The following is a 144,179-nucleotide window of genomic DNA, read 5'->3' as shown; positions in this document are numbered from 1 at the left end:
CCTCTAGAAAATCTCAATAAAAGCGCACGTTTAAAATCGGGAAGTCTTACAGTATGTTAAAATTGTACAACGCAGTGTTTCTGAAAAATACATTACTCATCTGGATTGAGTCCAGAGAAGAGCGACCAGAAACACTCCCAGGTTCCTTTCACTGCCACTCTTCAAACTCAAGGCTGTTTAGTCTTGAAAAGAAGATTGTGAGGGGACTTGACCCTCCCTAGTGTTTAGTACAGTGCAGTGTATTAAATACTAGGCAGTAGAATCATTTTTTGAATTTTGTGAAAACTTTGGCTTACCCTGCTTGGCTGAAGGCCAACTTCCAGGCCACAGGACAAGGAGGCTGGGTGCTTGGTGAAAAGGCGACTAACAGGGCAGCTGCAAAGCTGGAAATAGGGTGGAGGAGAGATGCAAATATGAGCAAGGAAGAGAAGAGGGTGACGTACAGTATACAGTATACAGTATATACAGTATACAGTCTATGTGAACTGGGGCAACTACTGTATGTGAGGATAAGTTGTGAATTGTGGCAGCTGAGCTTAATTAGTGTGGCAACCTTCGTCCCTCCCGAATGTTTTAAGGGTAAGTGCAGTTAAAACCAAGGAATTTCATTATACAAAGGGTTGCTGTAGTCTGGAAGGCAACACCCTTGCAGTTGAAACTGAAATCCTGGCGTCTGTCAAGAGCTGGCTGAATTAGATCCCCTAAACAATTCCCAACTAAAAAGCAAACAAGGCAGAACAAACAGCCTCCTCTTATTTGCAAATTGATGTTCTTACCAAATAGCAGGTTTTTCATCAGGTTGGAACAATAAGCTTTTGGAAAACAAAAATCCGGCATAAGTGAATATTAACATTTACTAAACGTTTTTTTTTTTTTTTACATTGGCTCGTGCATGCACTCTTTAAAGACTTTACAACATCGGTTTGCTTTTGGGATGTATCAGAATAAATCTAAGCGCCTGGCATTTGCCTGGGAAACAGACTTGTACATGCTGCAGTTTTCAAGCAACAGACGCTGTTCATTTTTCTTTTTTTTTTTTAGCAGTGTTGACATCTAACAAATGAGCTTGAATCTCCTGACCATTTGGCTCTGACTTTGTAGCCAAAGCTTCCCAGCCAAGGGGCCATTGTTCTCTCATCTTGGCTCTCGATTACTGGGCTCTCTAGTTGGAGTCCCTGAAACTGACGCGGATGTCGAGCGCCAAAGGGGACCATCTGCTGAATAGAAAATACAGTTGCTTAGAGTAATTGAGGACAGTGTGGCATTGTTCCACCTCTGATCGCTGCTCTTCATTTTTCCAAGCGCTAGCTCATTAGCGGTGCCAAGGTGATTACTCTTTCTCTGAACTCGGGCCGCAATATTTCAGCGATGAGGTTTGGAACACAGAGCCCAACTGGTGGGATGTAATCAAGTGGCACAAACTCCTTCTTTGGTTCACCACCTTTTAAATAAAAATGCAATGCATCATATGTCGCAAATGGACTGTGTCTTTTTAGGGAAATTGAGCTGTGATCAAATACGCAGCATTGACACCAGAAGACGCTGGAAGAATTTGTTTGGTCTTAAAATTCTGTTGGTGCAAAGAGGCAATAGAAAAAGCCCCTCACTTAGAAAAAAGCAGCTTAAAAAAAACAAAAAGCAAGCCTACTTAAGCCTTTGTAAACAATGCAAATGCCATGCACTTGTGAAAGATATGGAAATTTGATATCTGGAAAAACTGTAGAGATTAAAAAAGCCAACAGCAATCAAGATGAACCTGCAAGCTTTGTTACTTTTAACTAACTTGTCATGTGTTTCCTTAATGTGTTGAATTTCTCATATGGATAGGATTATTATTTTCTTTCAAGTACGCATTTGTTTTCAAGGTCAGGATGCCAGATTTTCAGAGATTGTGTGCAAGGCAGGTTAATAAGGATATTAAGTCTGAAAATCTGTCCTGTGCTTTTCAGCTCACTGAAGTGCAAGGAACTTTACTAAATGAAGCGCTTTCTCAGCTGAGGAGCAGCGTGGTGCTTGAGTTTCATGTCTGGTTCACTTTGAAGTCAGTAAAATATGCAGATCTGCAGGTCAGCTTGACTCTGGTTCTGCGTCACAAGAAGATGGGGAGCCTCTGTTTCACCCTCGAGATTATGTCCTGGCAGATCTTCATGTGAAATTTACTGTAGACCGAAGAGCCCACTTTATAAATAGTCCTAAAATGCTACAGTATCTGTCATTTGATCTGGCATTTCTGGTCCCATATCTATAAAATAAAAGCTAGGTGTTACATCTAGGTTTCTCTGCCTGCCTGCATTGCATTGATCTAAAATGGAGGGGGGAGGCAATGCAGATCTGTCACCTGTTTACAGGGGTGTTCTTTCTCATCTCTGGGATCATCCAAGACCATCTTCAGCCCAAAAAAGCCACCGCTTGTCTGGCATTGAAATGCTTTCTCGCTCCTTCAGGAACAGCAGAATTACATTTTGATCTTAGAACTACATTTTGATCTATTCTAGAGGCAGACATAACTCATATTTATGTATGATATACAGTATGAATGGGAATGAATAGCATAATAATATAACAGATGTTAAGTTGGTAGGGCTTCTGTTTGGCTTGTAAGTTAGATTTAAGGTAAAAAATCTATGAAACCTAAACTTCTTCTTTAGGTATGACTGATATGGTGAGAAGATGATGAACTACAAAAACATTAATTCAAATTTTTCAAAGTATGAGCAGGTATATATATCTGTTTTTATATATGTGTGTGTATATATATATATCTTTCACAAACTTTTGGTTTGCAAATGTTCAAATTAACCTTTATCATGAACCCCCATTTCATTCAGCAAAAAATATCTATCTATATATATTGTATAAGTAGACTAGTAACTCAGAGGGTCAAGTTTGTAGCACTAATCATCCACATGTCTGTGTTCAAGTGAACAGATGGCACTTTGGAGCATCATAGTCTAAGAACAGGATTGTGTAACATGTTCTTGCACAAAATATTATTTAGCAGTTTCTGCCATTTTTAACATCTTTTTAATGATACTTTACAGGAAACTTGCTCTCCCCCAAAGAACTTGGCTGTGTACTTCATAAGCATTAAATTAAGACTTCTACTACTCAGTACTTTTTATTACAGATTGTGTGAGATGCTGGGTCTTCTGTAATTTTAACAGTGAAGCAGGAAATTAAAAATCCATATGCGTTATCCTAACTTCGGGATTGTCCAGGCACAGGCACTCAAAAAGACGACTCCAGCTTTACATCTCCTGATGTTGGCCCACGTACAGGAGTCTACAGCCGAAAACACTTGAAATGCTTCATACAGCTATGAAGCAGATTTCCATTCTAGTGTTTAGTATTTTTTTCTGTCCTTCTGTAGTGATGTGTATTGTTCTCTTGAACAACAGAGAGAGGAACACTATGGAGGAATACACAGTAGAGTCTGCTGTCACAGAATGCCCCTGTGGGTCAGTGCAGTGTCAGATTGTTTGGGCTGCTGCCTGATCACTTTGCACTGATGCCTGATTTGAGTCAATTTTTTCAAAGGGGATGTTAAATCACTTAAGGCATGAGTATTGACCAAAACCAAACACATGGCCCTTTGCAGTTATTTAGAGCTATTGTGTTATTGTGTTTGGAAAATAGGTCTAGATTCCAGGCTTAATTAGCACTCCTCCAGCAAAACAAACTCACAGTCAGTCACAAGCTTAGAGTTGATCTTTCATGTTTCTATAAACTGATGTCTGATATTTAAGCATGTACCAAGCATGCTGTACTTATGACTACGTGTGCAATTTTTTAATGGTCTGTTTTACAAAGTGTAGTTGGCTGCATAACAAACTGCAGGAGATGTCATGTAACAAACTATAGAATGCACAACAGAACTTATTAATGAAAGTGCATGAGAAAACTTACAGTTCAGCTGGGGTTCGTTTTTTTTATCATTTATCATTCAGGCAGCAAACAATATAAAATGTTTTATAAAGGTCAACTTGCTGTTTCTTTACAGTCCTGTCCATTAGGGACCCTATGGCAGCACCAGTTCATATGTCATTTACCACCTTTAATCACTACCTCCCTCAGAAAGAAATCCCCCATGCTTGGTAAATGGGCTGTGGCATCTTATGAAGGAAGTCACAAAAGAACATAGCTTAATTCCTGAGAATTTAGGTAAGAAATTAAAATGTTTCACCTAAATATTCCTATTTTATGTATATTGAAAGCATTGTATACTTTTTAAGTGCTATCTTTGTCCTTGTTGTCATTTGTTTTCATACTTGCTATAGACATTCATTATTATTTGCACGTACAGTATAGTTCCTCTGTAAAATGCAGGGACTGTCTGATTTTAGACAAGGTAGACATACTTTTTCACTTTTAATCATGCTCTGATGTTGGATGCCTCCTCTCTCTTTTAAGTGGTGCAGAGCATCTGGGAATTATGTCTGTGCCATTATGTAACCTGCTGTCAATGTTAAAAACAAAAAAAAAGTAGCTGTTCGAAAGGGCATCATTAGAGTTTATTTTCTCCACTGAAGCCAAATTATACACTTGTCAGAATCAGCTCAGCACATGAATTAGACGGTGTCCAGGCTTTGTTCAGAAGTCTATAATTCAGCCACTTTGTGTTGTTTTAGTCTCCATGTACAGTACCAGTTGTTGGCAGCATGGAACTTTGTCCACCAAATTGATTTACCCCACCCAAGAATACACAAACTTCCCCTTCTCTCCAGTTGACCTTTTAGCACTGACATTACATTTCATTTCAACACCTTCACCATCCTGGGGTTGAAATCAACAACTCACCTTGCAATCAGTGCAGGTGAGATGAAGCAAAAATGACTAACTGCGGAGCTGAGCTCTTCACTGCACAGGCAAACTGCTGCTACTCCTTGGGGATGAGATAAACACAGACACTATCATCTACACAGACAGGCTAATGTAGCCTGTGTCGCTATCTGTTTAATATAATTATTTTGGACTGAGCACAGTACCAAGTAGTATGATTTGGAGACTTTAAGTTGTACCTCCACTTTCTCTTTGAAAAATAGTGTGCTGGATACATCTAGTGTTTAGGACTGTGTTATTTAAGTATGTTTGTAAAGTGAAAGTATCTGTACTTATGTCAGAGAGTCTCCCACAAACCCATTAAGTAACGGCTTAAACATGTATACCTGTTACCTCTGTCTGATTAACTCAAATCATCTTCATTTTGTGTTCTCATGATCCACACCTTGATTAGAATTCTGGATGCACACAGCTCTATGGGAGCTGGACTATTGAAACTAATGTTAATATTTAGTAAATGCACACAGTGAAGGAGGATATCATCAGATATGAAACACTGTTTAGCACTTTTATTAAATCATTTCAGAGATTAGATTAAAAATAGAGAGAAATATCTGGGGGGAGAACATTAGCCTAATATGAGAAATGATTACATAAAAATGTAAACTGTGTCTAGGAACTGAACTGCTAACGACCAGCTTTAAATATACAAGCAAATCATCTCAAAGTTCTTAGAAGGACATGGCAATCTGTTATTCTACCTGATAATTTTAAATCGATGGGACAAAGAAGAGACCTGATGGGGTAATCAATGCTCATTTTAAGCTCTGGTAAACAGCACAGCCATTAAATATGTAAAGGGGTAACATTTCAATCCACAGGTGTCTTTTGTTAGTTTACTTAGATAAAATGGCTTTTGTCATGTTCAGAATTACTCCACTCTGATGCCCTAATCAGTAGCAGCAGGGAGTGTGCAAGGTTTATCACTTGTCACTTAAGATTCACTGTGAGGCCGCAAGAGAGCACCACGTCGCAGTGTTCTTGTGAGTCTTGCCCAAAACATGCTGGAAAACCAATCAGGATGAACTAGAGCTTTTTGAACCTTGGCAGTGGGTTCCCATCTGTGAAGAAAATGCTGGCAACATTTCAATACATGTCCTTATGCAGGGTTTTCCTGTAATCCTGTGTAGCAGTATAGCCTTACCATGCTATGCATTAACAGGGCCCTCACCGGAGCCACAATCAGCCCGTAGAACACTGCCCCCCTGAGGAATACCCATAACCCAGCACCCTTTCTATTCCCACACACATAAAGCATAAATACTCCTGCTATTTTCTACCATTTGGATTTGTAGAAATAGAAGCCATCTATGAAATAGAAGCGGCTGTGCTATTTGCATAGCCAGGTGTCTTCAGTTCAGAAAGACATTCTGACCAAATTTATACAGTGTAATACAGGAAGTGATCTGAATGTGGAACAAGTCATGGAGGGGAATGCGTAATTTAATAAAGTTATTTTCTTTTTCCTCTGGCTGTTCCAGTTCAAAAACCTAACATGCTCCTGAGTTGTCCCGTATAACTCACTTAATCCTGCTCCATGGACCACCTTCTACCTGTTGATCATCATCAAACAGCAGGGATTAATACCATATAATTGTGCTGATTTCATTAATTTTTATCAGCCTGTTTATCAGTAGCAGCACAGCTACCGTAATAACAGGCTGCCTTTGGGATTTGACAAGCCATCATAAACTCCAGAAAATATAGCCGGTTCATTTAAATTCTCATTAGTACACAAATGTGTGGCCACAGAGCATGCATAGTCATATAGCAGGTGGACATGAACACAATGGGTATGGTAGCTGTATAAAATTATACTGTTGCAGGCTTAATGGTTTTGTTTTAAAAATCCCTAGTCTCTGTTACTAGGTAGTTATTCTGTACTAATTTGCCTCCACTGTACACATTAGGACTCACGTCAAACTGTTCTTCTGTGCCATGACAATCCTTTAGATGTTTTGCTTTTTCAGTGCAGTGTACTTCAGATGTCTTTCATTCCACAGTCACCTCTTTTTTGTTAATGTCATTAGAAACTAGTATTACAAAACCCCCGCTTTTTTCACATAAAGAACATATTCTTATATTTTTTATGTAATGCTAATATGTGCCAAATTAGCATATAAATCGTCTTCCTCAAAAAAGCATGTGTGATCTGTAGCTCTTCCCCTGCTGGGATCCAAACTTGGAAGCTCACAGATGCCTCAAGCTTCGGAGCCCCACAGCGCTGCTCCCCAGACAAACAGAACCATCCTCTCTGGGAGAATTCAGTGCCACCGAGGTACCAAGGAGGTGACATTGCCTCCTGTAATGGGCACACTGTCAGATGAGTCCTGTTACACTCATGGCAATAAGCACTATCCAGAGGGAGAGTGGCAATGCATTCTCCCTCTGGACACTTGGGGCAATGGGTTCCTTTGGTCATGCTACTGCTTTTCGATGAGAGAAGTCTCGCAGTGTATTCTCTTGTTTTTTCATTTGATAATCATCTTAACTCTGTATGTTCAGTGATCGAGCTTCCCCTTTAAACTGGGCTGGGCTTTGCAGTGTAGTGCTTGTAGTGCTTTGCATGCCTGATGGTTTTGGGTGAAACCAGCCGAAGGGAAGTCAGAAATGATGCCCATATAAAAAGGGGCTACTAATTCCCCACAGATTCTGTTGTGTGAAATGGAGCTTCATACTGTGAGAGAAATGATTAGTTGAAGCACAGACTGGACTGACGACTGAGAATTGCTAGTCAGTGTCTGCCAGCCATGTTTAATAATTTACAGCGGCTTGTCTTGGTAGGAGTGTACACCCAGATTTTTTAAAATTGTGAAATGCTCTAGCCTTAACCGATTGCTGTGTTTGATCATATTGAAAGGAGATTTCTGTACCATTCTAAAAAGTTATTCTTTTTTCCTTGTCTCTTTTTTTAAAGACGAGGTAGAGGGTTTTTTTCTGCATGGGAGAAAAGGCAGGAACAAATATACTCACTTGTAGTATGTGCAAACAACACTTGAAATTGAAATTTAACAGTCAGGTCTCAGCACAGGCAGAGAGTCCTGTTACCTCCCCTTAAAAAGAGCACTTTAATAAAAATCACCCTCAGGGCGTGAGAATGAACTTGCGACTGCACCTCCTGAAAAGTAATAAGCCTACTTGTGTTACAGCCTGAGAGGGTGTGTATGAGAGCAAGTATGTGTTTAAGGGCAAGTGTGCCTGTGCCCACACCAACACCCAGTGCTATTTTGAGCAGATTAATTAACCAATTAATGACAAACATCACTGTCCCCCTGATACGTGATGGTTGAGATTGCCTTGATCTTTTTTTAAAACAAATACATGCCATTGCTTAATTACAAACATATTATTGCAGTCGTTCTGCATCTAAACAACAGAAAATCAGTCACACTGTACTGTACGTCTTCTTGTGATGATGCAGATGCAGATTGCTGGCATACAATTTTGCTCCAGTGATACAGAACCTTTATTAGAAAGAGACTTGAGTTAAAAAAATCAGCAGTCATTCTCAGCTTTTTTCAGCATGTTCTACATATTATTTTGCTAACCTTTTGTGTTTAATGATCAGAGGCTTGACAATTGCCTCCGTCACTGTATTTTCTTTTGCTGTTGTGCTCACTGGGCACTGGTGGGTTCTCTGGTATGACACTGGTGCTCAGCTGCAGGCTCAGTCAGTACACATCAATGCCTGCCCCAGCTCCTCCCATGAGCTGGCGTGCATTAGCCTGTAGTGATTGATCTGTCTCACAGCTTGCTTCGCCCTGCCAAGATCTCTCCAGCAATCTCTCCAGCCCCTTGCTGGTACTGTGCAGTCTCCAGTCCAAAGCCAATCTACTGCAGATGGCATGTTTTACAGAGTGGAAGGAAAAGAACGATTAGAGGTGTCACCTAAGACCTCAGACACCTGTGTGCTGAACAATAAGCCTTATTCCCCCTTCGTTTCATTTTAAAGTTGTGGTGTCCTGATATTTAGAATAAGCGGTGTGAAATTCCACAATGAGCCATACGTCCGATTTTAGATATGTCTACATATTGAATTTTATCCATGTACCTGTTGGTATTTGATTGTATCCATGTACCTGTTGGTTTATTTTTCATAACTTAAGATGGCAACATAGGGGACTTTCCGTTTCACTGAGTCAGGACAAAGTCTTGGAAGAACTGGAGAGAAATATTCTGCCTCACTGACTGTTGACACAGCTTCTTTACAGACACCTCTAGCGTGAGTGGATTAGTATTTACATGCTTTGCAAAAATGCATTGAGCATTATGAGACTAATGTTATCTAGATTACAGTCTGCTGGTGTGCACATTGATCGGAACTGTTTGTCACATACCGTAGAACAAAAGCCTGCACATCTTAAAAGGAGCAGCCATTTGACATAGTGGGTAAGCATGTGACACAACACCAAGCACAAAAATAAAACAGTACAAACACAGCAGGTTCTGATAGTAGTATCTCAGGGAAAAGATTAATATTGGTACCATGTTGTAGGAAAAGTGGACGATTAGACACCATTGACATTTGCACATCTGACACAATTACACTGTTCATGTACTCTTCGCATCATTGCACAACTGAGAGCGCTTTGCTCCAATCAGCTGACTCTGTCAACAAGCTGGACTGATTTAACACAGACATATCTATTCTGCATCTTATTCTCCTACTGAACTGGAAACCAGTCTGATGCTGCATCTTTAGAAGAATCTGAATGACAGATTTAGAATTTTGAAAGCATGTTTTTTGTCCCCTTCCCTTTCTTAAAGTGATTTGTCATGACTGACAGCTATAGCCTTTTCTGCGAGCTTGAGGGGTATTTCAGCATGAGACAATCATGGAAGGGTCCACCTCTGCAAAGCCTGTGTATAGAGAGAACTCGACCAGCCTTGAGCTGACAGAGATTAAATAGGTGACAACATATTTGGTTCTGCCTGTGAAGAGAGATCTCCCTCAGGCCTGTCGACGTAATCCTGTAGTGATGAATAGCATTAAAGCTTGTAATCATTCAGGTAGGCAAAAGGAGGTGGAGTATGGATTATGTAATGGACATGTTCTGATCAATATTCAATTTCTGGTAATTTTGATTTCGGAAAGAGCAGAGGCTTGGGACAACACAGATTTTCTCTGAACCGTGGGGGAGTATGAAAGAGCAAGCACCTCATAGATATACTGTAAATTGCTCACTCATGATTGTTCTGGAAATATGGAATGGGTACATTATATCTGTGGTCATTTGAGTCATTGACTAAATGTGCCAGGCATCAAAACTATTAAATATATACAGTATGTCATGACATACTGTACAATACACGTCATAAATGACAGTATCTTCTAATGCAGTCACATGCCTTTAGACGAGTTGAATCATTTTAATTTAAAATCCATATATTTTCATTATAGCTGTTACCACTAAACTTAGAGGGAAACGTGTTAGGCACTTGTCAGACTTTTCTCCTAATGCAGTACTGATATCTGTTTTTGCATTTTTCCTTCTGTTCTAGTCATTGGAGACCATTCTGGCAACAGCATCATCTCTGTACCCTCTTTACTTCACCAGCATTAATTTCACTTGCACAGCATGGAGCAGGAAGGTTTTAGATTTGTAGCTAGTGCATTATTGAAGAACAGATGCTGATACCTGACCTATGTATTGCTCTTACATTTAGAAATGCATCATCATTGTTGTTGGCAAACCAGCATTTACAATATCTTTTTGTTTTCCATGGCTTGCTCAGACAGCCTTAATACTACACCTGTGACCTAAGCCTCTTCATTTTCTGGTGAATCTTAGGGTGGAAGGAGGCAGGGTCAAATAGAACTCAGCGCTCTGGACTCAGTGCTCTGGACGGGAAGATTGTGTGGTAAATTCTCTCTGCAGACACTGGTGATGTTCCATTGCACAAGGCACTTTGCCCTCATTGCCCCAGTCCACCCTGATATATAAATGGGTGCTAGTACTGCTGGGGGTATGCCTATGATGGACTCATGTCCCATCCAGTCAGAAGTCATTTACCACCTCATGCTGCAAAAAACTTGTGAGTTTGGCCTTAAAGCTAGAGTATGGACTTTACTTACTAATGAAGTCTCAGATATTGTCTGTTTAGGTAAAAGCCGACACCATTGAGCTAATTGTGCTGCTGCTAATGGACTAGATTTTATCTCTGATTCCCATTTTTAAAATAGCCTGGAAGACTCATGACCTCTGTTTTACAGATCGGGACTTTGTTGTGTAGAATAAGTGACTGAGGAAGGACTGAACAACTAGACTTCATCTGTTCATTTAAACTCCATGTTCATTATTCAGCAACACAATGGTTAAATTCATTAGGAAGCAGAACTCATTGTGGCTATGACGTCAAAGTAATTTTAGGGATTAATTGAGAGCTTAACCAAGTGGGTAATGAAGGCAGATTCCCATGACACACGTTCTTCAAACATTTTTTAACTTTTCGGATAAACTAATCGTTGCTCGCCTCATTCTGAAACCAAAGTCAGATAAGGCCATGGGGTGAAAATCCTCCAATCATTTATAATTACACATCGCTGTGAAGTTAGCTTGGATCTACAGTAATTGCATCCTACAGAGAAGAAAGGTTGGGCTGATTGTTAAATGATTTGAGACTTTGGCAACAGACATTCTTTAAATGAATGGTCCCTAATGAAAGGGCTCAGTGATCACTGTTATTCAGCTGCCTGCAGGGGTAAACATCTGACCAATGACAGGAGAAACCATTCCACCCACATAGAAAAAACAGCATTAACAGTTGGATGTGTCCTTGGTATCTATGATTCTTTTACAAGGACATCTTATTTCCTAAATTCTTACTGCTATGACCGAGGTGAAGACGATGACCCTTTCCTTGCCCAAAATGACTTTTACCTGTCAGCTACATTTCTCCAGTCAAACAGTATTTCTCAAGCCACAGCCAAATGCTTCAGAGTCCTTGTGCTTTATAGATGCTGTTAACACTGTTACAGACCTTTTTACTTTCAAGGCAGAACCCACATAATTTATTTCTGCACCTGATTTATTTCACATCAGTCATGATCGGAACCATTACAGCTGTGTCCAAAGGGCACGCAATCGAGCTGTGTCATTATTAAAAGCAGGAGATCCAAGAATTCATTCAAATCTATAAAATATGTACTATTAATTACTGTCAATATTTGCATGTTGCATTGGTGCATGTGTCTATGAAAATAAGGACATGACAATCACATAGCAATTCAGTGAGTAAGCGTGCCCAGAATATTTGCATTTGTCACTATAATTCATTCAGTACAAGACTCCATTGCTCCATTCTTAAGATGAGTGGAGTGATTGAACACACCAGCACCTTGAAGGCCTTTCTCAATCCTCCTCCTCTCCTTGCATTTTAATTGAATATTCAAGCTGAAGACATAATTTCAGCCAAGCATCTAATTTTACATGTATATACAGTACATACTGTAACTGGACACACATTCTGTACATCTGGAAAATAAACATTCTGTTTGTGCTAGTATTACTTTTGTATGGTATGCTGTTTGTTAACGCACACAAAAGGGGCCGCTCCTATTCTATTTTTAACCTTGGCTTTGAATTATAGAATATGTGGGAGCTGCCTTTTTCATCAACCTTACAGATTGCACACTCCTTGATGGTTTCTGAGGCAGTTATTGGAAAGCTATACTAACATAGAACAGAGAATCTCTTAATTATGTGTTCCAAGGTTAAACTTTTCCAGATGGGTTCTGTACTTTCAGACACATGCAGCCGATCAGGTTAGTAGAACAAAGCAGTTAAGCTGCTTCATTCTTTTTTTAATCACTTATTTTTTTTATTTAATGTCGTCCTCTGTGAAAACCCCAGCACCAGCACAGATTTTTCAGTGTCCACCCCTTCATGAGACTTGGGAAGGATAACAAAGGAATTGGGAGGAAGAGTACGTTGGAAAAGGCTTGGAGAGAGATTGTTTTGAAGCCAGTAAGGACCTTAGCTGCCTGGTTGTGATTTAGAAAGTGACTGATGAACCTAACTAGAGTTCAGACAGAGCCAGACTTTTGTTCTGTAATGGGTTTGGTATTTTTGAGTGTCTCTCTCCATAAACGAAGAGCACAGATTTTGTAACTTACAGCTGTATCTGTGTGTGTATTCTGCCACATTTACCTATTTAAAGATCCTGTTACAACACCCCACCACTGGGACTATCATAGTTTGCTATCAGCCAAGGCAGTTCCTTTGGTGTCCCATAAAAATGCTACCTGAATTCATTTGACAGTTCCTTAAGGTGCTCATAGCTTTCATCTATATTTATATTATTTCTATGATTTGTCATTTATTTTTGTTTAATTCATTAACATTTTTTCTTCATACCTTTATTCAAGGCTTCTTACAATTCAGACAATCAATGAAAGTTTAACGATGTGTTACAAAAAATCTGTCAACAACTAGTACAACATGACAAAGCAATCAAAAGAAATGACTCATTAGGATGAGTCTGCAAGTAAGTCTACAGTAAGTAAGTCTCCTCCCCCTGGGTATTTCATTTTTCCGCCTGTGTCTGGTTTATTCCATCATCCATATGGAGCATTTGATCTGATGGTGCTTGAACAGCTTAAGCAGCCGGCTGTAACCAAAAGAAACTGCCTTGCTTTTGGTTGCAATGGAAGTGGGGGGTTATCTTAGATAAAATATAACTTGATTGTCCATATATTGGTAGAAAGAAAACTAAGAAAACAACATTCAACTTAAAATAAATACAAATTTAGAACAAAACATTTTCCTAGACCTTTAATAGCACATATACACACATGTTGCACTGCCCATATTACACTACCATTAAACTAACCTGTTATAATTCAGGCAGGGAAAAGTCCCTTAATTGCGTTAAATATACTGATTGCACAGGGAATAAAGGATTGCTTGTATACTTTATAAAGGAAAGTAAAGGATGGAAAGACCTGGGCCTCCTAGATTTGAGAAATGTACATTTAAACAAGTTATTGTTTCCTTTACTCTCTAAGGAATAAAGACTATAAATGACAGCTTGTCAATGTGTGTGTATAGTTGTGGACTTGCAGTGTCTGAAACTGGCTTATTTCATGCTTGCACGTGTTACTTGTTGGGAACTCTATATGGGGAGCTGCATATTAACAGGATGCCTAGTCTATTATTGACACATTGTCAGCAACTAATCAGTGATTGCATAATAAAAGTAAGATTTCCTCCATTTTACAATACATGATGAAACCCGTACAGTACATCAGTGGCCTGGGTGTCTTTGTGGGCTGTTCGGCGTCTTTATTTCAGTAAGAGTGCAGGTGGTCTCCAGCCCTGGTTCTTCTATTGCCGAAGGCCTTGTACACATTAGTTGAACTATGATCTGTTAAACAGATGGTGTTTTTCAATTATGAAATTTAGAGATCCTTTGGAACAAAAATCAAAATCTCTTTCAGCCCTCAAGGACCTGTGTTCCCCTCACTGAAATATTCCTTGCTAATTAATCTGTTACTTAAACAAGTGTTCCTTATCTTTAAATAACAGGTGATTAGGGGTGACCTATATGAATAACTGGCTTGGGACTCTCTAAGACCAGAGCTGGAGACCCCTGTGTTAGCGAAGAGCTATTATCAAACCCTGTGCAGGTCTCGAGACGCGGTCCAAAAGCTAAGGTATCCAAGACGGGAGATGAAGAAGTGTGGTCGGTAATACCAAGCGAGGTCAAATCCAGGTAGTCAGAGCAATTCGGGCAAACAAATCCGAGAGGGGCAAGACGAGAGAGAGACGTCGCAAGAAATCCGAAGCCAAAGAGTTGAGGTAGAGAGGGTTTCAGGAAAGGAGGGTGGGGCAGGGTGGGCGGGGCAGGGTGAGGTGGGGCGGGGCAGGGCGGGGCGGGGCTCAGGAGGTGGATGAAATCCTAATACCGAGCACCAGAAGCAGTGAGCAGAGGGTTTAAATACCTGCAGGAAAGAGGTGTGGAATGAAGATTGAATCATTTGGAGTTAATTGATACCAGTGGTATGTGGAACACCCTGCCCACATGGACAGTGATTTCTAATTCTAAAATAAGACATTTATTTTAGAGGTAAGCATAAAAAAGTTATAAGAATAAGATTTAGGTGAAGGCTTTGGTGAATATGATGCACAAGCCAAAACACTCTGGATTTGGCTGTGGAGATTATGAGCATTAACACATGAAATGCATGAATACATTTAAAAATATAAATTCCCACCTGGACTGCTAAGAGTGGTTAAATCACTGAAGTATCTCTCTCAGGAGGTAATGTGTTTTTTACAGTGTCCTTCTTTTGACAACAGGCTTCAGAGCCTTATTTGGAGTCATTTGTAAATACAGTACAGAACAAAACATTTAAGTTCACAAGAGACTGTGAGATTGCTTTTTTCTTCTCTTCAAACCCCAAGAACCTCCGAAGCAAACGTTCTCTGTTTTTTTTCTGTAATGAAATAAACAGGATTTCAAGGACTCGGCACAACAATCATTTGGTTTCCGTGAGTTAACTAGCTTTTAGAAATGTTGGACTTTTTATACTCGAAAAACACCCTTTGTTGATTTCATACCTTTTTTTGCTCTAGAATGATTTTTTTGAAACAGTATGATTTAGATTAATTAGAAAGCTCCATTTATGAATGCTTTACCTAAGAAAGCAGACATTTTCTGATCATCTCCAGCTAATTGCAGTCTCGTGACTGTCTCAGAGCCAGCTTCATCGATATTTGATGTGCTATTTTTCTTCTTAATACCATCGTTGTCATTGTTGTGGTTTGTTTACTCATTCTGTTTTTTTTTTACAATGATATGTGGCAATTGCAAGATCTACTGTTTCAGGAATTGCAGTTAATTCTGAGGAATTTGCTGTTTTGGCAGGTGATCAAAGAAATATTGCCACTATGGGTCATGCCAGGCAGTCATATATTGTGAAACTGCAATAAGTGATGGAATCCAAAGTGCTTAATGTTCTGTTCTAGTTATAGATGGCAGAAAATGCATGAGCATTAACTGGTATTAATTTTCAACACTTGTTCCACTTCCAAACCTTGTTTAGTGTTGTTTCTACTTTTTCATTTTACTACCTACAGAAGTGGTTGAAAACATGCCATCTGCAAAAACGAATTTCCATAAATAGTGTGGCCTACCATAGCAGAAGCAAAGTAGAGTGTAATTTAGGCATGGTAAAAGTGTGCTGAAGTGTGGTCAAAAGTGGTCCAGCCTGTGACATGCCATGCCAGCGAGAACATCCATGGCATAACCACAGAAGAGAGAACCAGCTAGTTCATGATACAACTTTCCTTAAGGCCAAATAACTCCCTTAACCATAAAAGGTAATACAATTTCCTGGAGTCAGAGTGTCCTGACTGTTTTTAAAACTAGGATTTAGTAAAGTGTTTTAATTGAGATGCTCCCCCTTTCCAAAAGTGACAGAAGCTTCCATTGTTTTTCGGCGGAGTGCCTGTTCTGATTTTCCAGGGACTTATGCTAAATAGACTGGCATGTGGTTCTTGGTCCTGGTTTTGATACTCTGATCGTGTCTCTTACCCTTGATTAAAAGCTTGTGTCATCTCATCACCAACCTTCCTCTGCTGGCATTATGCCCGCCGTCATCCAGCAAGATAGAGGTGCCCATGGGTACTGAGCATCTGCTCTTCCAACCATGTGGGACCCTTCTGTTTTGTGAGCCAGATGCATTCAAAGTAGTTGCCTGAGGTTCGAGGAGACCAGTGGGAGATGAGTATTCTGGTTGTAGATGGCAGTCTGGGTGCTTGGGCCTAGGCCTTTAAAAGTTCAGCTGAGTAACTAAATAAAAAACATGTAGAAGAAACTTTTTAATAGATGTTACTTTTCGTATCTCAAACTCTTTTTTTCGTATCTAAACCTTAACATTTGGCTAACGTAGATCCCTTTTAATATTATTGATTTTACCCATAATGTAATTTTCTAACAGATGTACATCCAAGTTGTAATGTGATAAAAATCCGTGACCTGTCAAATTCATGCACAAGTGAAGTTGTTGCTCTTGTTGTGGAAGAGGAAAAACCTAACAATGGTCATGAGGAAAATGGGATTTTTTATATTTATAGAACCTGGTTTGGACCAACCTGCCATTTGTCAGTATTTTTGTTTTCTGTCTGATTTATGAAACTGAGTTTGAACGGACTAAGCCATCTGAAGGGATGTGTTAACCACTTGTGTACGACCAACACACAGTATATGACTTATAGAAAATATTAATGTTTCTGAATAAACCTCAATGAAACAGCAAATACGTTTCACAAAATCCCTGAGAGAGAGGGAGTCAAAATACCAGTGTTAAAGTGAAGGAAGTAAACGTTTATTAAAGAGTGCAGTAATATAGTGTGTTCAATGTCGAGTACAGCATAGTCTTGCTGCATTATGTGCTATGTCATTTCAATGTACTGCATAGAAGCTTCCATTAAAGCCCATTTGTTAATTGGCTTCTTGGCCAGTAATGCAGATGTCCAGCAATTATTGTATTTCATTTAGTATGAGTACATTAAAATCACATTGAAGTCATAATGCTAATATTCTCGTAGAGTAAGTGTACTCCAAACTTCAGCATGGCTTCTTTCTTCATGCCAATCCATGGCAAGTGGCCTAAAGTTATGATTTAAAGAATGCAATTCTTCAAAGATGCCTTCCATCACAAGGATGGGACAGGGCTGAGTGCAGTTATCTTTGTATGGTCCATTAAATTGAAACTGCTGGCACTTATTGCTGAAGGATACCGAGCAATTGGCCTCTGAGAGACTGGCTCCCTTCTCTTTCTCTCTCTTTTCATACACCATCAGATGTTTGAGTATCACTTCATATGCCTTTTTGTTCAGCCACTTAAGTTTAGCAACATATTAAAGGAAAGAATAACGGATTCTTAAAATACTACATTCACAAACACATGTTCTCTCCAGCAATTTGAAATGGTAAGGTTTAATTCTATTTTGCGGAGCTCTGGAAGTCTGTGCTCTGGAGAATGATTTACAGGGAGCAATCGTATGAGGACCACAGTTCATTAATCGCCTTGTACAGACTTAGAGAAGGGATCACCAGAGACCCACGGTAAAATAATTACCAGTCGCATTCTGAATGAGAGAAAAACAGCTCTCCTTTTTCCGAGGTAGCAGAACTTTACCTTAGGATTTAAGTATACATACTGTATATTCAAGGGACTCAATTATTCAAACAATTAAATGTATTAATTCCAAATTGAAACTTTGCTCCTCCAGAGTGTCTTGTAAAAATATCCTTTGGCACTTAGAACAGCCTCAGGTCACAGGCCTGTTTGCTATGGGCATTGTCCTGTACTGTAGGTACTGCAGCTGAGTATACAGTAATTAAATAAATCACACGTACAGTACAACTCTATCGAGCCCTCTCCATCACAGCACTCTATTGCCAGCTCCTTAATTGCTATATTGGTTCTGCTAATTATTGGAAGTGGCGCCAATGGAGTAGATGTAATGTGTAAGATAGGGCTGCAGCCAAGCAGACTGTCATGAAGGTATTTAAACAAAGATACAGGCTGTTGCTCCAAATGCAGCTTGAGCTCTGTGGCCTATACTTGGCGAGGTGAAGTCCAGCTCATGTCACGTGCTGACTGTGATTGGGCTTTCCCCAGTTGCAATGGGGTACCAAAGGTCAGGTTAGGACTAGCCAGCCAGTCCCTCGTTAGTACAGTGACTCCTACAACTTCCCAGGCTCCTGTATGCTTAAAGTGACACGGGTGAGAGACACACTACCCCTGCAGTGGGGCACTATGACATCTACCTGTAAGAAGATGAACACCACTGCAACATGGGGAGGTTATTATTGTCTCACTAGACCAGTATCCCCAAAAAGTACAGTGTTCCTTGCTCTGGGCCAAGAGATAAAGAAACAATTGGGAATTCCAGGTGGTTTGGGTACAAAATGAAAAAATATACAAAACTTTTTAGCTGTACTGTAATACGTTTTGCTTGTTAATTAAGGAGCATCTACTCACGGTGTGCTCAGACTATATAGACCTGCATGCCACTGATTCACTGACATGTCTGTAAGATTTGGGCTTTCTTCAACAATATTGCCTACTGATTCCCTTTGTGACACTTTTTGTGAAGTTTTCTTTTAAAGTAGGACCCTACTGCGCACGATTTCTCAAGGGACTCCTGAGGGATGTCTTCTTCATCTATTTAAAAAAGTTGCATTGTGTGCCTTCAATAGGGAACAAACAAATGAAGTTTGAAAGAGAGTTTACTGCTGTTGCAATCTCTCTTCACCCGGTGTCACGTTTCTCATTCTGAGAAAAGACAGTGATCTGTTTAAAGAGTCCTGTTTATCTTTTCCTCACCCTCTTTCAAAAACAGCCTGAGGTCAGTTCTGTGTGTCTGTCATCCTCTACATTTCCATAAGGATTCCTTATTTGTGTGGCCTCTAAAATTGGAAGAAGAAACACACATAAATAAGAGAGTCCTGTGTCCCTTTATTTACACAGAACTTCATAAAGCAATGTGTATTCCTAACACTGCAAAGTAGGGATGTGCAGAGATAAAGTGATATTGGAAAAGGGAGACAAACTGGTCTTTTTTAAAAAAATCATTTCTGTTTCAAGGTTCTTCCAAATATTTGTTGCAGGGATGTTTTCACAAATGGTTGCACAGTCTGAATGGATGAGATAGCCAAGACACAGCAACAAGAACAACAACTGTACGAGAACATTCAGTGATTTCTCAAACCATGGGTCTTATGTGTATCCCATTCCTCCTATTTTAAAGAAGCATGTACAAGCCTTACTCTTGTGTGGATTAAAGGAGCTTTATTGGAGCATAAGCAGTCCACCAGATTCCCGTGATTTGAGTTAAGCCCGAGATCATCGAAGACTGGGAACTTGACATGTGCTACTCAGATTCCATTAGACTCGGTGGTATTGATTATTCAGACCCATCCAGCCATCCATCCCTGTTCTAACCTCTTCTTCCAATTCAGGGTTGGTGTTGAGCTGAAGCCTATCCCAACAAGCAGTGGGTGCAAGGCGGGGTACACCCTGGATGGGATGTTTGAAAAATTACCTTAATCTTACAGTTTTCGGTACACTTTGAAATATTCAGATATGAGCTACAGTACATGTACAGATAAAGGGGAGAACTACAATAAGATTTAGGACCAGAACACCACTGACAGCTTGATCCGCAGCTTGTACAGATGAACAGTAGCTCTTGAATATTGAAGACAGGCACCTAGGGAAATTAGCCTAGTCTTGCAGTACAGGAAGTTGGAGCTCAGCTCTCAAAGTAATGCAGCTGAGGAAACGGGATTCTGCCATAAGGAGAACAACACAGAGGAGACCTGGAGCCAGTTTTATTTATTCACACTGCATAATCTGGGAACTGAAGATTCCACTAAATCTGACGGTACCCTGAAAAACTCTCCTCCTCTCTTGTCCGGACTCCTCCATACATACAAAAAAGGCAGCGAAATAATAATGGCTTGTCTGACAAAAGAAGGATGCACTATTTGCAGAAGATGCATGGAGAAAAAAATAAACAGCTTTTCCATGTTCACTCAGTCGGGGTGTATTTGTTTGTCTCTTGCCACGGTATCATATCAGCTAACATCCTAATTAAGCAACAAAAAAAGAAGTGAATGGCTCAGCCTAAAAGATAGGTCATGATTTATCCCATCAAAATGTCAGCCTTCTTAGAAATCTGCACCACTGTTTATTTCTGAATTCACTGTGGGTAGCACAGTAGTATTCCTGACATTATTTCAATAAAGAGATGACTCCCCCTCTCATTAAATATGAATTTGATGAAGGACTTAAAGGACTTAATTGCAGTGCTGCATTGATATGTTAATTGTAAACGTGGCTACAAAAGAAGAGCTTGCTTTTCAGGAGACAGTTCTGAATCCTTGTTCAGCTGTCTCATCTCCACTTTAATTCTACGTGTTCACAGATCAACCCTTAAATCACCACGCCTTTTGTTCTAGCATACTGGGAGAACGGAATGGTAGGATTAGAAATTTTAATACTACAGGGAACCCGGAAAAAACAGTCCATAACTCATGCTACTATCACTTCAACAGGCAGCTTGTGATCAACACTATTAATTAATAAAAGAGCAAGTACAGAATTGATTGTGTCCTGCTGTACCTGAACAGGGGACATTCCTGAATTAGAAGGAGCTTCTCCATTTGAGAATCATCAACCCTGCTTAGCTTCAGTGGATAGCCAGCTGAGATCTGCAAGGTGATATGGCTGCTGGTGCAATTCCACATACTGTATGTCTGTGCAGAAAATCCATGGAAAATGTTTGAATGACTCCCCATTGCTCAATGTCAAACCTGTGCAGAGCTGGTTCAAAACCAGAAAAACGTCGATTAAGTTCATTTGCTTGATTCTTGCTCAGGATGTTGGATGTAGAAGTTCAGGTGGGTAGCTGCATCAGCATGCATAGGCTGCGAAGGAACAAGTAACAGGTTTATTCTATGCTGAAAAGTGAAGAAAGAAAACATAACTTTTCGGCCGTGAAGCCTTCTTCAGGTGTGTGAAAGACGTCGGCTTTAGTCTATTGAATTAAACTACAGTATCTTTCTGCACCTGTGTGCACTTTTCTGTGAGGGCATGAAAATAAAGCACAAGGCAACCACTGAAGTCTGTTCTTTTAAAGAGTGTCCTAAGCATGCTGGTAAGGTTCCTAGCCTGTAATTGTATTCCAGTGTCTTTGGGCTAAACGTCACAAGAAACCCAATTTGACAAATGTGCACTAGAGGGTTTCAGACAGAAAGCACATAGAAACAGGCCATTTTATTTTAAGACCCAAGAGCTTCAAAGAGCACAATGTTCTTGTTCATGCCGTGGTCTGTTGGCCGCATTTCACCTGAATGTCATTTAAGTGGCTAAAAAAAATCAGATCTGAAAAAAGGGATTTTAGACATGATTAATAACCTGTTTCTGCCCCTGTCTAAGGTTTAGACCCCTGAAATCAAATTAGACGATGTTCCAATTTTGTTTTTTCTTCAGGTAGAAATTTTCATTAGAATGCTGAATTTGTTTTGTTTGTTTTTTGTTCTGGATAATTTACCAACGCAATTGTATTTTTGCGTGGGTCATCAAGGGTTATACGGTAACTTATTTGCTTTAAAATTCCCCAGAAGTAAAATACGGGCCTGCGGAACGTTCCTGCGGAGAGACCGAAATGTACAGTGCCTTGCGAAAGTATTCGGCCCCCTTGAACTTTTCAACCTTTTGCCACATTTCAGGCTTCAAACATAAAGATATAAATTTTTTATTTTATGTGAAGAATCACCAACAAGTGGGACACAATTGTGAAGTGGAACGAAATCTATTGGATTTTTGAAACTTTTTTAAATAATAAAAAAATGAAAAGTGGGGCGTGCAAAATTATTCGGCCCCTTTACTTTCAGTGCAGCAAACTCACTCCAGAAGTTCAGCGAGGATCTCTGAATGATCCAATGTTGTCCTAAATGACTGATGGTGATAAATAGAATCCACCTGTGTGTAATCAAGTCTCTGTATAAATGCACCTGCTCTGTGATAGTCTCAAGGTTCTGTTGAGGAGAAGTTTAAAGCCGGATTTGGATACAAAAAGATTTCCCAAGCTTCAAACATCCCAAGGAGCACTGTGCAAGCAATCATCTTGAAATGGAAGGAGTATCAGACCACTGCAAATCTACCAAGACCTGGCCGTCCCTCTAAACTTTCAGCTCAGACAAGGAGAAGACTGATCAGAGATGCAGCCAAGAGGCCCATGATCACTCTGGATGAACTGCAGAGAACTACAGCTGAGGTGGGAGAGTCTGTCCATAGGACAACAATCAGTCTTACACTGCACAAATCTGGCCTTTATGGAAGAGTGGCAAGAAGAAAGCCATTTCTCAAAGATATCCATAAAAAGTCTCGTCTAACGTTTGCCACAAGCCACCTGGGAGACACCCCAAACATGTGGAAGAAGGTGCTCTGGTCAGATGAAACCAAAATCGAACTTTTTGGCCACAATGCAAAACGATATGTTTGGCTTAAAAGCAACACAGCTCATCACCCTCAACACACCATCCCCACTGTCAAACATGGTGGTGGCAGCATCATGGTTTGGGCCTGCTTTTCTTCAGCAGGGACAGGGAAGATGGTTAAAATTGAGGGGAATATGGATGCAGCCAAATACAGGACCATTCTGGATGAAAACCTGTTGGAGTCTGCAAAAGACCTGAAACTGGGACGGAGATTTATCTTCCAACAAGACAATGATCCCAAACATACAGCAAAATCTACAAAGGAATGGTTCACAAATAAACGTATCCAGGTGTTTGAATGGCCAAGTCAAAGTCCAGACCTGAATCCAATCGAGAATCTGTGGAAAGAGCTGAAAACTGCTGTTCACAAACGCTCTCCATCCAACCTCATTGAGCTCGAGCTGTTTTGCAAGGAAGAATGGGCAAGAATTTCAGTCTCTCGATGTGCAAAACTGATAGAGACATACCCCAAGCGACTTGCAGCTGTAATCGCAGCAAAAGGTGGCTCTACAAAGTATTAACGCAAGGGGGCCGAATAATTTTGCACGCCCCACTTTTCATTTTTTTATTAGTTAAAAAAGTTTCAAAAATCCAATAGATTTCGTTCCACTTCACAATTGTGTCCCACTTGTTGGTGATTCTTCACATAAAATAAAAAAGTTATATCTTTATGTTTGAAGCCTGAAATGTGGCAAAAGGTTGAAAAGTTCAAGGGGGCCGAATACTTTCGCAAGGCACTGTATATTTGTTTAATCATCTTCTGATCTCCATCACCAAGCCTTGCTCGGAACAGCAGATATTCCCATGATACTGTATATCCTCTTGTGTTCCCTTTTTTTTCCAAAAGGGAGGGAAGGTAATGGGGAAAAATGGTTTGCAACTGCAAAGTGCAGCCAGTGACCCCTCAGTGATTCTGTAATTGGTGTTTCACTGCACACAGTCCATTCACAGCATCAGTGGGGTCTCGGGACACTTGTGGCACTGTGGTGGTGACTGCCACAGAGCAACAGGCTCCCGTAATTATGTGCTGGAACATTTTCTTACCCAGAGCCTCAGGAAATGCATGTCTGCCGAGTCTTCCCATTTTTCCCATGTGACTAGGTGTAAATGCCATGCCAGGTGTTTTTTTTCCAGCTGCCAGTCACAGCAGGAGTACTCATTATTCTGTGTAGAAAAAGACCCTCTACAATGGCTTTACCTTCCACTCCCCACTCCTGTGCACACAGAAAGGCTATCACACAAAGCTTAATGTTATGTGATTAATGGTCTAGAGAACAGTTTTTTTTTATTTGCATAGGTTTCGGTGTCGTTTATTTCTACTGGGGTTTTATTTATTTTATTTTTTTCATGAACAACTTTTCCAGCTTGGGGATTTCTGGTTCTTGAACTGTGTAGAAAAGGCGGCTTGATGCAGTGAGACTGACAGAGGCTTTATCCTCCTTTGTTGCAGAGTGCCTGGGGAGCGTGAGTGCTGGAGTGATGAGGGGCTCTTGTGTGCTCTTGTGACATGATGTCTCACCCCCCTGTGCGCTCACCTGCGTCTCCTCGTCCTCCGTGTTTTATTTATTGTAATTACCAACCAGTATTGATATTTGCAATTGTGTATAATCTCTTACCTTTTGTTGTATTATTGGTTACAGTATTTTACACTGTAAAATTGGTGTATGACATACAAAAGGGACATACATTTGCTTCTCTTTTGTTTGTTCTGCTATTTTTTTACTCACCTGTTTTATGTCAGTCAGTCACTAGCTGGGAGCACAGCTAATTGTATTTAGAATAATTTCTTACACTTATATAGTACTTTTCTAGACACTCCACTCAAAGCGCTTTACAGGTAACCTTTCCACCCCCACCAGTGTGCAGCCCCACCTGAATGATGCACCAGGACTCTCCCCACACACCAGCTCTCAGTGGGGAGGAGAGCAGAGTGATGAAGCCAGTTCAGAGATGTGGATTATCAGGAGGCCATGATGGGTAAAAGCCAGGAGGAAATTTGACCAGGACACCGGGGTTACACCCCTACTCTTTTCGAGAAATGCCCTGAGATTTTTAATGACCACAGAGAGTCAGGACCTCGGTTTTACATCTCATCTGAAGGACGGCGCCTTTTTACAGTCTAGTGTCCCCATCATTATACTGGGGCATTAGTACACACACAGACCGCAGGGTGAGCGCTCCCTGCTGGCCCTACTAACACCTCTTCCTGCAGCAATCTTAGTTTTTCCCAGGAGGTCTCCCATCCAGGCACTGACCAGGCTCACACTGCTGAGCTTCAGTGGGCTGCCGATTGTGGAGGGCACCCCTGGTGTAACAGGCTGTCAGTCAGGCTGTCTGGTTAGTGAAGCCATGTCTGTGTGCTGTATCACAGCTGAGCTCATCTTAGGCCTATGTCTCTTAAAGCTGTTAAACCCTGGCAAACTATAGACTGGTAACATTTTCTGTTGTGAGTGTAGTTTTGCTTTTATATTTTTTTGCAGAAGAGTAAAACCAAATAGACACTAGTTTTCACTTTATGTTTATGACTTGGTGACCACCTCTGGCAGGTGAGTGTGGCTAACTGCAAAATATGTACTTCCTCAGTCCTTCTCCTGGCAGTACAGGATCCTGACTTACCCCAACACAGTCTGTACTATATCCAGGGTTCAGACTCTCAATAACTAGGATTCATGATGACAGGGATGGGGTCAGGAAATATTTAGACAGAAGCCGGGAGCAGTGCCACTGTAAAAATCAGGACATTAGAGTACAGTCAGGGTACTGCTGATGGTATAGAGAGGGGGATTGTGCTCGTCCTTTCTCCATAACGTATTTGTGAACATATACATTTAAAAAAATGTGTTCAAAGAAATATGCTGGCAGAGGGAGAGGGCGTGTGTTTTTTTCCTACTATTACCAAACAGTATGACATGGAAGAATGTGAGTTTACATACTTTTTAAGTTGAACTGAGACTCTTGGCGTAAGAGAAAGAGAAGTTCTGCCAGCTGTAATTTGCATAAACATGTGTCTTCGGCAGAAGGCTTTTAACAGTGTTACGCACTAATGGCAGTTAAGTACTTTCTCTCGACTGATCGAGAGGATGCCACTGGGAGTGTGTGCAGCAGTGAGATGACGCACAAGGAGCTTCTGAAAAAAGGCAGGTAAAAAACATCAGGTTTTCTTAGAGAGGGCAGAAGTGTTAACCCTTTGTATTCTATGTTGTGTGCTCCTGAGGCTTAGCATATTCTTTTTGGTTTTCTTCTGTGCGGCAAAGTGTTTTTAATCATGAATTCCACTATGAAATAAAAAGTTCCAGATTTAGCTCAGAGCTGGGCTACATCCAACTGTCAGTGTTTCTGTTCCCCGGTCACTGCTGCAAAGCTACAGTATGTCGACCAGCTGAAGGTGCAAATGAGGCTGCATTATATTAAGACAGAATATATCATTCTTCTTGAGATACCTGTGGGTTCAGAGTTTGAGAGTGTACAGTAGGAAAGAAATGTGCTTTCAATATGTTATGTGTCCTCCACTTCTGCATCGAGATCAGCTGTTCTGAGCTCCAGGATATGGATTTTACTAGTGGTGAGAAACAAAGTACATACTGTAAGAAAGTATACAGCACGAGTGAGATCAGCTTCTAATTATAATACGGGCTGTGTACTGAGTACTGGCAAATCGAGGCTGTCACCTAATCAATTACAGTTGTTAGCATACATTAACTGCTTCTGCTGGAAGTATTGTGCAAATCAGTGCCTCTGTTTAATGGAGAATGTCCAGATGAAATATAAAATTCAATAAAGGAGTTGGTCCAAGATCGTGGAAAGCGACAGAAGTCAAGTGAACCTTTATTTCTCTGTGTTTTGTAGAGTCTGCCACATTGTTCACACACGGGGGACCAAAAGTGGTCCCGCGAGGCCTCTCCCAAGCCAGCGAAATGGCCTTGCAGTCCTTTCTCTCACTGCTCACTTGCCCTGATGCCATTGACAGACTTGCTTGTGGTCGAGACTGCTCCATTCTCTCCACACTCTCTCGGGAATTCGGCTGCCCATTATGCTGATGCAGAGTATTTCTTCAAGTGGGTTTTACAGGCTGTAGGGATTACTGTACGGCCAATGTTAATGTCCTGTGCTTCTCTCTTTCTCAGTATATGTTTTGTTCTCTCGTTGTTTTCCTAAATAGAATCTTAGGTAAAGCCACTACTTGCACCCCAGCCCTGGTTGAAATTAAACTCTACAGTGCAGTTGAGACCAATCGGTAAGTGTGCAGTGCTGAAACAAACATGCTGTACATTTATGGAACAGTAAAGTGGCATTTCTAAAGGCATTTCATATTCTTTGTGCTTAGCAGTGTAGTAGAGACATGTTAGCTGGAAACAGAAAGATACTGTAGAGGCGCTTTTGTATTTTTTCTCCAAAGGGGAGGTGGAAGACATAGACAATGTCCTCTGGTTATTGGTTGCTAGGAAATTAATTAATTGCTTCACCAGCAACACGAAAACTCTGTCTTATATTTTTCCTATTGCACAGAAATGTATTGTCTGATTTTCTTATTAATAATCTCTGATAATGACAGGAACAAGTTATCCAGAGTTCCACAGGGACATGCATGTTTGAAGAGTGTGGTCTTTGCAGGAGATCCAAAGTGGAAACAGGAAAGGAGATGAGACATTTTCAGACTCTGGTACCCTTATGCTGTGTTCTTTCTACACTACCTTTCCCAAAAGCCTTGAAGCAAATGTTGCAGATAAATTAATGCTTTTACAGTATATAATAATCGCTTTTCCCAAATCAAGGATTTCATACAGTGGTTACTGTTTTAATTCACTGGTCCTCCAGTCCCTGGTGAGTCTCCATAGGTCTATTTCTCCATGTGATTTCAAGCCTGGCAGCTCTGCTCTCCCAATAGGTCACAATTGATTGGGAATAAAGCACTGAAGACAGCAAAATGCCAAAGTACTAATTTAATGAGCCATCCTGCTAATCTGTTTCTTATATTGCTTCCAGTTTCCCCATTAAAATAGATGGATTTCAGTTTCATAGTCTTAATCTAATCAGTGTTAATATTTTCAAAGTTCAGTGTCTGACACTTTTTTTTGTCAGTAAGAAGACAATTAAGATGGACAGTGAATCAGAATAAACCCATCAATCACAGTTATGAAACAGTTCACGGGAAGCCCAAGTTCAGGGATTAATTATACAAAAGTTATCTTCTTCCTCCATCTTCTGTCTGTCACTATTATGTGTAGAAAAATATATACAACACTGTTTCGATATTTCAACAGACAGATGGGTATATGCCCACGTTGTAGATCTGGATATGAATAGAGAGCTATATCTCTAGGTCCTGTGGCCAGCCCTCATCCTAGAAAGTCACAATCCGGCAGGGCTAATAGGTCACCCTTAAATTGTCAATTTGTAAGAAAACACATAGAATGTGAGCTTTGATCCATTCAGTAAGTTAATTGGTTCATTTAAATCAGAGATGGCCAGAAGTGGTCCTTAGGAACTACAGGGTGTTGGTGCTTTCATTTGATCATACAGATCAAATGATCTCTAAACAGCTTAATTGAGGAAGCCATCTGCTTCAGTGAAAAAAATGACGATGTTCCAAGTGTTTAGAAACTGATTATTTAAGGGATACCCATAAGCCGTAGGCTGAATGTATTCTAATGACTGGCTTCAAGAGCTGTTTGCACACACACACACACCCCAAACTATTCTTAAAGTTAAGGAATCATGCAAACATTTCTGTTGGTTTTTTTTTGAGAAAATCAAAAGGAAATAAGCTTGAAATTTTAGAGAATACATCTTATTTATTCGAGAGTCTATGTTTCATTTTTAAAAATCTTATAACAATAATTGGGGCTTCCATCACTGTTGGCAGACTCATATTGTTCATCTGTAAGGCGCAGAAGTAAATAAATAGACCTCGTCCTGTAGGCATTGCAGCTTATTGACTTCTAAAGGCGTGAAATGCACAACATTCTCCAATGTCTTTTGCTACAAATGTGTTGTCAGCTATCTAATCAGTCTAATTTATAAGGTTCTGTTTTACTAAATAAATTATTTACTCTGGTATTGATTTGTAGACAAAGCCACTGAACAAGTGTCTGAAAATAGTTCTCAGAGAATAAAACATTGGTCCTTACAGTCAGAATTCCTCATGTTGTCATAAGGGTAATTGAAGACTGAGCAAGAGCTGTAATGTGCACAACATTGTGTATCTGGATTGCATTCCGAGCTTCAAAAACTAAATCTTCTATTATGCCTAAAGACAGCCAGAACCACTAAAATGAATTTTCTTTCTGCTGCATTCGACTAGAGTTTTTTTCCGAGCTTTTATGACATGTTACAAATACCTGTACATTCAGAAACATTTTCTTCATTTAGCATTTTAAAAAGATTTACAGTGGTGTGCCTTTGCTGGTGTTAACTTACTATCCAGAAGTACTGGTGGCGTACAGCTTCAGTAGTACAGTAACTGCTTTTGATTGATGCTTTCACAGGCAACAATGAGATGAAAGCTCGAGAGGAAGAAGGCAGCAGAAATGTAAGGTTGTCCATATGAAGAGAGGAGGTTTATACCAAATGAGTGATGTCTGATTGACAATTTGTGACCCTTTTCCTGCTCTGTCTGTGCTTTGGATCATACCCCTGGACACCATCTGAGTTTTAGACACTGTCCCAAGATTGAGTGTCATTTTGCTTTATAGTCCAATAGAAATAAAAGGCCTCTTGTCTCACACCACAAATATAAGACCTTTCTGCAAGTTTTCAGATTCTAGGCAATGAGTGCCCCAAACCTCCCATCTGTGCTGTCAAGACACATCCTAACAAACGGCCTTCACACTGATCAGTGTGAGACCAAAGACCTTAGGGCTTTCTCTCTGTATTTGTAATGACCTTCCATGGTTGATATTGATCCTTGCCTGGCCTAATAATATTGGCTGGGTCTTTTTTTTCCTGCTGATGGTTAAGGTAGTCATTAGCAGGTATGTTAGCTGTTATTATGTCAATAATATCATTAGTCTCTGTCTATCTCATATAGGTGCCGATACAGACATAAAACGCTGATACAGCATAAAACTCCTGAAGAACCGTTACACAACAAACATAGCAGCAAAATGTTTGTTTCTTTTAATATTTCTCAGACAAGTCCTCCAACCCTAATTTAGGCTCTGAATCTGGTTGATGTCTTTTCCCCACTACTATAGTATTAGAAAAGGTGACCTGTGAACTGTGCACTGCTGTTAACTGCACAATCGCTTCCTGCAGACCTCAGATTCTGAAAGCATGCAGACAATTTCAGATATAAGAACACTCCAACCGTAGTGTTTCAATTTTACAGGTTTCCAGTTTAAACCGAAAAGGATTCTTTATCATCTTTATTATGTAGGCTTAGTGGGGCATTCTACTCAACTTTACAACATATTTTACAACTTTGATGTCTATAAATATGTATAGTCATTATTTGAAATATAACTATATTGTGTTTTTATGTATAGAAAGATAAAAAATCTGGCTTCTGTCCTAACCTGGACACAGGAACCTTGCTTAAATATAACTTAAATCAGAAAAAGTAAAATATTAAATAATTGGAAATGATAAAGTCATAAAAATATGTAACTATAACAATGTAATATTATGTAATATTAATAATGGAGTGTTCTTTCATTTTTTAGTGAAGTAATAAGATGTTTCAAGAAGGTTATCCAATGTACTCTAAAGTAACTTGTTCTTGCTTTAATAAAGCTTGGTCATGTAAATGCTTTTTCTTGCCAGCAGAGGCGCTCGATCACATTATTTAATTATGTGATTTATCTCGTAATGACTTAATTTAATCTAAAACTTATTAAAAAAAGTGATTAGACTTTATTATCAAATAGGACTACTTAATTCCTCAGAAGTTTTGCATCATCCCCTTTTCTCCTGTCAAACAGCAATAGCTTCGCGTGTCGTTAGCTATTGTGGACGACGTAGATTATTTCCTGAAACAAGAAATGGTAAAGTCCCTCTGACCTTCTCCATCTCTGTGCTCTTCTTTCAAGGCAAGAAATAGCGTTGTTTTTCTCTGTCTGCCCTATCCTTTTAACACCGGAGTTACACCGGAGGAATCTAGAAAAAGCCCTGCTAATGCATCTGTCTCACTCTTGCGCGCACCCTGAAAATAGCGTCTGCGCCCCGTAGGTCTGTCGGCTGTCGCTTATGTCTGAGCCGTGATGAAGTGCAGCACCTCTTTGGTGAAAATCATCGATCGAGAAAAGAGGGGAGCGGTAGGCAGTAGGCAAGGAACGCCCTTCTGTCTCCCCTGTTTGTGCTCGTATGTGTATCCGCACTGGGAGTGCTGCTCCGTGTGTTAGTGCGGCGGGCAGAGGGTTCAGGAAAGTCCCAGACATTGAACTGTTCAGTCAAAAGTGCACGGCACGTATACACGCTCGTGAGCATGGGAAATGTCTGGAAGGTGCTACAGTAGTTTATTTAAGCTGTCCCCCCTTCTTTAATCAAAAATTTAAGTTTTGATTTCAAGATGGCTTTGCGTTCACTTTTACTGTAAAGGTGGACGTTAGTTACACTTCACCTTAGCCTTCCGAAGGTGATAGAGGGGCGCCATTAAAAAAAAAGGCGTTTTGTCAGTATCATTTAATCTTTCTTCCAATTACACGAGTCGGTTACTTGAAGTATTTAAATGCCTCCTGTGTGACTCTTGTAGTTAGGAAGTGAGCAGGGCAGAAGGCAGAAACCATCGACGAGAGTACTTCAGGGCCGTTCTGCGCTGGACAGCTCCTTCACTCGGCGCCGAGCCGGAGCGGGTTCGATCGTCTTGAAACTCCTCGGCTTCCCCGCAAGGCGTTAAGCGCAAATGTGGTATAATATGGTGGGGTTTTTTTTAAAGGAAACATTGCACAAAGTTAGCAATAAGTGTCTGAAGCACTGGAGCAGTGTGTGATTAAGACATTGTTCATTCATTTGACAGCTTTCGTGGAGGTTTATAGCATTCTGGGGAAAATAAATACAGCGACATTGTGGGGAATGGTTTGAATATGCAAACGAGCGTCCCACTGAGCCGCAATCCATCGCATAAACTGTCAGAAAGAAAATGTAAGATCTGTTGTATTTAATGTGCCTGACGATGCCTGTTTAGCTATAGTTCATTCCCTTTGCAGCCGTTTATACAACTGGGCATTTTTAATAGAGCAAGCGGAGTGAAGTACCTTGCTCAAGGTTACAATAGCTCTGTTTTTCACATGGGATTTCGACCCACAACCGTCCAGTTAGGGTCCAAGCCGTTAATCACAGCTCCCCACTGCTGGTACAGTATGTTAGGTTCACCTTCCAAAATATACATTTCTCCGTGCATACATTCCGTTTTCACTTTAGAATCGTACGGTTCAGCCACTATAGATACCAGCTCGGAGCTTTTGTTCACCATGCCACTCAGACACCAGAAGAAATGGTACAGCCGTGTCCCTTCCGGATGAAATCTGGCGTGAGGGTGACAACTCACTTCTGCTGACAAGGTTTGCAAGTCGAGGTACAAGGTACATACAGCCCTTTTCCGAATTGAAAGGGATCCGATAAACTGATTGATAGTGAAGTAATGGCACGGAGGGGCAACATTTCTAATTTCTCTGCTTATGATACTACTGTGTGCACTGTTGCTTCGGGTGAGGGAAGGAATCTCTATGTGATGCAGCTTGAAATAAAAATACAGAGCCTCTTTCTGCACATTTCCTTAGCAATTTATAACCAGTCATCTCAGCACCTCTTCAGGCTAGCGATATACTGAATGTCAGCGCAGCGTCTTTTGAGATCAGTTTTAGCTGGAGTATATGAATGCTAGACCTGGAATGCCTTCATATCTGCCGGCAAGCGACCCGAAACCCCCATCTTCCCTGTGACAGGCGAGCTTTGGGAATAATCTCTCAGACTCGCACATCCTCGCTTAAGCCGCGCGGCAGCGGAGTTCCTAGTGTCTGGTGGGCGCCTTGTCTACGGAGATACTGGAAACTGATTCCAGCTTTTAGTAATTAATCAGCCTCTCGATTTAGCCGATGATTCCCTGTCGCAAGACATCTGCAGGGTTGTTTATTCTTTCGATTCCTTGGCATGTACTGTATAGCGCTGGTCGCCGTAGCCATCCTGCCAGCAGAGCGTCAATCTCTATGTAGTGTTGCTTGCTTCATAGCTTGACAGCAATAAAAAAAAACACACCCCTGCATTCGTATCCGGGACAGTCTCCTAAACCGTCATGCTGTATTTCAAGCAGGAGAAACTACGCTGCCGTGCCGCAGGAATCATTCAGAGCGTCAGGAATCAGCCGAGTGTTTATGCAAAGTTTTGGGATGCGACTGGAATGCCGCAACACTCCCACAACGCATCCGATTCGAGCATCGCCGAGGACAACTGATGTCTTTCTTGCTCTCTTCTTCCGTAGGCTGTGTAGCGCAGGAGCGCGGTAACACCCTGCCGTTCCTCCGGGGCTGGCGGGCTCAACGGCGAGACCGGCGTGTATCCGGAAACAAATAAGGACAAATTACAAGCTCACGCAGCGGCTGGATCGAGCCGCCCAGCCCGTTCTCCGAGACCCGCTGCCAAGCCAAGACACGTCGCTCTGCATTTACAGTGCGTGGTATCAAACCGGGGCTGACCTGCCAGTCCCCCAAACACAAGCCGCTTAAGCGCTTGATTCATTTGATCTTTTTAAAGAGAGGAGTCCCGTTGCAGGATTCCCTCTGGCCAGATCCGGCTTAAATTAACAGGCCTGCCTGGATGCGTGTCATTTTTTCTGCCCTCAGTTCTTTCAAACGCGCGCTGCCCTCTGCCTCCCTGCTCGCTTTCACCCGTGGCGTGAAACTGGAGACAGCAAGCTGATTTCTTCCAAGAAACAGCCCGCTGCGTCCGTGCGGTGGGGGAATGGAGGGCAGCCGGGGGACGGCAACATAGATGCGAGAGCACACGCATGTACACATAGACTGTATACGTGTGCCTGTGCATTTCAAACGCGCTAGCAATGTGCGTGGGTGGGATTCCCTTGTTTGATCCCAAATGAAGTGGAAATCCTCGGGGATCTAGCGCGACGAGGTCTGAGGCATTAAAATGGAGAACTAGCCCGCGCCAGGCTGGTTTGCTCGATCAACCCGTGCTTCCTAAAAGCCGGGAAAGACGCGGAAAATAAGAAGGGGGAAGTAAAGTCTTTCCAGTTTATTCTGTGTTGCGCTGGAGAGTTTCGAATCTCTTCGACGCCAGGACGCCGGGAGAGGACAACGGAGGAAGATCAAATTATCACAAGCTCCTCTGAATCAAACCCCCCCCAGCTGCCGGGTTTCTCTGCGTCTTTTTTTTTAAGAAATCGCTGTCACCAAAGTGTTGTCTATCTGTGATGACAGAGGACTGGACGGTTCCCTGCGTTATCCTTCATTATTATCACAGCTAACCAAGCAAAACGGGAATTACCCAAAGGGTCCGGAGATCATTTTTCGAGACTATACGGAAGAAGGGGCTGTTCGCGACGCTTAGTACCTAAAGGGCATACCTTGTGGTCTGTTCGTTTCTCCTTTTCAGGTGCTATGTGCTTTAGTAGGACATTTGCTCTGGAAGTACAGATCTGGGTTGTGGCTTTTTTACCGCCTCTTCTGTGGACCGGTTTGGAATTAAGGTGCGGTTTTCAATTTAACCTTATGCGGGTTACGGAGATTTTTTTTTCTAATAGCGCTCTGCAGTTTCTTTAATTTCCACTGAGAAGTTTTTGTTTCCCGAGCACACTCTTCTTTATTTTCTTTTTGTTTCTTCTTTGGATACTTAATTTGTGAGGCGCTACTCCTTCACCTATTTGGTTTCCTCGGAGGTACAGACTGTCATTATACACAAGACACCCAAACGGATCCTTTTGCATTCATAGTCGACCGCTCCTTACGACAAGGTGATGATATTTGGAGATTTTGAGGAAATTTACCCACGAGACCAGACTGGACCGCGCCGTATTAAGCAAATTAATGGTCCTTCTCAAAGGTAAATGCTATTCCAGTTCTACCAGTCTTAATCATCGATGAGTACGAGCGATATACTGTATTTGTTTTAGCTCAACTTTATTTTTAATTATGAAATTGCTGTGCATAATGGTAACGTGGAGCAGAGATGCACTGAATGTGCTTCATCGTTAAACTGCGAGAGCTAATCAAGAATTAGGGCGGATTAGGTGTCTTTTCTTGTTACTTAACTATAGAATGTGGTGATACCTCACACTTGTGTGGATCTGCCCTCCCCGTTTAATCTTCCTAATATAACAGGATTAGGAAAGGGTTTAACACCATAAATCAAGACAGTGAAGTGGATCTTCCAGTAAACAAACGAAAAATCTATTAGGAGAGTGTTTACTTTGTATCCAGCTGTGGTTTAATCGTTCAGCACCGCGGATTCTGTCACCTCTTCCTGTTCTGTTGGGCGAGTTCTCCGTGTTACCTAATGGCGTTAGTTAAACCCAGAAGAAAGACGGATCCGGTCCCATTCGCCCAAAAAACTCGACAAATAAACAGTGAGGTGGGGGACCTGTCATCGCCCGGTCTTTCTGTCCTCCCGTCTCTTTTTCTCGCCCAGTAACTGTGTAGTTGAATCTGTGATTATTCAGTCTCTACAGGGTTATAGAGATATATTCCTCAATGATTTCCCCCCGGATGGAACTCTGTGTTGTTGAACCAACATCCAGACAACTTGTTATCCATTTCGTTACCGCCATTCGTGCCCTAAGCGGACTCATCTGTACGGGTTATATAAGGGGTGCTGGTCACAGGGGAGATTCAAATGAAGCGTGTTGTGCGGTGTGAGCTGGGATCAATGATCTAAGACCGATCCAGGAAGTCTGCATGAACACTACTCCTCTACCTTGCATTGATTCTGAAACGGATCCCGCGTCTCCTTAGGGAGATGGCATCTAGGGTTGCCAGCTGGCACACTGAGACAGGGGAGGCTTTGCTGTTTGCCTCTAAACTGAAACCAATTCCCGTCTAAAGTAAGCAGAATGGCATTGTTGGTTGATTTTCATGTTGTCAATCAGAGATTCCCCTTATCAGATGGCCAGATCAGCTGATCCTCATTACTGGCTTCTTGCACATTAGCAAGATGTATGATTTAACACCCGGCCTCCACCGCATTCGCAATATGCAATAACGAAATGATGCAAATACAAAATATCCCTGATGTCGCCTTTTCGTAAATCTATTTGAATAACATCTGTCGATACATAAGCAGTACCTGTCAGTTTACAAGCAGTGATTGTTCACCTTGTGTTTTATTTAAAGGCGAGGTGAAGAGGCTCTCTGTTAATCTGGGGCCAGTTGGCATCCCTGCTTGCATCTGATTCATGATCGCGTTTTTGATCGTCGTGTTGCCAACTCTCAGGGTGAAATGTCTTCGCGTGGCAGGAGCAATATACTGTACTTTTTGAAAAAGAAAACCACGAGGGGAGTTTCGCAGTGGGCGCCAGTGCTTGGCATGCGTGTGTTGCTGTTGTTGCAGAGGCTTCGTCGCTATTGCCGGCTCTTCTGTGTTGTCACTCGACCGCTCCACCCGTTGTTTAGACACTAATATCAATTGAGCTTTGTTGCATGCTGTTTCCAGGGCCATTAGCATTATCTGTCTTTAACAGCTGCAGCACGCCTGCTTCATAACCTTTTTTGTCTGTGGGTGGCTGTCTGAGGATCTCTTGGATTTTATTTACAAATTAAAAATAAATACATTGCAGATCTCTCTTTAAAAACGTTGTTGGCACTGCGGTTTATATAGAAATAAAACTCAGAGCCTTTTTCATATTGCATTTCAGGTAGATAAAAATGTGATAAAATGTGAAGTGTTTAGTTTAAAATGCCAGTGGAACCCCTTTATGGGTGTACAATTCTGTGCATTAGTTGCATTTCAAAGTATTGTGAAGCGCGCGGCTGTTGCATATGCATGTTGAGTTGCTAGGGCGTATCATCCCAACTTTTTTTTCATTTGCAAGAGTTTAATTTGGCAGCTCTTAGTAGTAATTTGCTTATTTACACTTTCTGAACATGGACCCGCACTGTGCATGAAAATGTATTGCAACGGCCGTGCTGTAATTTAATTTGCAGTTGCAAAGCCATCGTCTAAATGTGACCTGAAATTACCGGTATATGTAAATAACATGCATTCATTATTACCACGAATCTTGTAACCGCTTGTAACTCTCAATCATTTAGGCGTTGAAAATAAAATAAACAACCTTTTACAATAACGCTAATACCATTAGTCCAGCGTTGTTGTGTCGCGACCACAAGGTGACCGATATTTATTCAAAAGTGAGAGAAATGGGAAATTAAAATCTGGATCCGATGCACCAGAACTGTTGTGTCCGCGTAGTGACGACCCGTCTGCCTCCTGTTTGGGGCGCTCAGCACCACCATCCCTGCTGCGACTCTCGACAGCGGGAAACCGCTAAGCACTCGCGCGGCCGCTTGGGGCCACTGACAGATAACCGCGAGGCGCGTGGTTAGGAAGGTGAGGTACACAGTAGTAACTGGTTAATCTCTGGCTGCGTCGGCTCATCTGGAGTGCCTGAATTAATAAGGGAACGGGACCTAACATTGATGAACACTTGTTGGCTTAGGCCTGGCTATCAAACAATACCGATGCATATTAACAGCTGCTCGTGATTCGCTTGATTTCTTTTGCGTTTGGATGACAGGTCATACTCAATCCCACATCTGCTTAAATTATAGCCCTGAGCTGGAATGTGAGTTGGCATGTAATCATTTTCAGAATGTTTTGAATATACAGTACAGTGTGTTAATGTTGCTTTTCAAAGAAACCTTCTTTCCAATCGTTTCGCTGTTTCATCTTAAAAGATGTAACTTTTCTTACAATCCATAATCTTCATTCTGTTCAGTTCATGCAATTATTCCTAAACCTGTGTTCTCCTAGCCCCTAGAATAAGCCTGATGCTTATTCTTAACATGAATCCATTTTTACTTTGGTTTTTGTGTTGTTGTTGATAATATCACCATTGTGTCCCTCCAGTGTAAATACAAATAGGGTTCTTTTTGCCAGAATTCCTCAGTGTGCTGCTTGTTTTGAATGATCACCACCAAGGCTGTTTCTTTGCCTTCCCGGCATGGTAGGCTGTTCTGTTGTGACTCCCAAAAGCAACTTACTCCTTGGTAGCTTGGGACTTGCCAATGTTTGTTGGATGACAGACTGAGATGGTAGATCAGAGAGTGAAATGTACTGTATGTATTTGTAATGGAACTACAGTATAGCGGTCACAGATGCAGATCTGTGGGCTTGTATTTGCATGAGTGTCTCAGCTAAAGAAACCCTGCATACTCACAGCTACTGTATGTCCAGAAGCCCAGGATGAGTCATTATTTGTGCCACACTGTAATTCACACGTTCCACCTGCTACTAACAAGAATGCACAATCACTGACTTCTGGCTTCTGTAGGCAGAGTGCTAATTGTGCATTACAGCATTTCATTAATTGGGGTTTCCTGGATAAGGAATAAATATACTTTCCAGGTCAAAGGGCGGACTGTTTTATGCCACAACCCACAACAAGGCTGGAAGTGCCTGCAAAGCAATATAATAATACTAATACAATTATTATTTTAGGGCATCTGCATTGCAGATCTACACACATTCATGACATGTGAAGTATATACATGTCAAATACAACAACTGAGCTTCTGGGGAAACTCTAAGACCATAGAAATAGTTCTAGTTCAAGTTCACATTTATTTGTCATCCCAGTTATATACACGTATACAGTGGAATGAAATACCGTTCCTCCTGGTCCACGATGCAGATACAGACAGGACAGACAGGACACAGACATAGACATTGTAGGCAGGATACACATAGTGCAAAGTGCAGATAGTGCAAATTACAAGGCAATACATAATACAATCTTTACAGCACACTGGGGGGACTTAAACCCTGCTTCTGGAATTGGGGTGGGTGCAGGTAGATCCCAGGGTGTTGAGGAGCCTGAGCCTGCAGGAACAAGCTGTTACAGAGTCTGGTGGAGTTAGAAAATAACACCTGATATCACTTCCAGTGGGTTGTAGAACCTGTACTGTCTTTTGGAAGTCAGCTCAGCTTCAGTCAACATGAGTGCCTTGATCAGGCTGCTCTTGGTCCTTTGCATGCACAGTGGTGCTTTTGACATATTCTCTGATTTGTTATGGAAATGGTGCACAAAGTAGAAATTATATGATGCCAATTTTGCCTTCAACTAAATGTATGTAGAAATAGATTAATACAAAGTATTAGGTTAACTTAGCATTTGGCTAAACTCTTCAGATCCAGGTCATGCAGGTCACAGTATGTATTATGTCTTCATCACAGCACTGTAACTGTGAAGTTCATGAAGTGGTGGCTGAAATCTCAGCATGAAAGGATGGGAACTGGACGGAGATGGATGCTCTCTTTTAACAGATTATTCTACCATTCACATCTCCACCTTGCTTTGTTCTCTCTTTCTCTTCCTGCTCTGTCTAGATCCTAGTCATATCATCCAGGATGAGCAATCAGAAAACAAGGAAATGTGCAGTATATCAATGTAAACCTACTGTATCTACAAACTGCAGCAGATGATTCTCTATAGCTTAAAAATACTTTAAACAGCATAACCGAATAAAACAAAAATAACACAGGACATAGACATACAGCACCATTTATTCTGTTGTACAGTACTTCCATGCAGAATGGGTGCATGTGAGGCTTTGATGTGAATTTCCAAAGTGATATTTTTATACCAAAGCAAATTACTCAATTTTTAGGAAGGAAATATATGAATAAAATAGCAAGCACTGTCAACCAGAAACGGCATTTTTTTTAAAGATGCGCTCTTAACATGTAAACCCATTAAAACATACTAACCACAGCTAAAACAGCAGCTTGGATGCTGGAGTGAGATCCTCACCAGTCATGTTCCGATGAAGAACGGCAGCAGAACTAGTCAGCTTGGGGGACATCAGTACAGAATACAAGGGGGAATGAGAGCAAAGTTTATGGCAGCACTAGATTTTGTGACATATTTGACAGTCAGCAGTCTTGTAGTTTCACAGCGTCTTGTGTTTGAATCATAGCCATGCTTTAGACAGGCATCGATGTCCTTATGTTAATGTCATGATACATAAATAGTGCTATGTGTTTTGGTGATGATAAGAAAGGAACTGAATGGCCTAAATGATGCTCAAGATAAATAGAGGGTAGTCACTGGCTAAGAGACTCATACACATAATTAATGGGTCCATTGTATGCATGTCACTTAGAGTTTAATGACTTATATTTATGTGTAATATATTGATGTTTTTTGTGCACCTTTGGATTTTTTGATGTTTGGTTTTTATTCCTTGCTCAGTCCGAGACAAGTACTTAGGTTAGTACAGGGGCCAGAGTGAGTGTCTATATTTTGAGTCTTCCCAGGAAGCGCAGCCCACGGCTTAAGCTGACTCCTGCCGTGCTCTCCTTGCACACCCCTGGACCCCCACAAAGGAGCGGGAAGCTGGAGGATCACTTAGTTTCTGTCACGAAGCGTTAATCAGGACTCTATGCAGACGATAGAATCCGGAAGGGAGTGAAACCAACATGGGGGGAGAGAAGACTAGGAACGGGGCTTGTAGACGAACAGGGGGACATGTCAACGGTACACTGCTGCTTGCGGGGGCGTGGTCCAGGCGAAAGTCCAAGGGGAGTCCGAAGGGTAATCCAGAGTGAGATAAAGTCCAGAGCCGGGTGATCCATCCATTACAGACTTCCGGGCGTCCGTCTTTGTAATGGAAGCGTTCTTTCAGGACCCTATGCAGATGACACAATCCCGGGTAGAGTGAGGAAAACACGGGGAAAAAAGCATGCCTGGGTCAGGAATGAAAACAGGGGGCATGTCCAAGGTGCGCAGGTGTTCTGGGGGGTGAATCCAAGGCCAACAGTCCAAAAGGGAGTCCAAAGGGAAATCCAAGACAAGGCAAATGTCCAGAGCCGGGCGGTCCATCCGAGACAAAGACAAACGAGATTAAAAACTGGAGCAGTATCTCGGGGGGAAAAAGGAGGGAACGGGACCAGGCGCTCCAGGACCCAGACTCGCCTGGTACAGGAACCAATGCAGAGCCCGGAACAGAGGTTCTTCTTCTACAGCAGGTAGCCTTCTTAGTAATGTATATTTCCCATTTTCAGCAATCTTTCTGAGAGTGACGGATAAATCCAGTGGCAAATGTTCTGGGAAGATGGTCTTTAGGCAGTTTTAATTTGCAGGTGGCAACACTGTAATTAGTGTAACGTACAGTGTATAAGGAGAGGGCCGAAAAAAGCAGTCTAAGTGTTCTGTTTCCTGAGGGCTTTGAGCCTTTATTTGCTGAAAGTGCCTTTCTGTGTTAAACACTGAAAATGGGCTGGTTTTCTCACTTTAGCACTGACAATTGGTCCTGTGGGTTCACACGAATTGAAATTAAAGGACATGTCAGCGCCGGAGCAGATGAGCAGGGTGACAAGGCTGTTTGGCGCTGATGTTCACAACAGTAGGGTTCTCTTTTTCCCTGGTGGGCCTGGCCCCCCTTTCTTACTCTTCAGATGTGTTTTGCTTTTGAAATATTTACACGGGGATATGATACGTATGTCAATAAAATAAAACATTATTACAATTGCGCAAAGAAAAATGTGATGAATTATCACAATTACAGAACACAGTTATTCAGACTGTTATTCTTTTTATTTTCACAAATATGCTTTTAGAATATTACTTTTACACATATAAAAACATGAATTTATTAACTATTAATTAGAAATGAACATTCCATTGGGCCTTAACCTAACACAGGACAACAGAATTGCAGTTTGTCTTTGAAAGAAACAAACCCAATTGGCCTTTTGCGAGTTTACATGCAAATGCCTCATTTTTAAATCGAGTCTTTTATTAGAAAGCTGTTGCCCTAAATGTCCCAAGGTGTAGCAATTTAATGCACACTGCACATAAAGTCTTCATTAGATTGGAATTATCAATTTCATACAGTGTGAGGCAGATGGCCTCATTGAATCGAGTCTAATTCCTGATTGGTAGCATGTTTATCATGCACAAGTACATTAACAAATGGGATAATGCTGTGCAAAGCAATGTCATTTATTTTCTTCCTTTTTTTCTGTCAGTAGCTATTTATTAATTCTAACACTCAACTACCAAGGTAGCAGGGCTTGCTGTAAGCCTCTTAATGTAAAAAAATAAGTGCAGATTCAATTCGGTTTCTGAGAGATAATGGCCACAAAATCCTCAGACAGGAGCAAGCATATGATATTAGCAGATGAATCGCACATGTATCTGAGATTGAACCTGGGTAGGTGTAAGTGTGTGGAAGTGGATTAACCAACTGCGATATTAGGCATTGAGTTTTGGCTACAGTGCAGATTTTCTGGATTTACAGCAGATGAACCTCTATGAAGACTATATTTTAAACTGACCTTTTTCCCTTGATCACGCTCCACTTGTATGCCATTGTAATGTGTTTTATTTGGTGGTCACTCTGGCTGTTTTGCAAGCATACAAGCTACAGAAAGAGGGGAGCCTGAATTTGATAATAATAATCTTGTGTCTGTATTGTCACTTGCACACATATTAATGCAGCCTGGTAAAGGGCTATGCAAGTGGGTTTATCATGTTGTGTAGTGTTTCTATGAAGGGTTATGAATGAAATGATTTTTCTTGCCTTGAAGTTGTAAATTCATACATTAATAATATATTTTATTTGCATGTTCAATGTCTTATTGCAAATTAACCACTGTAGTGAGCTTCATGTTGGGAATTTGTTGAGTGGGTAGAAGTGATTCTCAAGAATGCCAATTCCCCATAAGGAAACAATATTGTTTGCTGAATTTAAAATCTAGATTACAGACAAACAGTACAAAAGAGAGCAGCTTGCAAACATCTCAGTTGTATGACCATCCAAAACAGCAAACACTCCCAATCACCGTTGTCAAAGTCCAGCTGTCTTCTACTCAGGACGTCTTGTTAATTTGGCTGAAATTAAAATGTAGGTTTGCTGCTGGAGACGTGTCTTGTTCTATACAGGAGATCTTACCAGTCTTCGAAGGCTGTATGAAACACTTCTGAATGCTGAATGTACAGTAAGTCACAGGCAGCCTCATTAATCATCTACAGCCCCTTCATGTGTTAGTTTAGAATATGTCTTCAGCTTTCAAAACTAGGCATGCTTAATAGACTACATAGCTTTGCCAAATCTGTGTAGGAAAAAGGGAGAAAGATTATTCCTCCGAGAGATTAGCTCTGGGAATCACATAGTCTTCTGAAAATTGCACATTTGGTTGACAAATGTTCAGATTTCTTCTTTACTCTGGGCTACTTAAGTACTGTGATGTTTACACGCACAACCTTCCCATTTTATGTGAAGGCACAAGCTTCATAGTTTTATTACTACCAGGAAAACAGCATAGGAGGCCTAAAAACGTCTGTCAGCGTGGTATCACTGCAAATTAGTTGATAAAAACTTAGGGCCAAGTGATACAGGATATTTTTTACAAGGAATAAAACAGTTGTGACTATCTAAACCAGGGAAGAGCTGTTAAATTTGCATTCTACATTGCAGGGTGCTTTATCTAATCAGTGCAATGCATAATTATTCCTTACCTCTCCTACTGTGAAATTTGTATGTGACTCTGAAAAGGGAGAAGGTATCATCTCGCTAACTGCCACTACATAAACAGGATAAACAGCTGAAAGATGGAACTATCAGTATGTAAAGAGCTGTTTATTCAGGTTCCCTGACTCCAGCTTTTCCTAAGGAGTGAATACTTGTGTTGTATGAAAAGCTATAATCTACTTTTCTGCCATAATGTAGACCTTGTGGTACTGTATGTAATAGACTATACCAAATAGGCTAGCTGGGCAGAATGGCCACCTTTCATCTATAACCTTTCTTATGGAAAATTACAGTAAGTCGGTTATTTTTACAACTCATTTTAAAATACCAATAAAAGACAGCAATGTTCATAAACAAGTCGTGGACTTCATCATTACCGTATCTCCCTTATGCCCAGTCCAATGGGAGAATAGGTTTAATAAAATTAAAAGACTTCAATGCTATGGGGCTAAAAATCAGCATTTACTGTATTTACATATTATCTCTCCAGATCGTTCTCTAATGGTACATTGATATAATTATTGTCACACTTTTTTAATAGTATTTTTAATTATTGTACATGGTTTTCACATCACAAATTCAGGATAGAGTAGAATAGAGACTATCATACATACTGTACAGTAATAAGAATAGTTATGGTTAAGAGAATTACAAAAGAGCAGAAAAAGTTCAAATTCAGGATGAACAGATCAGAATAACCATGACCCTCTAATGGCAGTTAAAAGTGATAGCAGTGATAAATGCACAGAGTATGGAAATGCTGAAAGAACAGTGAGGGGGTTCAAAAGGACTTTAGAGAATATGTGTTTGCTTTTCGGAGTCAATTCAGAGACAGGGGAAGGAGCTGTGCTCATAAATACAGGAGCAGCATGTGCCAGGAAGACAATAGAGGAGTTTAGACACTAAGCTTTAATGTCAATGATTTTGTCTTGTAAGTATGTTTAAAAATATATGGCAGGTTTCTAAGTGGAAGCCTCAGGAATGGTCTGATGAACTGGTTTTAGCATGTAATTATAGATAGGGTGCCTGGGAATATTATAGCCAGTCTCAATAGGTTTAGAGTAGTAAAATGCATTAACTGAATTGAGTGGATCCCTAAAGGCCAAATGGACAGTGAGGACAGTCTGCCTCTTTAGACACTCCAGGTTACACCCTGCTGCCTCCGCTGAGCACAGAGCACAAAACGTAGCTTGCTGTGAGCCGACATGAATACACATTATAGTTAGAGCGGAATACCGCTAGTAGCTCAGATAACCCATTCACAGAAAGAGAGATTATATTCCAGAGGACAAAAGCCAATATAATCAGCAGAGGCTCAGACACTGTGATCTGAAATGCCAGGCATTCAAACAAATTAAAATTCTGAGCTGAATTTTTAATTCCACATCCAGGCCAGACAACACTGCTTATCCTCTACCCAAACTACATGAACGGCCCCTCTCTATAACACTGATGCCAGAAGGCACTGCCTGAATTGTCGAAGGTAATTCCTACTGATGGTGACATGTTTCACTTGACCATGGGAAGCTGATATTGAATCACTTATAAACTCACTGAGGAACAGGGGCTTATGCTTTCAAGACCCATGTGTTAGTAAACGTGCTAATCTGGACAGTTTCAGGCTTTCTGACAATTTAGGTTTTACTAAGTCAATAGCTGTAGGACCCCTTCAAAACCAGCTCTAATCAACAACACGTTACAAGAAAGACTGCAAAGTTTGAGAATTTTAGAAATGTCATTAATATTTGACATTATGCTGTCAGCAAACAGGATGCTATTGTATACAATGTTGATGTGTTTCTTGCATGTTTATTGCAAATATTCTGATGCAGAAAAGAAGCAGATATTCAATAACCTTGACATGAACATAGCTATCCAAACAGACGACATTTCAGATAAACACCCACTCAAAATAGATAAAGGCAATTATTATTTTCAGTTCTGTAGTTTAAATACTACAATACTGTACTAATATACTATATAATATAATACTGTAATTAAATACTAATACAATACTATATACAGTTAGGTGCACATATTTATATTCAATCTTCTGGCATTAAAAGTAGCCTTTTTCCTTGTGGGGCAGTGGTGCTGATTTGCAACTGCTGCGAAAGTCACATTCCTGGGAGGCATCACTGACCGCTGTCTGTCAGCAGTCTTGACCCCTGACACTGAGGCCAGGGCGCTCCGCTCCAGTCCCCGGCACACTGTCTCTGGATGCTGCCAGACGCTTCCTGTCTCTTCGCTCTTACCTCGCTCGCATCAGGAGCAGGACGGCACACTGACAGAGTGGCCGTGCCCCCGCTGTCATCGGCACCTGTTCCCGGCGGGGGCAGGTCACATGGGCGGTGCTGCTGTCTGTCAGCCCAGCTCACAGAGGCAAGAGGGCGGGCTGGTCAGCCAGCGCAGCTGTCTGTGTGTGAAGCACAGTAAAAGTGTCACCAGAAGGTTCGTTTGTAGAAGCTCTGAACTCCTCCTCCACATACTCCTTTACAGACAGTGTTGTGTCTTTGGATCAGACATTATAGACTCTTTTTTCAGTCCACCTGGCTATATAAATGGGTAGTTCAGGTGGGTAGCTGCGTCAGCATGTGTAGGCTGCAAAGGAACAAGTAATAGGTTTATTCCATGCTGAAAAAAAGAAGAAAGAGAACACAACGTTTCGGCCGTGGAGCCTTCTTCAGGTCACCTGAAGAAGGCTCCACGGCCAAAACGTTGTGTTCTCTTTCTTCTTTTTTTCAGCATGGAATAAACCTATATAAATGGGTAGTTATCTTTGTTTGGGGGACTTTATCTACAAGGGGCTAACACCCCTTTAAGCTGTAGTCTTTAGCTGCATGGTGGCTTAATGTTGCAGAAAACAGTCATTAAGAATTGCAAAAGATTCTATTTCATATTATATTTGCTTATCTATGCAAACTTTCCTATGTCACAACTAGCACCTCACAATTCAGGGTGTTTCCAATACATAAAAAGGAATAATCAAAGTTGGCACCAGCAGTCTTTCACCTCACATGACTAACAAGGCATCCCATTTGAAAACTAATATCCAAGCTGCCTTTTCTTTTAATTTTTTTTCTTATATCCATATAATTTCTTAAAACATGTACAACCCAACAACATCCAAATCTGCTACATCTGGCTAATACGAAATTCAGCTTGAGCAAGACTCTTGTGTTATTAAAGGGGTCATGAGCTGCTCACTAACATACCAAAATGATTGTCAGATCACATTTTGTTTATTAATAAAAACTCAAGTAGAAGTTCAGACCTTCACCAGGAAGGTGCTAAGATATTTGTATAGAATCCTCCTTTTCAAACTGCAGTACAACACCTATACATTTGTAAGTTCTGACAGCTCACATCTCCCGTCACCATTGAGGGACTCATTAATATTTGACATGCTGTCGACAGACAGGATGCTATTTATTATTGAAATGTGTTTGCTTGTTGGCATAGCAGAAAATGTAGGAAGCCTAGTTCAGTGCCTAGTTCAGCACTGAAACAGGATGCTAGCATACAAAGCACTGCAGCTCTTGATGAGATTCAGATGTTGACCTCTTTATATGTCTGGATATGAAGAAGAATTGATAGCAGTTGCGTTAAGGGGTTGTGTAAGGTAGAGCCAAAGTGCTATTAATGTTGAATTGTGCAATACATTAACACCATGGGAACACTCTTCTGTGTTTTAATATGCATGACTTAGTGCTGGGCACTTATCACTGACACTTTGCATACTGTTAGTATTCTTCCAGATTCATAAACTATTCTCACATGGTCATCTACATTTGCTCAACTAAAGTGCTTGTAAAAGAATCAGACAGTGTGTGGTTCAGAGTTAAAGTTTGGTGAAGGAGTTCGAACAAGTTCAATGAAGTAAATGTACCTGTGAGCTGTAGAGGTGATCTCCTCTGCTCAGGGTCTTAAGGAGGGTGTTTAACACAGAGAGGCCTGAACCTTCTATAGGATGGCTTAAAAGTTGCAGCCCTGCAGTTGAATCTCAACACATTCTGGGCAAACTGATGGAAGATGTAGAGCACGACCAGTCTTGGTAATCCAACTGTTACTTTGCAGTGTTTCTCTCTGTTTCTCTTTTAGCCTTCTCAGTGGTTGCTGAATTTATTATCCTACGCTTTCTATGAGAAAAAAAAATTGCAGCTATTTTCATGAGAAAAACAATCCTTTCTTCTTCAGTTCTTTTCTTGCTGTTCCGTGACATTGGAATCACATTTTTTTGAATGAAGTCCTTCCTTTTGTTTCTTTCTCATTTTCTAGTGTCTTTCCCGCTGCTTCCTCACATCTGTGCTAATGCTATATGGCGCATCGCCTGTGCATATGTACATTACTCTAGATCTCCTTTGACAGCTGCCTCACGCCTGATACATTTACCACATCCAACACCAGGTTTGCATCGTAAAATCACACCACTACAAACTGAGAAACTGCAAAGTACACGTGGAGGTTCTTACAAACAGTGAATGTTTGGCACATCCTTTCTTATGACCCCTGTGAATGTAGAACACCCTTTTAACATAACCCCAGCTGCTCTAGGAGTGCTGTACAATGGCTAACCCTGCGCTCTGACCCCAAACTTCACTCCCTGTCTGTGTGTCTGTATCTCATGGAGAGCAAGCTGGGGTATGTGAAAAGATGGATTCCTAATGCAAGAAATTGTATATGGCTAATAAAGTGATGGTATCTTATCTATATCATCACATGATTCCAAAGGAACCTACAGTATGTCCACTGCTCTGTGGCGATGTTGTGGTTCATGGGTACAGTTCTAAGGTTAGTGTTTTATCAGTCATGGAGCTCCAGGTCACTGTGAAAGGAGCTAAGCTACTCTTGATTAATTTAATATTTATTTTAAATTAATGGGAGAGCCATTTCCCACACATGAAGTTAATTTCCTTTGACACAACGTGTTGCAGTTTACTTAACTGAAGACATGCTACTGTCCATTGTCATGTACCTGTTCAATAAACATTGTAAATTAAAATAATTTGTACTGAATATATTCAGTTTGTGTTTTGGTATGCTCTACTTGCTTCCATTTGATAAGAACTGTGTTTGCCCAGTCTGAATTTTGCTTAAAAACATTCAAATATACTTCAGTTTTTACAGTTTGCTAATCCTCTAGTATTAAATTAGTACTACCTAAAATATTTATATCTTTACTATAAATCGGGGCGGCTCTGTGGCTAAGGATCTGCACCTGTGGCTGGAAGGTTGCCGGTTTGAATCCTGTGGCCAGCAGAGGAATCCTACTCCGTTGGGAGTAAGCCCTGAACCCCAACTGCTCCAAGGGTACCGTATAAATGACTGACCCTGCGCTCTGACCCCAAGCTTCTCTCCCTGTTTGTGTGTCTCATGGAGAGCAAGTTGGGGTATGTCAGAAGACAAATAATGCAATAAATTGTATATGACCAATAAAGTGATTTTATCTTATCTTAAATTAGGAAGAGACAAGCTCCTAATTGAGGTCCCTGTGGAACACCACAAATTACATCACCCCAACTTATTTTTATTCACAATTAATGTGTTTTCTTTCTTCTTTTTTTCCAGCATGGAATAAACCTATTACTTGTTCCTTTGGAGTTATTAATCAATTCTTACTCAATTATCCAGTTCTCATAAATACATAAAAAATGTACCTTAACTTCCTATTACCTGCAATTTAAGAATAATTCTAATGAGGAAAGCTTTCTTTATCAAAATTTTATTTTTTTAACAATTTTATCAAGAGTATGAATTATATTTACTGTAGATGTTCTGAATATCCAAACATAACTTATGTTGTGTTTGTGTTTATTACTCCTGTTGCTTGCCATACAGATGATCCTAAGTAGTTCTAATCATTGTAACAGCATGGGACGAACATTGTCCAGCATTTTCTTTTATTTCTTTTTGCACTTTTTTAAAAATAAAACTGGAGGACAGTTTCCTCCTCCTGTTTTAGTTACTTTCCGTTTGTGTCAAAGGTTTAGTGATTCTTCCCAAACTGATCTTATGGCAGGCCCGTGATTTAGGAGCCAGACCTGAACTGGAATTAAAAAGTCAGTCGGGATCTATTTTTTTTCCCCCAAACAGTTCTGGCCTTCAACTGCTTTATTGCTTCTTAATGACAGACAGGTTTTCCAAACCATTACCCGTGAAAGATGGACACCTTTCTGAGGACGGTTTGTCCTTCGGATGGAAGAATCAGACCATTAGAGATGCAGCCTGCACTCACAGTGACCAGCTCTGAGCTGAAGGTGACATTGGGTTTGCAGTGTATCCCTGTGGCACACTTTCTGCCTGGAATACACAGAATAACTTTGTGCACACAGGCAGATCAGATGCTGTGCATGTTGATCAGTGGCGAACTGTTATCCAAACTGTTTCAAGTCTGTAATCTTTTGTTTCTGTTCAGAGCGGTCAGTGTCAGCAGTAAAGCACTAGCTTTGAAGAAGATGGATTTGTAAGCAGACTAATTATCAGACTGTTCTTCCAATGGCCCAGTAGTCTGAATAACTCTTGGTTCAGAATTTGTATACCCTGTTACAGATCTGGAGCAAAGGCGGAGACTATGTTTTTAATGTCACCTTCATCTTTAAAATCCATCCTTAGATTTGTAACTCATTGACTGCTGTTCTTAGTTTTTATTTCCCAAGTGGTGTTCTTGCACAAATCTGACCCAGATCAACTCTTCAGCAGCTTGAACACATCTATACAACGGGTAAGCTCTCATTAAACCCGCAACAGTTTTCTGTTCACAAAAACGCCAACTAGAAATTCTGCAGCAGATGTGGAAACTGAGGCAGTTCTGAAACCCGAAATGCAGGCAGAAAACACTCCACCCATTCCTGCTTTGCCTGAAGAGGTCACAGCTGTGAAGAGGAGAAGGTGTTAGACACATGGCACTTTCCTTCTGGTAATTGTAGAAATAATTCTACCCTTTCTCCAGCTCTGCCTTTGAACCCCAGTGCGCAGCTAGCTTTCTGGGGCTGGAAATCTATTTGTTTGAGCTACATTTCTGTCAAGCAGTAATCCCTTGAATTGCAGTAGTGCCTCTCTGGTTATCGGCTTCTTTTTCTCTTTTTCTTCTTCTCTCAATCTCTCTCTCCCTCGGGGATGCTTTACAGTTTGGCACCGACAACCCAGCCTTTGCAATGACTAGGAATTAGTACTTTATTAAGTTCAGTTATCTCCGCTCCAGAAACCAATATTTTAGTCAGATGCACTGCGGCGCATGAAAAAAAAATCTGCATTTATTCCGCATGATCTGCATTTTTCACAACCCGTGCCTCCCCAGGGCTCTGGCCTTGTTATTTTTTTAACTATGCATTCATTCAGAAAAAAAAACTCTCTTTCTGTATAGGGCATTTTTGTTATCACAGATAAACTTCAAGCCACTGAAGTAAACTCTTGTAGTATTGTACAGTTGAGTAATTACAACCCTAACTGAGCCTGGGATGACTTCTGTGTCTGCTGAAAGCATTTGAATGGAAATCACGCACTGACCTTTCAGATTCTGACAATCCATCTAATCTGATTTCATACATACCTGTTAAAGGATGGAATATACTTATAATCCCAAGATTAAGATGTTACTGTGTGCTGAACCCTTCCTTTCCTCTGATTTATGCATTTCCAGTTCATTTAATCTCAAATGAATCATGGCTGAGCAGCCTAGGAGGAAACATGAATAAGAATAACATATTTACTGCGTTTTTCAGTAAGAAAGATTAAAATGAGAGAAGAGGTCACCCCATCTCAATACTTCTGAATGGTTCTATAATTTAGCTGTTTATCATCGAAAATTAATCCCATGGGCTAATGTTTTGTATCTGGAGGTGTTTTTGTAATTATTATTTTCAACTAGAAACTCTAATCTCTAGGACAATTCAGTATGGAAAAAAGTAGAATGAAATGAAACAGCTAAATGTCTTAATTTAATTTATTATAGCAAAAAAATCATTCTCAGTGTTCTGTTCTCCATGTGCTGTAATATAGTTATTTAAGTAATATGAGGTTGTATGTGTTTCTGCTACAGACACCTTTAACTTGAATGTTAATTGGGTGATAATTTAAGAAAATAACATAGAATTTCACTGGCAGGTAAACTGAAGTGAAATAATTAACAGGGAATGCAGAGATGATCACTCTGATCCTTATTACCATACTAATGCCTTTATAATCCTGTGTAGTAGCAGAAGTACAAGTAATGGTAGCAGTAGCAGTTTCCTCTATTAGCAACACTAGTAGCAATTGCAGCAGCAGTAGTTATAGCAACAGCAATAACAATAGAGCAGCAGTATTGATAGTAAGATAGAACTCTTGACTACATTTATCAGCCTCTAGTAAAGGTCTCAAGGTTGCAAAGAGACTTTAGCAGGTGACCACTCATTGCATTTCCATTTTAACCCCACTCCTGCTCTTTATAAGCAAGGCTTTCACGTCTGTCATTAATAGCACAGTGAGTCAGCCTCCTGAAATATCTAATGAAACAAAAGCAGGAGACTGACTTTAAGCCCTTTACACCCCTGAGTGCCAGATGAAGAAATCAGCCCTTGATTTAACCAATGTGTACGCGTGCAGCTGAAAACCCAGTGTGCTCACTGGGCTTTCAATTTTCTGTGTCCTTTCCCCCCTCCTCCACACGTGGCGGACTTTAAAATGTGATTGTAATTTTACACAGTATGGAATTCAGTAAATCCGTTTGACTGCGACAAACCAGATCAGTTTTTGTATGCTTTGGTGGTTACTGTGCAGCCCGTTTTCTTCCATGAACATGTCATGAACATGACATCTCTATGCCTGTATTGCCAAATCAGTCGTGTTTTTGTGGAAACGTCCCATTGGTCAGAGCTGCAGGGCAAATTGAATGGAAGAAACAAAGGACCCCATGATTAGGAATTTCAGAGTCTGGCTTAGAAAAGGCTGAGGAAACCCCAGGCTGATGATGATCCCAGGTTAGTTGGAGCTTGCTATTGTGCATTGAGAGATTCATGGAAGGCGAAGTGCATTCTTTTCATGCTCTTTTCTGTCTATTTCATGTACTTGGGGTTTGGTCACTCTCTGATCGATTATGGCCCATGATTGCGTGACAGTCTGACCTCCAGGTTGTGGGTCTTGTCTTGTACTTTTCTCCAGTACTGATCCCAGCCATTTCTGGGAGAGTGTCCAACAGTCCAAGATACTCAAGGAAAACCCAGGAAACCTACAGTACAGTAGCAGAGTTAGTGTGACATAAAAGCAAAAATAACCAATACTATTGGACCTTGAGATCTTTCATCTCCTCCTTTGTTTCAAAGCACTCTCGTCTTCCTCATCAGAAGAATCACATCGTTAAGTAATATGCTGCTATTTTGATTACTTGGTTTGCAAATATTCTTGAGAGTCTCACATTAATTTAACAGCACTTCCATTTTAAGGAAGAATTGTTTAATATATTTTTAAAGAATACCCAAAAAGGGAAAAGGGGAAGTATTCCCAAGGGAGGTCCACTTTTTCAAGCAGTTCACAATGCCTGTGCATGTTAAGCAGAAGCACTTAAATAAAAAGTTGTATTCTTGTGATTGGGGAGGCTTCTTTACTCTCATTCTGTTTTTATTTTCCTCACGAAGCTTCCGAAGTCAAATAGACTCAACAGAATAGCGATGAGATGTTAGAATCTTTGTAGGGATGTTTTGTCATAAAGCATGGCTCAAACACACAGTGCCTGATTCCAGTGCCTCATGTTTTACACAGAGAATGTGTGAAACCAGCCTCTGAGGAGCTTCCTGTTCACCTCACATCTTGGCAGTTCCACTGTTTCTGCTGGGGGTGTGGGTCCGGCAGGGAGCCAGAAACACGCCGACATGCATTATAGAAGAGTCAGCGCTGCTCAATGGCAGCCTTTTAACTTTCACTTGGCTGGCTGTGGCAGGACTTTCTTCTCTATCACTATTGACCGCATAATGTGATAAATCCTTTGGTTTAAACCTTTACAAAGTCGAAAGGTATTAAAACAGCACAAGTTTGCAGTTAATCCCATTGCCTGTCCTGCAGAAGACTCGCTGCGGAGCTGTGCTAGTGAAAATATGTTTTGTTTCTAAGCAATTTCAAAATATACTCTAAGTGGTAGAGAGAGTGGTCTTGGAAGCACTCAGTGGCTGAAACAGGCCTTTGTTCTCCAGTTTGTGTGTGCTGGGGACTTCAGCTTGATTTTCAACACGAAACCACCCAACATCTGGCACAATTCAGTATGAGAAGAGCAGAATGGAATGAAACAGCTAAATGTCTTAATTTAATTTATTAGAGTGAAAAATAAAAAATAAATAAAACAAAGCTTACACAGGGCCACATTTCATAGCTATTGTTGGTCTGGGGCCCACATTGTAAAAACTGCATGAATTGCAATGATAAAGTGTCTTTTTGTAAGTTTGTCATGACTGCTATCATGGAAATGCCTTAGTAATAAAGTAAAAATGTAAAACAGTCCTCATTCATCATCGCTTATTTGTATTGCCATGAATAGTGATATTAACAAATAACCCATTCAAATATAAGATGTTACAGTACATTACAGGACTATTGTTTATTAAAGTAATTTAATGAATAGAAACTTGGCTCTAACATTACACTTGTCATAATAAGTTACTATGTAGGCTGCAGTGAAAAAGGATTACCCTATTTAAAGTACAACTATAGAAGAAGCAACTGTTGCTATGCCTAGTTAGTCTCTTATGCTCTACATTTCACAAACAGTTCTCTGTTTATGTGGAAATGAAAACTAACAATTCATTTTAAAAGGATTTTTTTTAAATCATTTTTTACTTGTACTCCTACCATCTCCAATTGAGCTATTGCTAAGTGGAACTCTCTTGCATGGTGTCCAGTTCAATGTAGACCACCACCATCATGGGCCACACATGCAGTTCAATAAAGAAACCAGTAGGGGGGAGTATTAAAGTACTCTGCAGACAGGACTTTGGACATCCCAGAGCTAGACAGTGTTAGGTTGAAATGGAACGCCTGATGATACTCAACTATTTTTCGATCTGGAAAATCACAGCAATCAAGTACTCCTTTTTCGAGAATTATACCTAATGGTGCTGTTCATGCTGCTTCCTCAGAAGACAATATATGTAAACAAACTAACAAACCAAAACTGAATGAGAAAACAAGTGCATACTCTGTAAAACACTTGTTGTATCTTCACCCTACAACCCACACAGGATGAGGAATTTAATAAATTCCCCCACGAGGCCTGTCTCTCATTGACACTCTTAAAATAAATACAATGATCAGACATTTTATTTGTATGAATAATAATGCAATCAGCTATCTCTGTAGGTGGATTATAACACAACCCATTACAAGGATATACTATTAATATTACCATTGGAGTTCGAACAGTGGGCTCCTCACAAAGGTGTAATTCTGAAGTCAGAACCCCTTCTGTCTCTCTGAGTAGACTGTATTATTCGTGACATTTTTAAATTTTCCTTCCACTGACAAAACAAGGTCTACATCAAGGCAGACTGGAAGTGATTTTGCGGCCTTGAGAAACACACATCTGCTGTAAACATCTTGTCTGAAAATCTGTTGCCCCTCTAACCTCACCCTATACTTAAAAGTGTGGATACCATCGCACCCCTAACCTCACCAAACACTTAAAAGAATGGATGATGTAAACAAAACACTTGGAGACTGAAGCTCAGAGGAGAGAAGGACATCTTTGTTTTGAGGAAAGAAGGACCGAGATGCTATTTCTGTTGCCTGATTTTCTGCATTTTTTGCTGTGTTCTTTTTGTCTGGTGTGCGAGGTTGAAACGGTCAGTTAGTCAATGTTTGAAGTTTCTGTGGCGTACGTATCCTGATATGCTTTTCACAAGGCCTTTTTTCTTGCATCTCTTGCAGTATGTCCCTGGACTGCGGAGTGTAAATGCAGTTGAATAAGACACATGGAATGATCAGGTGGAGCTACTTCCTGTAGTTTTAAGTCCCCGGTAGCCAGAAAGGATTTCGATTGTGTTTGAGATTGTTGCAAAAAAATATTTGAAAATCAACGGGGAGAAACAGAAAGCTGAGGATTGTCCCTTATATTGTTTCACGAGGAATGACAAACCCCCAAGAATAAAGCATCATGGATGAAATTGTGGCTTAACCCACTTAGCTGAGCGCTGACCTCCTGGCCAGAGGACAAGGAGGCCAGGACCCCCCTGCAGGGTGACCAAGGGACGGCTGCAGAGGTGGAGATGGGAGAGGAATGGATTGTCAGGAGTCCGATTGAGCTTGGTTCTTGTCATCCCTCCCAAACTTCTGTTATAAACTCCATTTTGCGAAAGTTTGTTGCCTTGGTCTAACAGAGCAGCTAGCTAATCTGACATTTTGTCTAAAAGATACATACATTCTGTGACCGGAATAATCTCTCTGTGTCTGGAAAAAGACTTCTCAGGTCACGCTCTAGAGCAGGGATCCCCACTTATGGTCTAGCCATCCAGTAGGTATTACTGTCCATCTTTGTAACCATTATAAGCACAAGCCCTAAGAAAGAGGGTTACATTAGCTCAATTGAGTCTTAATTTTACCATATTATCCCTCCTACACTAGTCAGCAGTGGCTGATGATGTACAGTATGTAAAGGTACCCTCTGTACCTGCTCAACTGTTGCCCTCAAGATGTGGGCTTGGGTAGTCCTGCCCTAGAGATTTCTTCTTTAGAGTATGCCATCACTGTGCCAGGGGCCAACATGCCTTGGACTCTGTTACAGGTGGACTGCAGCAATAGTACTAGTAATTTTCTTCATACATTCAGATCCTGGCCTTAAATGACCTCTTCTCTTCTGCGCTGGCTTGTTACAGACAAGCTAACATTCTAAATGTGTTTTTGTTTCAAGTATTGATGATGGAAAATTCTCCAAGGTTACGAATTGTTCACTTTTTCATTTCTCTTTGTTTAAGGCATTCATAGGAATGGAAACATAAACTGAGTCGCAGGTACTGTTTTTGTAGTACTGCAGTTATTTGCTTGTGTGTATTCATAATTATGAGGTAGCTTCACTTTTTTTCTGCAGTGTTTTCCAGATTGCTTCTAAATATCTGCTTTCATTGTCAAACATGTATGATGTTGTCCTGCTTCAATTGTTGTTTAAAAGGCACTGTTTGCTTGCTGACAGGAATTCCACAAGGTGTTTTTATCCATCTGACACTGGGCAGTTATTAACAACAGCATGCCAGTTAACTACAAGCACAGACCTTGACATGACCTTGTGAAGAGATGTCTAAATGAGTGTGTCTGTGGTGTTGCAGGTGTGGAGAGAGAGGAGAATTGTGTTTATAGAGGAGGAACTTTTTTCACCAGTCATCTTCGGCAGACAACTTGGCGTTTGAAGGTCTGCAACATGTCTGTTTTCTTCTCTTTGAGCATCATGAGTGATTTAAGTGCTTGGCCTAATTGCTTATCAGCAATGGGCACACTCTCAGAGATTAAATGTCAGACAAGCAGGCGCTTGTTACTAGGCTAAACTTGACCTCATGCATATTTCTTGAGATTACTTTTTTCTGCCACCAATATGTAAACAGCCACAAGCAACAGCATGCTGGCTAAAGAGACCTTTCACTAGACTCTCTGTCTGGTCTGGAGTTGGCCATACAAATATTTCTGCATGGCAATTTACAGTGCATTACTGGACTAAACAAAATTATACTAAACAGTTCATCAGAAGCAATTACAGACCCCCTTCTCCAATGCACAATGTACTCTTTTTTTCTCTAGTCTTTGGCTTTTGACATGTTGACATGACTTTGGCAAGCATCTGACATATGTCAGGTACAGTACCAAAAACAGTTCCTGTTGCTCCAAAAACAGTGCCTCCATGTGTCTTTTGAAATGGATCAACTTCTTCCACTAAGAGGCTTCCCATCTGCCTGACTGTAATCATTTTAAATTGGTGCTTTGTTACGGAATCATCACAAAAGCTGCTGATTATCCAATTGTGGAAACTGAAGACTGTCTTGGCCATTCTGTGGCAGATCTCAAGCTAATGAGGGATTTCTGCTTTTCTATGAGATCCTTCAGTTTCTTCATCCTGTCTTCCAAGTTCTACAGCTCGTCTACCCTTTTTTTCCGAGCCCTGCTTTTTGACGTGCTAAAATAGCTTATCCATGACAATCCAAAATCAGCTACCAAGTTTGTGACATACTGACAAGGTATTGATTGGGTTTGACAGAAAAGATATCGATATTAGTCTGCTTGAGTGTGAAAGTCATACTGTAAACTGTGAAGTTATGGAAAACCTGGGACAAGACAGAAGTTGCCATTTCTTACAACAATTAAGCTTTAATGAGCCTAAATACCTATATTATGCGAATCCCAATAGCCCATCCTACTGTTGATTACCATGGCAGCTACACAGACAGGCACTGTGTTCTGCAGAAGAGGAGTTTAAATTGTGGCTGAGAAGGGATGGGTGTCTCTCCTTTTTCTGCATCTCATTTTCTTGCCTCACTATTATGTAGTGGATACATGGGCAAATAAAATCAAACCATTTTCTCTGCTGTTTTTACCAGCTTCTGCTAAATTACCATTCTGTAATTTTCAAATAAAAACATTCCCCTTAACTTGTCTTTAGAATCACCAGTAATGACTACAGCTTTATAATGCTTGATATGTTTTTTTTTAAGGGGACAAAAAGAAATATATTTTTGCTCTGGACTACACAGTCAGACCCTTGCACTGTCCAGCTCCTGCAATTAACTCACACAACAGAGTAATTACAGCTTTTTTTTCTTCTACCCAAAAATAGACTCCTGCTTAGTTCAGAAAAAGGATGCTACAAATGGCAACATTCTGGTTAAATATAACAATGAAAAAAAAAGACTTCTATTTGTTTGCATCCCAAAATCTCTAGGTGTCAACTCATACGAGCCCTCAATCAGTATTGCATCCATTTTCGTAGTTTTAAACCAATTATTTTTATGCACTGCAATTCCCCTCATCTTGCTAAGTACCATGCGAGTATATGAATATTTATGGCTGTACAGAATGGACTCCCATACTTGAAATCAGCAGAAGGTCACAATGTGTTGCTACTTCTGAAACCACTCATGCCACTTCTATTACTACTTCAGCACTAAAAATGCTAATAATATCGCATTGTTTGGAGCATGAGAATGAGGTACCACAACCAAAGGCATCGAATGCATAATAAATTGTCAGAAAATTATTGATCCAAGGGAAAAGGTACTTAGAACGACTTCACATGCAGGACTTTTGTTTGCTGTCAAGTGTGTCTTTTGTTAACAATGCACACAATCTTGGTAAACCCTTGAATGATACCATTCATTAGTTTTAATCACTTTGTAAATGCAACCCACCAAAAACAAAGTCTTCCTAAAAATGTCAAGCTCTTTATTCAAACATTTTGGTGATTTAATATAGGAGATTATTTCTTGCTCTGAATGTACAGTATCTCCTCACTTGTCTGCATGGATAAAAATCATACAGTATAATCCTTGTTTATGTGACCTATAGACTGAGACCCCTTTTCAAGTATGTCTTTGTAACTCTTTTTATTCTCTTTTTAACCTTTTTTGCATTGTGGCCATAATTTTCCATTTTCTCTGCACAGAAGATGCTACAGGAGTATGCAGTGACACAGTAATATTGATGAAGTGAGGCCAGCAAATTTGCAAAATGAAGTGTTCTTCTGTTCTAGGCTGCGAGTCCTCCCTGTATTAGTAAATTATTGCCTGTACCTCCTGGCATGGTGATTCTAGTTCATCATCTTGGTAGATTCCAGAGACTGGGTCAGGTTCATTTTACATGCAGCAGCTTTGGAGACAAAAAGAAAAAATAAAAGCTCTTTATCATCCTGCAGAGAACAAAATACATTTTTTAAATGGCTATTGTGTTTTCATCCTGAGTGGTGCAAATTGCTGAAAGCAGCATTTCACTTTAATAGATGTACAGTAGGCTAGCTGTCCAGGGAAAAAGACTTATCAGCAACAGACACATGGTTCACGCTGTGCTCTGCCACTGTGCTTCAGTCTGAGCAAGCTCCTGAACCTCCTTGTACTCTGTCCTTCAGATGAGAGGTAAAACTGAGGTCTTATTGTCAGCGACTCTGCACAAGCATGTGTTCATGCACACCAAACACCTTAGTCGCTTTGGATAAAGGACTATTATTAAAATTATTTATACTGTATCTTGATATATCCTGATATAAATAGCATCTTGAACTGGTACTGTATGATGTGATATCATATGGCCTATGATATGAAATATAATATGAATATAATTTAAGGCTGAAATGTATGCACCTCCCATCTTTTACATATTTTAGTTTGACCTAAGATACAAAACACGAGATTATGGGGCTTTAAAACCATCTTGTTTGTGCTGTGAAGGATTCCACCGACAGATGCAATGTTATGAGGGCTATTTTTGAGCTGAATTTCAACTCTGGAAATTCATAATTGGGGAAAAAATCAGTTCTTTTATCTGTTTTCTAGCCAGGTCCAGGAGACAGAGTGTCCCCTTGTTTCTTTTTCTCTAATTTGCAGAGTACCCCTTTAATTCACTGCAGCTTGGCAAGCCTAAAGGAGGAAAAGGATTCGATCGTTCAGTTTGCGAATTAAAAAGCATCTCTTTTGCCCTCAAGATTCCCAGCTGTGCTGCTTGGCATGTGTCCTCTAATAAGGGCACGTTGTGGGCTCACCAGTTACACTACCCAGCCAAATGGCAGTCACAGCAATTTGAATCCAGTCTCTGTGCCATCGTGCTCAGATGGCCATCTCCGCTAACAGAACCAGTAACATCTTCTGATCTCCGTATTCCCCTCAGGTTGGTACAACTTTGTTATTGTGTGCAGTTAGCCACTTCATTACTCATAATGTGCTCATTTACAGCACCAGGAGAAAGGCATCACAATGTTACACCATACAAAGTGTGAACATGTATTTCGGGCATGCTGCTCAGCCTCACAGTTACAATGCAAGTGTCACTCATTATTAGTGCAGACTGCTTGGTACAGTCGGTACAGTCTCCTGCTCGCAATGACAATGAAGATATTTCAAGTGATGATTTGGTAGCTCTAGAGCTGTTTATATTGAGAAAAAACAAGGAGAAAATTGGGTAGTTCAGTATAACCCCACTCCCCACAGCAAGCGAGGTCCCAGGACCACATCAAAGGAGTTCTATAGCAATTAGACACTCCTTCCCAGATCAGCACACCTGGACATCCCCACTGACTGCTCTTTTGAGCACAACAGCTCTTCATTTGCTGTCCTCGTGTTCTGAGCAGGGCTGCTATTAGAACACAAGGGTTTATATGGCCTTTTTAAAGCACAGCTCAGCTTTATGCCCACACAATCCACAGTCTGAGCTAAAAACATTAAGATTTTTATGTGCGAACTGCTGTCCTCCCTTCACGCACCGCAAGTCTTAACAGGCATTGAGATTGGTGATAAAGCATGGTGGCATTTTATAGCTGGACAGATGGTAATAGAGAGCTGGACTTTGATGCAAAGGCATCCAGGAGGGAATGTTGCTATGCAAGGCTGGCGCAGTATAGAGGAAGGGAGTCTGGCATGGTGTGAAGGAGCTTGACTGGGCTGCCAGCACACCACAACACACTCCGGCTTGTGAGAGACCTCGTCTGGGAAGCCTAGAGGGGCCGCCTCTGTTGCAGTGAATGTGCATCAGGGAACTAGTGGCCAGGTGAGGCCACCCGTTCTCATGCCAGACGAATCCAGGTGACTCCACTCCTGGAGCTTCAGCAGGTGTCGGAGTTGTGAGCCCCTCAGCCTGCATGTTCCAGTTTCTACTCGCATCCTCTGCCTTGTAGTTCCAGTGAAGAAATCCACTGGGCTTCCTGTCATTGCCTTTGTTAACAATTAAAATTTAAATTTGCTTCAAATTTAGGACGCTAATCATTCATCTTGACTAATTTAAGATCCAGGACTCCCTAACTCATGTCGACAGCTCTTTATACACATGTAGTTCCGCAGATGTACTGTAAGTACTAGCTCCCTGTATTTTACATTAGTTCATTAATTTAACATCTTTCACTAAATGCTCAATACTTTCAGAAGAAACAAATAAGTACATATTAACACAAATGCATATCTGAAATTTACATTAGTTAATAGACTTCTTTTTCATTTTGGTTTTCTGTACTTATTACACCAAGTTAATCTTTTTGCTGACACTTTCAGTTGAGCAGTCTTCAGTATACAGTACCAAACATTCAGTTATTACAAACCAATATGCTCTAAAAGGAGCAAGCACAAATGCCTCAGTACCTGGTAGCCTTGCTATATAAAGAGGCACGTGCACAATGCAGAGATACGTATTTTCTGTAGTTGCTGTTTCATGGAAATAATGTCTTACTGGGTATGAAAATAAAAGAGCGAGAACAAGGCAAGGAAAAAAGGCTTTGTTCCTCATTGTGTGTTGTATGCAGTGACACACAATCCCAGTGACAGTGAGTGCTCTCTTACGCCGCCAGGACAGAGGCAGCTTCTTATTCTGAAAAAGCAACATGCGGCGCTACCAGCTCAGCCATTAATCTTCGGGCACACCGAGAGTCCTGCCTCTTCAGCCTTTTCTATTTTTACCTCCCTTCTCTTCTCTCCTCCTTCTGTTCCTGGACATTTCTGTTGACTGTCTGTAGGCTCCCTTTTCTTTCTGTCATTAATTAAAAGTGTGTGGGCTGAAAGAACCTCATACATCCTTAGACGGGCTCACTAATTTCCCTTAAGGCCTGAAGGCAGTGTCTGCTGGTTTCTTACTTCCACTGGCACTGAAGTGGTCCCAGAGTGCGACAAGGATGACCCTACTTAATAAAATATCTGGTTATTTTATATTGAAGAGATACAGGTGGGAAGCCTTTTTATATCTGTTCTCTGGGTTTTGCTGTCTTTAACTTGATCTTTTTTTAATATTGAACCTAATTTTTTTCAGCTTTCTTAAGTCAAAATGTGGCATGACAGTTCATGGGAATAAGATTTTATTAGTCTTGAAGCCTAAATGAGATTCTCACAAGTGCTAGACTTAAATGCCTGGTGCTATTCAAAGCAACATCAGTATCATAATTAGTTTCTGATGATTTATTCACCAGTTTGTTGCAACAACCAGTTTATTTTATCTCTGTCTACAATTAGAGGATTTACACAAAGATTTCTTCAGCCATAGCAAACCAAACAACAGACTACAGGCCTGGAGAGCAGCCTTATCTCAGCACTACGTAAGCACGACACTGCGTTCTATACTAAGAGGCATTAAAAATGAAAGAACGTACAGTAGTTTTAGCTTGACCGATAGCATGCATTTTAAATGCCTCTCAATATACTACTATACTTGTACTATATGCAATACTCTGGAAGAATTTTCAGACTAATGTAGCAAAACTTCTGGGTCATTATGTAACACAGCAATATTATTCCACTTAATGGAACTGTTTCCTTACACTCTAGTGCAGGAACGATTAGGACAGTGTGGAAGGGGACAAGTCAGAATGAGCTTGGTTTACTTAGTAGTCCTTCCCCTCAAAGTGGGCTTTGCTGATTTATTGCTTATTAATTACGTACCAGTACAATGTGGCTGTTCTCGTCCAATATATTCCAAGGGGAGTAGCTACTTTATTTTACTGTGTATTAAATATGTGTTATTCTGGAATTCTGGAATCTATTCCTGTAAATGGTGCAGTGCTAGAACAATTCGGGATTCATAACAGTTCGGTGTGTCTGTCATTTCTGTTATCGTGGCCTCAAAATGCTTTGGAATGTATCTCCAGGCTGAGCGGATTTTGTGTTTTTTTGCGGTTATGGATTATGTGTTAGAGCGAGAATTAAAAACATATATTGGCAGTAATTGTTTACATGCTTCAGCAACCCTGTTAAGATTTGTTCTTCAGTGACACACGGAAAAGTCCAAGAGGAATGAAGGCATTGCCAGTCAGCTGTTGGGGTCTGTTATAGAGACATGTGCACCACAATTAACAGGCTGTCACTGCCTCTACATCCATGCACACAGATTTTCCAATAGACAGTTTTGACTGAAGAATTCTTATACTAAACACTACCGACATACATAGACTAAGAAATATCAAAACTGCTGTACTGTAAGTGTTTTAGTAGTATATGGGTTCCGTCTATGTGAACAGTACTTTTACGTTGTTGTGGTCGTTGTTGTTACGAGTTGTGCATTACATTACATATTTGGTTTTTACTCCATGAACTGCTGACAATGGGCTTTCATGAAAAAGGAGATGCACACTCCGTTAACTCATTTGTGGAATGACCTCCTTGTCTCTTTCAAATACCAGGCACTAAAGTCAAGCAAGCACATTTAACAAAACAGATTCCCAATTTAGTAAAGACGCACTTGAAGCTAAAATCAAGATGCATTGCCCCTTCTTTGTTTGCACATACTTCTAATGTTTTTGTGTTCAGGTGCAGCTCTTTGTGAAAGCACAGCTTGACGCTGGTGTCTTTGACAGGCCTGGTGCTTCTGGACACTTTGATGAAATCTGTTTCTGTGTTGAGCAATGAGACGTTAACTCCAGCCATCAATCTCCATCTGCTGGTGATTTTCAGCTGAGCGTTTTTCTTCCTGAATACCCATGGAATAAATGCACAACACATGGCTACTCATAGTATTATATTGAGCACTGTAGGCCAGGGGCAAGAGGTAGTTTCAAGCTTTATGGACTAAACTGTGTGGACATTAATAATACTGTAGTTCCTTGCACTTACAGTATATAGAGCTTATCTGGATACTGCACTCAAGGTGCTTTACAGGTAATGGGGATCCCCTCCACCACCACCAGTGTGCAGCCCCACCTGAATGATCTGATGGTAGCCCTTGTGTGCCAGTACGATCCCCACACATCAACTCTCAGTGGGGGAGAGAGCAGAGTGATGAAGCCAGTTCATAGATGGGGATTATTAGGAGGCTATGATGGGTAAAGGCCAGGAGGAAATTTGGCCAGGACACTGGAATTTTTAATGACCACAGGAAGACAGGACCTTGGTTTTACATCTCTTCTGAAGGGCGTTGCCTTTTGTTTTTACAGTATAGTGTCCCCATCACTGTACTGGGACATTAGGACCCAAACAGAAAGTAGGGTGAGCACTCCTTACTAGTCCCACTAACACCTCCTCCAGCAGCAACCTCAGCTTTCCCATCTGAGTACTGGCAGGCTCACACCTGCTGAACTTCAGTGGGCTGCCAGCTGTGAGTTGCAGGGTGATATAGGTGTTAACAGCTATACATTCTCTGCTACCACATAGCAGTCATATTATAGTGCGATGTTTTCAAACAGTGAAACAGTTCCAGGCATCCAATACTGTAATTTTCACTGAGGTACTATTTTTAAGACAGATGCAAAATAGCTTCCTTTTTTACTTCCCCAAAGCAATTAAAAACTTTATGTACTAAGTTTAAATACCTCTTTATCTGATGTCTGAATGTTTGCATTTAGTTCTGAAAAATCAGCAGGTTTAATTCTCTTGTGGATAAAGTTGAATGCACAACTGACTAATTGTTACTGCATTCCATGTCATTGCCTATGGATGGCTGCACCTTGGGATTTACTGCAATACACTCTCAGACATTCGTTAGGAAAACATTTTTGTCCCATTTTAAATGTCCAGAAACAGCAATTTGAGAACAGTAAACAGTCTGTTATGAAAGTTGAACAAGAAAAAGATAAGCTGAGGTTCAACAGTGTCTTTGAACTACGTAAAACCACACAAGGTGCTGCTTTCTCATGGGTATTTACAATTGCTAGAGTCACAAAGTGAAAAGCAGCAGTCAGTTCTCCTGCTCACGAATATTTAGGGCTGACTGAGACAGACAAGGGAGGGGTCAAGTTGCAAAAACAACAAAGTCCGCTCATCTCTGACTCGATGATCCTTGTTGTCCCTTCATCCCAGGATAACTGGGGCTCCCAAGTGGCTCGAGCAGTAAAGACTTTTGTTTGGAGTCCAGGTTGAGAACAACAGTTTAGACATTGCTGGCTGGAGGTACGTTTAAGGCAGTGTAGTTACCTGGCTATAGCCAAACCTTCTCAGACTGGGGCAGAAACTGTACTTGGCTGAGAGCTGCTAGGGTTTGTGGGCTTGAAACTACAAGGTGCAAGGCTGACTACTTTTCAGAATGAAATCGTCCTTAAATAATCCTGTTTACTCTAAATGTGAATTCTTATTATCCACAGAGTACTTTACCAAAATGAAAAGTGGGTCTCCGTTTCATCAGATACTGTTCAGCGGATTTCTGTCACTCTTCAGCTGTATAATATTGATGGCCTGTCACTGTCCCAGACCTCACTGGGATAAATTAATGCTTCTCAATGTCTCAGGTGGAGATGACTGCAAGGAAAAATTATACTGTCACAGATGGTCAAAATGTATATCTAAAATCCTGTTGAATTTTCATTTTAAATAGCTGTTGCCATTTCAAAATTTATGAGGTTGAATCAGGTCACTGGGCTTTATTTTTTTTATATAATCCTTAAAGCTTGAGAAAAGAGAAATGCTTGTTAGCACAGTTTATGCAAATGAAACCTTTAAACTGACAAAATAAATCATGTTTGATACAGTTCGGCATGTTTCCTGAAGGTTAGAATTCAGAAATTCAATGATTATACAAACTGACAGGACTGAACAGGACTTAAAAGTCTTTTTCATTGTGCCAGAAGGGGGGTATTTTTTGTAATTACTGTATATGTCCTTCAATCTCCCCCTAAAGGTTCTCAGAACAGGAACTGTCTTAAAACCAATGCCAAGACACCAATACCAGCCAGATTGTGCCTCTCTAATTCTCCAATACTAATACCTTGTTTAGAATACTCTATGTCATTTTGGTCAACAAATCGCTGAGGGAGCTGCACTACAGAAGGGCAAGTAGATTCATTCCTGACCTTCGTGCACTAACAAGGTAGAGCCTAAAGGAGCTTAATCTCATTAGTATTGAACAGAGGACATTAGGAGGGGACTTGACACAAGTATTTAAAATTCTGAAAGGTAACTGGCAGAGTCAGTTTAGAGGACTTCTTCAGGGGTAGCAGTGATACTAGGACCAAGACGGAGTACATTGAGGGCTGAAAGCAAATTCCCAGGGGTCTTTCCCCATTCACCTTGACAAAATCCCGGGGTTAATAAAGTATTAGAAACCTGAAGAACAAAATGGACTGAACGACCTTTGCAACCTTTCTTACATTTAGAAACTAACTGTAACTGCACCAATGCAACTAACGGTTCCACCTTTATACAATTAACACCAAAAGTCTGTATCTGTGTTTTCATCTGTTCAATTGGAGGCTTTCTAGGAGAGTTCAGAAAACAAATCCAGGGTGTCTAGTCATTTTAGTCTAGTTTAGATTGACACACGAGAAGAAGGCTCCACGGCCGAAATGTTGTGTTTTCTTTCTTCTCTTTCCAGCATGGAATAAACCTTTTACTTGTTAGTTTAGATTTAGTTCTAGTTCCAGTTAAGTTTGAGTCTTTTTTTCTTAAATAAAATGTGATATTAGAGGGTATGGTAAGCTTAATGATCTTTGTGCTCAGAACCATGTTGGTTGATCAGAATTTCTCTATTTCTGAACTGGGCATTAAGACTTACGTGGAAAAGGGATACAAAAGGGTTACCCTCCTGGTCAATTTCAGGAAGTGAACCTCCTCCCGCAGGACTGCTGACACAGCCCAGAATTAAGTGGGTAGCCATAGCAAGGCATGTTATGGATGGAGTGGTAAGAGTGCTGTGGATTTTAAAAGGAGATGAGGGGAGTCAGCTCAGGTGGTGGTGCTGCCCGGCCAGTTCCTTGGTTTAGTGGCAGAGTCTGCAATAAAAGGTTGAATCAGAGCCTTTGGTGAACTGTGCTGAAACTAGAAATTCAGTCTGTTAGAAAAGTCAGGACTGCTGTAGATCAGCTGAGTTGTAAGAGGTGCCTTTCCAAAACACATTTCCACTTCTTATCGTTGTACCCCATTAAGCAAAGCCCACAAGACTAGCATCCCTTCACTAAATAAAAGAGCACTACTACACCTTAAGAGCCTGCTTATATTTAGCTTATATTCTTTTACTGTGCAGATGCCCCAAAGGAATTCCCTCAAGGAAAGGCTAGAAAAATGGTCTGGAGAAGCTTCCGGTGAGACTATACCTTTTTCTTACTTCGGACCAGTACCTTGTGACTCGGTTCTGGTAAATGCTGAGGCTCAGCACTTCTGACACACTGTTGTTTTATTTTCGATCTGTCCTGATGTGATTTATTTGTTATCGTTTTTCTGCTCATATATAAACAAGACCTTTGCATCACTTTATTGATTAGTAGGAACAGAGTGTGGTGATGGGAGACACCTGGGCCCAAAGTATGCAATCGTCTTGCTCATTTTTTGGAATGGGATGAAGACAGGTTTAGCTCTCATTAAAGACAGCTGAGTGACCTGTGTGGTTTAAATAGTTTCATCGAAATCGTGTCTTTATTGCTTTGAGACTAGTCAGCAGATAAGTGATTAATAAATAGAGGCTTTGAGGCAGGTGATTCATTATTAGCTTTGTACTTGTTTTCTTTTAATTAAAAACCTGGATAGAGTGAAAAAGCATTTACTGTCTTACCAAAAAGCAAAATACACATTCATGATGCATTCAATAAGTTTGGTGTCTTTGTCAGTTCTTCTCTTGCTCACCCAAAAGGGCCAATGATATTCAATTCCTCTCTTTAAGAACAAAATCTTTGTGTGTGTCAAAATATTGCTTTCTGTTGAGCAAGCAAATTCAGCCACATACTGTAAATCATAGCAGTCAGTTGTGAGTCTATTGCATATTTGTATGCTAGTCTTGTGGTGTTCCCATAATAATTGCTACCTTGCATTTACTTTGCTATTCTATGGGTTTCAACAATCTGTACATAGTGCACCTTGCATTGTTTATGATGCTTTAGACGTGATTCTGCTGTGCTTTAATAATTTATACCACAATCTTTTACAAGGGAGTGCCTTATTATTGCAAAATATAAATGTCACTGACAGCACTGGTTTCTTTCCATGAAGCAGGCAAGCATTTTTCTCTGGTCTTCTTTAGTGTGTCTAGAGAATTGGGATCATGAAAGTTGCTGTTTGTAATAAGTGTGTCCTTTGGAGAAAGGGCTTGGGGAAAGTGATGGTACTAAACAGCACTAGGACAGAACAGTTCAGGCCCTGTGTTCTTCTTGTTCAGTACCTTATAGCTCTTTCTCACAAAGTACTGTCACGCCCTGTACACCTAGAGGGCGCTCTGCCTTTGCCCTGTTCCTAGTTCCTTCATGATTATTCATGTCTTTCCAGTGTGTCTTGTTGTGTAGCCTATTTACTTTCTGTGTCTGCTCTGCTCCTGGCTCAGCATTGAGGGTACGAGTGTCATGAGACCCGCCTAGCACCAGGTCGCTCCTGTCCGTGGCCTGAGGGCATAGGTTTCTGTTCTGACATCGTCTGACCCCCTGAGCCTGGGCTAACCGTCGTGATGCCCCTTTTACCGCTATGCATAGGGTCTTTACTGCTCTCACTGTCATTCCACGGCTTGGCCTTCCGACATCCGTGACACTTACTGAGCTTCGCCGGACTTATAAATAGAGTTGTGATGCTCATTTATACAAAGTGCATGCTTTGGCTTAGCTAGAGAGGAGTACTGAAAGTGCTTTCTAGACACCATAATCAGCATATCAGATATACTGTACAAGCAGCTAGCACTCTCCTGTACAGCAAATGAGGTGGAGATCTTAGCCAGACGTAAGTAAGGAAACAGACAGTTCTATTGCACATGCATATTAATCATAAAGTGAAAGCTTACAGAGTATCTTATAGACAAATAGGCTCACTGACTCACTTTGAAGAAATTTCACAACTGGCTTGAAATTATTTGTTCATTATTCTTATTCATATTATATTGTTTGTTCGTATTATATTCCTTTTTTTTTCTAAAAGCAAGTCTGAATTAATTATGGGAATGTAAAGATTAATTAGCTATGTTTCACATCACTAGAAATCAGAGCCATCTAAACTCCTTGACTGTTTGCATTGACTTTAAATATGTAAAACAGAATTCGATATTTCTGCATAAACTCCTGTTTTCTAGTGTTATGAAACAGCCAAAGCTAATTGATATTCATATTTTCCCTATAGACAGAAAGCTGGGTGGAAGGACAGTTAGACATGTTATAAAACAAGAATGCTTCAGAAACCTTCAGAGAACCTCTTCTGACATTTTAGTGCCAATTGTTTTTTCCCTTGACAGTCATCTGCTTCCTTTAGAGAAAATATTGAGCTACACCTGCTGTCATTATTTAGCCAGGCTTTGTAAAAGCAGCAAATTAAAAACATCCAAGCTGTCAAATCAAACAGTAGTTAACTCTCACAGACTTGCCAACAGTCAGAATGATTGAATCGCTGAAGCTGAAAAAAAAACCCATAATATCCATGCATTTTCCTCTACAAATACGTCAGCCTCTTTGGAGGAAAAATAAACTTCTATCTGAGAGTTGGATGCTTCACATAATAATTAGTGACAGAGGGAATTTTAGCTTTGTAGGTAAGACTTCATTATTTGATTGAGCAGTTATTTTTATTTCTGGAAACCACATTCATTATGTGCTCTGGATTTTGTATGAGTTTTCCACAGCGGAAAGAAGAAATCTATTGAATATTGCAAACCAAGGCCCTTCTGTTCAAATCCCCTTTGAGCTCTTTCAGGAGTTGTTCTCCATATTGATTTGCCTTTACAAATTCCAGCACAAGGTGGCCTTTATCTCATAGACCTTGACAAGTAAGTCCTGTACGGAACACTCTGGCTTTTGTTGTGTTTGGAGCAAGCAATTATTAATAATGTACAGAATCTATGAGCAGACACATTGCAGAAAGGCATTAATATAATATAATAAGACCCAAGCAAAACATTCTTAGGCCATTCAGTCCTTGCCTAGGTGGTTAGAAACACAAATAAAATCTTACCTTTAGACAGCTCCTTAAAATAATATTAATTAATTTCTCAAATCTAAGTACCACTACTGTATGTTGGTGCTACTGAATGAAGTCTGAAAATGGGGTTACTTTACAGATCAGCAGGTGTAATTTAGAAGAAATATCAAATTCTATAGACATTTTCTGTAAGAAAATTATTATTTTACTTGTAAGAATAAGCAAACTTTTACAGGTAGAAAAACCTGCCACCCACAGTTCTCTGAAGTTATCTGGGGACCTTTTAAGAGCTACCAAAGACTTATCTTCAGTATATACTCTACCCACCACTTATCATATTATGATTAATCCATTCCTGTTTTCTTCTTTATCGTGTTCTATACAGTATCTCAGGTTTTATTGATTAACATAAAAACCTGCTTAAGGTGGGATCTATGCTGCTTTCTAAGGTGATGTGACCCTTGGGGTCCTGTGCATCCACACTGAGCCCAAACCCCTCTTGTCTATAGCAGTAGTACTTTGGAACAGAGTGATCTACTTATTGTGTTAGAAAAAATAAAAATAATTACATCTAAATGTTTTTTAATGCTTGAGAATGAATAGGATCACATGTTTTTTATAAATATGTAAGCTGCTTAAAATGCTACGCACAGTGCACTGAGCTTGAAATAAATTTAAGGCCTAACAATGATAGTTCATAAGTAATACTCAATAATTAAACACCAAATATAGCCTACATTTAAAAATATACAGTACAATAAATAAATTAAACATTGGCAAGAACTGCCTTTTAACAAATGATACTGTACTGTGAATTTCATTACCCTAAACTGTACTGTTCAGTGATTAAACAAAATAAAATGAACAGTAAATACCATACATAATGAAATCAGTGGGATGCTTCCCTGACATGATTGTGATAAGAGTAATTTAATATTCAGGGAAAAGCATGAGATGATAAGCAGTTGTTGACACGTGTGCGTGAATACAAACAGGACTGGGCCCATGTCCCAGTATGCACACTTGCGGTCTTGAGCTCTTCATATGCGTGTTCCTGCTCAGGTCTGCAGGGGTGTTCACAGTGCTCAAAAGCGCCCCCCAATGCTGGGGGCAGACTTTGCTAAAAGGAATTACAGTTCCCCCAATTCCTTGCATACTGGTGACCATTCATTTTCCAACCTATCAAAGCAGGGAGAGGTTGCCATGGAGAATAAAATATTCCCGTTAGTAAAACTGAACTTTTGTTACTGTTTTAAAACTCATAATATTTATGTAAAAACAACATTTCATTAAACTACTTTAGATTCATACTGTATGTATTCTAGGTATGAAGTGTTGATACTAAGCTTTCGTCACCCGATTTTGACTGAGGAATATTTGTGAATCTGGGAATTACCATGTATTTTCTGCATGGAATATTTTATATTTAATAGTACAAAGCTTGGAATTATCTCCAAGTTTACCTTATTTAGTTTACTTTGACCACTTTGAATCAACATGAACGAACGTGTTAAGTACTGTCATTTTTTGTACAGGGAGAGACAAGATGCAAAAAATAATATAATAATAATACAATAATATAATAATATAATAGCACAAGCATGTAAGCAGAGCATGAACAGCGAGGAGTTTTCCTTAGTTTACTTCACCCAGCCTGCTCAACATGAATAAACATGATATGTCACTGCTTTTCTGCAGGGACAGACGAGATGACATTCAATTTAATCAAACAGTGGGTGGAGAATGAAGCATTCTTTAAAAATAAACTCTCTGCAGATGTGCAAATAGCCACTGGAAAAGAAGCATCAACAACAGAGAGCATTTTGGCTGTGAGCCATGTACAGTACCAACAAGTCATGGAAGGGGGTCCTGTTACTCTTTTTATAACCCTGCTTCCTTGAATGCTCACTTTGATGGAAAAAGCTGTGGCTTTGTTAAGGCCTCTTCCTTCTCGGCAGTACATTGGACACACCTGCCTTGAGTGAGTGATTGGACTCTGGAATGGAATTCCAATGGCAGAAAAGGGATCGCCTGACTGCCCTGTGCTTAACTGGGAAATTCCTCAGGAGTAGCAGCAGTCACTACAACAGCAGTCAGGTGCAGAGGGCAGGGAGCTGAGTCTAAGATTCTTCAGTTCAGGTAGGGAAAGTGTGTTAGTTAAATCCTGAATTGTAGAGAGTTTACCCTCCTGTGTTTTAACATCAGCAGCCAGATGGTCCTAGGTCCAGTATAGTTCAAGTTTGAGAGGATGGATTGAGCTAATGAAGACTTGCACGGATTTAGTTATGGGTGGATTTAAAAAAGAAAGATGGATCCACAGAGAGAATTTAGAAGTTTCTCTACTGTGTCCTGAATCCCTGGATTACAGAGATTTCAAACTAGTCTTTATAGTGTAGTCGATCAGTAGAGTTTAAAGTTGGAAACTGGGCGCCAGTAGGTCATGGAAGAGACAGGGAGCATGTATCTTCCAGTGTAGGGAAGACTGGCTGTGGAAGAGTGAGCCCAGTTGTGTGTGCTGGTCGTCCAACCTTAGGAATGGGACCTGCATGAGGTTTTTACATAAAGTCAAATGTAAGAACTCTTTTGATTGTCTTAACTTATGATGTAAATGTACATAACCTTAAATTCAGCGATTACTGAAGTTCTAAGTGATGTAATAAGAGTACAAGTCTGTTTTTTTCCCCCAAGGGCATGACCTCCTTTTTGCTTTTTAAATCCCAGAAGGAATTTTCAAATATCTTAAAATCCCGGAAGGAATTTTCAAATATCTTAAAACATCCAAGAATTTTTTTCCTTTATTCTTTTTCCTCAAAGGTTTTCGATTCAAAATGATCTTTGCGCAAATATCTGCTGGTGCAAAAATGCTAACCCTATAGTAAGGGTAAATAATACAATGTGCTTATTTGTATTATTAAATTAACAACACTATTCTTATCCTATATTTCTTTTCTTCATCATCCCACTTCTCTGTACTGCTGGTTGGTAATTAACATCCACTTATTTTGTGCTAATTGCAGAATTGGTGCAGTGCTATTGATGAGCTTCGCCACTACTGTTAGTCTGCAATTATTATTTCAAAGGACCTTTTAAAGATCCATTAAAAGTAAAACGTGGCTCCTGAATGGTAATCTTGTTACAACTGCGTCTGTTAACACCCTGATTTGCCGTGACAGACAAGCTGAAACCTGACCTATCCTCTGGTGTGCTCTGAATGGCTGCGTGTTGATTTTGTTATCCGTCTTCATTACGGTAATAGCTGGCTTTTTTTTCTTTTTTTCTTTTAGTCGACAGTGGGGCTGGCGTTGAGGCAGAGACAGAAAGGAACTCAGAAATACTGGTAAGTGGGGGGGGGGGGGGGGGGGGAATCAATTTACAAGAATGTTATTGTTTCCTTTCCAGCTACCATTCAAACAAAGTATGTGTGGCGCAGAGTGTTGATTATTGTTCTTTAGACTGCTTTTCTCTTGTTGGGGTCCCAGGTTTAAATCCAGTTTAGAGAACTGAGGGACTGCACCTGGGGTAATGACCATTCCAGTACTGGCTTAGTGCAGAAACACCACCTGAATTGCAAACTCGGACCCCACCCCCCCGGCTCAGCGTACAGCACTGTGGGTTCTTGTGCACAAAGGGAACCAGCGTTCAGTGAGGTTGCTTTTACAGATCCGATGATGATCGCGTTGATTGCCTGTTTTCTGAGTTTCCTTTCATGTCCCTTCCCCCTGTCTTCAGCACCGCCATACACGTGGCCAAGCGTGTGATTTTGGAAATGGCTTGTAGTTACAATCCCAATTACCTTACGGACCCAAGGCAACAGCCCAGGATGATGATCTTTCTCCTGTGAATGAGTGTCATCACAGAAAGTGCCACTTTAAGCAGGGGTTCTTTTCTGTAATGGTTTCTTATATTGATGCTTATAACGGGAAAGGTGCAGCGGTCTCTTGCAGCCTCGCCTTTTTTCTCTTGTATCGACGGGGCCGTGAGCTGTTTCCTTGCACAGCACTAAAACCTCAGCTTGCTGGGTCAGAGGCACTGCGGGCTGGGCTCCCTGTGGATAAGCAGTTCCATAAGGACAAAAGACTAATTAGGCTGGTGAACGCACATAGAGGCAACATCATCAGGAGCCCAGAAAAGTACTGCACAGGCATTTCCAAAGAACAAAAGGACTTATGATGAGGGACGGCTTGCGTGGAATTAACAAGATAGCAGGAGTTTTATCTGTAGTCCATCCTGCACTCCTCCACATTAGTACATCTCCGTTTCTTTCTTTTTTTTTTTCCCGCGGAGCGCCCAACGGTCAGATGTAGGAAGCATTTATCACAATTGTCACGCAGAGGGAGGTTGTTGTGCTGCTGCCCCAGAGAATAACAAGAAACACACGGTGTGTCTTGAAAGCAGCTTGATTCAGTGAGCTAGATTTCTGTGTGTGCGCTTATGGTGACATGGAGGCACTTTGAAACCTGGGAGAGCACCTGGGAGTGACAAAAACAGGCATTGTGGGAGCTGGGGTGCTTTGTTCCTGTTTTGACGTTATCTGCTTTCTCTTCCCGAGCTGTCCACGATCAATGAAGAGCCTTCATAGCTTGTCTCGGTGCAGAGGGAGTAAACACGAGCTAAGCATTAATGATATTCATCTGTTCTGGTTACTTTTTATGGATACAATCTGCCATCTACAGTACGAGAGACCTTCAAGAAATGGAGCTGTAAGCTGTTTGAGGAGGAGATTAGCAGCAGAGTAAGGTTTCGTTTGAAATATAATTCCAAACCCCTCAGACATCCATTACCACTTCTTTGTAGGATTTGGAAGTGCAGAGAAAGCCAAGCCATTATTTTGTTATTTATTTTACGCTGTTTTCCCAGCAGCTCAGTGTGGTTTTCTCTTTCTCTGATCCGTCTCTATTGTGTGTAAAAGCGGACATTTCCACTCCTGTGATGATGAGAGATCGAACCCTGTTGGGCTGTCTTTCTGTCCCTCAGGAGGGGGAAGTAAGGGTGGCTGCTGGCTGTGCTCTCAATGGATACAGTGATGGTTCATCCCTACAGCTGGCTGACATCTCGCTTGATCCTTACAAAGGGGCCCAGAATTTTGCAACTGAGATGCCTTGTTTTATATGCTAAATGCAATTGCCATTATAAGAAATAATAACCCTTGCACTTACGTGTGGCTTTTCTGGACACTCCTCTCAAAATGTTTTACAGGTAATGGGGGCTTCTCCAGCACCACCAGTGTGTAGCCCCACCTGGATGTCACTATACTAATCACTCTCATATACAGTAGTGTCTGCATGCTATATACCGTAGCTTGATGCTCTCGTTGTGAGCACTGCTGCCTTACTGCTTTGGATTAATTCTGGACTGATCTGTCTTCTGTGTTGTCTTTGCATGCATCTTGTGCCCCTGTAGTTCTTAGCCAGAAGCTTTGGTTTCTACACACCTTCCTGTATCACGTGGCTGTGGTAAACTGGTCTCTCGAGATTGTCCCGCAGTGTTTCTCTGCTTGTGTGCACACTTGTATGCCCTGAGACTGGGAATGCTGTCCGTAACATCCAGTACTCCCGCCTTGCTGCCTGTGCTTCCAGGAAAGGCTGTGGGCTCCCCCCACCCTTACCGGGAATAAGCACCTTCCTGAGTGCATATATATAGTCTATATGGGTAGAAATAAGACACTCGGTGCACTGCAGTTTGATCTCCTTCAGGCTTTACAACCTGTGTGCTCTTCAGTGTAACCCAAGACTAAATGATCGATGTGTCATATGTGTTTTCTGAGTAGATCTGCATTGACAGTCATAGTAAGTAATAGATGTAAAGATTTGCATTCGATTAAGAACAGCTTATATAGTATAACTTGAAATAAGGCCAAGGGCTGTGAAAAAAGAGGACTTTCTCTGTTAGGTCCATCTCTGAATCATATGTGTTTGTGTGCATGTACTGTATAAGGCACTGGATGTGCACTTTTTGCAACATTTCTGCATGCTTGTGGAGTCTGATTGGATGGTGACGTTTGGTACTCATGTTCTAGTTTGAATTTTCCCTTCTCCTGTGAGCCCCAAAGCTATGGTTAAGAAAAAAAAAATCATCATGTTTTTATAGTGGTATCATTGACACCAGGATATTCTGTACCAGCTGTGCTAAGTAGATCTCGGCATTCAGAAAAGTTAGAGGCTGTGTGAAACAGGGTCTGTAGAACTTTTCTACTTATTAAAAAATGCCTTAGTCAGCTCAACCATTTTTTTCATTTCTTTTAATAGAACACAGATACCTTTCCTGCGCAGCTCTTATTCCAGGTCCCACTCTCATTAATTCTGGAACCTGAGATGAATTCATCAGCTCATATCACAGTAACATCTTTTTTTTTTAATGAATGATTCGTAATTTACTTCAGTTTTTAAAAACTAGGCAGAACATTAGCAGATAGATGAAGCTATTATGATGAAAACCAGTGTCAGCCCTTGAGAATATTCATTTACTTTCAGTTTTTAGAGCTTTTTATTGTTTTTTTTATCAAAAGTAACTAGGTTTGACATAGAGTATGTGATTTTATTAAGACAGCATGACCCTGGGTAAGCGGTTAATTTAAAACTTGCACTCTTCCTCTGCACACCTTTTCAGCAAGGCCTTTACTGTCTTCTTTATAATATAGTCATGGAGTAAATGAGAAAAACTTTCATTTTTAAGCATCTTTGGCCTGGCAAGTCACAATATTCACTACACATTTTTTCTTTTGTGTTTTATCAATGACATACCTTGAACACCAACAGCAAAGCAAAAAGAAAGGCTTATGGATTTTTTCTATTTGATTTGTCTTGTTCAGCAGTCACGCGCTGTAAAATAAGCCTTGATTTGTCTTGGTCTGTGCCAAGGTAGGTTTTATCAGAACTGTCAGAGACTTTCAAAATTCTGTAAAGTATCGGAGTGGCCGAGCAGGGCCACATAGTGCAGATGGAAATAGACTGAATGACTGGGCCCTGGATTGGTTTGTTATTACAACCCATGCAGTATGGTGTAGTGTAAGAGATGGATAACTTTTCAAGAGGCCTTGACTGATGAGAAGGAAAGAGTCATGGAAATCTGTGGATATAAGATTCACAAGGTTCCAAATCATCACACTTCCTTTAGCATGTTGTATGAATGTTGAATCTGCAAATGAGCACGAGCAAAGTGTTTTTTGTGAAGTTCGTGAGCAAAGTGTTTTTGTGAAGTTCGTCTGCGAGTGGTTTTCTGCACTTGCAATCCCCTCAAATCTGCAACAAAATGTTTTAATTAGGCACTTTCGCCATTTATTTTATCCAGACGCAATCCTTAAGCCCTGATTAAAAAATGACTGCGTTTTATCAGTGACTGACTTCAGGAGGTTATGTCAGTTAACGATTCATATCCAAGCAACCCATGATACAAAATTACTTAACGCCATTTTATGAGTGAACTAGTTTTGACGCTGCGAACAGAATGTTTTGGGGTCTGAAGGCAGAACAGTCACTGTGTGAGCTTTCTTTACGCATAGCACGCACCTGTCACGATCGTAAACCCCTCCTCTTAAGGGCGCTCCAGCCCTACCTTGTTTATACTCATCTCCTGCCCCTGCCTCCGGTTCCAGACCCCCATGTCATATAAACCGGACGTTCCTGCCTATCGGGGCTCAGCTCTGAAACATGGACGCCCGTCTACCCGCCAGTCCAAGAACGACACAATGGCGTCCTGACCACCTGGGTCCAGGATCAGGGAGCGTCTGGTCCAGTTACCCCATTTTTATCCCCCCGATCCGGTTTTTAACTCCGTTTGTCTGTCAGGATGGGTTACCTGGTTTTGGACACTTGCTTCATTCATGGATTTGCCTCGGACTCGAAAGTAACTTTGGACTGTTTGCCTCAGCCACACCTCCTCCGAACACCAACGCACCGTGGACACCCCCCCTGTTTTCCTTCCAGCCCCTTGCATGCCTCTTTCCCCCTGTTTTCTTCACTGCCCCCCGGATTGTGTTGTCTGCATAGGGCCCTGAAAGAACGCTTCGTGACAGCACCCTAAGAGACCCTGCTTCTCTGTGCCTGGACCTGCTCACACACTGCGCCGCTTTCTGCCGTGGGCTTTTCTTAGAGAAATCAATTTCAGTTCACCTCAGTCTGTGTGTTCCATGCTTCTGCTACTCACAGAGAGAGTGTAGGTCATAGCTTTTCATTTCGTTCCATTTCGTTATGAAGTTCTTTTATCTTCCTTGCTATTCCAAAGAGAGCAGATACATGTGATCTGTCTGTGGTCTCATACAGGTGTGTTTATACTTATATATAACATATATACATATTTAGGTCATCATGTTTGTACTTGAAAGCGTAGATATACAGTATATGTATCTTTTGCATGTACATATATATATATAATGGGTGGTGTATATATATATAATTTACAAAGGTCTGGTGAGAAAGACAACCCAACCTGACCCACTTATGCTTACCTGAGAAGGCTTAACACACCTTCCTTGTCTTTGCCAGTTAGCATCATTCCCTTTCACCCATTCTTTGGCTCATTCTGCCCAGTGTGTGTTGGTATGCATGTATGGGTGTGTGGGTGTGGCTGTGTGTGTGTTTGGGGGCGGGGGGTTGCTATGACCACACCTTTATTGTCAAGGTGTCATTCCTTCATCCAGGTGGTATAATGGTAGCGTTGTGCCTTGTGCCAGTAACGATAATTGATTTTGCTTATATAATTCCATCTTAAGTAGGATTTTCTACACTATCTGTAATGCACATATACTGTAACTTTTTTATTTTTGCAATATAAACTTATTTCTAAAGAATTATTTTTCTTGCTAAATTAAACCGGTTTCATTATCGCCTTAAAACAAAATCTAATTGATCTCCACATTGGATTTGATTTATTTTTCATGGAAGACTTGGCCATTATTTTAAAAACAAGTATTTATTGGCATATAAATGTGGATTGCACTGTGGGAATCTGCAGAAATTTAAAATGAGTCTTTACTTAGTGGATTGTCAATAGTAGTATACACAGTACACGCATCAGTGAATTTCTGTGAAGTCAAAGAGCGTACTGTATATAGACATTCTTTAATTGTGGCCAGACATACCTGCAGCTGCTTCAATAGCACTTAGCATCCAGATTCCTTTCAGAGTGAGTCAACAGACGCAAAAGCAACCAAGACACATGAACTCTGGGTCAAGTGTATCCTTCCATTTTCCCGTCCTCTTTCACACTGAATTTTCATTGCTGTGCTTTCAGGGAGTCATCTGGGACACCATCAATTCCGGTCAGATCCACCACTCTGTCGGGCTCTAGTTACACAGCAGGCTGTGCACTGCTCCCATCTTGCTTTGCAACTCGGGATGTATCTGACAAAGCGTTTCAATGTCTCTCAGCATGCCTGTCTGTGAATCTGTCTGTGTATCTCTCTGCGTCTCTTCGTGTCTGTCACTCTGTCAGTCTTCGTGAGTGTCTTTCTCAGCGTGACTGTGAATCTCTATCTGTCAATGTGCTTGCCTGTGTCTCTTGAGTGTGTCTCTGCATGTCTGTGTGTCGGTCTTTACTGTAGAGCTGTTTCTGACAATGCTCTGTCTTGTTCTGTCTTTTTTGGAGTTTGCTTAACATTTCTGCTGTCATTAAGCGAGGGGAGTTAATATTCAATGCCTCTGTAATCTTATCCATATCACTTCCACAGGGTGATGATAGCTAGTTTATTTTTGTATTTGTTTCTTCCATGACTTCAAAGCAATCAAAATAATATACAAATATAGTAAATATGTAAATAGAGTAAACATTAGTGAATACTAATTAAATTACTTCCCAAATAATTAATTTATGTTATCAGGCTAGGTTTTAAGATATATTCTTCTAATTATAATTTGTGGAGTGCCTGTTATCTTAATACTCTCAAAAGCTTTCATTTATTTTTTCATAGCTTAATTTCTTTAGCCGTTTGTTCCAAATGCATTTTAGCTATTCTATATAACTTTATTATTGTTGCTCACAGAATGAAGCTCTCACAGCAAACATGTTCAGATTCACAGATGTCACCCCATTTACTGTGTCCTCTAACACATGGACAGGCAATATCACTAAAAGGTCATCACTGCCCTGGAACCATTCTTAGAAGATCAAGAAAGCTAATTCTTGGCTTTAAAGGGGTGTCTTTCATGAGCAGGTTCAATAAGCTAAATCTCTTCCATCTTGAGTAGAGGAAATAATGAGGGGTGTTGATACAAGTATTTATAATTCTTGTTCATTGCCAAGGTTAACAGGCTTACATCAGAAGCAGTAGTAGAACAAAGATGCATGTTGAAAGTAAGAGTTTGTGCATTTAGGACTACAAAAAGGGTGCTGTGCAGATGTCTGGAACAAACTGCTCTATCATAATGTTAAAGGGCATTCTTTGATTTTTTTCTACAAATGGCTGGACTAGCAACTTGGACTAATAAGCTCCTAGCAAACAAATGGGCAAGAGTGATCAACTGCCTTCTCACCTTTCTAACCTTTCTCTGCGTAACCTCACAGGGCCTAATTTATCTCACGTTAACTTTTTCTTCAGGTCTCTGCTTATTGACTGTTTCATACTATGGATGTGACCTGAAGGATCTGTGGTTTTGCAGGGTCAGATTTCCCTCACGTTGGCGCAAGCTGTAGAGTTTCGGCCTTATAAGATGTGTTTCTGTAAGTGATGCCGTCAGGGGCGTTTCGTTATGGATTGAAATGCACTGTTCATCAGGGTGAATTAGCAGCTTGCACTCCCTCTGACTTCTTGAGTAGCATTGGTTTTCAGTCCTAACAACACTGCTACAATTTGGACTTGTGGAATCTAAAAAATTCTCTTTTTTAGAATTTAGATTTTGTGTTGTTTTTTTATCACGCCTGTGTATTTTGTCAGAGTGATGGTAACAAGCATATCATCTACAGCAGTGGTTCTCAAACTTTTTGGACCAAGTACCACCCCTAATCCAACCAAAGCATCCAAGTACCACCTATAAGTCATCATCTCATAGGAACCCCAGAAATTCTCAATGACCACATGAGCGTGCGTGTGCGCACACACTCACACACACACACATATAATAAATATTATAATAATAAACTTTATTTGATAAAGCGCCTTTAAAGGTGGCTTCTCAAAGTGTTTTACAGGAAAAAAACATTAACAACAACTAATAAAAAAGCACCATTTCAGTGAGAGGGGTGAGCCTGTTTAGTTGAGCAAAGCAGAGGTGAATTAATTTTACTAGCCTTGATACAATTTTTCGAGTCTAACAGATATTAAATCGTCAGGCATTTTCTTGATGGCAAAAGTCTCGTGGTGGAAGTTGTAATGCGTACATTAATTTCTGGAGCAACCTCTCTAATTCGTGCAACTACACCGTTATGTCGGCTTGTCATTGCTCTAGCACCGTCTGTACAAACTCAGACGCATTTTATCCAGTCGAGGCCATTCTCTTCGATAAATTCATTCAAAGGCTGAAATATGTGCTCTCTTGTAGTTCCTGTTGGTAGCGGTTTACAGAACAGAAAGTCTTCATGGGACATACCCTCAAACTCGTATCTAACGTAAACGAGCAAATTGACCAAATCGACTACAGACTCATCTAATTGCAGTGAAAAATATCTGCTCATCTTAATACGCTCTATCAGTGTACTTTTGATATAATCCTTCATTTTAATAATTCTATGAATGACTGTGTCTTTCAGGGGGAGGGGGGTAGCAGGTCGAGCTGTTTAGCAGCTTTTTCTCCACACATAATACGTGTCAGCTCTTTTGCCAACGGTAAATAAGGTTCTTCAAAAATAGTGTAGCTTACCTGCTTTAGCAATCCGCAAGCTTGCATTTTTCCGCGTTTCCGTTTTTATTTCCGTATTTATTTAAAGTTTTTATTTCATGCGCATGGGAGCGAAACACAGAGACGCTCGGTGTATTTTTCTCAAATTAGAACAATTATTAAATATTTTTCTGTTATCACCCTTTCGTGTGCTCACAAGATAACCTTCGTAGCTCGTATTTCTATGCATTCCTGTGTTTACAACGTTGGCATTGTTCCAAAATCACGCACATTCTCCTTTCTCCCTATTTGCTGGAGATACAGTAGCTTTTTTTAAATACAATTGGTCATTTGCATCCGTAGCACGCATTCCTATAGAGTGGTATAGAATTACAGAGTATCTCTTGTGTCCACTGAAGTATTAGCGTGCACTGTATCGTAGTATTCGACACATATTAAAATACAAAATATGAAAACCCGTCCTGATTTTTCAGCGCACACAACACAGTTCCAGGGTCATTTTGCGTACCACCTGGCGGCACGCCACGTACCACTGCCGGTACGCGTACCACAGTTTGAGAACCACTGATCTACAGTATATCTGTCACATTGCTGCTTGAGGCTGCTGCAGCACATTTTCCACATTCATACAGTACATTGCATGACTGAGCAAAATAGGAGGCTGTCTTTGTGATAATAAGACATCACCAAATTGGTTTTCCAAATAAAGCAGAATTCATATGATTCATAATCGAGCTTGAGGTAAGGAATATATTCAAACGTCGGGAAGGAACTGGTACAGTAAAGTAAGTAAATAACAGGCGGGATTTCTCCCATAAACAAACATTTTCATTGAGGCTGGCTTTAAATGAGAGTAGCCATCAATTATTCACTTCTTGCTGATGGGTGCCCATTCACAGTCTGCTACTCCAGTCCTGCTGGACACATTTATTCCACTCGGTTATTCTGCACTCTGACAGCTTTGAAATGGCAGAGAAATAAATATGACTGTTGAATATAACTCTATCTTCCTCCAATGTTTAATTTATAAATTACATAATACACCTGCCCCGTCACACCAAGACACACTGTAACCTTTAAATATATAAAGGGGAAAAAAGAGAGGAAACAAAACAGAAATGCAGAATATCATCACCTCTACATGTAAATAAGAAATCGAATTATTACACTGTGAAATGCATTGCTTAAACATTTTGATTAAAAGAGAGAGAAACACGGCAAAGGAAATACATCTAGCTCATACATAGTAATGTAGCTCTTCCATCTCGCTCTTCAGTTTTTTTTAATATAGGATGAAAATCACAATGCTTCTAGTACTTGGTATCATTTGCATTTATTCTCATCTTCATGTGAGTGACTAAGAGAGGGGGTTCTTGAGGTCATCTATACTGTACAGTACTGAGTGATTCTCTGTGGAGCCAAACTGTTAGAACAGGCTGTTCATTTTACTGTTTCTGGCATGGTGCTGGATAATTACCTAGGTGTTACCGATTCAGCGATAAATGCTAGACTTGCCAGTAGTGGTTAATTTGAGCAATTCCACACAGAACTGTGCATATCTGGCACTAAACAGGGCCGAGACAGATGGGAAGCAGCTGCAATCCTGGTGGTAATATTCAAACAATCAATCAAATGCTAAATCCATGATTTCTCCAGTCCATTAGTCATAATGTCATACATTGCCTTCTCTCGGGGATCACCCCCTTAACTAGCTTTGCAGAGTCACTTTGATGTGATACAACAGAAGAAGCAGAAGAATGGAACAGGTTCTGTCCAGCAGTGTAACGGAGTGAGGGCAGGGATAACATTATCAGGTGTTTATAAGGGGCTGTATTTTCTATGATTCCAATATGATTGGTAATTGTCACTCAAGGCCTCATTCATGGTAATAACATAGGATGATCATAGCTGTACCCAGGCTACAAGTCTCTGTAACACTGCTGGAATTCAGGGAACTGTGGGTGATGTGCCTTGTTTCTGTCTTCTCCAGTGTCCCCTGGAAATAGATGTTTTCCTCACAAATTAAACTAATCTCAACCATCACTGAAGTGTGCTGTAACTCCCTGCTTCCTTACACAGCTGTTCAGGCTGGAGGTGCAAGTGTGGCATGGATTACATGGGTCAGCTGTGGTTAAGAAATGTTAAAGGTCTTCAGTGAGCGAGCTGCGTCTGTGGAAGAAAACTGGGTCATGACGTCTGGTTGCCATCACACAATTTATTCCACAATTTGTGGATGTCAGAGAGTGGGTGTTACTGTAACGAACAGTTCTTTCCGGACCCTATGCGGATGACACAATCCGAAGAAGTGGGGAAACACTGGGGAAACGTCATGCAGGAATACGGGGCTGAAGACAGGGGGGCGTGTCCAAGGTGCGCTGGTGCACGGGGGAGGTGTGGCCGAGGCGAACAATCCAAAAGAGTAATCCTTAGAGAGTATCCAAACAAATGGGTAAGTCCAAAACCAGGAGATCCATCAAAACACGGAATTAAAACCAGAGGCCGGGTCGGAACCGGCGGACAGGGAACAGGAACAGGAACAGGAACAGAGATTAAAACCTTAACGGGACCAGGTGCTTCCAGATCCCGGACTCGCACGATACGGAAATCAGATGCAGAGCCCGGATGAGCGTCAGCGCCTGGCTTTTAAGGTGGGCTGGGAATAGGAATCAGGTGCGCAGAATAAAGTCTTAAGTGAAAGGGCTGGAGCACCCTTAAGGAGGGGGGACTATAATAGTGACAGTTATGGGGCGTGTTCTTATTGTCTTTATTGCTTTTACTTTCATTCCTTTATCACAAAGTTTCTAAGAGGCTCCAAGAATCCACAGGAGAGAGAGATGCAGAACACTTTTTGACTTAGGGAGCAGGAATAAGATAGACCCACCTGAGCAGCGGCTCCAAGACAGGACATATGATTGTTGCCCGCATGTCTCTAACGGCATAGTGCTTCTTTTTGTTCCCAACCCATCTCTGCGCGTTTCTCTTCCACACAGCAACAAGACTACAGTACTGTTACTTAACATTTCCTGACAGTATCCACTTTGGGCTTTTGTTAAAAAAACAGTATTATGAGGAATAAATAAAAGGAAACTGGATGATTCTCCCACTTTCCAGCCCATTATTTCCCTACGGGTTTAATAAAGTATTATCTATCTATCTATTATATTTGGGTTCTAGCAAGGCATGGGTCAGAAGTAAAAGAGCCTCTCACTTTTGTACTGCATACAAGGAAAAGGGAAAAAAGCAGATTTGTCCAGTCTGCTATTTTAGCCGTGTTCTTTTGAAACAAAGTATGCACAGATCCAAAAACTGTCAAGACAGCAAGGTGTGGAGGCCTGATTCTGCACGGCCCTGCACTCAGAACCTCTTGTTTATTTGTAAGTTGGGAACAAGGGCGAAGTGTCAGCTCGTCAGCGAACAGAATCGCCCTGGCTTGGCAGCTTTGCAGTGGTCCGCTGGCATCACTGTCAGCTTTCCTGACACTGTCCGTGGGCAAGCCAGAGCGCAGACAAAACAGCTAAAACTTCCACCTCAATCAGCAGAGCCAATTCATCAATAACCTAGATCCGCTGTTTACTGACGAGTTGTCACTTCACGTCGGCCTGCTTCTCTAGCACACAGGGAGAATCGTAAGTCCTGCGCCAAACAAGCAGTTTTGAGGAGAGAGAGAGCAGACGTGTGCCTAACAATAGCACGGTGCACTTTAATTAAGGTTTAATGTCACAGTGGTGTTTACAACAGACATAAGACCATCTTTTAAATGTCTATGTACCTTCAGTTTGTGGAAAGTATATGACAGTTGCAAATAATGAAAGAGGAATGGAACTGTTTTGTCTTTTGTACCTTATGTACTGAGTACTGAGGTTTGGAAAAAAGTTTGGAATGATTTTTAGTGAAGTTTTCTCGAGCTACCTAAAACATTGGTTTTTCTAAAACAGGTATAAGATTATTCTTTTAAATATGACCGTTTAAGGGAAGAGAAATGTTGCCTTAATTTGGTGAAAGGAAGAAAATCAATTGTCAGGGCCTTTCTTTGTAAAATTATGCAGCTTTATTTATTCCACTTCAGTCAGTGTTGTCAAACCATGTAAACAACAAGGATACATACAATATAGGGGATCCTACAGTGTAAGAATCTGTGCCTTTGCCTTTGGTGTATCCATGCATATTGGAACATAGATTGTTGTAATTTTCATATGTGTTATATCAAATATATGCTATTCTTTATCATTGGAGGACTTTTGCGATTACTTCTCAGATTTTTCTCCTGTTTGCCAAATGTTAAAATGATATTCACGTTTGGTGTGCAGTACAAATCACAGAATGTCTGTAAAAACAAAACAAAACACAGGTTTCAGGTACAGTATGTTCTGCTTCTTTTGTAGTGTCAATTCTTATCACCTGTTTAAAGAAAAGTACAATTTTTCGTAAATTCCTCATGGTATTGTTTTGTTGCAAACTGAAAACAATAAGGAAGCATAGATTATAACTGCAACCCACGCAACTCTTAAACAGATATTTTACTTTAATCTGCACAAGAAGATGAAATAATAATGAAGGAACCATTGTTTGACAGCTTTCTCAAATTTCCATGCACCTTAGTCACCTGATTTTTGTCATGGGCTTTGCATGCAGTGCATAAAGCTGTAAAATGTACAATTAAATTTCAAACTACCAGTCCTCTTGCCCTACTTTGTGTCCACAAACTGCAGAGTAAGCATGAGATAAAAGGAAATAACAAGCAAACCGATCAGGGTAACTTTTCAGTTCAAAATTTGAATATTAGGCTTAATTTAAAAAGAAAAATGAGCTGTGAGCTGACAAATACTTTTGTCTTTTGACTTTGCAGTTTTGTCTATTAAAACTCTTTAAAGATAAGAGGCCATGCTGTGCCACTGAGCCTAACAGTACCAAGTATCAGTCTTTGTGTTGTGAAACTGTATCTGAATCTTCTGGAGGGTGGGTGTCTGTGCAGATATCTGCGCTCAGTGGAGCAGAACGAGTTCCAAAGTAAAGGAACACTGGGAGTAAACTGGGTTGTGCAAGGCTTAATGGTATTCCAGAACTGCTACACTGCTAACGATCAATAAAATCCTAGTTAGAGCTCACAATTTGGCTAAAAAAAAACACCAAACACTCTGAATACTTCTGTAGCACCAGCTGTTAGTAAACTAGTTCTGAGTACTTCACAATGAATATGTACTATACAGTTACACTTCTGGGATGCACTGAAGAAAGGTTTTCCTACACAAATCTATCTCTACTAGACTGGAAGGCCTTTCATTATTAATAATTGTATTCCACAGTATTGTTTTTCTCCTTCTTGGAACTTCACTAACTAATACTTTTGTTAGTGAAATGTATATTGCAAAGCAGAATTTAAAACAGAACTGATGTTGTAGCAGTATTACATAGTTGCCTTTTATTTCATCCATCTTAGTACAATATGAATTTAGATTCAATTAGTATAGGAAGTTGTGGGGTTTCTTTTACAGATGATAAGCTTTAATAAACACAGACATCTAACTTATTAGTGAACATACAGTAAGTTAATAACAACATGAAAATAACCACAGCACAGCCATAAGAGGAAAGCTGTACGTTATAGCTCATGTTCCTGAACCAGTGAGCTATCAAATGTAATAAGAGCTCTTGGAATTTAAAAGAAAAATGGGGGAGAGAAAAAAAAAACACTACAATGATGAGAAATGACAAGAACACATTTTAATCCTTCGGGAACTATGACTATCAGTCAATAGTCTGTGACCCAACTATGGTTATAGTGCCATTACAGTGAAACTACAGCTATTAAGCAGCACTAAATACCTCAGAACATTTATTGTTCACTGATCAAGAATCCTATTCCATCTCTATTATTGAGTCATAACGCTTCTGGAAATGTCTTCTATAATGTCCCGTTCCATGCTTTCATTCCACATTAGATCAGCTCACCACTCTTGATGCAGTATGAAAAGCCATGCAACAATGCCTGGTGAGCTGAGACCACGCTGCAGCAGTGCAGTACTTCCCAAATTAATTAGCCTTTCGGATTAATAGCCTTGGGAATTTACTCCAATATTAACTTCCATTAGTACCTGCAGTTACGCCAGCTAGGGATAGATCCTGTTCGTATCCACTATCCTAGAATCTCTGCAGTAGGCTTTGGCCCAGACATTACTGAGATGGGCAGGCTGTCAGGGAGATCAAGGAATGTAGGCAGTGTGTTCACTGTTACACTGTTTACTTCTGAAAGAAAAATTCAAACTAATGTAACATTGCTGAGCAGGGGTTCTCAGACTGCTGCCATTCCAAACTACTCCAGTTCAATTATTTTATTGCAACCAGCTTTTCAATTCCCTGAGGATTAACAGGATCAAAAGAACAGGAATGGAGTGGATTGGGGTTTGGAGTTTGAGAACCATTTAGACTTATTCAATTGTCAGGCACCTTTACGAAAAGCGACTTACAGTGGCGTCAATCGGTTGGTCAACCACTTCTCACATTCCACATACAAGTAACTTCTTTGAAATCCCTAGTAGCTTATTACCCAAGGAAGAGGGTTACATTTGTCTGAATAAGGTGTAATTGGACCAGTTCTATCAGTCACGGGACCTGGTGCTGCATTGCTAAACTCCAGCCTCATTAAATTTCCCCTTGCTCCATAGTTTCACAAAGAACTGTGACCCCCTGTTTTCATACCTTAACGTCTTATAATGATGAATAAAGAATATCCATGCTGCAGTGCAAATGCCACTTCGAAAGTGGGCAGCGTTTCAAATATATGTGTAAATGAAATAGCTACCCAAGGCACATGATACTGTACATTTATGGATCACTGGGAAATGTTCAATGCACCTGACCAAAGGCGTCCAGTTAATATTGGCAGTGCCAGTCCATGAGCAGCTCTTTTACAATACGTCACGAAGTGACACGATTTATTAATACACCAGGCACTGGGAGAATGCTTTAAAGGAACCTATTAAAACCTGTTCCTTTTCTTGTGTGCTGTTTTTATAGACAAGGCGTTGTTTTCGGTTCCTCAGGTTTCGCCTCTTGTTTCTCTTCTCCTCCCATTAGAACAGATAGGATCATTATGAAACACCCTCTTTCCAGGCTGATCCATTTATTAATTAATGCATTTATGGAAATTCCCTGTCTTTATTGTAGAACAGGAAAAGCTGCTTTCATCTGCTCAATTTTGTAAAGCTGTTTTCTAAAGCTGAGTTCCCCTACACAATGAGACATTTGTAAGGAACAGCTGAAGTTTCATTCCATGCTGAAGGGTAAAGAGAAGAAACACAATGTTGTGACTGTAGGGCCTTCTTCAGGCTCAGTGAGACATACAGTAGTTTTCCAGTTTTGCAGTCAAGAAAGTTAACCTTCAGTTTATTTTAACACCATAACCCATCCAATCACCGAAACATAATTTTGGCATTTTAGCAGAATTTTAGCTGACAATGGGAAAAGTAAGGAAATTAATAATATTCAATGTTAAGTCTTAACAAACCCTCACTAAATCACAAGCGAAATCTTAGACAGATGTACTTTGATAGATAGATGATAGGTAGATACTTTATTAATCCCGTGAGGGAAATTGCAGTGCAACAGCAGCCTGGCACAGTCAACACAGCACAGTGTAACGAAATGATACAATAATACAACAATACTATTAGTCAGTGAGAAGTTCAATAAAAAAGTACAAAATAGAGTATACAGAATTGCACAACATATAGAAGATACAGTGCAAAACAAACCAGAATGTAAAGTACACAAGAAGATGTATTGAACTTGCTCTTTTGATAAGCTTGTTCAGCCTGTTAGCATCCCCTGCTCTAATCCCAGAGCCCCAGCACCCCACCTCGTAGAAAATGGCACTCGCTACAACCAACTGATAGAACATATGGAGCTTCATACTACACACATTGAAGGACCTGAGCCTCCTCAAGAAGTAAAGTCACCTCTGGCCCTTCACGTACTTCACCTCAGTGCACTTAGTCCATTCCAGTCTATCATCAATGTGAACGCCCAGGTACTTGTACTATCTCCACATGCGAGTCGGTCACTTCCAGAGTGCCACATAGAGCCTCCATAGCCTCCTGACACCATCTCCTTGCAGTCCTCATGGTCACAGGTTGGCGCTGGCACTTGAACAAAAGATTTGCAGCTGAAGTCCCTTTTGTAACCTTTTTGAACAGTGCCATAACATACCTGCCCTTGACTTCCGTTAACACACAGCAGTGTCTCACCCAGTCATAACTTGTACCCCAGTGGTTTAGCAAAGGACATGGAACAGGGATTCACCAGGCCTGTGCCTTACACCTCTCAGCTGGAGAGATCAGAAAGGCATGATCACCTGGAGGACGGCTTCATGTCCAGACAAGAGAAATCACATTATGCAGTTTCCTGTATGCTAATTCACGGGAGGATAGATCTGGGCCTCTGCAGTAAGTAGGATGCTGCTCTGTGGGAAGAGGTGAGGAGGTGAGGAGGGCAGATGGGAAGAAAGCTTGTACCTGTGATGAATAGTACCCACGACAGCGGTCCTCCGTTACCCTGAAAGACCCAAGTGACAGCGATTAATCTTTTCACCTGATTATTTTCTTTTCCGAAACCAGCTGCATCCAAAAAAAGAGAGAGAAAGCAAAGGCAGAGAGAAAAGATCTAGTGGGAAATGAACTTTTAATGAACCTGAGTGGCTGTCTATCTTTCAGATGGGCCTGGCCTGACCAGACGTGTTATTTGTCATGGGGTGGAGGGGTAGTCTTTTGCTGACAGCTGTGCAACTTCCCTCGATTTCCCCAGTCTTGACATTTAAAAACTGAGGGATCAATGAGTCTTGTGTTAAAAAAAATCTCCCGCTCTGCTTCAAACTGCAAAATGCAGAAGTTTCTTTTTAATGCAAAAGGTTAAAAAGAAGCTTTATTTGCTAGGATCTTGAGGGTCTTCTGGGTGCATGTGGCTCTATTACAGTGAATCCCAGCCCCGGATATGACCACTGTGCCTTCTGTATTCCAGTCTAGCTGAGCTGTTGTCTACGAAACCACAATTCAACCGGTAATTTGACTAAACAGAATTTTCTTTCATCGCTTTCTGCTGCCAAATGTTGCAGGTACCTGTATTTATTTGCTTCTGAAATTTAATAGTGTGAATAATTAAATTATACAATAAAACAATAAAATAGGGCTTATTAATCAAACTGTTAGTTCCGTAAAGGGCTCAATGGGATAATTGAAAGCTCACCTGCAACATTAACTAGCAGGTGATTAGAAACTTACATGTTTGAAAACCTACTCTTAAAGAACATTCAGGTTAAATGTGTCGGAAAACACATTTCTTAAAATGAAAGAGACTTGTTCTTTCCGACCCTAATGGAAATCTCGAATATCAGAAATACCCCTCTTCAAGAGAACTGTTCCCAGTAACGTCAGCACATGGGACTTTATGCAGCTTCTCAACGTGGATATTTCTCATTAAAGGGCTCTTGTTGGTTGATCACTTTGTGCTGAACACAGGTAGGAAGGATGCTGTATCAGACCCCCACAAAGGGTTTCTTCCTTCTGCAGAAATCAAATTGGTTACATTGCAGGCAGATGGCCTGAATGAGGGCAGATCTTAAAATTGGATTGATACCAATTACAAATCCCATCTGACCTTGTGAGAGCTCAAAGCAGGTAACAAATATTCCCCAGATGGAAAATTGAAATCATTTTGCCTTTTATTGTGAACTTATCTGAAGCCACAACCAAAAGACATAGCGTTCCTCCAGCGTTCCTCCAGGACCGTGACTGGAAATCTCTGGTATAGCTAGTGTAGGGAGCCTGTTAGGTAGGCGTGACATTCAGGATGTTAACATTAGATACTAAGTAACAACACCAGGCAAGCCAAATGAATGTGTTTCAGCTGGAAAGGACTTTAAGTCATTCCAGCAATACTGGGAGCATAATTCCAATTCCCAGTCCTACTACCTAAATCTTGTTTTTCTTGGTTTGCAAGATGCAATTTTCATTTGGCAGTGTGAACAACTGGTGTAATTAGCTCTGGGGGATATTCCCTCTGGAAAAGCCAGCAAAGAATGATGAACACATACAGTAGCCATAAAAATCTGATTTGCTGCCTTTATTTTCTCCTGGTCATTTTCTTAGGAAATGTAATCTTAAGATTAGATATTTTTTTATTTTTAAAAGCATGGTAATATACTTTTATGCCATTTCTTTTCAAGCCATTCTTATTTCTGCCAGTTGGAAGTGTTTCTACTAGCGAGCAAGAAGGCAGCCCACTGAAGCTCAGCAGGTGTGAGCCTGGCCAGCACTTGGATGGGAGACCTCCTGGGAAAGCTGAGGTAGCTGCTGGAAGTGGTGTTAGTGGGACCAATAGGGGGTGCTCACACTGTGCACAGTGTGGGTCCTAATGCCCCAGTATAGTGATGAGGATCATATAGTGTAAAAAAAAACAAGGTGATGTAAAACTGAGGTACTGACTCTCTGTGGTTATTAAAAATCCCAGAGCATTTTTCAAAAAGGATGTTGTCCCCCTCCTACCAATCATTGCCTCCTAATAATCCCCATCTCTGAACTGTCTTCCCCACTGAGAGCTGGTGTTTGGGCAGCATACTGACGCACTATGGCTGCTGTTGCATCATCCAGGTGGGGCTGCACACTTGTGGTGGTGGAGGGGAGTCCCCATTACCCCTTTGAGTGGAGTGTCCAGAAAAACGCTGTATGAGTTTAAGGAATTATTATTAATTTATTATTAAGTAGATTAAAGCAGTTGTGAGTCTGTGAACTTTCAAATGCTTCGGGGGTTAAAAATAATTCCCACATCTCCCAGAAGCACTGCAGGCTTGAGGGTTGGGCATTTTGCGATGGCGGTGAAGTGCGTGCTGGGATAGCTCGGGATAGCTCTCGGCAGGTGTAGTCAGCTCGAAGCTCATGGCTGCAAACTGCAGTTGAACTGGACTGGAATCTGTAAGCCTGAAATAAGCTCTGTCTACACACACATCTTCCAAAGCAGTATCCAGGTGACGCTGGAACCTCATTCCATGGCAGGTGAACTCTCCTGGCTTCCAAGTTATAATCCAAGATGGTTTCCGAATAAACTCTTTGATAATGTGTTCCATTTGCACTTATTTGCCTTCTGCCACCTCACTGCCATAATGAAATATTGATTGAAGGACGAACTGTTTGACACTCAGTTCAGCTACGTGTTTTTTTTCTTTTATGTCATACAAACATACAACTCTTCCAGCTGCCGTAGTGTCTCAACTGTACAGCTTTTTTTCTTAAATAGAAACTGCAGTGCTGGATTACAAGGAGGGGCTCTTGATATTCAACATGAATTTCTGACCTGTTCGCCTCATTTTAGTAGCTATAATCACCAGTCATTAGACCGCCTGAAAGAGCATGTTGTAAAATATAGATGTCTGCTGTTAATGATTTTAGTAGAGCTTCTGTGGAACTGATTAGACAAGGGCCTATTGGACGTTTTGTGTATTGCCTGTAAAATACTGCGTTTTTGCTGATACTCCCACATCTTAAGATGGAAGCCTAGAAAATAAATTGAAAAATAAAGACATGGCTATGATTAAATGGCACAATCACCTTGCAAACACCTCATTTGGATGCCTTTTTTATATATCACAAAAAAAGCTCTTTCCAGCTTTTTTATAAAAGCATAAATAATTGGAGTCTGACTTCAGTCACGGCTCCTCATTTCATTTTATAATTAAGAAGCCTCATCGTTTTGGAATGTGTTAAAATGTGTTACATCCACAACTACAAACTAGACAAAAGGATTCCAGTTCCCCGGTGCGTTGATTTCAACATGATTTCATTTGTAAACTGTCGGCGAGGGGCTGGCAGGTTTGGTAGACTAATTTACCGAAGACCTCTGGGAGTTCCGCCTCTGGGTTAGAGAGTCAGCTCAAGTCAAAGCTGAAAACAGTTCGATCATGAATGTAATGGAATTTTTATTTTGCTGGACTAGACTGCCTTGTAAAGCAGTCATCATGCTCTCTGCTGTGATGAAATATCCTTGCAAACTCTCCTGAGACAACACCAAAATCTAAAAGGCATAAAACCTTCTAAGTAATAAATACCTTAAGTGCTAAATATGGATATATTCTGCCTGTACTAGGTTATTGACCTCAGTGTTCAGCTGCTTTGTGCTACACTCAAGGATAGCTGTAAGGTGAAGATTAAGGGGAAGTGTGACCTAAGCTGTTTTATGGTTCTGGTCATTAAAGACAATTCCAGCCCTATTAAACTACAGACTTTTCATTACAACTTCTTAATAAGATTCTGATAATTGTAGTGGAGAAGGGCTTAAGTCAACAGCCCAGATGCTGTGTGCAGTCACAGAGACTTCACATGCCCTCTTAGGTCCAGGCTTACAAACGTATATGTGCCTGGCAGTTTTGTAGTTCACCACAACTTTATTTTTACATTGTCCCCATATGTAGATAATGCTTTGTCATGTATTTCTATTCTTTACTACTGTATGCTTTCCTGTGATTTTACTGCGCTTTACAACATGGTGCTATGTATTGAGTATGTACTGTACTGGATAGTACTGTATATCTATTTTCACTTCAACAAAAAACTCTGTATTGTTACTCTAATGTTATTTAAAGCCTACAAAATCTTTTTTCCTTTGTCTCTCCTTTTATAGGTGGTACAGTTCACAGAACGTCTACCAGTCCATTCCCAGAGCTCTGTTCAGAGTGAGGCTGACATGCCAGTGTGAAATGAACTGTAGAAGTCCCAGCCTGCATTCTGGTGGGTGAATTCATTATTCCAAGATTCACACACTTAGCCTTTGGAACAGGGATGCTGTCCGCCTATCTTTTTTCTGACTATCTGCTTCATTGATATTTAAGGATAGTCATTTTGACTCATTTCAAACTATAAACAGCCTCTATCAATCTAGCCTGTTTCTGTCCTGTCTAATTTTCTCAAGCAGAGCCTAGGAGGGCTGAGACCTTACTACTGTCTTGTGTCTTGACAGATAATGCTGTGTCCATGATCGCAATTAGGAGAAAATCAAAGAAAGCTTATTTCAGACTACTTATATTACTGTAACCCAGGAAACTCGGAGTAGATGACCTGGGGATTACGAAATCTTTGATTGATTAGACAACTGTTATATAGTAATAATAATAATAAACTTGATTTTATATAGCACCCTTAAAGGTGGCTTCTCAAAGCACTTTACAGAATGACAACAGCAATAAATAAGAATTACAATATATAGAGGAAACCGTGGATGGTGGTACTAAGAAAAGCAGAGGGGTGAAGAATGGAACCAGTTAAGTAAAGGCTTTTCTGAAGAAGAGGGTTTTGAGTCTGGATTTGAAGGAGTTTAGAGAAGGTGACTCTGATATCCTTGGGGAGAGAGTTCCAGAGCTTGGGGGCATAACAGGAGAAGGCCCTGTCACCCATAGAGTGTAGACAGGCTTGGGGGACAGATAGGAGACCAGAGTTAGAAGAGCGAAGGTTGCGCGGTGGGGAGTAGGACGATAATAGTTCAGACAGGTACTGAGGTGCCAAGCCATGCAGAGCCTTATAGGTGAGCAAGAGGATTTTAAAGTCTACACGGAATTTGACCGGAAGCCAGTGCAAGGACTCTAGGATAGGAGTAATGTGAACACTTGCACTAGACCTGGTTAGGATTCTGGCTGCTGAATTTTGGACATACAGTACTGCAGTTTGTTCAGAGTAGATTTAGATACCCCAACGAGTAGTCAATTTGAGAGAACACAAATCTGTTGATCAGCTTTAAGCTTTAGAGGCTAGTAGATCAGCTTTTCTGTTATCCTGCAGCAGGACTGCGTAAGTCACATCTCCCTGTGGTAACCAGACGCCTTGAAGTTATTGGCATTTTAAATTAAATTTTTTAACTTTCCTTGTTTTTTTGTAATACTTAATCTTTCTTTTGATGTTTTTTTTTCAGTTCCAGTGATCATGCACATTATTGATTATGTCTCATTTTTCATTTGTATTTCTGACATATTGCACTTTTGAATATACTGTACAGCAGATACTGATACACAAAAGAAATGCAAGACTCAGGTCTGATGGGTGCCATCAAACATTCTTAACACAAAAAATCTGAACAAAAAAAACAGATGAAAGATTCATGTTAAATTGTCAGTATAGAATGTGACACTGTGAAAATGAAATCATGAAGATTTCATTTTGACAGAGTGTAAGAAGAAGATAAGTATCGGGTGGTGCACTGATGCATGAAATATGAGAACATAATGTAAGCAAGGTTACAAATAAGAAAGCAAATTGTCCCATCTAGTCAATTTGATGTTTATGAGCTAATTGATCTTACAATGTTATTTTTGAAAGAAGCCAGGGTGTCAGTATAGTATAACAAACAGCTTGTTTCATACTCCTATCCCACAACACATAGTATAAAGAAATTCCTTCTGTTCTCAATTGTAAAAGCACTGTCCCATGGCCTCCTCTTGTGTCCTCTGGTTTGTTTTTGGCTGGCTTATGTCTAAATATTTTTAAGTGACCCATTTTGGTGATGTTAGCTCTGAGCTATTGATAAATAATACTCAAACAGACAACAAACCTTTGAAGCTTTCTGGCAAATATAATGCATTTTCTAATGAAACAGTCACCTCACTAAATTCTAACATCTCCCGAGATGAACGTACAGTAGGGTTGGGTCCTACAGTAGCTGGTTAATGTTTAATAAGCTGTTGGCTCCATTCAGTTGCAGTCTCCTGCTGTCTTAATTTCTGCACTTATTTCTCTGGTTCAGAGGTGAGATATCATGTTCTATCACATTTTCTCCTCTTGTTCACTTGTGCTCAGCACAGACCAAGACAGGGCAACTAATTAGCCAAGTTCTGTTATTGTACTGTTTTTTCCCCTTTTTTCTATACTCGTGGTGCCTGAATTAGTTGAGCCTACTGCTGATACTGTATACAGTATATCCTTACATGTGCAGTGATTGTACATACAGTATGTATAATCCCTAAACCAGTACAGCTGAGTGTACCATGAAACAATGAGTATCCTGGCAGAAAAGATACTTGAATTTCTTGATGTGGCACCGTGATGAAATTTATTTGGTTTCAGACTACAAATTAATACCCGTACAATTCTACCTACACAAGAGGGCTTTGACAAACCAGAACACACCAGCAAGAAACACATTTCAGATATGAGAACAATGCATGAACCAAAAACTTCACTTCATGACCTAGAAGGTGATCAATTAAATAATGGGAGAGGAGAGTCTGAGGAATTTTGGAGGTGGAAAAGAAAGAGAAAGTCCATTCTCTGGATGTAGATTGATCTTGTTTATTTTATGTCTCAAAAAGCAGTTAAGAGTAGCTTTTGTTACAACTTTATGATGTATAAACAGTCTATGATGTTGCTGACCCCAGAGCTTTTAACCTTATTGTGCATTACAAGTGTTACATTACAAATGTGGCCAATCCCACAGCTTTAACCTGCTTAATTTGTACACTTGACTATATTTAACATTATATATACTGATGGAAAAAAGAGACGCAACACCTGCTCCGCCACACTCTTGCCCTCCCGTCTGTGAGGAACAGGCTGAAGAGTGACTCATCCTTGAAGAGGACCTGATGCCACTGCTGACGAGTCCATCGCAGCCTCTGTCTGGCCCCTCCAAGACGTCTAGGAGGTGTGAGCAGAGGGCCTCTGACACGTCGCCTTGCTCTAAGGCTCTACGGCCAGCAGCATAGAGCCTCACTGTCCTGTCACTGATGTGGGCATTGTGTCTGGCGAAAGTTTCAGCAGCAGTACGGGTGGCAGATCTGAAACGATCTCTCAGATGGACCAGTCTGATGTGTCGGTCCTGCTCTGGTGTGGTCACTCAAGGGCAACCAGATCTTGGACGATCATCTGTCCTGCTGGTCTGCTGAAACCTTCTCTGCAGTCGGGACACAGTGGAGCGACTTACTCATTAGTGTCTGGCAACGCTGGCACATGACATGCCACCCTGCAGCATGCCAATGGCCCTCTCCCTTCTGCTGACATTTGGGGCATTGTGGAATGCACAGAAAACTAACTAAGTGTGGCCTTTTTCTTGCAGTGACCTAAGCTTTGAATTAAGGCCTTTTCAAAGGAGACCTGATCAGGCATTATTCCACCTGGAACTCTTTGGGTAAAAGTGCACTTAACAAGCTTTTGTGTGATTGGCAAGTTGCAATGCCTCACTGCACAAGCTAGTCAGAGGGCTAAAAAACAAATTAACAACTTTTTGTGAAAGTACATAAGTTATAACTATAGTATCCTCATTACAAAAAAAGGTTGTGTTGCTTTTTTGCATCAGTATATATCTATATTTCTTTCTTATCAAATGTGTGTGTCTCTTATTTGTTAATGGGTCCCTGTTGTGTTAAATGTATTATGTATTCTATTATGTCTGCAAAGCAAATTTCCTATCAGGACAATAAAAGTAAGTACTCTGTGCCAAGCCTAAGCATGTAGTTATTGCATATCACTGAGTGCTGTAATACGAGCTTTGTCTCTGCAGTGCTCAGCAGACATGGCCCAACACGGATACAGTAAGCAGGCACAACTGATGTGGAATGGTTACAAAGCTTTTTGAACGTTCTACCAAAAAAATATATCATTCAGTGCACTATACAACTAGAATAAGGAACTCATCTTCTCACTTAGCCGAGTTCAGGTTCAAAGTTTCTTCCCTCACAAGTCTCTCTCACACAAACTGGCAATTTTACAGAAAGCTGTATTGAGATCTAGTGCTCCTTATCTCCAAAGCAGCAGTAGGGTGTCATGCCAGCACTGCAGATCTCCCAGAACCATCCACAGCCAAACAGGGGAGCGAGCAGTCGCACACCCGGCTTCCTCATTCAGATAGAGAAGGTTTATTTTCTCCCTCGTTTTTTTCCCAGTACACAAAAATAGCAATTGCATCTCAGCGCATCTCAGTTACAGAATGAGGGCGTTAATAAAAGATGGTTTGGGGTTCTGAGATTTCTGTTAGCGGAGATCAATGCCAGCAGGAGGAAAGAGATGCACAAACGCAGTGTGACATGTTCGTGTTCGGCGCGCTGGTTTTGTTAGGCAGCCAGGCGCGTGTTAACTGCAATGTCGGAGTGGAAAGTATAAAGAAGCTTTGAAGCTATAAATGTTTGTCACAGTTGTTTCCGAAAGGCATTTTAAGATTGTGGCTGTACATCTCAAAAATAAAAATGGGAAACCCATGACCGTAATCGAACTATCTATGGAATCGGTAGTGTACAGTTCTAATGCGTACAGTATGTTGAGGTGGGTAGAGTACAGGGGTACCGTCATACAGTAAGTCGCTTTGATATAAGTTTCTCCCGCACTAACTTCGCCTGTATATTGGGGACGCATATGAAACATTGAACGCTGGCGATAGCTTTTATCGTAATTTACAGTATCTTCAGATCCCTTCCAAGTGTAGGGCAAGTGAGGTGATGAACGCCCGAAGACTCATAGCAGTGTTAAGAATCAAGCACAACTCGCCCACTTCTCCGGGTAAGTTCATATAAACGAGTGTTCAGTCAAGAAAAGTCTGTTTCAAATGTCACTTAAATCAATGTTATGTCAAAATAATTGGTGGATCATGATAAAGCTGAGTGATTCAGTAGGTTACAGTAAAAATTGTTTAGAAATCTTACTGTACAGTATGTGTGTATTTGAAAAGCTACAAGTGAAACACACTTGGTCCCCAACAGGAAAAGACTCCCAGGTTTGAGTCACATGGGCAAATTTGCACTTTTACTGTCTCTCACCCCCTACAGTATATTTACAAAAATGTCCCTACCTACAGTACGTTCTTTGGTTATACTGTACTTCTGACTGTCTAGCTCCTAATCCTTGAATTGGGGTCTCCCCATTTATCAGTCTGTATAAACAGAAGGGGCTGTGGACACCTTTTTAATATGGTGTGGGTATTTCTAAATGTGCTTAAGTGTTGTAAACGTCGTATCGGTAACAAGCACACTCTTTCCTCTCTCCTGGTACTTTTACAAAATGATAATTTAGTCTAATTTTAGTCACTAGCACCAGCAGAAAACTGGTTGGCTTGTGTAACTACAGCTAAAAAGACTCTGGGATGAGGGAAATTTTGTCTGTATCTCCTTGTTTGTATTTTATTCAGTTTTTTGAAAATTTTAAGACTAATCTTAAATTTAATCTTAAATCGATACAGTAGGTCGTTTTTTCAATCTACCATTAATGTTTTTGTCATTTTTTTATAAGTAGCATTTGGAATACTGTGTCACAATATAATTAGATGTATTTATTACCTCAGCATTCAGGGAATATTGTGCTTTTCATCTTTATTATTACTTTCTATCGTTACTGGTTGACTGTTATAAAGTGAAAAAGTGCTAAAGTGATAAAGTGCTGTCTCATCAGTCAATTGTTTCCCCTTTGCTTCAGAACACAATTAGGCATTTAGAAAGATCCGTTCCTTTCCTTGCTGTTGAACAGCATTTTACAAAACCACCACCAGCTGAATATTGAAATGTCCTTAAAGAGGAGTTAGTGCTAATCTCTTTTCTTTGGAAAGTGTACTGTAGTTTGAGTAGCAGAATTGGCTGTGCAGCTCAGTGATGCTTAGCCAGTTCTAAATTTTCTTGAACTTATCCTTATGGTGTCCCTTTAAATTCACATTTTGTTTCTGAGTCACAAACTGACTTATCTACACAGTGACTGCCTTATACATTTTATAATGTGCAGTGGTTACTTACTTTTATACGTATTAGGACAATGTTTCTACTTTTCACAAAGTGTTATACAATTGCAGTTAGAATGTCTCACTGATAAGAGGACTTAAATACTAGAACAAAAATCTATGATGCTGCAGCTCTGTGCAGCTGGAACTGGAGAGTCTATCCAGTCCTGGGACATTGTACCTGTGCAGCTCAGGAATATGCTACCTGTGTGGTAATGGTACACCCTGTACCAGCCTGTTCAGTCCTTATGCACCCTGAGTGTATTGTGGCTTAGAAGTTGTTGCTGCAATAGTGGTGAAATGAGTGCCACATTAAAAGCAGGCCTCCGGGTTTTAGTCCCTACTGAGCTCTCTGCTAACTTGATTGAACTCTTAATTGAACAAACAGCTTGCTTTAATTAAACCCAATTAATTGTTGTGAGCTGCTGAAAAGCCACAATTTTAAAGTTGCTTTATAATAAAAAAATACAACCAACTTCAATATTTCCAACAGTTTCAAGATCTGAAAATAATTTAAATGTTATAATTAGGCAAATAATTAGATTAATTAAACCATGAGAGCTCAGCTGGAACAAAAAGCAGGAGACTTTACAGTATCAAGAAGAGCTATGAGACACTGGTAATTAAACCAGCTTCATTCCTGTTTGTTTTATGATTTAAACTAATATTTTACAATGCAGCACATCGGAATCCTCTTGGCCAGGGATTATATTACAAATACAAACTACCTTTTCACTTCAGAAAACAAGGGACATAAATCTCCTGTTTTTTTATTATGAGAAACAGTGGAGGCAGAAGAATGTATTGTTAATATAAAGCCTTTGCAATATAATGCCTTAATAAACATAAGCGGATATTCAAGAAACTAGAAGGGACTTGAAAGTTGACTTTTAAACTTGTCTAGGCTTTAATGTGTAAGTGCTTCTCTGAAAGAGGAGTCAATTAATATTTTTAGGGAATGTTGCCCGTGTTAATGTGGTTTTCAGTCCATGCGGATGATGTGTGACAAAATGAACCATTTTTTAGTGAGGAAACATTTGGCCAAGTGGAGTGTGGGATACTATCAGGGGCGTTGTCTCCAGTTCAGATTACAGAAAGTCCATTGGGCAAGTCCGTAATTGAGCTCTTTAAATATTTATGACAAAGCTCTGTACCAGATTTCAGCTCCATCAAGCTTGACTGTGATTGAAGTCTTGTCTCAGAGCCAAGCTGATGGCCAGTCTGACTTCATATAGTGTCATGCATTATGTCGCTGGCTGCAGGAATGTTTTTGATTATTCATTTAAGTCTTAGCTGTCTTCCTGCAGATTCCTGCAGTGGGGTAAATAACACTGCTATCTCTGAAGGCTGTTACTGGTTTTATATTCAATAATCCAAAGCAAGGAACTGGGCATGAAACGTGTGTTGTTTTTTGCAGTGCAAAGATTTTCTGTAACAAAAACAAACCGTAGATGTAAGTTCAGAGGAGGCAGAGAACCCCTTTTTATCCCTCTGTTCTCACCCTGAAACAGTAGCTTGAGCTACTGAATTGTGTGTGGGAGTCATAGCTTTCTTTCTGTCATGTGCAGGAGTGCACACAATGGTAGAGACCTTGGCATATGCTTATAACCCTCTGAACAACACATACAGTATGATTATAAAAAAAGCCAAGTAACATACAGTCCACAACTAATCAGGCTGCAGGCTATCTTTGTCAGAGAAAGTCAAATTATGAGTCAATTCAACATTTCTTTGAGGTTAATTGGCACTTTCACCCAGATCTTTAAACATTTGCGACTTAAAAGAAATAAACATAAACACAATCTCTGATTCCTCTCACCCCACCTTAGTCATCAGCATTGTTTCTCAAACTTGGCATTTTTAATATTGATTACCAGCCCTCAAAAGTTCAAGAGCATGTTATCACAGCCATTTCTTCTTTGTGTGCTATCATTTTTTTATTTCCAAAGATTTGTAGTTTCTCCGATGTTGATTGGTGTTGTTAATGCATGAACGAAAAAGTAAAGCACAGCAAAGGAACAGCATTAGTAAGAATAGTATCTCTTGTATAGTGTGGACAGCATAACTGGAATACGCCTACTGAATCATAAGACTTCTTAAAATAAAAAAACAAAATATAATTGTCTCATTAGCATTCTGTACACACATGCCATAGAAAACACCCAGCTGCAGTGCTGATGTCCTGAAAGAGTTAATAACTGTGATGATGGTGATTAATAACCCTTGGATATGTCTGTGAGTGGGGAAAGGCAAGAATATTGCGTTTGACCCAGTGTCACTTGGACTGTTTTTTTCTTGGAACCTGTTAATTGGTTTTGCTCCTCTTTGTTTAAATGTAATTGCAGTAAATTCAATCAAAACCTTCTAAATATACCTGCAGGTCAGTGTCATCATTCAACAGCCTATGCTTGTGGGCATCATAGACCTGTAGACTTAAGAACATAACGAAGATGACAGACGCGAGGCGGCTATTTGTCCCATCTAGCTCATTTGGTACGTAGTAGTTAGTTAATCTAAGGATCTTTTCCAGCAGTTTCTTGAAGTAAACCAGGGTGTTGGCTTCAAGAACAGTGGTCCATCAGCTTGTTCCATACTCCCGCAACCCTTTGTGTAAAGAAATTACACACATTCTCTGTTTCAAAATCCACTTGCACGTAGGTTCTACTAGTGTCGTCTGTGCACCAGGAATGCAGAGCTTCCCCCTGAAAGAGATGCTAGGTCATCACCAAAGCTCCCATTAATAGGACTGGCTTGATTCTCAAGTACTCAAGCAGACAAGAGAGGTGTCTGCAATGGGCACATGACCCAATGACTCTTCCACTGGGCCTAGACTGGGATTCTGAAAGCTGTGGCACACCGCTGGAATAGCATAATCACAGCTGGGCTGGATGTAGCTGGAAAGGTTATCCTTGTACTATTGCCTGTAGCATGATTGACACATGATCTAACAGTGTAATCAGATGGAGCTTTGTCACTCCTCTATCTAGTGCTAACTCTGCACTGGTCGCTGTGCAGTTTACCAGAAGATCAGACACTTTGGGCGTAAAAGTTGTCTCGGTCTCTCCCAGGCTGAAGGTCCAGGAGACTTTTTTCCTCCTTTTTTATAGTGCCCTTTTTACAGTGCTTTATAGAAATAATAGAAATGTAAGCTTTTTAAAGAGCACTGTAAAAAGGGCACTATAAAAAAAGGAGAAAAGAATGACCGATTCCAAATTTCAACTGAAAAGAGAATGAAACGCCATTCTTCTCGCACTCAGCTGTGAGGAGGCGGCGGTGTTATCCTGGTGCTACACTGTCGAAGAGCACCCACAGTCCCTGGCTCTGTGGAATTCTCTTGTTCTGTTCAGCCCTCGGAAATTAAAACAGCGTGACTCTTTTGCAGCTGTTGATAGCCGGCTTGATTAGACTTTTTCGGTTATTTGCATCCCACACAAAATCCTTTGGAAAGCAATTTTGCTTGCTGCAGAAGTCAAGTGGGGATTGTAAGTAAGACTGAGAGACTTTAACTGTGTATCGTGTCAAGAAATCCCTATAATTTACTAGTAAGGTGGCTCGCTGTAAGAAGCAAAGGGAAATTTTTAAAGAGGTTCATCACATTTTTTTCTTTTCTGTTTTGGTTTAAGCAGAGTGAATTTATTATGTGTTCTGTGTGCACAAAGACCTGGTATTGAACTGCAGTATTTCAGTCTTGGAGACATTTTTAACAGCTTCTCATGTCGAACAAACTGTCTGCACACTGCAGTCGTGCTGCTCGATACTGTAAGTGTGCCGTGCCCTCTCTGTGTGAGTGAGGTCCCAATGAGTGACCTTCAAAGTCACTCATTTGTTTCCTAAACGCCGTTGCAGAGCTGCCTGAGAGAAATGAGACCTCTTCCTCTTGGCCGGATGCCAAGGCGGTTATTTCAGGCAGAGGCTTTTCATTGGAGTTTGTGTTATCTGTGGCTTTTGCTTTCACTGGAGAAAACACACTCCCCTAGATTAAAATCCATGAAACCAGGTAGTGCATTTGGCCTCCTTACACTAGTCGTATGCAAGAGGCCGTTGGTCTTAGCTCTGTACATTGGTATTATTCTGAATGATCAGAAAAGGAATGTGGTGCTGGCAGAAACTATCCACAGCTGTAACACTGGGGTCTGAGATGTTTGTGCAGTTGATGAGCACCTTCATCCATGTCCTCAGGTGAGACTGTCCAGAGGTCAACAGCTGAGTCAGAAGGCCTAGATGAAATGCACATAGTAACTGCAAGCCCTGGCAGTAAGAGAGGGTTTTGAGTGATGTGGTATTCGCGTTTATGGTGTGTCTGATCATGTCTTTGCTAAGAGCACTTCAGAATGTCGGCGTGTGGCAAGACACGCTAATATTCACAGACCAAAGAGCGAAAAGCCAAATGCTTAACAGTGTATCCAGGCTCATTTCTGTCTCTGTCACTGTTGCATCATGTTTGGCAAAAAGGCAATTATCCCATTCAAATTCCATTAGACATCTCTCTCTCAAGCTCAGTAAAATGCAGCCCAGCTGTTGCATTGGACGTGTGATTACACCAGCAAGTTTGATCATTTCCTTTACCCTATTTCTTTGTTTTCCACTACCCAGAAACAAAAAGAGAAAAAATATCCTGGACAGTGAGACAGTGAAAGGATGTTCTCATTCGCTTTTAATGAGTAGAGCACTTGTTTTTTTTTCTTTAAACATCACATTTAAATCATCCAGCTTTTGACACTTAGACATTTATTTTATTCTCTTGGTGCTTGAAGTAGTTTGCTTGTAGGAAAGCACTTCATGGCTAAAATAAGTGTTTTGAGTGAGCCTATTAGACCTCATTCCACCTGGATCTTTTAATAATTGTCTGTTTTTTTTTCCTACATGCCATTATTTGCATTGTCTCCTGTCCTGATTTCTACACTGCACCCTTCTCCATATTAGAGCATTTAAATTCGTACTCCATCTGCGGTGTCGGGGATCTTCTCTAAAATAGCGTACTCATCAGTATTCCACTCAGAGCCTCTCACAGACAGAAAAAGGAAGATGTGGCCTTTTGATAAACTTGACAGATGAAAGAATTTCCGGTTCCTCTCACTGCTGCATTACTCATGAGTAGATGTAAATGAATAAAAATTGTTTGTTTCATGATGTTTCGGAGAGTGGTCTCTACTCAGACGTTAAAGTAATGTAACCACAGTGCAGTAATCTTGTTTAAAACTTCAGCGTAAAAATTATTAATGATGTTACAGTGATATACTGTACCATTCTAAGAGATTCCAAAGTCCAGACAATTTCCTTTCTAAGGTGACTCTGGACTATGCTGGATAATGTGTTGTATCTTAGTTTCCATATCACTGACTCATGGATTATGATGCATTCAGCAGTGTGATTAATGTCATTGCCATGTCAGGCAAACTGAAATTACATGGTATTCATTTGAGTACAATTGTATACAGTATTTTCACATAGTGGTCAGCTAATGGACAGCTGAGAGAATGAGAGATCTATAGGTGAGCTGCTCACAGATGGATAGGCAAGGGGGTACAGTAGGTACAGTAGGTACAGTATAAACATCTGAAACTACTCTCACTGAATATCTGTACTGCTATTGTACCTCTTCTACTGCAGATCACTGAACACAGTGTAAATCATCTGCAGAAGTACAGGCAGATCTTAAATTTATTATTTCACTGGAATTAATTTAGATCTTTTCTACTGGGACCTTATGACAGGATGTGTGAGAGCTAAATAAAGTCTAAACAGACATCATATAAGCACCATCAAAATAATGTAATTGAAACTTAATGAATTAGTGAATGTCCTGGTACCTGATAGCGTTCAAACACCTCAACCTGCAGCTGAAGACCCAGCTAAAGACAGTTTCACACGTGAAGCAGAAAATGATTACGTATGCAGGACATGCTCTATCTCTGTGGGAAGGATATTCAACTCCTCCTTTAATAACTGCCATTCTGCTTTTCTTCCTGAAAAAAAAATGTGGCTGATAACATGTCAATCAAATTAACAGCCCCTTTTCTTGTTGAGTGCTGTGAAAAGGATGGCGTTTACTAAAATACATTTAAAATTACTCAGAAAAGCTGCTTCATTTCATTACCAGCCACTCACCACAAGCGTTCCAGTTGAAATGTGATCTGTTGGGTTCCCTTAAGCACTTAGACACACTGCTCCCATCAATACTCACAGTCAGTAGGAGGCAGAAGGCATGTGATCGGACATGACCTCACCTGCATTCTGTGCACGTGAAGCTGGAGGTCAGTTTTCATGGGGAGAAAGGAACCTTTATGTTGGAAACAACACTTAATGATTTTAGCCAACAGCAACTCAAAGCAACACTATACTGTAAACAGGCGACGTCCTTCGGATGAGACGTAAAACCGAGGTCCTGACTCTCTGTGGTCATTAAAAAACCCAAGTTGTTTCTCGAAAAGAGTAGGGGTGTAACCCTGGCGTCCTGGCCAAATTTCCCATTGGCCCTTATCAATCATGGCATCCTAATAATCCCCCTCTATGAATTGGCTACATTACTCTGCTCTCCTCCCCACTGATAGTTGATGTGTGGGGAGCGTTCTGGTGCACTAAGGCTGCCGTCGCATCATCCAGGTGGGGCTGCACACTGGTGGTGGTGGAGGGGATCCCCATTACCTGTAAAGCGCTTTGAGTTGAGTGTCCAGAAAAGCGCTATATAAGTGTAAGCAATTATTATTATTATTATTATTATTATTATTATTATTATTATTATTATTATTATTATTATTATTATTATTATTAACTCACATGTGTTCTTTTCTGAACAGTGGGGTGGTAAGAAACATGATTGATCTTGTATCATCAGTACCATTGCTGTGAGAACTATAGACATGCAAGATTCTGTGACAACGTTTTTGACTTGTGTGACACACATTTATTCACTCATACTGTAGTTTTAATCTGGTAACATTGCTTTTATTACATCATAAATCATCTGTGCCACCTTAGTTTGTTAGAGAGCTGTTTTAGAAACTGGATACATACTGTATTTTTGGCCTTACTAGGGCTGATCAGCATGGTATGGTTATGCTTTGACTAGTGTCTCATTTGTAAGAAACTTCAGGGTTGTTTAACAATGCATGTAATTTTTATATACACGGTGCACCTGTTGATTTAGTATTCAAGCAGCACAATACAACAAACTGCAGTATTTGGAAGCCTGACCCATTCAGCAAGATGTTCATCTCAGTGTTAAAAAGGGTGGTATTTATGCCAAGAACGCATGCTGTAGTTTGTGGGAAGACTGGACATTGCTTTAGTACTATTTTTAATCACAAAACAAAGGTCTACACAGCATTCCAAAGCATGGGAAAATTGCTTAATTAAAAACAAACATTTCCATGTACTGTACCCATTAAGTCACTCTTCAAATTTCTGTTTCTGAAGAACATGCACAACTGCATATCCACTGTTCTGCTAATTGCTTTCAAGCTTTGATTCTAAATTAATTCTAAATGAGTTTTTCTGCATGTTTCACTGATGCGAGCTGAGTTTTGCTTATCTTTGTGCCCTGCCGGTCTGCATTAAGCAAGAACTTTAGCATCACTGTGTTCTCCAAGTTCAAATTTACATGAAATAATTCCTTTTTCAGTTTGGGTGCGACCACGCAATTTAGTTTATTCTGCAGTGGTGCAGGCCTATATTCATCCATGCAAATGAGAATACCACATCTAAATAATATATTTCGGTATTGCATATTGTGCTTACATTCCTGTGTACATTAGACTGAGGTCACTAGGCCTTCAGCGAGTGATTAGCTGATTGAGCTGTAAAAAGAATGCAATTAGCATTCTCCTTCGTTCTGATGAACTAGACAGATCCATTGTCAGCATGCATTTTATTACCGACATACTAAAATGTTACATTTTCATTATTAATGTTGCTCAGCACTGAAAAGGTCATTGTACTGAAGCGCTAGAATTGCAGTAGACACATGACAGTTAGGTGCTTGACAAGCATGCTAATGCCTTATAAAAACTCGATCCCTTAATTAGCAGTTTAATGTCAGTTGTCGCCTGTGCTCCCATTCAATGTCACTGAGACTGTTTACCAGGGTTTATTTTCTACTTTTAGTCTCAATTGCCAAAAAAACACAAGTTTTATTTCAGTCTTGCCTGCAGTGTGGACAGAACAGTTCTTCAGCCTGGCCTGATTCTGGGGTAAAGTTGAAATCAGAATGCCATTGCTTGCTTTTTTTTTGTTAAATATGCAACACATAGAAGCTCACTGAAAGTTTAAATAGTACGTTTAAGCAAAGTTTGCTTTAATTAAGGTAGCTGCCAGGGATTGATTTCTTTGTAGGCAGAGCTCAGAGTTCCTTTGTGAAATTTTATGTGCAGTAAATATACAGTAGAATAATAGTAGCAATAAATATAGGGTAGTACAGCCAATGTTAAATCGTGTTAAAAGCTTGATTTAAAAAACAATGGCAAATGACAAACTGAATATTTTGTCTTATAAACATGGTAAACGGCAAAAATACTATGCAGATTCACCATGATAATCTAATTGGAGGGTCCCCAACACTGATGAATCAAACTTGCCAACAAGATGTTAGCAAGAATGTTTTTCAGTAATAAGACAGTGATATATTATTTACACCTTTCTCAGTTGTTTCTGTTATAGCCAGTGCATTGTCAACAGAACACAAGGACTGCAAACCACAGATAAAATAAACATCTTGGCATATTCTGTAGCTGGCCTGACCTCTTTCCTGTCTACCAGTCTCACTCCAATCACTGACTCATCAACATTGATCCTGCGTAGCTAAAACAGGCAGTGATAACAAAGTTACAACAGGCTCAGGGCCGATACTTTATTCCAAATCAACTCAGTTAATATGCTTGTTATGTAACAGCAATACTTCATGTTACAAAGGTTTTCCCAGGATATCAATCTGGTGTGCATTCTCTCTCGGAATGTAAGACTGTATACTGTATATGCATCCAAAAGTAATTTCAGATTTTGAAAAGCATCCCTAAATCATGCTGTAGGAGCTGATTCACTGCGGTGAGTCTTTTGGAAGTAGTGTACAGTAACGACATGAGCCAGTCTGGAAGTAAAGTCTCGCCTCATCTGCAGCCTTCCTAATGTCGTGATGTTTTTTCTGCAGGCTGCTGACTTGCAAGAATAGCATGTTGCAGAGTTGATTTGATACTGCTTCTCATAAAGTATGTATTTATTCATTAACTTTCAATGCCATTTGTTTTAAAAAGTGGGTGCAATCTTCCCAGACTCCATTCAAGACTGGTGCCACATTTCCATGAATGGTTTGCATGAATCCCCTCTTGCATATTTCTTAATTTCCAAGGATGCTGGTGGTAGTGGGGGGGCTGGAATGTATTTGCTTTTCTGGCAGCAGGAGAGAAGTGTACTTCTGGTTTTCAGGAAGAAGCAGGTCTGGGGATCAACCCCAACTGCCTCTGTCCTTCAGTTCATCCACTGGGCCCCCATCAAGTCCAGACCTGGGCGCATTCGTATCTCTAGTGCTCCCCTCACCCCTGGCGTAGATGCTGTTACAGTATATTTAGTACTTTCCAAGCCTATCATTTGCTCAGCAGATAGTGTGTTGGGTCTCTTTTTCCCCAATGTAATTATGAGCAAGACATCAGCTACTGTTGCTCATAATATTAAAAAACTAAGGCTGATTTATCGTTTTATGGAGGGAGCCAGATTAAACTCTAATTACTTCATTTTTTTCATTTCTCACGCAGAAGCATGCTGGATTGGCTGTGAGCACTGCCATTAGTTTCCCATTCTGTTGCCTAATGGTGCTCAAATGCCTGTTATTTTAACAAAGTAAGAGGGAAATCTCCTTCCACTCTTCAATCGTCAGCCTGGGCATTTTAGGACTTATTAAAATCATACAGAGTGCAATAACGATCTCCTCATTTTTTTTTAAACAAAATATCTTTTTGAAATGCTCTGACAAGTAGAAAAGCTCTTATAAAACAAAACTACCTGATCTGCTGGAACAGAATGGCTAAGGTGGGTACTGCACATCAGTGGTGAGGACAGCTCCTTTGGGATAAAAAGTACTATATGAATGTAACCTTATTCCAATGTTAATCTTGCAGTGGGAAGTTGACAGCTTCGAGAGCCGCAAACTGAGCTTTTGTTTCTGTTCATTTATTTGCATCAAATGCTGTTTTTCCTGCAAATGGGCTATTTATATACAGGTAAAAGCATAATTCTCAGTGAGTGGCTAAAATCTAGCCCCGAATCCTGCTGTATTCAGAGAATCAAGTTAAAGTCACTTTCCAATCACCCGGTTTTAGTGCCAAGTGTTTCTTGGCCCATTGAGAATTATGTAATATTTTCACACCAACCTACTGAAAGACAGAAGACCAATAATGATGGGAGAAGAGGTTAAGACCATAGCGCAGTGTCGAGGCAGATATTAAGCCTTTGAATAAAATGTGTTTTAGTAAAAACAAAAGGAAAGGGCTATCCTGTATTACCTGTGGTTTTTTTTCTTCATCTGTCTCGCAGAGCCTTTCTTCTGTTAAACAGCATTTTAGCCTTGAAAATGTCAATCACAATTAGGTGCTTAATTGACTTTTAAATGCGTTTGCTTGAATGCATCTTCACGGAGAGAAACGCAGTGTGCATTTAAATTGAAAAATGTCAGATTAAGATGGATACCTTTCTTTTGAAATGTGTACTGTCTTAATTAAGGGAAAAAAAAATCCCTACATTTGTACAAGAAGGACAACAGAGGATTCATGTGGGATGTTGTGCACTGGTTGACAGTGATTAAAGTATCCACTTGCTACGAAGCTGTGAATGTGATTAAGGATATGAGGTCGAAGCCCCCTGATCAATGTGATCAATGGGGCAGTTAGAACCCCACTTAGACCCTCTTCTCAATCGTACATCACAGTACCGAGTGGCACACACAAAGCAAGTGAACTGCTGGCCAAGGTTCCTGATGCCCAGGAAGTTAGGGGTATAGTACACTGTTCAGAAGAACGCTGGCTACCGTCCATCGGCTCCTGTAACAGGAAACCACTCTAAACAATCCTGGCTTCCCTCAATCGGCTGCTGTCTGGCTCTGGCGTGCAAGCGCCCCCCCCCTCGCCAGTCGAGCGCACACACCTGCCGGCGCAGCGGGGATCCGGCCCGTCACGTCCCGGCTGTCCCTCTAATCCCGCCATTTACATTCGTTTTCTCCGCCTCTGACAGCGGAGGCGGGGGGGGGGGGGGGGGGACAAGGGGCGGTGGATGATAATAAGCTTGCGGGCCGCTGAATGAAGTGCCGATTCCCATCCGCGCACCCGCGCGCGGTGCCTTGATTAAAGAGCGGGGCGCGGCTGGATCAGAGTCTCTCCTGACGAGAGACCAGGAAAATTCCAGAGCTCCTGGAGAAAAGCAGCAAAGGTGTCCTCAATTAGAGGGTGTTTCTTGATTGCGAAGTCTCTTGATCCTGGTCTACATAACAATCTTAATATCTTTAAGGGCTCGACATCATGGGGAGCTGAATCTAAGAACCATTTTATCATTTCCGCCATCTGTATTCTTTTCTGCATTTCTTCTCTTTCACAACTCCGCCAGTTGTGCCTCTTCCTGGATTTAGTACAGCCGTTTCTGTGTTGCAGTTGCGGGAGCTGTCACCGCGAACACCCGCTGGGCCACGTCAGCTTCGGCCCTGGTTCGGGCCTGGTGTAATCATTCCCCCAAACCCGCCTCGCGGTGAGCCACGGAAACACTGCAGTGCCATGCTGCCGAATGGGACTAAGATCCCGCCGCTCAGCGTTTCGGCAACATGTCTTCAACCTTCTGCGATATGCATTCCCTTCCGCTAACGCAGCATGCAGGATTTTGCCTGTCGCTCCCACAGGAGTTGCTTTTCGGAGGGCAGAGAAGCTAAGGTTTCCAATTTCTGACATGTCAAAGAGCACAAATAACAAAACAGCCAGCGCTTACAAGTATGGACACTTTCTGAAAACTGTAGGTACTGTTTATAAATGTATGTGTGCATATCTCTGCATGTGTAACATATACTTATTCACGCTACTAGGGGCTTTTCACTGTTCAGCTTGTTTTTTAATGGTTCTGATGTTCTCTTTCTGCCGGCAAATTGCTAATTGATATAAAAACTAAATGACAGTAAAAAAAAGCACCGAGAATGTAAACTGAAGTTAATGGACTGTTCTGTCACATGTCAGCACAGATGGAACACAGAGGGCCTATTCTGAGCTGTCTGGCCGAAGGGGCTCTATGGGTTGTACTGCTGTTTCTCTGGCTTGTTTCAGTATTGTCTGTCTGTGCTGTGGGAGATGCCAGTTTGTAGGTTCTAACCAGGCTACTGAGCAGTTTGCTTTTTATTCTGAGGACGCACTTCCCTGTTCTTGACTGTAAATGTGATATATAGCTACAATTTTGGAGATGTTTTCATAGGGAATTTGTTTTTCTGTCTTCATTGCTAGGAAATGTCTAAGAAGCTAGGACGTGCGTGGAAATAATTTGGGACTGGTATTCATTGTTGTCTGTTTCACTAGAGCAGGCGAGGAGATTGAATCAGCTTTCAAATTATTGATCACATTTTCTGATGCGTCAGATGTCGGAAGCACACTTGACTGCTTTCGAATCCTGTAGCCGGTTGACTTTGGAATGGGAGATAAAAGCTGAAAGACAGTTAAAAACTTGAAAGATGTTCAATTTTGAGACCAGTGTAGTGAACCAGCACTCAAGGAGAGGACTGGTGATTTCCAGGCAGCTGCTGGAATAAGGGGCCAGGCTGGTGTAAGTGGAGATTTCACTTCAGAATCCAAGGGGTTTTAGAAAACACGGAGTCAGATGGGTTGAGGTTCTTAGCCGGTGAATCTCGCGGTAGACAAAGCAACGAATGATCCAGGATCGCAGTCGGGAGACAAGCAGGAGGTCAGTAAACGGTAAGCTGAGAAGGCAAGCAAGTAAAGGTAGCAGGCCAGCAAAGCGAAAGCACTGTGTTGTGTAGTAAAGCACAGCAAATGATGGGACTCATTGATGCAGGAAGAAAACCAAGAATGACAGAGGGCTGGAGCAGGGTTAGTCAGGACTAAAATACCACAGAGCTTAAGACAGTGATTGCTCATTTATTCAGAGGCAGGGGTATAAGTCAGTATGTCAGACTGCGTGAAGATACAGTGGTGCGAGCTGATATTTGCATGGGTGTTACAAGCAGGCAATGACAGACTTGACCAGTAACTCCAGTGCACTACAGAATTCCTGTCCAATTAGCATAGGTGGGATCTTACCATGGAAACCCTAGGTTTTTGACACTTTAGTCTCCCATTATGCTCAGTTTTGTCTTCAAACAACTGAAACGATTCCTGTACTCATAAAAAATTAATTGATTAATTGATTTGACTGTGCAGTTCATGATCCCAAGGCAGCCAGGATTGAACTCTGTGGTCACTGCAAGCACCAATGCACTGGTGATTAAAATGTTGTCTACAGAATTTTGTTTACTCTGGCTTCCAGTTTTCTGCAGTTATTGTTGACATCCCATTAAATTTGAGTGAATAAAATAAAATGACATTTTGTATCTGTTCATTACAAACCAACCATTATTTTTTTCCCCCTGATTTGAACAAAGAAGCATGTGAGTGATGGTTATCACTTGTCTCAAAGCTTGTCTAACTCCCAAATACTATATATAGTATGTGTGAACCTTCTGCTTGTATAGCTTCTTTATTACATGCACTCAAGCCCTTGTCTCAGAAAAGTTCCTGGTATAGAGCTACTCAGTCCCAGTCCTGGGCAAACACTGAATGTTGGTTTTTGCTCCAGGTTATTTATCCCAGGCTGATTTATTTGGGTTTTCCAAGACCTTTTGTTCACAGTTTGCTTTCAGTGCTTAAAATGTTGAAGGAGATTTGTAATGGGGATGGGTATTGTGATTCCAGAGTGTCGGGACCCATATTTCAGGTGTGTGAGATGAAATGTGGATGCTGCACACTGGTGGTGGTGGAGAGGAGTCCCCATTACTTGTAAAGCGCTTTGAGTGGAGTGTCCAGAAAAGCACTATATAAGTTTAAGGAATTATTAATTATGATTATTAAATATAACCAGTGTTACTTGTGCAGGAGGAAGAGCAGGGACTCACAGTGGTGTCATTCCTACCTGTGTCTTCATCATTAGTTGACCTTTTATCAAGAGTGATTAAGCCAGAAATATGGTTTCTTAATTGTTAATTAGCAAGTTGAAGAGAGACAGCGTAAAAGTCTGTTTGCAGAAATTGTTGGAAATAAAGCCCAACTTTAAACATGCAGATGAGTAACAGGCACTAATTAACCGTGGTAATTTAAAGGTCCAGTTTGAAAAAAAACCCACTCAGACACAGGGGTCCTGCAGGACCAGGATTGAGAACTCTTGTATTAATAGATAGGAAAGTAGATGTTTTCAACAGTTCTTTAACTGGATAACTGCTGGCATTGCTTCAGTGATAACCTCCTCATTATGTAACAATTGCTTGTAGGGGTACTGTAGTTATCCACAGAGAAATGTTTTTTAAAGATCTTTTCCAAGTGAGCCATTTCCATTCATGCTGAGGTAATTGACTCTTAAGGAAATGTGGCTGTGCAGGCACTCGACATGAAAATCCCCTCTAAGCACCTGCAGTTCTCAATTAACCTTAGAACTGTTTTGTAACATTACGTTGAAATTTGGAAAAAAAGTGAGATGCTTTATTGCACAGTACAGTATGTTCTAAAGCCATGAACAATAGCCTTTGATTTGAGAAGTAATAGAAGTGAAAGAGTACAGAGCAATAGGAAGGACAAAAAACAGGAAAATCCCACCACGGCCTGATGCATGGGATCCTAGAAGTGCTGTTGCCTCTGATGTATAGATGTCATTTTAGTTGAATTGTTTGATATGCATGGCTGTGAATATGTACACAGAGAAGCTGGGCGTTCTGTGCTCTCAGATCTCAGAACATCACATTAAAAGTTTGCTTATAAGGTATTCTGCTTCAATGACCCCCCCCCCCCGCAACATGCATAGTTCAAAGAAAGCAGTGCAGTTACACGGATTAATTAATACATATAAAAACGGTCTGTGTCGGCGCCTGTAGCCGAAAAGCTCTATTTCCCGGTGGCTGGGAACAGAGCAGGTCTCGTTAATGCAGGTCATCTGGACAAGAAAAAGGTCTGAAGCACAGTGCAGAGACCATGCTCTTCCTTTAATAATAAAACAGACGTCCCCACGGTCTCGCTCAGCACCGCCCGTTCACAGTCACTGCTTTCCTACTCCGCATGACCTTCCTTTCATATTTGCACGTTTGCTGGTGTGAAGAGCTCTTCTTTTTCTGTTCTGCAGTTATCCTTGGGTGAGGCAGGTGATGAAAGCAGGCTGTCTTTCATGCTGCGCTTGGCAGACCATGGGAGAGATAAATGCCAGGGAAAAAGCTCGTGTGATGGTGGGGTCTCCCTGAGGGAATAGGGACCCAAAGCCTGAGTTGGTCTCTCTGTTCTGCTTCTGCTGATGACGTGCAGTACACACCTGTTGAAAAAAGGAGAGTGTCACGGCACCCGCTCCCGAGTAGTGTGTATTTTGGACCCTATGCAGACGATATAATCCGGAAGTGACTGGAATAGGACTTCAAGGGAAACACAGCAGGAGCAGGAGGGGATGACAGACAGGGGGGCGTGACGGCTGTGATCTGGCGCTCAGGGGGCGTGGCGCAGGCGATCAAGTCCTGAGGTAGTCCAAAGGGGAAACTGGGGCGCAGCTCAGGGTCCAGGAGCTGGGAGATCCAATCCGAGACAGACAAGATTAAAACTGGAACGGGAACAGGCACAGGGAACCAGCAGGATAAAAACAGTAACGAGGCCAGGCGCTCCGAGCCCCCGACTCAGGCGGTCAGGGCGCCTTGATGAACCCTGTGCCGTCAGGTCTGTCCTGGACCCGCTGGTAGGCGAGCTTCTGGGCGTCCATCTCCTAATGCAGAGCAGGGAATAGCAGGAGCACCAGGCTTAAATAATAACAAGGAAAACAAGGGACAGGTGCACATAATGAACTAAAATAGGAAAGGGTCGGAGCGCCTCTAAGAGGAGGCATGATGGTCGTGACAGAGAGCTAGTGTAATTTAGCCACCTGGACTCCCACTGATCTTCAGTTTTTGTCCTTTAAGAGAAGGTTGCAGCAGCAAAAGAGTTAAATCTGGGGCAGGGTAGAGGAGCTGCTTTGATTTGTGGAAGGCACCATCTGTAAGCAATTATCTCCGCAACATAAGCAATTCTTTTCATACGAGGTGATAATGCGACACCTCCCATGCCTCCCTGTGATCTCATCACAGTCAGTGACCTTAAAGACACCCAAAGTAAGTCAGCAGGTATTTTAATGAGTTTGTTAAAGCATCTGTCTGTATACCAATAACCTCAGGGCTCTCCTTTTCCTCTTATTATAATCATCATCATCCTCAGGCAGGGAAAATGAGCTGCAATTGTTTTTTTCTAAAGCCACTGCAAAAAAAAATATGTGAAATGAAAAAACCTACAATTGTGTCTTACATGCATGCATTAGTAAGGGATATATAGAGTATATAGAGGGGTATATAGAGCTCCTCCCACACACGCATAAGCACATAAATACGTGACATGCCTACTAATATTTATTTTTCTTTTGCTTTCTTGTCAGTACCCCAACAGCAATTAATTGTACTGTATATCATAAATCCAAATTGTATTAAACATTGAGTTTATGTCCTATTATCTGCCCTACTTCCAGCGATGGTTCTACTGAAAGAGCTTCATACCCTTTCAAACGATACTGAACTGTGTGACTTATGGACAGTGTTCATAGCAGTCTGTGAGCAAAATAGACTGGACACGTTTGGGGACATCGAACTGTGCCTATAGGATAGATTTCATCACATTCAGGATACAGTGAACTGCTGTATGCTTACACTGGATACAACCTCTGTTACATACAGTAAGAAGCAAGAACTGTTTGTATTTAAAATGAATTGAATAATTATATTAAGCCATGAAAGTCTCCAGCAAGGACACAGTCAATCCATCCAATTTTCTTTGAATGATACCCAAGCTACTAATTCCAGAGTTGAGATAATGTTTGATCTATATTTTATGTACAGTTGTCTCTACCTCATTTAGTTTTTTTTTTCACTGCTATTTTTGAGATGGAAACATGGAAAAAAAGAGATTTTGTCCCTAAATTACTTCTGAGTAAGAAAGTATTGCCCAGTTTAGTATTGATTTAATTTGTGTTAACCAAATGAAAAAGTAAAACAACAATAAAATAATTTTAAAAATATGAGCTGTGGTGTTTGTGGGAAAAAAAACAACATAATTGTTGAAAAAACATTATTTTATTTCTGAAAACTCTTTACTAAATTTAATTTGCACTTTTTCAAGCATCTTCACACGGCGACACTAAAATGGACAACACGACATCTCAAATGTGAGGATAATGTGTTGAATTGATTATTAAGCTAATTAAAGAAGCTGCCTGGGATAAATGGAGTGTCTTTGCACCCATTAGTGCATGAAAGCTTTGGCAGGATCTAAATGTTGGCTCTTAATTAACTGGCTCCTCTTAGGTTTAAAAATACAAAAACAACAACATTGTTGGAAAACCTCAAAGGCTTGTAAAGGGGCTTTTGTAACTCTCCTCTCAGTTTCATCATTTAAGGAACCCATCTTACTATTGAACTCAACAGGAAGACTTTAATTAACCCAGATATTACCTTTCCTTTTAAGTAAATCTAACAGGAGTAGCAGCTTTGATTGTTCACTGATGACGCCCTGTTGTATGCCCAACACTGAGTTTATTGCTCCTGTAACAATAGTATATTGTATAGTATACTGAATACTGTTGTATACTAAAACGAAGTATTGTAAACTAAAACAGGGTAAACCAAAAAATTTTTTGTCTTTAAGCTCTCTCTCATACAAATAAAAGAACACACACAAACTTTCACAACATGACACTTTTCTCTTTTTTTCGCGAATTAAACAGTTCTATACACATATAGTGTGGCTCTGTTACTGATTTTTAAAAAAATTATTTTCATTTTTTTAAGTTAAAAAAGTATGTACTGTACTGTACCTTGTTAGTAGTGTTACCAACTATCTACTTAATAGTTAATGATCAAACAATACCAACAGGCTTTTTTATGAAGAATCTCACATACTGTAGTCCCTTCCGCTAATGGCGCTATGGAGTTTGGACCAGACTCATACAACTTCCCTGGGTTAAGAAGTATTTTTTTGTATTCTGTTCTGAGTGTTTCAACACTTCATTATCATGCTAATTCTTGTTTTCATTGGCTAATTACAGCTGCCTGCAATCGGAACAGCAATTCTGAATTCAAAACAGAAAACACGATGAGGCAATGAAGACAATAAGTCACAAACCTACAATATACAGTACTGTAAAACAATAAGCATAAGAACATACACAGTAAAGTGCCTAATAATGGGGCAAATTCAATAATTATTTGCCACATGTGAGTTCCAATATTTACAAAGGTAAATAGTACAAGAATATTTTCAAACAGTTTCATGAAATCTCCCAGTCGTAGCCCTTTTTGTCTTTGTGCCAGGTGTCCCAGTGACAGTTGCAGTAGTGCATATCAATTAAAAGATGTACATCGCATTGTACTCCTGTTTTAAAACACTTATAATTTACATACCTGAGACTGGCTGCTGTTACATGTTTGTAGCTATAATTTTCTCACCAACATTTTTCTGTAGTTTGCAATTGTTAACATTCAAGAAGATTGACAGGGTAATGCAAAAAATTAAATAGCAGATGCACTTATGTGGACTTTTTTCTAAGAAAGGTCGTTGCTGATAAGAAGCTGTGGGATGAAAGCCAGCTGGATATGAAGGATGATTGAGTTTTGCATTAAAATCTTCCTGATTACATTGCTTTGCGAAGTTCAGCAGTCATGACACTACTGTATATATAAGTATAATAGCGCGCAGATCCAAAACATACAGATAAGATTGTTCACTCTGGCCTCAGCTAACAGACCTACTGCCACTCTTCCTCAAGTCTCCCCTCAAGCTAAACTACCTGGCGAGCTGTGTGTTGGCCTTTCTGAAATAAACTGCTGTGTACTGGAGGCCAGACAGAGAGGTCTCAGCACTGATGAGAACCCAGGCCAGCTGCTCTGTGGCCTAAGTGATGCTTCAAGCAATGCCATAGGCAGATTTTAATGTTGCTTGTGAAGCTACCACCTCCTTCCCCCCACAACTACAACTCTAAAGAGAATGAGAAACTGGAGGACTGTGCAACTCCTGTGAAGGCAAGTTTTGTTAACTGGCCCCAATCTGAATTTAAAGCAGAATCGTTGCTTTAAAAACAAGAAGACACAGCCTGAAGTATTTCTATCTGGTCTAACCAGTTTACTGCTTAAGAGAGAATAGATTGTGAAATGTTAGTGTTCTGGTAGACTACAAGATTCCCCAAGGCTACTGGTACTGGGCTCCTGTTACTCCACATCACCATGTTCCTACTTGGTGAAATATTAAAATCACATGGACTGAATTATCATTTCTATGGTGATTATACCAAAATCTATGTCCATACTAAACCTGACACTGAAACAGCTGTCTCTGCACTTTCTGATTGCATCTCTGGATAACTCAAATTCACCTTCTCTTACACTTTTACAAGACCAAGGTCATGCTACTCTGCACCATTACTTACTGTATGTAAAGCCAATGCAGTAACCCTGTCTGTGGATAACACTATACTTCAAAGTGATATTCGATCCTGGCTTGACTTTTGGACCTCATGACCCTGCAGAATATTTGAAAATCTTCATTCTTCCATCTCTGAAACATTGACAGACTGCGTCCTGTCTTACTTTAGAGTCTAACAGTAAAGCCGGTCAACACTTTCCCTTTCTCTCAAATTGATTACTGCAACACCCTACTCGCTGGGATATTTAAATCCACATTGCCTCTGTAAATCCCTTTGAGAGTTCTGAATACTTGTATAAAGTTCTTGGGTTCAGACTAGAAATGTTGTTTCTTTAGCTTGTGTACGATATTCCCCTGAGCCCCAGAATGTACTGTATATGTTTTCTCTTTTCTGAACAGATTCTAGATTCTAAGCAATATCTTTTCTATAACATATACTATTCTAAATTTGTATTTATACATTTTAAACATAACACCCTTTTGTATACATTCGGAGTTTTTAACTGTGTATCCTAACATTTTGTTTGCCTTTTTAATTGCATTTGCACTCTGTCTAGAGGATGCAAATGGTGAATCAACATAAAACCCTAAGTCTTTTACTTCTTCAAGCTCAGCATTCCCCATTTTGAATTTCAAGTTAATGATCTCTTCAATTAAAGATGATGTTAAAGGTAGGCAAGAGGGGGGGGGCTTGCGTGCTGGTAGCGAAACCATAAACTCATTCCATTCCAAATAGGAGCATCAGCACAAGAAAAGGCTATTCATGAAAAAAAAATTACAGTGGACCTAAGCTACCTAGACCTGCTGAAGCCTGCTTGATTTAGTAAACAGCTGGATGAGTTGTTTTTTGCTCGAGAAATGTTAAAAGTTTCTAAGAGTCCAAAGGTCACTGCTAGAGACCAATGAGTTCCTGCTCTGTGGCCTCTACCGTCAGTGTTCTTCCCACCATACTCCAATCCCAGGAGTTCAAGTCACGTTTCGTCTCTTGGGTACCAAATGTAATTAAGCCGCAAATTAAAAACCTCATTTTTCTTATGAAGCCACAACCACAAGCGTTAGATGAGGAAATGATTTAAAAAATTAATTTATAGGGTTCTTTTGTGATAAATGCTGAAAAAATGCATGGGGGACACAACAAATAGTTTGGTGAGCACTTCTTTAAAGTATATAAATGCCCTTAATGGTTACTGCACCGCTGAATGTCTTCCACATAGCATTAGAGTCTCAAATGCTAAAGGAATTGAATGTTCGATCTTCTTATGGATACAAAGATGAGAGTGCCAGAAAGCAAGCAGTCGATAAAGTAATCAGAACAATGATCAGGCATGTTTTAATGAAGCCCATCAACTTGTTTGGGGATAGGAAGAGTGCCGTCAAGTTGGTAGAAGATATCAGCAAAAAAAAATCGTACAGAGAATTCCGTAAGGCCTTTATGCCTTCAGTGGTATTGGTGAGCTGTCAGTCCTGTTTGCAAGCTGGACTGGATATAAAGGTTTGGATGTCTTGATGGTTCTAGTGGGGTGGTTTGTTGTGGAGGGATTTGCGGGAGCCAAGCTTGGCTTTTTCAAATCCTTGAGTTAAAAAAAGTGGAGGGAACCCACTGCAAGTCATACAGTATGGCTGTTTTCTGTAGCTCCCACACATCAAATGCTGCACACTGTAGTGAAATGTGTTTCTGCTGTGACACACCATGAATGGGTCAGGAGCAATTTAGTATTGTGCTGGCTACTCACAAAATCAATATAGGAGCTCTTCAGCACTTAAAAATAGTTTTTGTGTGTGATTTGTTTTAGATTAGTAATGTGTCAAAGACATGCTAGCTAGGTGAATTGGCCCTATGCTTTAGTATTAGGGTCTAGGTCACCATGACCTTCATCAGGAAGATGTGGTTTCGTGATAACGACAGAATGGATATGCTGTACAGTATATTAGAGAGAATTGCTTGAAATATTTGCTTTGTACTAAATCTTGCATTTTAGAAATCTTAAGTGTCTCTTTTAAGTGTTCCAACATAGCCAGCAGAGATACAGTGATGACAGAGACAGGTTTACTCTAGAAAGAATAGATCTCCCTTTCTCCTTATTTCATCAGCTGTCTTGTCCCGAATGCTAAAGCCCTCCGCTACCATGAGACAGGGCCTCAACACTGCATTTTCATTCTGGACATTATGCCAGGGGAGTGACAGTTTCACAAAGTGTATTCTTATATCTCAGTCTTTCAGGTGCTCTGCATAATAGTTTCTTTTTTTTGCTTTTAATGTTGAAAAGCTTGCTGGTGGTTTAACAGCAATACTGTCATATGGTGGGAAGCTAGTAAATTAATTCTTGGAGCTGTAATACATGAGGAAGATATTACTTTTGTCATTAAATAAGCAGCCTGCATTCTGTACGTGTTTTTTTTTTGTTTGTTTGCCATCTATTATCTGCCACCATCAATCAAAACATAAAAATAAATGTTTCTGAAAATCCTTTCTTTTTCTGCTGGGTTTTGCAAGGTGGACCTGTGTCAAGAGGCGTGCCCTCTGTTGCAAGGAGAATGTTGTGATGACTGTTTTGACCTACTATACAATACATCATGTTCATAGTGCTAATTCCCTCACTTCCACAGCAGACAGCACCTCGGCTAGGAACAGTCAGACACAGAGCTCTGCTCTGTCATTAGGTCTCCTCTGCTTCAAAGAGTTTACAGTAGTGTGCTATTTGCTTATCATAAAATCAGGCCAATATATATATATACATTTAAGGGGAACTGCAGTCACAATTTTTTCAGACAGGTTATTAAGTCTGAAAAAGTAACAAAATAAATTAATTCACAGTATTGAAAAATGTTTCAAACCATGTTGTTGCAAACTGTTAATGAGGAGTATTGCAACATGAAGCGGACTTTCCTGCTCGCTACTCACTGTACGACTAATAATCGTTTCTTACACTTACCTGTATATAGCGCTGTTTTGGACACTTCACTCTAAGCCCTTTACAGGTAATGGGGACTCCCCTCCACCCCCACCAGTGTGCAGCCCCACCTGGATGATGCGCCAGTACTCCCCCCACACACCAGCTCTCAGTGGGGAGGAGAACAGAGTGATGAAGCCAGTTCAGAGATGGGGATTATTAGGAGGTCATGATTGGTAAAGGCCAGGGGAAAACATGGCCAGGGCACAGGGGTAACAACCCTACTGTTTTGAAGAAACACCCTGGGATTTTTAATGACCACAGAGAGGACCTCTGTTTTACAGTACGTCTCATCTGAAGGGTGGTGCTTGTTTACAGTATAGTGTCCCTATAGTGACTAATGTAATGCGATGTATGAGCGAATAAGTAGAGGTTGAACAACAGACATTTCACTGCAGAAATGTTCCAGTGTGATCTGCATGCAGAGTTAACAAGTAGGTATTATTTGTCAGTAAAACTGTCTCAAAGTTGAGAGCAATATTTCTATTGGATTAAAAGAGATGGATTCATAAGCCTGCTTGTTTACAATGTAATATGGCTGCTTCACCTCACTGGAAGTATTGTTGCATAATTCTGAATTACAGAATATGGTGCATATCTGGAAATTTAATCTATTTTCTTAACTTGTAACTTGGAGGTTTCACACGATACTGTCTGCATTTCACTTTCACTGTGGTTTGAAATACACTCATCACTGCTGATGTTTTCTAAACCCAAAATATAAAAATACCAGTGCAGTTCTCCTTTAACCTGTGCTGCGCTAGGTGGTCAAATGCTCATAAGTGTTGCACAAATCTTGCAGGCAGGGATCCACAGAAACCAATTCCTGAAACCCCACTGTCCCTATCGAATACAGATTAGCTGTAGAGGGGAAGTTTTCCCCTCTTGGCTAGCTCGTAATCAAATCCGGGTCGAGCCTCGGGTTAAGTGTGGACAAATTAAAAAAAGAAACAAACCCTGTTAATATTCATAACATGTCCGGTCTCTATCAAGAAAAAAGATCTTATTTTCTTGGGAACAAGAGCAATGTCTGAATGCACTTCAAAGACCTAAATTCTACAAAAGGGTTGCCATGGTAACGAAGTTCTTCACAGGGAGGCTGTAAGATCAATAGCCAGTCTCTATGGGATAGTGGGAGAGGATGCAGGAGCTGGATCCCCACCATCTGAAAGTGTTTGTGCCATGGGCCTAATTAGCATATTCATGTTTGGAGAACTTGGTGCTTTTCCGAATCAGAGCTTTGCACTAGGAGCACACTACATGAAGCCAAATTCAGTCATCAGCATTATTATTGTTATTTGCTTACAAGGTGATGGAACTGTACAGTTAGGCCATGAACAAGAATCCAGGCCCTAACTCCAGTCCTGCTGTCCAGCATTGTCGCATTGTGAACGTGGGGCTCTTTATTCAAGTACTGGAAATTCTGAACTGCCAAAGTTGGCAAAGTTGATCCAAGGCGTGCCTTCTAAGTCAACAATGGCACAAGCACCCAGGTACGCGTGGGCTTAATAGATTTAGTTCCATTCCTTATAGAACACAGGAGCTACTTCTTCCCAAACAGTCATGGGATATCCAGTCCATACTCCCTTACCAGCTGTTTAAAGCTGACTCACTGACATACTTTCAAATATAGGATTGAGAACAGACAGATTCCTGGGACAATGGTCTAATTTCCAGAATAACAGATTCCATTGTGCAAACACAAGAGGAGATCACTACAATTAAATGGAAAGAGAAGAGCCGGAACCTCCTACGGGACAGGGGAGACGCATCAAAGAATCTCACAGCTGAGCATTGTGGAAGCCAAGCTGTTGTAGGTTTTTTCCTCTCTCTCCCATTTCCAATTTTAATTTCTAAGCCACGAGTCTGCCATGCTCACTGAATACCACGGCTCATTCCAAAGTCAAACGTCAGCCAACAGCTTGAAAAAGTAATGACAATAAAATAAGATGGCTTTTCACATAGGAAAACAGAGGAGCCCTGCGTGTCTACTGGGGATTTTCTTCGCACACAAGTCGGCGCTGAAACACGAGCCTGAGGCAATAAGCAGAAGCGAGGCTCTGTTCCAAGGCGGAAAGGACAGGGAGATCACCTGGGAAAGAAAACTTTGCAATAATATTCTAGTCACAAATGAGCCGTCCCTGAGTAATTCTTCATTTTAATTGCCACATTTTGGCGAGAAAGGTTACAAATCAAGCTGTAATTAGTACTTGTAGGTTTGAATAATACGAAGTTGAAAAATATTCAGAAACTAGAGCCCCTAAAGCTCCAGGTAGATTGGTTTCAAGACTGTGTACTACACAAGCTTTTATTTATTACTGCCTACAGTACTTCACAGGCGTGCAAATGTTCCAGGATTCATTTCTTCTGCATCAGCAGTTTCTAGGCGTTAGTGCAACCTACTAATTCAGCAATCATTAGAAAAAGAGGTTAGAATGTGAAACTGTATTACCTAGTGTAGGTATTATTTCTATACTTGTTTATATCAGTTAAGCATTGATGTTTTAACAAACCTGTTCCAGGCCTAGGTATTGCAGAAAATGTATTGTGCGTGGATCACTCCTGTTTTTAATTCTTGCATTTCATGTTCCGTCTTCATCGTAGGCACCTGAGTAACGATGTGTTTATTTGTCCCAAGACCTGCCAGTCTTCACAGTGCAATCGTATTGCTTTGCATCAGCCAGGTTGCCAGGCCTCACAGTGGGTAGGGGCTCTGCTCAGTGATTTGGGTTTCAATCAATCGACAGGTCCGTTGAATGCTTTCAAGACAGCTACTCTTAAACCTGCTTTTTCCTGCTGATTTGTAGTCATTTAGATGCCTAACTTCATTTTCCTTTAAAAAAAAAAGGCATATGTTTTTTTTCTGACTTTTTGAAAATAAAAAAAAAGGTTTGTACACGTTCCAGTCCATCTGGGGATTTGTAACTGATGCAGAAAGAGGCACCTTATTGTGTTTCACACAGGCCATACCGTGCGATGGGTTTCTAGGACAGTTTGTGCAATTAAGAGCTGTCAAACCACAGTCCTCTGGCTGCTGGAACTGTCTGTGAAACCAGGGAAGAGCGAAAAGACAAGTCACGAAAACGAAGCACTTCCAGTGGAAATACAGCAGAGACTTCAGCTGTTTAATTAGATCTGTTTTTAGTTTTTTTTAATACAAACCCTATATTTGTATCGTTGACTGCCATTAATTTGACTGTGCTTGACCGCAATCCATAATTTAATTGCAGATATGAGGAGCAGTGCTGATTTGCATCTTTCTTAATCTGATGGTTGTTGCCTCTGACACCCCAGAAGCAGAATTCTGCATGCTAACAGATACAGTACATCCATTCTACATGAGCCCACGTACCTGTCTTACTGTCTACCAACAACATACAGTAACATCAGCATTTCTATTTTTAGCACATCCTTTAATACTAGAAAGTGATACTTTAGAAGGTTCAACATGGTTAAAGTACAATTTTATTTTTAATGGGCTTAAACCACAAGATATATCACCCTGCAACTCACAACTGGCAATCCACTGAAGCTAAGATGGTGTGAGCCTGGTCAGTACCTGGATGTGAGACCTCTTGGTAAGCTAAGGTTGCTGCTAGAAGAGGTAGGGGGCGCTCACCCTGCGGTCTGTGTGAGTCCTAATGCCCCAGTATAGAGACGGGACACTAGACTGTAAAAAGACGCCGTCCTTCAGATGAGACAGAGGTCCTGACTCTCTGTGGTCACTTAAAATCCCTGGGTGTCTTTCGAAAAGAGTAGGGGTGTTACCCCAGCATTCTAGCCAAATTTCTTTCAGACTTTACCAATCATGGCCTCCTAATAATCCCCATCTCTGAACTGGCTTCATCACTCTGTTCTCCTCCCCACTGAGAGCTGGTGTGTGGGGGGTGTACTGGACGCATTCTGGCAGCTGTCGTATGATCCAGGTGATACACCACAGTAAGCTTAAAAGGGGAATCTTTGCAGTGCAAACATAAAAAAACCCACTTTTTTCTTCAGTGTGCATGCTGGGAAGAATGTTTTAATATACATAAATTAAAACGTTACACAAAAGATAATTAATTGTCAATGGCTTACTGTAATTACAGTAAATAGGTAGCACATTACTGATTTGAATATGTAATTTGGTCATTTTCTATGACTGGCGGTGAGAAGGACTCTTTACCTGTGATACTTCGTCATTTAATTAACTTATTCCAAAAGGAACCTGAATTTTAAATTTAATTGATTTCCTTTGCTTTCTTTTCCCATTATGGCCAATTCTTTTCAAGTTTGATATTTTACAAAACTGTCATTCTTAAAGATGTCACCATAAAGTATACCACCGCACACTGTTAAATATACATTGGGTACATATATCGGATACTGTTAAACTACCCAAGCAGTGTACAGATATGCAACGTTAAGTTCTTTGCACACGTAAGCTAGTGGCAGTCCAGTTCTAACCGGTATTCAGATGGCCATTTTTCAAAGGTGACCATTACTCATGACCTACGTGACTTCATTAAAACAGACACAGCTCTGTTTGATGTTTAATGGAATCTGATGAAGGATGTTTTTAAATTAATAGTTAAGGAGGTGATCTACCAAGCATCTATCCCAGATGTGCATCAGAGAAAGGGAAGGTGTCGTGAGATATGTATGAGATATGTGTGCTCCTAAACCGAGTCCACTGAGGAATGACAAAATTTTTAATCAGCACTCTAAGCCCTGTATAAATGCTTAATAACTTCTGCAGATAATTTATCTTTATCTTGTTCTTACCTTGATTAAAATGGATTATCATAATAACTGTGGCCTGTTTGACCCATGAATGATTGAACAGAGAAGTGCAACAGGGCCAAGATTTATTTTTTAATAGTAGGACTCACTAAGCTATTGACGTTACGTCTTTACATTCTCTGTTCTTTCTCTTCAGTCAGTTTTCATCAGTTATCTAACAGGCTGAGACACACACCTGCCGCTGTGTTTACAATGTTCTGAGATACAGTTCAGATATCATATGTCCAGCCTGCTATGCATATGCAAATCAGATGGCATTCAGTGTGATGGTTGACCCTCTCTTCATCTCTCTACAGGAACAGTAAGCTGATATACCATGGAAAGGCTTGTCTTCTGTATGCTGGTGTTCGGAGTGTTGGTGAAGGCACATAACTGTCCCGGCCGCTGCATCTGCCAGAATATCTCCCCCACTCTGACCTTACTCTGTGCCAAAACGGGGCTCCTGTTTGTGCCCCCCACGATCGACCGCAAAACAGTGGAGCTGCGGCTGACAGACAACTTTATCACCGTCATCCGCAGGAAAGACTTCTTTAACATGACTAGCCTGGTGCACCTCACCCTGTCTAGAAACACCATCAGCCAGATTATGCCCCATGCCTTTATGGGCCTCAGATCCCTGCGTGCCTTGCACATGGATGGCAACCGCTTGAGCACCATCAAGAACGATCACTTCAAGGGTCTCATCAACCTCCGCCACCTCATCCTGGGGAACAATCAAATCCACCACGTGGCACCTGCTTCGTTTGATGAGTTCCTGGGCACGATTGAAGACCTGGACCTGTCCTACAATAACCTGCAGACTCTGCCTTGGGAGGCCATTGCCAGGATGACCAACATCAACACGCTCACGTTGGACCACAACCTCATCGACCACATAGAGGCTGGGACGTTCACCCTGCTCAGCAAGCTGGTGCGCTTGGACATGACCTCCAACAGGCTCCGGAAGCTGCCTCCAGACAGTCTGTTCCAGAACGCTCAAGTCCTGACAGACGCTAAGGGCTCCAACCCTTCCTCGCTGGCGGTGAGCTTTGGGGGAAACCCCCTGCACTGCAATTGTGAGCTTCTGTGGCTACGCAGGCTCACTAGGGAGGATGACTTGGAGACATGTGCTTCCCCCGAGCACCTCATGGACAAGTACTTCTGGTCTATCCAGGAGGAGGAGTTTATCTGCGAAGCTCCTCTGATCACCAAGCACTATGCCTCCAAGCCCTTTGTTACAGAGGGCCAGGGGGTGATGCTGAAGTGCAAAGCGGTGGGGGATCCTGACCCTACCATCCACTGGCGCTTCCCAGATGGCAAACTTGTCCACAACAACTCCAGGACCATCCTTTATGATAATGGCACCCTGGACATCCTGATCACCACCCTGAAGGACAGTGGGCACTTCAATTGTGTGGCATCCAATGCTGCAGGGATAGCCACTGCCTCCGTGGAGGTCAAAATGGTGCCTCTCCCCCTCTTCGTCAACAACACCAGCCACATGAAGGAGCCCGATCCCGGCTTGTCCGATATCACCACCTCCTCCAAGTCCTCCAATGACACCAAGAACCAGGACAAGAGAGTGGTAGCTGCTGAGCTGACTTCATCTTCCGCTGTCATCCGGTGGCCCTCTGAGCGCCACATTCCTGGTATCCGCATGTACCAGATCCAGTACAACAGCTCCTCTGATGATACGTTGGTGTACAGGTGAGACTGAGGTTCTGCTATAACATGGTTTCTTTCCTGTTTTGTTCAGTGTAGCATCCGTTGATATAATTCTAGTGAGAATATGAAGCCATCATGTTCACATTTGGACTTTTACTGAAATTCTGCATCAATACCATTAATACAGTTTTATCAATATTGAGTATTGTGTGGTATCAGTGAGTTGCCAAAAACATAGCAAGTTTGGGAAAGTAAAAATTATTCAGTAACTAAAGGAAGACATTTCAATTGAATAGTCACCTTAAAATATTAAATCGGAACAGCAAGCCCATCAACACCTTTAATGCATTACCATGGTAGTGGTAGAAGGAGCTCAATTAATTAGGTGTGAAAGGTGGATTGTGTTATATACTGTACAGCATGGAGTGCATGAATGCCATATTGATTTAAATAGAAATCAGAGTTGAAATTGTGTTACAACACTCCAGCTCAGGATCCAGAAGCTCCTGTTAAACTCCTAGGGCTCAGGTAAAAAAAAGCCAAATCACACGGGTTAAAGTGCAAAATGACAAGAAGAAACCAACTCATGTCCTGTGCTACAGTACATCACCTGCTAAATGTGAACAGGCTGCCTTCTGAGCTGTGGTTCCCAATTTTGCCTTGGCCTTGAGTGTGTTGAGCACTTCACAGCTTTTGTTTCTCAGTCTCACTTAGAAACATGTTTAATTTACAAATCCAGTACTTGATGACAGATTTTCATAGGAACATAAGAAAGGTTGCAAACAAGAGGAAGCCATTTGGTAGCTAGTAGTTAATTGATCTAAGGACTTCAACCAGACGTTTGTTGAAGGCAGCCAGTTTATCAGCTTCAGCACATGTCTGGGTACCTGGGCTCGAAATATATTTCCAATAGTTTTCAGTTGTCTCCTGTTTGCGTTTCACTGTCAATTCAGAAGAAGTCGGCTAGGTTGACTTTGTCAATGGCTTTGAGGATTCTGAATACTTGTATAAGGTTCTCTCATATTCCTCTCTGTTCACAACTAAAAGGATGGCCTGACAGTATAGGAATTAAATAGAATTAAACAGATTGTTCTTCCCCTTGAACATGATGACCAAATTCATACATAAAGCCTAACTAGTGTCACTGATGTCGGAAAGGACAAACCGTGGAATGGCAGGAGAGCATGAAAGAGCCTATGTGTAGCGGCAAGACGGGGGTTAGCCCGGGTTCAGCTGTTCAGGGAATGCCGTATAGAAACCTAAGCCCGCAGGTAGCGGACGTGGGGCGACCTGGTGCTAGGCGGGTCTCAGGGCATCCGGACGTCAATGCTGAGCCAAGGCAAATGAAAGACCCAGAAATATATAGCCCCAGAGAGAGAGAAACACCGGAAGGACAGCAAAGAACCGGAAACAAGAGATAAGACAGAGAAGGAGTGCCCTCTGGCTGCAGAGGGCGTGACAATTAGTGCATTGTGCAGATTGGATTTAGTATGCCGTGACTTAATCTCTACAGTTTTGACATTTTTTTCCCTTTTTATTGCTTTCCCACTTTGTCCAGAGCATGAAAATGATGTGTCACATTACCAACACCTAAGTCTTGCCAATGTCATGCCATGCAAATATGCATGAATACTGTATGTCATGCCATGTCATGTCATTTACCAAACCACTTTATACCATATGGTGTCGCAGGAAGCCGGAGCCTACCCGGCAAGCAACGAGCGCAAGGCAGGGTACACCCTGGACAGGACGCCAGTCCAGCGCAGGGCAAGTGCAAGTCAATCATACATGGGGGCAATTTGAAGGCCACGGTAAAGGCCAAGGGGTGAAATTTGGCCAGGACACCGAGATAACTCCCTACTCTTATCGAGAAATGCCCACTGAGAGTCAGACCTTGGTTTAACATCTCTCCCGAAAGACGGATGCATGAATATGATATAACATGATTTCCATGATCTTACAAAGTGTGAGGTATACTGCAATTAGTGTGAGGTATACTGAAGTATTGCTATTGTATAAATACATCCTGAACTGAATAATTCAATATGAAGTTCAGAGGGACGTACAGTAGTACAGTGCTCGGCACCTGAGGCACCTGAGGTGTCTATTGGCCAGACTTTGGCTTGCATCTCCTGCAGGTGACACTAATCAGCTTGTTCTCCCGGGGATTTTAGCGTTTAGAGGATGTGAACATTGAGCAAATGCGTTAATCTGGCAGAAAGAGGTATCCCTCACTTCCTGATTGGATAACCATCACAAATAGTATTTTATTTTTAATCTGCCTTTGGCATTTTTGTTGTCCCCAAAGCTTATGAACAAATCCCTTTAAGTGTATAGACAGCATTAGGCATACCGTGGAGCCAGTAATCCTCTATTTCAAATTGGTTTGTTGTTTCTTAGCTATTAATAAAAGCACATGACAGCATGGATGACCGTGTCTGCTAATTTAATTCCCCTGTTCATCTGATTTAGTCTGTCATTTGCATGAACAGACTGCGGGGGAGGTTAGGGTAACAGGGTTTGTGAAGTTAATGCTTTTCACAGTATCATGGTTTTGATAGGGCCAAGAGGTCTTCTTGAAATCCAGCCCACTTTTTCTGCACATTGCTGTACAGTATCAGTACTTCTGAACAGAAGTGCAGCTATCTACAGTAAGTGGGTGTACAGCAGCCAAGGCCATACAGAATACACGATTAGAACTGACAGCGACCCAGTGACGTTGTGTGTTAAAGGACTGTAAAACCTTGAAACCTAGAAGACCAGATTCAAAGAAACAGTGTCTGCTCAGATCCATTCAACTCTTAGATCCATGTGGGGGGTCAGTTTAGAGAAATCACACATCTTAAATAGTAGACTATTTTCCGCTTGATTTTGTTATACTATCCCATTGTTATATTCATGTCAACACCACTGAGACATACAGACCTGAGTACTGACACCCAGTGTCTTGAGGTAGTTCGTTCAAGAGAGTGTCCAGACTACAGCTTCCTAGCACAAATGAGTGCTCAATAAACCTAAAAGAGATGTCTTCTGATAAACAGCTTAGCAAATAATATTTACTACACTCCATAAATCAAAGAACAGCCCGAGTGCCAGTACTCATTTCCACAACTGTACAGTCTGTGTGCCTACGCCCACGCCACTAAAGAGCACCCAAGCCAAGTGCCTCCCAGCAGTGGGGTGGAGGGCAGAGGAGCGAGCCGAAATAGCTCCCGCCTCCCCGCTGTCCAGATGCCCCGACCCCATGGTGGCTGCACGTTGCTCCCCCCCGCTGCTGTGGAAGTCGGCCGCAGCCTCTCCTCTTGCTTTCTTGCGGCTGGCGGCGTCTGTATGCCTCCACGAGGCACGGCGATGAGTTCCAGCCGCTGCTCCTGGTGTGGGACAGGCCCATCTGCTCCTGCGTTTCAGCAGACTCTCGGCATCTCTCCGTCAAGCAGGCTCGCAGCTCGTTGCCACGGCGCTGCAGCCTGCTGGGGGTTACCGAGCCTGCCATCTGCCTGCTCATAGACCTCGGAGCAGCAAGAAAATAGAACAGATTTCTCCTACCTGATGTGGGATGGGAGGAAATTATAGAATGGTACAGTATGGTCTGGATTTAGAGACTTGTTCTGTTTTTCATAAAAGTGCCCTTGTTGCTTCTGAATCTCTACGTACATATGTTTCTGTGTACAAAGATGTATATTACACAAATAGAAACTTGCCAAGAATAAGCCTCCCTGCAGAACATAGGTCTCCCACTTCCTCTAAAGCAGCAGTTCCCAAGCTGTGGTCCGTGTGCAGGTTTGCTTGCCATGTCACAAACACGAACTACGTCCTGCTACCGTACATTCTACATCAAGAGGTTAAGAGAACTGAATCCCTTCAGTCTGAACAGAGCTGGCAGGTGAAGTGCAAATGAGAGGGCATTTACAAGGTGGAAACGTAGGGGAAGGTCCCTTAAAATGGAGGAGGCATTTTTGACATGAAGCCTGCTCATGTGATAGAAGCTTATGCCTCGGGATTGGTAATGAAGAGCTTGAAAATCAATCCGCAAGTTGCTTTTGGGAGAAAGAAAATTTTGGGCCATCATCGCACTTAAAAAGCTAAGAGAAAAAAAAAGCACCATCAAGTATAATTTTTATATACCATAGATACGCTTCAGGGTGCTACAAGGTGCGTATTCCCTGTTCTTAAAGACGGGGATTTCAGTTTATTAGGTAGCCCTGTTGTTAACATAGTAGTGTTGCATGTCAGTATTAGGATTTTCAAATGGTATTCAGGGTAAAAAAAAAACACCAGGAACATTTTGGAATGAGAAATACAAGATGTTGCATCACAGATCATGGAAATCCCGTCTGTATTTCCCCCTGTTGTGTTCTTTCAATTGTTCCAAATAAATTCCACACATTTTCCCTACGAACAGGGGCATGTAATCCTGGTGCTGGAGGAGCAGTGTCTCTCTGGGTTTTCTAGATCTCTTCAAAGCCTCAGCTGCTGAAGAGCTGGAAGCAGCTGTTGATCTGGTCCCATTAAGCTTGTAATGAGCTGATTGAACGGAGTCAGAAAGAAAACCAGGGGAGAGGTCCTCCAGGACCAGGGCTGCCTGCCTTAGCATCTGAGACTCAGGCATGAGGAGGTGAGGTCAGACCTGCTGAATGCCTAGGGTATACAGAGGATACCTTCTATTTATCTATTACGCTGCAATAGATACAAGATGACTTCACAGCTGGCAGCCCACTGCCTCTCCCTTCTCACTCCCCCACCAACAAAGCCTGTCTCACAGCACCCTACTCTACGCCCCCTCCTCCTCACAGCTTGCACAGCACCTGTCCCATGTCTCCGCCTGTGCAGTGTTCAAAATAAGGAGTTCGGGATGGAAATTGGGATGTGTGTGTGTGGGGGGGTGGGGGCAGGAGTTTTGGGGGGGTCCCAATCTGTAATTCTCGTCTCCTGTTTCTGTCCTTTCCGTCCTTTCCTGTTTGTGTCGGCGCTCCCTCCCTCAATGTGGGGGTGCACTTATTCTAGCGTCTGGTGTGTGGTCCTGTGCATGTCTCGTTTGCTTTCGTTCTTTTTCCACCTACACAGCCTGGCTGTAGACCTCCTCACCGGACCATCCCACTTGTTCACCTGCAGACGGTGATGAGGAGGAAGTGGTGGTCTCACTTCCTAGCCTCATGTTTGTTTCAAGCCATCCTTACGCGGCTGAGCATGCCACTGTCTTGTGCTGACATTTACCCAGACGTCTTCTGCAATAATGTCTTCTGACATTAAAATGTGTGTTCCTGTACAGTCAGATCAGCAGGTCTCAATCCTCCTTTGCAAAGGGTCAGTAGTTCTTATCTCCAGTTTTCACTGTAACCTGTTTTACTTCAAAGACCCGCAGTCACATTGCACTTCAAGTTCTCTTTGGTTTCCATCCCTCAAGTGTTTCCTTGATATTCAGAACATTTTGTGTTACCAGCCTATCCCTAGATCTGCTGTGAAAAAAAAACTTTCATATGCCCTGTTTACCATACAATAGTCCTCATTGCATTATATCTGGTTCTGTTTATAATATTGTTCTTAATATACTCCAGCCCTGATTTATAGTGTGAATAGAATTCATTTTTGTTTGTGAGAGGATTCTACCTAATGGTATCAGTACAGGGTTTGTCATTTGCAGTTGGCCTGGTGCTTCTTTTTTAAATATATTCTGGATCTTAGCTAATATAAGCATGTTACATGTCTGTGGCAGCCGATTATTAAAACAAGCCCTGTAACATAGAGTCTGGCTTTGTAGGACTTGGTCTGGAGCCCTGGACCAGAAAGAGCTCCTCATATTTGTGTATTTTGTTTTGTTTTTTCTCCCCTGCAGGATGATCCCGCCAACCAACAAGACATTCCTAGTGAATGACTTGGCGGCAGGCCGGGAGTACGACCTGTGTGTGCTGGCGGTCTACGACGATGGGATCACCTCCCTGACGGCCACCAGGGTCGTGGGCTGCGTGCAGTTCAGCACCACCAGCGAGACCAGCCAGTGTCGCTTCATCCACAGCCAGTTCCTGGGAGGGACCATGATCATCATCATAGGGGGCATCATCGTGGCCTCCGTGCTGGTCTTCATCATCATCCTCATGATCCGTTACAAGGTCTACAGCAACCAGGATGACCACTGCAAAGCCAAGGTCAGCAACGTCTGCTCACAAACCAATGGCAGCCAGAGTGCCATACAGCGTTCGGCCTCCAAGCAGGCGGAGGACAGCCACGAGCTGTGTGCCAAGGAGGCCAAAGAGTGCAAGATGTTGGTGCTAAAGGTGGACTGCGAGACGCGCGAGGGCCCCCAAGCAACAACGGCCACCCTGGAGGTGGAGCTGCCTCCTCTCCCCGCCGACCAGAAGAAGCGGCGCACCAGCCTGGACGTGCAGCACTCCACAGCGGCCGTGCTGTCTTCAGAGGAGGCTCACACAGACAGCAGCCAGATGGGCTCCACCATGTCCCTCTGCCTGATCGGCCCCAACGCGGGGAGCAAGGAGGCCCCCCGGATCAGGGACAGAAAGGGTGCACTGGCCAACATGGGCCTCCTCCCCGGAGACATTGCAAGAACTCGGCACAGGTTCTCCTTCGACGGGGACTACTCCCTGTTTCAGAGTCACAGTTACCCCCGGAGGGCACGGACGAGGAGACACATGTCCTCCACCCAGCTAAACGTGGACTCCTCGCCCCTGGCCAACCGCAGGGTGACCTTCAGCAGCACAGAGTGGATGTTGGAGAGCACAGTTTGAAGGCCCCCCCCAATAATCCAGCTCCTTCTGGTCAGTGGAGGAGGCTCACAGGCCAATGCCAACTCATCATGCAGCGGTGCCTTATTCACACAGATGTACCAATGGGGATGCTGCTAAGTTTGGTCTACTTGTTCCTTTTCACATGAGTTCTGGGGATTTTGTTTCTCTTTGTACAACCACAACCAAAGGCTTGTGGTGAACGGAAATGACTGTTTCCCCTTTTATGTATGGAAAAAACACACACACATGCACAAAGTACCCAAGCTGCACCCGGTGAGCATAATGAAATTGTGATCCCCCCTGTGAAATTCTTTCTGGACCCATGCACAGAAGACACGACATACCAAGGACAAGTATTGCACCAGTCTAGACAAAAAAAGAGAGTAAATCATTCTACTAATTCGATACACATACCGACACAAATCTATTTTAGAAAAGGAGAGAAGGATTATGAAAAACGCTGGACATTGCGTTCTCAACTGCTACTGTAAGATACCGATGGATCTTGTATCTGGCTGGTCTAGATAAAAAAAAAACAACAAAAAAATCTATATATAAAAATATCTGTGTATGTGTATTAAATATATATATAAGTCATAAGGCACATGACTTTTAAAAAGGCATTTGAGTGTTGATCACAAGTTTTTACATTAAAAACCTGTGCCATCACATTTTCCCCTTTTATTTAATATTTGAAAGTTTGAACCACCTCGACCTTGAAAAAGGGTATTAAAAGATTTTGTGTGGGTTACCTGCGGTCTGCATTATTTATTTTTGTTTGCCACACTACAGGTTGTTTGTAAACTAAGTACCACATGTACTGAAACATGACGAAATGTCCCGCTTAAGTATAATGAGATTGGGTCCAAAGGTTTTGATATCTCAGAAAACCATTTCTTTTTGAAGGAGGACTCTGACTGATGTGAATTAAAAATGCCCTGAATCACTGAAAGGTAAAGCACAGTCTAATTTGTAAGAAGAAAATGTAATTTAGTTAATTCTCTGTGACATTATCAATTATGAATCTGTGCATGACATGATGGAGTTTTTCCAGCAGTAGGTATAATGAACTGTCCCAGCATAGCTGGTATCTCTCCAGGGCAGTTTCGCGTGTTCTTAACCCACAGGCTGTGGCTGATCACACAGAGGGAGAGGAGTGCAGTAATCTCCCCGTCTTGTTTTTCACAATCCGATTCACAGCGTTATACTGTACAAGATTCCATCACATTGCATGACTGGTTGATAGCATGCACCCACTCTGAGTGGGGGAGAGCAGAAATAAGGGGGGTTACAACCTCTGTAGGAAGTGCCAAAGCAAAATCCCTTGCTTTGTCACCCAGGTTTTATTTACAGGCAAGACGGGAAGATTTTGCACTTCGTGGTTTCTGGGATGGGCTGTCGCCATGAATTCTAACTTTTTGTGAAAACAGGGAAAAATGAAGACGTTCGTTTGCCCTGCTAGAAAGCTGCATTTTAAAGGATGGTTTGTGCAAAAAAACACACAGTTATGGACCCACAAACATAAACGACATTAATAATTCAGTCTTAGTTAATGTTTTATTTCATGGCAATTCTATGTATCAGGGGAAATCCATTGACAGCGTATTCTGTGCAAACGCCCTGTATGCTCTTGGAAACTGAAAAGTGCTGTTTAAACATGTAAGTGAGTAATGGATACTGGAATTTGACTGTGAAGAACTTCAAAAAGACTGGGAATTTAGTTATTAAAAGTCTCCTATTCTGTTGATGCCTGCACCACAGGGGTATTCACAGCAACTCTGTGGTGATTAAAATCACATTGCTGTTCAGCCGTCCTTCTGCAACGTCTCAAATGGCGGAATTCTGCTGTCTTGCCAAGCTTACAAAAGATTTTTTAGGGCATTAGGATGTTTAAGATTGATGACAGAAGTGGGATGAAGCTTACAGTATTATGCTATTGTTGTTAAAATGGCACAAAGGATAAGTGAAACATTGAGCTAGTATCTTCCTGATCACAAAACTGGTGTTAAAGTGATTAGCCATGAGTTGACAGCTTCTACTGATTTATTGATAACCACCCATAAATATTCCACTTGTCTACGTTTTCTCTCTGCCGGGCTTGTGCTCACTGACTGGTACGCTGCCAGAGGTCTGCTGTCATCCCCGACACCTTGGTGTTTGTTTGTCATCCAGTTCTGAAAGACGTCCGACAGTACAGTTATGTAATGTGTGTTACTGAACCTCTTCCCTTATGTGGAGAAGAGAAGCACACATGTGTGGGTCTCTACGGAATGTTACATTTGGGGTCCCTGCTCCTCTGAGTAGAGGTAAGTACTGTGCCCCGATTAACACCTCCTCTGACTTGCATTTGTTTGCTGGGGGTGAGCCTAGAGATCTGTCACTAGTGATGCACAGCAAAAGAAACTTGAGTGAGCGACTGTTTGTACAGGAATTCTCAGTGCTGTGAAAATGCATTTTGCTGAACGAGGCTGTGATTGGTTTTGCACGGCACTAAATAACATAAATGAGAATTGTTTACAAGGCTTACACAGCTTATTTTTTACAGAATGCTTGAATTCGTTGTGTTCTCATTCCAGGATTTTTTTTATTTTAGGTGCTCTTATCCCTCAGATCAAATTTCCTTTTTATATTGAAATGCTGTATCAAGGGTCCATAACACTGAGTAGTTCCCTGATATGTAATTTCATTATTAATACCATTATGAATGTCCTCTGTGTAAAAAGAGTGCAAATGTTCCCAGGGGGTGAGTTGTTTTTTTAACCCATAATGAAGAGCACCAAATTAAAAGCAGAACAGTTTATCCTTCTGTGTGCGACTTTGCTCTGGTGATACTTTTCATCATAATAAATGGAAAAGTCCTGAAATTATTAGAGCATTTAAATGGGGGCACCTGTAGCTCTACAGTGCAGTGCCTGTCTTACCATCTCTCATCCATCACTTCCTATCTGTCCACGCCATAGCAGCATGATGAATTTCACTTGATTGGCATCTAAATGTTCAGCTTGTTTAACTGACAGTCAAGAAAAAATGGGCAGCAGAGGACCAAAACCTGCCGACTGCAGCTACTCACAATTTGTAGAACACAAAAACGACATAGGCAACAACATCACCACCAGAAGATGCCTGCAAGAGTACAGCACCTGTTCTGGAAGTTTGCTGTGGTTTATGCCATGATAAAAGCATTATTTAGCGGAACAAGAGAATCATGGCAACTTTTGCAGGTGGAGCCATCTGCAAAGTATGGGAGACTATGATCATGGCACATATATGGAACAGCCGCAATAAACCATCCTCACAGAGCCTAGGCTTAACAGTGTGAGCCAAGAAAGGCAAGGGTTTTGATCATTTGCATTGTCAAAATGTAAAGTTTTTAGACACAGTTCCTTTTCACTAGCAACAATGTGTCTGTGGGTCAAATCAACGAACAAAGGGTTCAGTTAGTTTCTTGGCACTTCTGGTACTTTTTAATGATGTGTGTTCTAGAATTGCTGTTTTAATCACTTTCTCCATGTTTGATTCTAAATAAGCACCAGCTAATGAACAATTAGTACTCATTTTCAGGGACTGATGTCAAGACTGGAGTGCTCATTCTTTAACAGGGTAAGGAGGAGGTTTTTCTGTGACGAGAGAGTGAAAGGTCAGTGATCCATCATGCTGAAAATGGGCACCAGAGAGGTGGCTTGACTCAGGCCTTAAAATAACAACACTGTAAAGGAAATAAGAAATATCACGTCAAGATTTCACTTCCAGTAGGTGAACATGGACATGTCAAGATGAGTTGCAGAAATGACAAAAGGAAAAAAGATTGCAGAGGGAGCACAGAGGGCTTGGCACAGATTACCAATGCAAAATCCAATCTGATCTTTCACGAATCTAATTTTGTGAGAGTCATATGTATTATCGGACTCAGGTCAGGTCTGATTAGTTTTAATTGTGTTTTGTTATTTTAGTATATTTATTTTTAAGGTATATTTAGGCTGCATGGGGGAGAGTAGTCATAGCAATGAACATTATTGGATTTTTGCCTCAGCCTCATGATGGCTGCGTTCCTAATTAAACTATTATTTTTTAGCAGCTTGGAGTGATTCTGTCTCCTTTTGTGTAGTAGTGGCCTATCCAAAGTGATGACCAAAAGCCAGTCCTCACTCCCACTCAAGTGAGGATCAAAGCAGGAGTACACATAAAAAATTCAAAAGGATTTATGCTGTGCTTCCCACGGGTTAAAATTCATTGCACTCTATGTGAGGAGATTCCAAGGCATGTAATTTTTCTTGGTTGATGCATCCTGGGAGGACGAATGTATGAATAATTGATTCAAAGTCAGGGGGCTGAAGGTGGTAACATACAGCACTGTGTTTCGTGGGCAGACACGAAGTCAGCCCAGATTTCACACAGCTGGGATTTCACTTCAGAGCCCCACATCTGTCAATCAGTGCTTAACACTGGAAGTAGAACAAACCTCATTTGAAATGGCTTTACGGACAATAAGGGAAGGCTGCCTTCCGCATGCACTTATGCTTTTTATCCACAGATTTATTGCTGTTCAACGCTTGTCAAGCTCTTGTTGTTGGGCATCATCCTCAACTATTTTACTAGCAGAACCGGCCAGACTATAGCATTTCATATAAAAGACTGAAGTCCTGTCTGTGTAATTCAAGCCAGAATCTGTATCCCAGACTGCGAGGGCCTTCAGTCTGGGGGGTCTTGATGCGCTGACGCTGAATGTCATGGCACGATGAGAGATGTGACCCTGGCTTTGAAGCGTGTGCAGAAAGGGTTGCGTGCAATGCAGCTGATGAAAGCCTTCGTTCTGAAAGCAGGCATACATGTTTGCCAGTTCAGATCATCAAACAGAGATTACAGGGCTGGCTGTTGAATATTACTTTAGCATGCATATGAAATCTGTGCTGTTTGCACAACACCAAGTATTAAGACTTTCAAACAGGGAAGGTGTACAGTCTGTTTGCAGATCTAACAAACACCACCAGCATAGCAGAAGAACACCAAGTTCGTTGTAAGAAATGGCAGTGACAGTACATCGAGTGTGTGCGCTTGTGTCTTGAAAAACACTTCAGTTCGTGTGTTTCATTTTTACCCTCTTTTCCCCGTTTTGTCATTTTTTCCTTCTTTTTACACAGGTACTTCTTATCTCCCAGAATTATAAAACTAGTGGCAAATCTACAATGAGCTCAATGTCTGAGTTCAAAATTGTAAAACTGGAAGGAAGGCGACTCTACAGATGACATAGAAATTAGTGGAAATTATATGATTATAAAATGATTCAAAATCTTCAAAGAAATTGACAAGATTCTTCAGAATGGACATTGAGACACGCACCTGAGGCCATGAGTGGAAGTGCATTTAATACTCTTCTTTACACAGTGTTGTGGTAGTGTGGAACAAGCTAACCAGCCATGTTACAGAAGCTGAGCCCTTGGCTTCTTTTAGGAAATGGCTGGATGAGATCTTCGGATAAAAGTGGCCTCCATTTGTTTTAAACTTCATGTTCTTATGACAGTATTGGAGTTTATTTCTTGTAGTTATTGTGTCAAACAGAGGGATGTTGTTTATATGGATGTGGTTTGTGAGCTGTTTCAAAGCAGTGTGTCCTTAAGGGTACAGAACTACCCAGCTGAGTGTCCCTGCAGAAGATGAAACAACATTAAGGAATTTACTCTGTTCGGTATTGCTGTTTCCACTTAAAGGGGAACTGCAACACTCTATATTTTGGGGTTTAGAAAGAATCAGCATTGATGAGTACATTTCAAACCACAATAAAAATCAAATGTACACAGTAATATGCAAAATCTCCAATATACACCACAAAACAGACAAAAGTTCAAGGTATGCATAGCGCTATGTTCTGCAATTCAAAGTGAGTCAACGAGTCTTCTGGTGACGTGTTGCAGTCCTATGACATTGTAAACAAGCAGGTATGTGAAAACATCTTTTTTAAACCAATAGAAATATTGCTTTCGACCTTCAAACGGTTTTGCCCACAAATACTATTTGCTTGTTAACTCTGCATGAAGATCACATTGGAACATTTCTGTGGTGAAATGTCTGCTGCACAACCTGGATGTATTCGCTCATACATCACACTACATTAGTCAGTAAAGGGACTAGAGAGCAGGAAGGGCTTCATGTTGCAGTTCACAGGAACTCAAATGTGAGTTTGTGACAACATGACGACTTATAGTACTCACAAAGTTCACAAAGTTTTGTGTGTAATTCAAAATTCGTAACATTTTTCTATAACGTCAATTAATTTATTTTGCTACCGACATTCAATAGCTGGTCTGAGAAATTGGGACTGCAGTTTCCCTTTAACCAGACACACAGATCATACACTGTCAGACAACAACGGAAGCCAGCAGAAAAGCACAGAAGACAGGTCCAAGAAAAGAGTCTCCCAGGTAACTGACCCACTGGTATTCTGCACAGAACCAATCCCATAAAAGAAGGAGGTATCTTCCATTAGTTTCCAGCAGCTAAGAGTTTGCCATGTGAAAAATGTAATATTTAATATGCCACTTTCAGTGACAGTTTTTTCTTAACGATTCATTAGCAATGATTAGTCTAATTAATGTTTGACTTGAATCAGCATTTTTTTTTGCCCACACAGCTCATATGCCAGGTATACAGTAGCTTTTATCTTAATTAAGCCGATTAATTCAGACAGCTGATGAAAATAATTCTTTGTAAGGTACTGTACATCTTTTCTCTCAGAACAGAAGGCGGCTCAATTAAAAATATATTTGTTCTTTTAAATCTACCTACAGCTAACAAAGACCTTCCTACCTGTCTGTTCCAACAGCCTCTTTCTTTCTATTCTTATTTGAAGATATTAGCACTAGCTGCTGCTGCAACTACTGTAGCATGCCAAAGTTGGAGTTTGTAATGCAGCAATAAGGAATATTTAATCATCTCTCTTTTTCCTTTTCAACTTTTTTCTTAATTCATTAACTGTGATTATTTAATCAAATAATGTTTGGCATTATTTAGGTCCTAAGTAGGACATTGTTCATAAGCAAAGGGGTGTTAACGCTGTCATCCCACTCATTTCCAGTCTTTCCTCTTTCTCACAACTTTCCGACTTTCTTCTCACACCCAAAGAAGGCTCCACAGCCGAAATGTTGTATTTTTCTTCTTTTTTCAGCTCGGAATAAACCTATTTTTCAGTCTTACAGACTCAGTTCAGTTAGTAAAGTCATTCCTCTCTCCCTCCCTGCTGTGATTCGCAGAGGGGGCGGCTGGGCTTCGATATAAGTCCCCTTCCGTTAGCAGAACCTTTATGTTCTTATATGAGAACACGCAGGTCGAAACGTCCTATAGAAACATCAGTATTAATGAATTCTGAACAGTTACAATGAATGTCATATCTAGTTATGTTATTGTAAGGTTTTTTTTTATTAATATAGCAGGTTTGAACTTCAAAGACTTGAATGCCAAGAGACTTCGTGATT

General features: G+C 41.0%; 1 protein-coding gene across 1 annotated transcript; it reads left to right on the top strand.

Moving 5' to 3' along the window:
* The first annotated feature begins 32,709 nt into the window (after window positions 1–32,709).
* lrfn1 (leucine rich repeat and fibronectin type III domain containing 1) lies at window positions 32,710–137,464 on the top strand. The gene is made up of 5 exons (XM_015340887.2): window positions 32,710–34,848; window positions 73,705–73,757; window positions 94,852–94,958; window positions 128,626–130,015; window positions 135,807–137,464. Exons 4-5 carry the CDS (start codon window positions 128,646–128,648, stop codon window positions 136,711–136,713), a joined length of 2,277 nt encoding a protein of 758 aa, XP_015196373.1. The 5' UTR covers window positions 32,710–34,848; window positions 73,705–73,757; window positions 94,852–94,958; window positions 128,626–128,645; the 3' UTR covers window positions 136,714–137,464.
* The last annotated feature ends 6,715 nt before the right edge of the window (window positions 137,465–144,179 follow it).

The sequence above is a fragment of the Lepisosteus oculatus genome, chromosome 3 (assembly GCF_040954835.1).
Source record: "Lepisosteus oculatus isolate fLepOcu1 chromosome 3, fLepOcu1.hap2, whole genome shotgun sequence".
Classification (NCBI taxonomy): domain Eukaryota; kingdom Metazoa; phylum Chordata; class Actinopteri; order Semionotiformes; family Lepisosteidae; genus Lepisosteus; species Lepisosteus oculatus.
Note: the sequence above shows the minus strand (reverse complement) of the source record. Positions and strands in the feature narration are given on the sequence as shown.

Coding starts and splice junctions, on each gene's coding strand:
- lrfn1 (XM_015340887.2), top strand. CDS start 128,646: ATGGAAAGGCTTGTCTTCTGTATGCTGGTGTTCGGAGTGTTGGTGAAG. Junction 130,016..135,806: donor GATGATACGTTGGTGTACAG/GTGAGACTGAGG, acceptor TCTCCCCTGCAG/GATGATCCCGCCAACCAACA.